At 45.4% G+C, this 104,978-nt stretch overlaps 1 protein-coding gene across 1 annotated transcript; it reads left to right on the top strand.

The window, feature by feature from the left end:
- The first annotated feature begins 694 nt into the window (after positions 1-694).
- C1QTNF7 (C1q and TNF related 7) lies at positions 695-104,406 on the top strand. Its single transcript, XM_084857099.1, has 3 exons — positions 695-2,085; positions 99,479-99,724; positions 100,967-104,406. The coding sequence occupies exons 1-3, from the start codon at positions 2,019-2,021 to the stop codon at positions 101,596-101,598; spliced, it is 945 nt and encodes a 314-aa protein (XP_084713225.1). The 5' UTR covers positions 695-2,018; the 3' UTR covers positions 101,599-104,406.
- Positions 104,407-104,978: the final 572 nt, after the last annotated feature.

Genomic DNA, 104,978 nt, shown 5'->3' with positions numbered 1-104,978 from the left:
CCTATCCATTCAGACATACAAGCGCAAAACCTTTCGCACCAACCCACCCCCCACGCTTGCTGGTGTACCGCTGCTGTGCAGGCCTACTCCTCATCTAGACCAGTGGTCTCCAAACATTCTCGATCGTGCACTCTTATCAGTGAAAAACGTTTGAGCACGCAACCCCAGGATATGTATATTAATTTATAAATTATATACATGTAGTACTGTACTAATATATTATGAACATTATAAAACATACACAAAAAATAAAAATTAAACAGGATGAGATAAAGATGAAATAAATATTTTTGAAATATTTTTTATTTCATTTATTAACAGTACAAAAAACCTTTTTGCTCTCACTTAAAAAAATTATTATTAATATAGTCTGTAAATCTACTTAACTATACACACGTCATTGCTGACGATCGAGCGAGGGCACCATTGTCAACTTGCAAGGAGGGGAAAGGTCTCCGTGCAAGGAAGGGAAAGGCCTGCTTGGCTGCGCTCCTGCCTGCGCCAGAGCCAGGAGTCCCGGTGCAGAGTCCGACTGGTGGCTTGGCCTTCGCTGTTAACCCTCCCCGCTCTCCTTTGGCGGGATGGCAGCTGAGAGGAAAGTGCCCGCTTTCTTCTTGGCTTCGAAAAGACAGTGGGGAAGGGTTAATCTCCTTCCCGCTTTCCTTCAGCTGCTGTCATCACTGCCGCCACCCCCCTTGCACACAATGGCAGCTGGTAGGAGCAGCGGGAGGCAGCTCACGCGCCCCAGTGGATCGTTTTGCGCACCCCCTTTGGAGACCACTATCTAGACAGACGGCAGCATCGGGCTGCCTGAGCACTCGGTCAGCTGATTCCAAGGACAGATTCTGTAGCCACAGACTTCTTTCCTTAGCAACTTCTTTTGTGTGAGGATACTGCCTAATTGCCTGTTCCTGAGCCCTGGTTTCTGCCTTGGGTCTTCACCTCCACCTGATTTTTACTGTCCAGCCACCTTATGGCTTCCCTGAACTTTGTTTGCTGCTCTGAAACTGGACCGCTGTCTAATGTTCAAAATGGACTTACCCACTTGGACAGATAACAAGTTCCCCTTTAGCACTGGGTTTTCTGGAGCCTGACCCTTCCCAGACCGTAACATATTCAAGGTGGAGAAGCAGAGGAGCACATCAGTTAAAGCCTAGAGAGGTTTGCAGAATAGATATCCTGATGAACAGTCAGCCTGAGGCTTGGTCTAGATGAAGCTGCTAGGGCAATACCATTCAGACTGGGGGCGTGGTGCATACCGAGGAAGATTCACTCTTCCCCCCAATTCGGTACCATTTTCTAGATTTAAATTGAACCTATCACAGCACCACCACCACATGGCTGCTTTATTTATGCGTTCATTTTAGGCCATGTTGATCACGTCCGCAGTTCTCCTAAATCAGATCTATTCTGGCTCTGTGCCAGCCTTGTGGCTGATTCTCTTGCTCTATTTTGATTCAGAGGTTAGTAATCCCTATTGCAAACCCCACCATAAAGGCAGCTTTAGCCAGAAAGAACAGGAGTTTCCCTTCTATGTTTTTCTTTTTCCAGAAGGAGACAATTTGGACTATTACAATTTGAAAATATTATGCCACGTTATTGCCCTGAGGACATTCTGTCTCTTCGTCTTACAGTGCAATCTTACACACGTCTACCCGGAAGTAAGTGCCACTGAGTTCAATGGGGCTTACTCCCAGGTAAGTGGGTGTAGGACTGTAGCCTCAGTAGCACATTCAGTCTGGAAGCAAAGCAAATATCTTGCCCCTTTTGCTGTGCGTGGGGACCTCTTCTCTGTGTTTCATAGCAAAGTTGACAGTTGCTTTAAATTAGAATGGCTGGCTGGCGTTCAAGGCAATGAGTGGGAGTTTATTTAGCTGAAAAAGACAGTTGCAAAACTTGGGAATCGCGCTCCAAATGAGCCTGGAGAAGTCCATTATTTGACAGTAAGACACTGCTCCTTGTTTTTGGAAGGATTTTCACTCTTCGGCATATCGATATTTGTGTGAATTTTTAAAAGTATGTTGCAGCTCCAGAGAAAGCATATGCTTTTGCTGGAATATTTGAGCACAGTGGCTCCAGCGCAAGGTAAGAACCTATTGAATTTGTTGTGAAGCTCTTAGAAAAGCAATTAATGGAGGGAACAAAAAGTGAGAGGGCTTTCATTAGCATGCAGGTTTATACAAAAGAAGAACTGTATGAGATACCATGTGCTGTAAAGTTGCCACAACAGCTGTATATTCAGTCACGGAATGCAGACTTATATATCCTAAACATTGGCAACATTACCTTCAGTGCAAGTGGGGCTTGTAAAAGCACTCAGTTGTTCAAACAGAATGACTCGCACAGCCTGTTTCTTTCAGATTTGGGACTTAAAGCCAGGGTCGCCATGCTAAAATTCCCCAAATCCAGCATCTCATGTGCTTATTATGCATGTTATGAAAATGTAGGTTAATTATGAAAATCATGTGGGGGGGGCAGGGTTCACCACCACCACCACTACCCTAATTTCCCACTCCTTTCAAAACTGATTTATAGATAGAAAGCAGAAGGTTGGGCTTACTTAGTCTAATTCAGCAACCCTCAGGTCACTTGCAAATCACTTCATTATCTGTCCTTTTATGCATGGAAATTCTTTACCAATTCTTCTCTGTATTTAATTTGGTGCTTTCATTTTTTGTCAGTGTTAACACTTATAGGTGGCCTTTTTGTCTCTGACTGATACCAATACCACTGAAACAACAATAATAATAGTGCAATCTTATACTAAGGATTATGTCCCATTGATTCCTATGACGCTTACTTTCAGGTAAGTGAGAGCATCCCAGGGAACATAGGATTGCTCGTAAAATCTTCCTGGCATCAGAGCAGAGCTCCAACCTAGGGATGGGGAGTCTGAGATCCAACCTGCTCCCCCTCACAGCCGGTACAGAGAGAACCATGCCAGGCTGCCTCTCTGAGGTCAGAAACTCCACCTTGGAGAGGGGGGAAAGGGGGCATTCCAGTAAGCAGGGAGGGGAGGAGACTCGAGAGGCCAGAACATATGTTATCCTGAGCCTCTTCCAGCCTCCTTCCCTCCCCTCTGAAGCACCTTGCTAAATGGGCAAAAAAGCCTTTCTAGGGAAATCTCCAGAGGGGGAAGACGGGGAGGGGAAGATCGCCTCCACTACTTCTCCTGCCCTGAATTGGATAATCGGATGCCTTCAAGTTCAGGGGCTTCTGATCACCAGGGGTGCAATCGATAGGTTACTAAGCTTTATGCAACCTTTTCCCTAGCCCTTTTTAGAACAGTGGAAGGTAACCTAGTGGCGTCTGGATATTTTGGATGACAGCTCCCATTAGCCCTAGCCAGCATGGCCAATGTAAGGGATTATGGGAGTTGTAGTCCAAAACATCTGGAGGGCACCAGATTATCTACCACTGACATAAAGTATTATTCTGTGAGGAGCAGCATTGTGGAAAGCGAGATCTTGAATTAGGTGGGAAGACAAAAGAGTGGGGCTGGAGATTAGGATCATGGGGGATGGGATCTGGGATTCAGAGGAGAGAGGTGGAAAATCAATATGTGGAGTTGGCAATCATAGGTTTACCTCTAGACTACACTATTTGGACTCCAGAAAGGAAGGTGAGCTTCTTCTAATTCCAGCTAGAACACACACACACCAAACTAGGCTGCATATTCATAGAAGCTTTCCTGTGAAGCTTCTTTTGGCATCCTCTTCTTAAGATATGGATGAATCAAGGCTGGCTGCTCATAGGCATGCTTCTGCATCTAGGAAGGCAGGGTGAGAGTGTGTGTGAAACAAGGTTAAGACACAGACTTTCAGAAGATATAAAGCTTTTATAACTCAGACTGGGAGAGAGGCTGGAATGAGAGACCCCTGGTAGTGGAACGACAGGCCTGGAACTGGATGTGGCCCCTTGGGCCGTCATCACAGGGCTGGAATGGAATCTCCTTGCCCTTCGTTTTAGTACATTCTGATGTAGTAGCGGTAATAGCACCTAATGCAGCATTTTAAGACACCGCTCAACAGCCCTGAGGCTCAAACTGAACATGGACATTTGAGAATTTTATTTTATGTTAGGAAAATGGGCTGTGGGGAGTGGGGCAGAAGTGCAAAACTGATTGCAAACGCAGCATTGGGGAAGGGGTTATTAACACTGTTAGGCTGGGTTTTTTAAAATAAAAATCTACTCCCCCCCCCCAATTCCCCTATTTTCCCCCATGGGAAGGAAAGCAATTAACCCCCCCCTTTCCGCTCCCCCCAACACTTCCTCAATCAACTTTACAGATCCTACCTGACTGCATTCCCTTAAAACGCCCAACACACCAGCAGACTGGATAACACTACTACTACACTGCAGGGTTGTCGCATACTATCCTCTCACCCCTCCCTCCCAGCAATATGCTTATAACAACACTGGACTATATTGCAGGACTCACGTAACCCATGCTCTGCCACCTAGAGTGCCATCTCCTACAATATACAATGGTGGTGGATTTCTTTGCATTGGCAGGGTAGTTTTTTAAATGTTTAAAAACTCAGGATTTTTTCTATTTTAGACTTTGTTGAATGAAATAAGACCTAAGTTAGAAAGATGATGAACTCATGTTTTAGCTGCTATTTTTTGTTTTGGAGTGGATATACCACTTCCCAATCACTGCTATACTACAATTCTGGATTTCTCAATTATTTTCAGTTGAAGTCCCCCCAAAAGGATTAAAATGAACCTGGGCATCCCTTCTGAGGATAATGGGAGTGTATTATGTTTAATGTCTATGGTCCCCTAAATGTCAGTCATAGCTGTGACTCCAGTCATTAGGTAAAAACTCTGGAAAGTGGCTGGGAGTTCATTTTCTCACAAAAGGAATGCGCAGAATAGCTTCTTAACATTTTGCTATGTATCTCTGCTTCTACAAACAGATCTTTATTTTTATTTTATTTTTATGAAGGCTGGGAATCTAGGCCAGCTAAGGTGCAAACTGGCACTGGGTGACATGGCTAGAATCTGGGTAAAAACCCAACCAACCAGGCAATATGGTAGCCCTACTTATAATACAGTCCTATGCGTGTTTACTCAGAAGTATGTCCCACTATGTTCAATGGAGCTTACTTGTAGGTAGTGTGCCTAGGATTGCAGCCTTAATGATAGTGGGTGTAGGAGGTTAACATTACTTCGGAATGTGCATGAAAGTGAGACTATGGACTTTTTAAATTGCAAAACTGTTTCATTGTTAGGAGCCAGTTTGGTGTAGTGTTAGAGTGTTGGACTGGGATGCCGGAGACTTGGGTTCAAGTCCCCACTCTGCCATGAAGCTCACTGGGTGATTTTGGGCCAGTCACTGACTCTCAGCCTAACCTACCTCACAAGGTTGTTGTGAGGATAAAATGAAGAGGAGAATAAGGTAATCTGCCTTGGGTTCCTTACAGGAAAATGTGGGTATAAATATAATAAATAAGTAAGTAAGTAAGTTTAGGCTGGGTACTGGAAATTAGCTTCTACTCCAAAATTTATAGAGTGCTTATTTAAAATCCTGGGAATCGCTAAAATGGATAAACTGACTAACAACATTAACTGAAGGAATGGCCTGTTTATTTAGGGGGAAATATCAGAATTGTTCCTATATGCATGTAACGCTGGACTTTTTTTTGTACTGTGTAAATGATAAATAACATTTTAAATTTTTTTTAAAATGTAGCAAGCACAATCCAACCAACATTAAGCACCTTTTGTGCGAGAAACAAAATCATCAGGGCTTTAAAGTGCTTGATTTTTAGCTAGATTGGGCCCGTTTAAAAACATAATAATTGCGCACATATTTGGGTTGGCTGTCTTCTTTCTTTTACCCGCTCATTTCAGTGTTTTCACTTTGGCTTTCCCATGAAAGATGTGAACGTTATTCCAAACATTCACTCTAGCTCTTTTGCTATGGCTCCCCATAGTATACACTTATTTTTCTAACTGTTCTCTGTAAATACAAAATAAACCATAAGGCTTTGAAGTCATGGTCTAGCAAAGTCAGAGCAATTCTAAAATCACACACACACACACGCGCGTGCGGCTGGTTGGGCACTGGCTGACACATCTAACCAAACAAGCAAAAGCAGCAAATCTTACTGGGCTTTCTTGCCATTCAAATGATTATGGCTGCTTAATGATCAGTGAGAGGGAGGGAGCGAGCAATCGGAATGAAAGGAAGCGTTCCATTCTGTGGTCACACCCTCAAATGCAGCCTCAATGAGATTTATTTTATTTATTAACATATTTTTACCCCGCCTTTCCATCCACACAGGACCTTCAGGGCAGCAGCCAACTAGTCATAAAAACAACTGGTTCATACATTCAGTAGAATCAAGTCATAAAGCTTTTCCTGGACTGTACAACCTCAAACTGCAGAAAGTCCAGGGGGAGTGGGGTGGACAAGAGTGGTTTGCCACGTTTGGTTGCTTCAGGGCACAGAGACTCATAGCAAAGTTTGAAAACCTGCACTGCAGAAATTGCAGCGAGGAGCCTTGGTGGATCAGTCTAAAAGTCTCTCTAGTCCAGCATTCTGTCCCTGCACTGGCCATTCAGATGCCCCTAATGGAAGCCCACAGGCAAGATATTAGCAGAACCCTCCTGATATAAAGAGGCATACTGTCTGTTTCTGATACTGGTGGTAATACATAACCAGCAGGACTAGTAGCCATTGACAGCCTTAACCTCCATGAATTTGACCAGGGCTGTGTCTCCATGACAACAGATGGAGAAGTGAATGGAGGAGTACCATATTTTTTCAGAGGAATCAGCTTTGCTGCTCTTTGGTCCATGCAGGGCTCCACGAGCAGGTTCTCCGCACCAGTAAAAATTGCTTCACAGAACATACTTCCTGGTGGGGGTGGGGGTTGGAGTGAATGTCATCTGACTGGCAGGGGCTGCTCAACCAATAAGAGAGGCTTCCCCCCTCCCCCCTTTCTCCTTTCCCCTGAAGGTCCAGATGCACCTGCATTTCAGGAGAAAGTCTCATTGAGCACAATGGGAGTTACGTCCGAGTAGACACACATATGCTTGTGCTGGGAAAGGGGGGGGGGGAGAACACAGGCATGGGAAACCAGCCCCCTTTCTAACCAAACCGATACTGCACAGGATCTCTATAACGAAGCTGTGAAGTAGTTATTTCCTAAAACAATAAACCAAACAATGGAGAATTAGAGCCTGGAGATCACGCTATAGAGAATTTAGGGAATTTGTGCTTTAAACTGTGCCATTTCAATTGAGGGGGATCTCTCTAAATTCTGATGTGAGCATTCAGGGGACAAACTCCTTGAGCACAATGGGAGTTACTTCTGAGGAGACACTAATGGGTTTGTGCAGGGACAGGAAACACACAGGAAACACCCCTTGACCGGGGTCATGGTGAAAGGCAGACCCCTGGGCAGGGTTAGCATACCTGAGGTAAATGTGAGGGTTGGGGCACACAGCAACTATGCCATGGAGTAGGGTTGCTGGAGGAATTTGAGATGGACTAAAATGAGATCAGATTGCTAAGAATCCAACCTGCGGAATCCGCTGCGAAGTGACCCCCACAGGCCATGCGGACTCTATAGACTTTCAGGTGATTGACTTTCCAAAATTTAGACATATAAATTTGTAGGAAAATACATACATTTCTGCTGAGGAAATGTTGAATGGGAATGGTGGACAATACGGTAAATGTTATGTACTAAGGAAAGTTATGTAAATACTTATGTAAATACTTACATAATTATTTATATATTTTTCCGCGTGACGGGGAAAAAATTGCATCCATCTGTGGGCGGACGACAGAACAAAAGGCATCTGATAATCCGTGAAACACAGCTGGAGTGGATTTTACACAATCTGTACATCCCTACCATGGAGACCCAACTTAAGGAAAAGAATAAGACTTTCAGCAGTCTCAGGAAATCTAGTTTTTCAAGCTCCAGGGTGGCTGCTGGATGGCCACAATGTCATATATCCCTAATGACCTCCAAATGCAGCCAGCTCAGAGTAAATTGCTCATGGAGACACCCTCACCCCCAGGACTACCTCTCATGGAAGTGAATTCCATTGTTTAAATATGCGCTGTGTGAACGAGTACGAGTTATCTGTCCTGGATCTCCCACCATTTAACTTCATTGCTTGATGGCCGGTTCTAGTCCTCTATTAATTGCCTTGTTTCTAAGCTAAAAAGCTCCCAGACTGTAATCTTGCCTCATACAGGAGTTGCTCCAGGCTAGGGATGGCAGAGAAATCTGCCACAGACTCCAATGAGACTGGATTCTTTAGAATCCACCCCCCCCCCCCGGAGTCCGTGGCGGAACAGACTACCACACTACCACCCCATGGAATCCCCCCTGGACGGACCCTACCTGGTCGTTGGCAGGTCCGGTCCATCCAGCTGCCCTCCGCTGTCTGCCGCTGCGTCTCTTCGGACGCAAATGGTGTCCAGCGTAGCGGATGCCATTTGCGTCCCTGCCTTTTGCCGTGATAGGCTACATAAATCTTTATGTACCCTATCATGGCAAAAGGCAGGGGACGCAAATGGCATCTGCTACACTGGACGCCATTTGCGTCTGAAGACCAGCCACGGCCAGAAGTCAGGCAGCGGCTGGCCCTGGCCGGCAGCTCCGCGGACTCGCTGCGGAGCCGGCCAGGGAGGATTCCGGGGGGAGGGACGGATCGCCTCCCCCCCCCCACGGACGCCCCCACCCGGAACGAGGTGAGGGATTTGTATATCCCTACTCCAGGCCCTTGATAGTTTTGGTTGCCTTTTTCTGCACCTTTTCCAACTCTACAACATCCTTCTTGCAGTGTGATGACCAGAACTGTACACAGTATTGCAAGTGTAGTTGCACCATAGATTTGTATAAGGATAATGATACTGGCAGTGTTATTATGTATTCTTTCCTAATAATCCCCGATATGGAATTAGCATTTTTCTAGGGATGTTAGAGAATTCCGCCACGGATCCAAGGGAGGCTGAATTCCAGTGAATTCAGCCCCCCGGAATCTGTGGCGGAATGGAGCAACCCGCCCCACCACCCCATGGTGGGAGCGGCTGTGGGCGGCTCCGGCCGGCGGCTCCGCAGAGTTGCCATGGAGCAGAGCCGGCCGGGGAGGATTCCAGGGGGAGGGATGGAGCACTTCCCCCCCCCCCACCGCAGATTGCCCGGTGCGGAGCCAGGTAAGAGTTTCGTATATCCCTACCTTTTTCACAGCAGCTGCATGCTGGGTTGACATTTTCCACAAGCTGTCCACCACAACTCCAAGTCACTAGCTCAAAGCTGGTTATGATTTTCGCCCCAATGTGCATAAAAGACACCTGCTTATATTAAACTGCATTTGACATTTTAATGCCCATTCCCCCAGTTTGGAGAGATCTTTTTAGAGCTCTTTGCTGTCCCTTTTTGTTTTAACCCCCTAAATAATTTGGTATAATCAGCTAACTTGGCTACCTCATTGCACACCCCTAACTCCAGCTAATTTATGAACAAATAAAAAAAGCACTGGTCCAACTCCCAAGACAGGTCCTTGGGGGACCCCACTGTTTATTGTGAAAACTGTCCATGTATTCCTACTCTCTGCTTCCTGTTCTTTAACCAGTTATGGATCCATAAGAGGACTTCTCTGATCCCATGACTGTTAGATTTGCTCAGGAGTTTCTGGTAAGGGACATTATCAAAACAGTCCACCTAAACAATGTCTGCTGGATCACTCCAATCCACAACCTGTTCACATTCCTATCTACATGCTTTGATACTCTCAAAAAAAATTAAAATTTTGAAGCCATCTTGATTCTTCTTCAGCAAGACTTGACCTTCTATAGGGCAACATGCAGCCCACCATGGCTGTTTGTGTACACACACACACACACACCAGTCTCCGCTGCTATTGTTGCCAAAATCACAGTGATTCTCGTGGAAAACAAGACATGTGGGAAGCTGTTTGGCTGTCTGTTGGAAGCATGATTCTGCTCAGAAACAGGGCACATGCTTCCCGTGTACCCCATTTCTCTGTACAATGGGCCTCCTAACAACCAGCGAACAGCTGTTTGGGGGACTGTTGGAAGCCAATTCGTCTGAAAAACCCAGCAGAATAGCTGTGAATTTGGCCATTACTACTGGTGATGGCAGTGGGTGGATCGGTGGGTACATAGCCTTGCAGGGCTCCAGGATGGCCCTCAGACATTGCCCATCCCTGTTCTATGTGCTCAATAATTTTATCATTAATAACTCCACCAGTTTACCCAGAACAGATGTTAAGCTAACCACGCTGTAATTTCCTGGATCCCCCTTGGATCACTTTTTAAAAATGGCATTATAGTGGCCAATTTCCAGTCCTCTGATACAGAGGCCAGTCTTAGGGACATGGATGTAGTGAGGTTTACTTCTGACTGAACTTGTGTAGGATTGGGCTGTAAGACCCATTGATTTGTTTTATTACAACAGTCAGTGTGTGGAACCAGTAAGTGAACCAGATACAGGAGCTCCTGAGGAATTATGACATGGTCTGAAACATGGGAGAGGAGAATCTCCCCCCCCCTTGCCTTCTTAAATACAGTTTATTTAAATTTATTTATGTATTTAAAATATTTATATACTTCCTTAACAAATTCCAGAGTGGTGTTCCTCGACTGCTCCCTCATAGGGGAGAAAACCTACATAGAAATGGGCATGTTGAGGAAAGGAGTAGCCTCCCACCGTGGAATGCGCTCCCCAGAGAGGTCTTGGCTCCATCTTTAATCATTAAATGTCTTTCCTGTGCCAGGCAAAGACCTTTTTATTTTCCCAGACCTTTTAATTTATGTTAGGGTTCGGGCTATTTTAGCTCTGTGAATTTTTATTCTTCTGCTTTGTGTTTTTCATCGATTTAATGCTGTGGTTGTATTCCTCTGCTCCCTGCTTTTAAAGTGGCATCTTTGACTGCATAGTTTTATTTGCTGCATTATATTGTATTTTTCTTAATTGTGATTATTTTACCTTGTTCTTGTTTTCATCTTTTAAGCCTTCAAGAGAACTTCTGTTCTACGCCAGCCTATTCATAGTATGTATGTATAAATCAATAAGAGAGCAATCCTCCGGTCCCTGGGCGAGTGTCCCAGGTACCATAGGATGGCACAGGAAACCCCTCTGAGGTCAGGGACAACACTCCAGCCTCAGAAGGGGGAGTTGGAGATCTGCCCCCACATTCCTCCCCCTTGCAGCCGGTGTGGAGAGAATTGCACTGGCTGCTTCTCTGAGGTCGGAAACATGGCCTCAGTGGAGGAGGAAAGGAGGTGTTCCCATGGGGGGGGAGCGGGGGAGGCCAGAGAAGCCAGGAAACAAGTTATCCTGAGCATCCCCCAGCCTCCTTCCCTCCCCTTCAAAGTGCCCTCGCTAGACGGGCTGGAAAGCCTGTCTAGCGTAAATACAGCAGATTGGAGGGCGGGGAGGCAAAGATTGCCTCTGCCACTCGTCCTGGCCTGCTGGCTTCAGCCTGGCAGGGCAGAGGAATCTCAGAAGCACCCAAGTTCAGGGGCTTCCAAGTGGTTGAGGGCTCAGTCCATAGGACTGTTCCCTAAAGATGTTTTCTGCCTGAAACACTATTTTTCTATGGGCAGGGAAGAGGATTTTATTTTATTTGACAAAGAATCATTTTCAAACATGCAACCCCATCTCCTGTCACCTGCAGCCTGAAGCGGAACAGCCCAAAGACAGCTTTACCCCTTGATTCTGGTGACTGCACAGCCTGGCCCCAACTTTGCCATTTTTCTGGTAGATATGGGGAACTAGGTTTATTGCCAAATGTAGAAAGCAAGCTTATTCACTGAGGTACAGTGTTTCTATGGTTATTTTGAAAGGGATGTGTTCTTTTTCTTCAAGCAGATTGTTATTTTTATTAGAGCAAGAAAACACATCTGTTGCCATTCAGGAGAGATCGTTGACAGAACACTCAGCGGTGCCAGGGAGCATCTGGGGCCAAGGCGGTGTGAGGCTAGAGGAGGTGTATGTTTTCTCTATGCTGTGTATGTGAGCTTGGTGTTTGTTTGTTTTTGGTGTAGGTGTGTCATGTGGGAGAAGTTTTGCCTGTGTGGGTGTGGGTCTGGGTGTGTGTTTACACTTCTCTAAGCACCACCAGCTCACCGTGAAATGGGCATTTTGTTGTGCTTTGTGATTTGCCATTTGGAGTTGAGACGTTGTACTCTGCCTTGTACTCAGTTTCTTGCTCAAGGGAATTGTCTCTGAGCCTGATCAAACTGCATTTTGTGAAATGGGTGTTGGAGCAAAAAAGTGTGGGTTCAAAAGAGTGGCTTTGTGTTTTGGAGCTCAGACCCACCTATACCTTGTACTTAGTTTCTTGGGCAAGTTACTTTCCTTTTAGTCTCACCAATTTGCCTTCTGGGAAATGAGTGTTTTGTGACTGGCCATGCCCACAGTGGCAGCCATTTTGTGAATGGGCAAGGCTCTCTGATGGCAGCCATTTTGTAATAGTGCCCATGACACACTCTCAAAATTCCAAATGCCCACTGACCCAAAAAGGTTGGGGACCCCTGCTTTAGAAAGTTGGTGAATATCTTCTTATTCCAATATGCCTTCAGTGTTAGTTGGATTCTTTCCCCTGTTTAGGTTGCTCCTGGCTCTGGAGTTTATTGTGGTTTTCTTCCATTGCCACATATTTTAAATTATTATTGTTGCTGTTACTGTTTTAAATTAGGAATGCAGGAGAATTTTGTTGAGTTATTTGCCCTTACAGAATAAATATGTGAGCCAGGATGCCTTCATCCCTCGGTGTTCACATTTTCCTGAATTTTGCAAAGTACTTCTCAAAACAAAAAAATGCGTACAAAAAATGTAGATTAGGGAAAAGTGCACACAAAACTGTATATATTACTGGAAAAAACATACAAAGCAGCACTGTATTAAGAAAAACTGTTTACAAAAAATGTGTATATTAGGCAAATGTACAAAAATGTGTATGTTAGGAAAAATGCACACACATTTCTGTGCAGATTTTTTTAAAGTTGCAAACTGATGCAGAAGTGAAACAAAATGGACATAAGATGGGGAAAATGAGAAACAGAGAGAAACCAAAATTAGCAGATTGGCCATCTCTATTTTAAATTTGCTGTTTTAAATGTGTACTTTTATTCCTATTGTACTTGCCTTTGGGGGATTGAAAAGTGGTGGAGGGAGCAATCCTATGGCCACTAGTCAGCGGCTAGATGGCCATAGGATATGTGGGTTTCAGGGAAACGACCTTCCCCCCCCCTTCCACGCTCCCTGGCGGGCAGCACGGAACTGCCCCATGTTCCACACTTGCAAGAGGAGTGCAGAGCGGCCAGCCAAAAAGGGGCGTTCTGGGGCAGGGAAGGCGGAAATGCCGGTACAACACATCCTATGTGTCGTTCAGCAGCCTCCTCCCCCGCTCCGCCTTCCCACGGCTAGACAGCCGAAATTAGCTGTCTAGCTGCAAATGCAGGGCAGGAGAAGCACAGAGGGGATGATCCCCTCCATGCTTCTCCTGCCCTGCATTGGATAGGCGGTCCCATCCGAGTTCGGAGGCGGCTGCCTATCCCCATAGGATTGCGCCCTTATAAATGAAATGTTAAAATAAATAAGCAGGAATGCAGCCCACACATTACAGGTGGATGGTTCAGCTGTTATGTTCTGAAGGTATATGCTGTATCACCCTGCTAAAGCTAAATAGGTGTGGGTCTGGCCATTGCCTGGATGTGAGACCTCTTGGGGCCCCTTTGTATGTCACCTTAAGATCTACTAAAGAACGATGGAATATAAATGAAATAAATGAACCTTTTGAGGGCTTTGTTAATAGAGTTCAGCTACGATGGGGCTTTGCCATTTGAAATCTCAACACTGGGTATCTTGCCTGCAAGCCTGTGACTATTCCACGCAGTCCCTCAAGGAAACCTGTCCGTCTGGAATCTCAGCCAAGTGGGGAGACACATCAAAGATACCATGAGGAGAACAATGAGAATGTATCTGCAAACTGAAGTCACTTAGGGTTGCCAGACTGGCGACTCTGTCCAGATATCCCACCTACCAACCCACCCACACTCCCTTAAAACTGCTGACACAGCCACTGAAATATTTGGAAGAAGGTAGGAAGAGGATGCAGCCCGCAGCTACTCAGCAGAGACTGAGGGAGAGGGGTGCAGTGCAGGGTGCTGTGGGCCACCCACCACCCACATAGCGCTAAAAGAGCTTCCCTCGGGAGGCACATCTCATCCTCCTTCAGTAAGGATGTGGGGGCCCTTAGCAGCTGCAATCTCTCACTGTCTCCTACGTTGGGCCTCACTAACTGTTTCTGCGGTTTTAAAGGGGGAAAGCTTCTCTGGATTGTGATCTGGCTGTTCTAAAGCCAAGTCCCAATTAAATGAGCCAGCACCAGCCCACTCAAGGGGAGGAGCCTGTGGAGAGAGGGGTGGGGTTATGAAGAGGGAAACAAAGGCCCCATGACTCATAACAACTCCGTTGTCATTCATTCCCATGCTGAAAAGTCAAATTCTGTGCTGTTGAAGAGAACACAAAATCTTGGTCCTCACTGGCTGGAGTTTTGTGGCAGAATGTGATGTACAAGCTGTCCCTCCATACATGCTCCAGGCCTCCACCTATTACAGTGATGGGCATTTTGTTGGATTACATTATTGGTTCTTATTTAGTCAGTCTACACTTGGGTTTCCTCTTCTGCAAATGCCATGCTTTGCTGACCTAGAATTGATTCCAGCTCTCTATCACCACATAATGATGACTTATGGCTGTGTTTAAACTAAATGAGGACCACCCCTGCCTATTCCAAGTTCAGAAACCTCTATGGAATAATTTTAAAACATGGGAAGCAAAGTCTGTGCCATAAGCCAGAACATCTGGGGAAACCCTGGAATTTTTTAAAATGGAGAGAATTGTTCCAGATGAACACTCATATACCTTGTGTATTGCAACAACCTGGGTTCCTTGTCATTTGCAATATGGTATAACGCCTCTCCTAAGGTTTAGTAACCAAGAGTAAGAGCTTTAAGCTAAAATATGCTATTTGGGGATTTGGGCACTGCTTCTTTTGACTTCAGCTCCACCCCCTTGCCTTCAGGCCTGCTAACACCTGGCACACAGGCCCCAAGATCTTCATTGTAACTGAATTTGGCCCTTGGACTGAGATGGAACATAGGAACACAGGAAGCTGCTTTATACTGAGTCAGACCATTGGCCCATCTAGCCCAGTATTGTCAGCACTGACTGGCAGCGGCTCTCCAGGGTTGTTATATAAGAATTGTTAGCTGCATGGTTGCGTATGTCCTTTATTAGATTCTTCATTTCCTTGAGGCTTTGGTAGACGTTTTTGGTTTTAAAAGAGGTCAAGGAAGGCATATGACAAGGATATGAAATGCCCAGCACAAAGGCAAAGACAGGATCCTTTCCTCGACCTATCTGGAGAAGCCAGGGATTGAAACTGGGATCTTCTGCATGCAAAGCGGGTGCTGTGTCACACTGAGCTACGGCCCGCACACATGGGTAATGTTCTCCTGCTGTATGCACGCTTATCTGGGAGTCACAAACAACAAAAACAAAGGTAGCCTTGTTCACCGTAACAAAAATCCCAAAATCCATATTAGTTTAATACCTTTATTGGGCCAACCCAAAGATCACCCAAAAAAGTGTTGGACTTTGACTGGGACGGTCTGGCTTCAAATCTGTTTGGCTCTGAGTCCAAAGTTCACCAGGTGACCAAAGTTCACCAGGTGACCTTGGGCAAGTCACTCTCCGTATAGCCTACCTCACAGGGTTGCTATGAAGATAAAATGGGATTGCCCCCACCAACCTCAGATCCTTAAGGAAAGGGTGGGACAGAAGTGTGATTGAGAAATAACTGTTAGCTGCATGGTTGCGTATGTCCTTTATTAGATTCTAGGGATGTACGAAAGTGACTTACCTTTCGCGGATTATGTTGATGGGGGGGGGGAGGCGTTCCGTCCCTCCCCCCGGAATCCTCGACGGGGGGGAGGTGATCCGTTCCTCCCCCCCGGAATCCTCGAATGGCCGGCTGTGCTCCGTGGCAGCTCTGCGGAGCAGCCGGCCAGGCCCAGCCAGGCCAGAGCTGTCGGCAGCCGGATTGCCGGCCATGGAGGGCTCTGGGAAAAAACAAAAACAAAACCCGCATACGCAAATGGCGGCGGCTACGGCCGCCGCCATTTGCGATCCTTATTTTTGGCTGTCTTAATCTACGTAAATCTTTACATAGACTATGACGGCGAAAATAAAGGGGAACACAAATAGCGTAGCAGGCACTATTTGCATCCCTTTTTGATTCACCGTTTTAGCCTACATAAATCTTTACGTAGGCTAAAACGGCGAATCAAAAGGGGACGCAAATAGCGCCCGCTACGCTATTTGCGTTCCCCTTTATTTTTGCCGTCATAGTCTACGTAAATATTTACATAGACTAAGACGGCCAAAAATAAAGAACGCAAATGGCGGCGGCCATAGCCACCGCCATTTGCGTACGTGGGTTTGTTTGTTTGTTTTTTTAAACCCACCCAGCCATGATAGGCTACGTAAAGATTTACGTACCCTATCACGTTTTGTTTTTTTTACCAAGACTGGAAATGGCGGCAGCGGCAGCTGGTCGGAAGACCAGCTGCCGCCGGAGCCGCCGCCGCCCGGAAGATCCGCCCCAGGTAAGTCTCGTCCCGGGGGGGATCTGCGGGGGGGCAGGGAGGGGCAGGCCGTTCTGCCACGGAGTTCGGGGGGCCGAATGCACTGGCATTCTGCCTCACCGAGATCCGTGGTAGAATTCTCTGACATCCCTATTAGATTCTTCATTTCCTTGAGGCTTTGGTAGACGTTTTTGGTTTTAAAAGAGGTCAAGGAAGGCATATAACAAAGTTATGAAATGCCCAGCACAAAGGCAAAGAAAGAGAAAGGATTTACATATCTATTATAAAAGTAGAGTAATTTACTCCATAGTAAATTACTCAAGGATAACAACCTTAAAAAAATGGAACAAAACAGGACACAGCAACTGTTTTGTTACTTTTGTGTGTGTCTGTCCCTGCACCTGGACATACACTGCTCCCTGTATTTAGGATCTGATATATATTTGAGATAAATCCACGCAGTCATTCAGAGCTTCAGTGGGGTTTAACTGAACATCCAGTTAAAGCATCCAGCCGAACTTTACAGGGCAGGAATGGCACTCTGGTTATCGTTAAAGGCCAGTTCACACATGCACACCCATCTGCTTGCTCTCTCTTCACAATTATGCACATCTCATGTCTGGTAGCTGGATATGTGAACTAGCTCCATTGAAAAGCATTGAATGTGAGGCGAGATTAGGCGATATAAAAGTTCTAGTTGTGGTGTTACGTTTGTGGTAGTTCATTCACAACAGCAGCTATTCAGGGAAGAAGAGAATGCGTATGTAAACCAACCCAAAGTTGGAACTTGGAAGATCAGACCAGAAAATGGCAAGGATGCAGCACTGCAGCTGCCCCCAAGGGTGGATTGGGACACCATTAAAGACAGCAGAGTGGGCATGATCCACCAAGTCTCCTTGCATGCCACAGTAGCGTGCAGCTCCAATTCATTTTAATGGTGCTTGCCCAGGAATTTTTCCCTTGGGATGGGTTTTGCCTCCTGTTAATTAGTAGGATGGAGTAGCAGTTGGATTTCCCAACCCAGGCATCAACATTTCTTGGGCCATCATTGGAACTACAACTACTCACAGGGTGCATCAGCTAAGTGTGATGCTTAGGCACAGGTAAAAACCTTTACATGGCCTGCTTATGGGTTTCCCAGTGGTTGGACACTGTGAACAGAATGCTGGACTAGTTGGAACTTTGGTCTGATCCAGCATGGCTCTTCTTATGTCCTTAGATGCATTGACTAAGTCAAATACACAGCATCCTATGCATGCCATTGGCCTTTACATGATCACTTCAGTATACAGGACTTAACTTTGGCTGGATTATATACATCCAGATACTGTGTGGTAAAAATCTGAATTTCTACCAATTAGCTGATTTTTATACATTTGTAATCTACTGTCCTATGAGGAGCCATTCACACATGCCATTTTTCTATGCTGATAATGAAGGACTTCTGAGATTCTACTTTGTTAGGAAGCTGCTTTGTGCTTCTCAGCACGCAAGTCACGCACATGCCTTACAACATGCTTGGCTTCCATATTATTGGGAAACTACAGAGGCACAGCCTCTAACCAGGGATCTAGCAGCAGGGCCGGGCACCTTATACTTTGGACACCGGGGCAGCTTGCAGGTGGGGGAAATGGCTGGCCTGAGCTATGATACTCCACCGCATCGCCCGGATAGTGGCAAGAAAAGAAACTGTAGCTGATCATCCCAGACAAATCTGTTAGCATGGGGAACTGATAGTGCCCCTGCTGGCATTGTAGAAGTCCTGTTCTGGGCTTTGCTCCTCAGTCTGAGCAACTTGTTACTAGAGTGGCCATACAGACTCCTGTGCCTCACCTCTGCTGCCTTCTGGAACCCAATCATTTGTCTGTCTGGGGTCACTTCATTTACATTTGGCCCCTCTGGTCTTTGCCTGTCTGCCCTGGAATCTAATCTTTGGCCTCCCTTGGACCACATTGCCTGCCTCTGGCTCTGTGGATTCTCAGTTACCACTTTTGGACTTCACCCTAGTCTTTTTTAGCCCAGCTAATTTGCCTCTGACCTGGTGAACCCTGATAGAAACACTATGTCTGTACTCCTGACAGCGATCTGGGTCCCATGAAGGTATATTGCCATATAAACTGGTCCGCTCACAAATGACCAGGCTTTATAATAAACTTGGTGTGATCTAGCAGAAAAGGCTTGTATACATCTTTTGTTAGAATGATGGCTTACTAATAGTCCAGGATGATTTGTTGATTTTCATCAATGTGAAGTAAAGACTGGAAACATTCTCCTTCTAGCTGGGAATTTCTCCCTGGCTTTTGGAATGTAATACTCATCAGAGATTGAGGAGATCGCACCCTCCAGCTAGTTGAAGGAGAGTATGGGTGGTGCTTATTTTCCCTCCCCGTGCATGCTGGTCGCAAGCCACGTAATTTTCATAAGTATCCTCACTGGGCATGGGTTGTTGTGACATCCAAACCCAGCAAAGGTGGGTGGCTGAGGTGGTTAGGGTTTACAAACCACCCTAAAACCCTAGAACAAGCCATAGGTATTTACGCTAATTAGGATATTTATGCTAAGTAGGCGGGTTGCAACTGCAATGTGTGGGGAGGGAAAATAAACCACCGGATGATTATGCAATCCCAGTCAAAGAAATAGTTTGGAATTTGTTTGTAGGCTGAATGGAGAGACAAAGAGTTTCTAAAGATGAGTTGCCTGGAGGAGAAATATCCTTGGAGTGGCTCTCTTTGGGGACTGGATGTGGGATTGTGCTGTCCACTGAAGGTGTCTGTTTGCCTCCACTATGCTCTGTTTTTTGTATTAGTAAATAAAGCAAATACTATGAAGATGTAATAAGTCTCCAGTGCTCTCTCTCATTCAAAAGAAATTAAATCCTGTACATTGCACCTGGACTTCTCACCACTTAGGGAAATGGGTAGCAGATAACAATATAAAATCCAAACGGTCTAACATTAAACTGAAGACTGTCTCTACTGGGAACATCTTCTTCTTTTCAGTGCAAGTGAAACTGTCAACAGATTTTTACCACAGCTAACTAAGAATGCAGCAAGGTCACGAGGAGCCGCATTAAAACTGTTTTGAAGGCTAGAACTGGCCCACCTGTTGCTGATCGGCTATCCCTGCATTAGATGACATAGCAGGTTCCTCAGACTGACAACATTTCCACCCACCTTCCTCACAAAAGGCTTCCCTCTTATGACCATGGAGGCATAACAAGAGGATACCTGGATTATGCAAATAACTGCCCTGTCTTTAACAGCATATTGGCTCAAATAAACAGACCAAAAACATATTTGGCTTTGATCTGTTGACATAAGAGATGAAAAATGGTTTATTCTGTCTGGATGGATACAGCTGTGTTTTGCATTAAAAGCAGCAGCCTAACCCTGCCCTACAGACCAGTGGGTGGTTTTCCATGTCTTCTGTATGAGGTGGAGATGAGTACAAGGCACATTTGGTATCCAACTTCACTGTGATGTTTGCAGTCTTTGCTGGCAGCCAGACATGACTAGGGCCCATTTGAGGCTGTCCCAAAAAACATGAAGAGGATGTTGCATCACTTTCCAAGACTAGCGAATTATTTTGCTGAGGTGAAAGAGGCACTTAGAGATCGTTAAATGGAAGTGTAACAGGTCTGACCTTTGTGAATACAAATGCCTTTGCATTTTTCTCCATGTTCAACTGACCTCTTGTGGTTTTTATGGAACGTGCTTTGGATTCTTAGAAATTAAAGCTAGATGATCCCATAGGAGAAAAAGTCTTGTTTGGACAAAGGCTGCCAAGATATCCTTAAAAGGAAGGGCTGCCTGACACATCGCGTTGAAAACATTCTGTGGCAGTTCTGGCCTCTGTTGGAACTCAAGAATAGCTTGCTTAGATGTGGTTCCACTGCTGAATATTAATATCCATAGGAGGTTCTGATCCTTAAGGCCATGCAAATGTTTGTAGAGGTATATGCCCTTAAGGGCACAATCCTATGCATGTTTAGCATAGCTGGCTGTGGAATGCTGGGAGTTGTAGAACTTTCTTCTGTCTACACATGCATAGGATTGTGCCCTAAGTCATTGTGAGCATTAAGATCGAATCTATCATTTTTTTTAAAGAAGCAACGAAAGCACCAAGGGCAAATCCATCACAAAGCTCTCCTGCATAGCCCCAATTAAACTGATGGGAACTACCCAAGGGCCCCCATCCATATCAGTGGGGTATGGGTGGAGAACTTCATTTGTGACCTTCAGTGGCATAAATAGGAAAAAAAACAATATGGCAGACAATGTTGGTCTTGAGCTTCTACCCCCCCCCCTTTAAGTCACACCCATATAGTGACATACACCTCTGCCCTTCCTTTAAAGCAGAGCAGACAACCTTTTTGGCCCCAAGGGCTGCATGAAATGCTGGATAGTGGGTAGTGCCCACACAGAGACTCATCTCAACACACACGGGAGGGGAGGTTTAAACTTCCCCTCCCTGCCTGCTGAGATTAGGGGATGGCATACGGGGGTGAGTCTCATATTGCTGTTTCTTTGTGGCTACTGGCAGTGGGAAAACAGCAATGTGTGCCAGGGTCATGGAGTGGAAGGCCAGATTTAAACCCTCTCCCCACCTCAAGCAATCTTGATACAAATCACTGTTTCCTTACTGCTAAGAGCAGCAGGGAAACAGCTATCTGTTTTTGGGATCGCTGGGGAGGCTTAAATCTCTCCTCACACCCCTACAATCCTGATACAGATTGCTGTTTCTCCATTGCTAATAGCAGCGGTGAAAGAAAGATCTGCTTCCTGCCACCCAGCTGATGGCTGATCAGCTGGGCGGTGAGTAAAAGTACACGGGACACACTGTGGCTCTGCGGACTACACAGAGGCAGCAAGGCCCCTCGTCACAGGTTGCTCATATGTGCGTTAAAGAAACAGATGAGGAGCAATATATCACAAACAGCGACAGGCAAATTTGTCTGTTCGGGTTTCTCCAGCATTTGAACTGTTTGGTGCACAACTTTATTCCATCCCATTTCCACCACATTTTGCAAATATTTTGGTGAAAAATCAACATGAAAATTCGTACGCATTTTTGTCGACATTTCTCTGAAATCATATGCATTTTTGTGTTCAATTTTGCATACAGTTTTGTATGAATTTTTTGACTGGAGAACTGCATTGCAAAATTCAGGGAAGTGCAAAAACTATGTCCTGAATAATTTATTATTTTAGGAAGTGTGAATTAGGTCAGCTTGTATTAAAATGTGAACCAGACAAAATTCTCCCTCATCTCTAATCAGAAAGCTATGTACTTCTGATCATGTACAAAGTGCCTTTCTCTCATCACTGAGCAAGTGCTAGTGGTGATTAAGTTACCAGAAATGACCATTCATCTGTTGATGGGACTTGAAAGAGAAACCCTATTTAAAAAAAACCCTCTTCTTAAGTATCTCTAATGGTGGAACATGGAATTCTACATTGTGATTAAAACGTAAATTGTTTTGAAATATAACTCCAAATGTACCCAGGGTCATAGCCATGACAAAGCCAGTGGAGGCTGGACTCTTGCAGAGATATTCCAAGCCCTTTTTCTGAATCCTTAGCTTTGTTTTCTTTTAAATGAAGTATTTATCCCTTTACTTATAAAGATATAAGGAAAAGCACGCAGGCAGTATTCTACCCAGCTGCTTGCTATAGTCCAATTTAAAAATGATACTGAAAAAGCAAAAAGAATTAACCTATACCTAGAGATTGGAAGGCCCTGGAAAAGAAATATGGAAAAATTAAGTAGCAGATGTTTGCTTGATATTGGGTGTGAATGTCTGATAAGGTGAATGATGAGATGGATAATTCTGTCACTTACATAAATATAAATACAGTCAGTGAATGAACTTCATCATGCTTAGATTCTATTGTTAGCAGTTTCCTATCATTTTTGTAAGTCCTTTAGAACTGCTGATGCGTAATCCCAGTTGGAGGTTATATTACATCTTCCTGTAATGCCAACCAGCACTTGTCCAAGTGCTTTCTTTAAGCAGAAACAGAGACAGACAGACAGAAACACACACACACACACACACACACACATATAGATACACGTGTGCACACACACCTACTGAGAAGCGTTCATCCAAATTTAACAGCAATTGTACAGGCTGCATTGCCAATGAAACACATTGCCAGAATAATGGGGGTGTACAAACCCCACTTATCAGTCCGCTCTGGGGTCCGCTGGGGGGGGGGAGGCGATCCGTCCCTCCCCCCGGAATCCTCCCCTGGCCAGTTCTGCTCCATAGCAAGTCCGCGGAGCTGCCAGCCGGGCCAGTCCGCAGCCGGACTTCCGTCCACTGCTGGACTGCGGATGCAAATGCGGACGCCATTTGCGTCCCTGCTTTTTTCGGTGATAGGCTACGTAAATATTTATGTAGCCTATCACCAAAAAGAGCAGGGATGCAAATGGCGTCAGCTACGCCGGACGCCATTTGCATCCGCAGTCCAGGGCAGTGGGCGGATGCAGCGGATGGACCTGGACCGGCTGGCAGCAGGTAGGGTCCGTCCCGACTTTAGTTCGCAGGGCGGTGGGGGGGAGCAATCTGTTCCACCACGGACTCCGGGGGGCCGGATTCTAAAGAATCTGGCCTCATTGGCGTCCGTGGTGGATTTCTCCACCATCCCTACAAAAAAATGGTTCCTACTGATAGTGCAGCTAACAGGTTGGATTCAGCCATATATACTTACTAAATATTACTATCGAAATGTCTAAGCGTGACTTTTATCCCTTCCTTTGGCATTGAAACTGAACAAATACTTTCATACCTCATTAAAACTTTTCTATACTTACAACAGATCATGCAGTAGTGTTCCTAGGCTACTTCAAACCACAGGTGCAGAATCACATGACTGAATGCTTTAGAGAGTGATCCTATGCTGCTAGACAGCGTCTGAGGGACGTTCTTCACTGTCCTGGATACAAGGTTGGAGACAGGGCTCCGACCTCGTAGCCAGGAAACTGCGCTCCCCGGCCACCCCCCCTCGTAGCCGGTGTGGAGAGAACTGTGCTGGCTGCCTTGCCACCCTCAGTAAATGGAGCAGAGCGTGGAGACGGGGGTAAGGAGGCATTCCTGGGGGTGGGGAGGGGAGGAGACCAGGGTGGCTGGCTTCCACCTTTCCTATCACCACCCCAGCCTCCTTCCCTTTCCCTCCCTGAAGCCTCCGCTAGACAGGTGAAATTGCCCATCTAGCTTAAATGTAGCACGGGAGGCTCAAGGCGCCTCCCACTCTGCATAGGATACTCATAAGCCTCCAAGTTCAGGGCCTTGCAAGTACCCACGGCACAACCCATAGGACTGTGCCAGAGAGAGAGAGAGATGTTAAGAGAGATGTTCAAACATTGCTACAGTTCAAAATCCAAGCCGTGCAAAAGCTGAATTGTTAGCTGGTGTAAAAATGGGCTGATAATAGTGTGAAAAGTAAAGTAAGGAGTCCAAACTCCTCTAAAGCCCTAAACCCTGATCAAGCATGCCTATTTCTCCTCCCATTGCTAAAGACACTCCCCACAGACTCCACTGCTGCTCTCTAGAGCTGCCTTCTCCAACCTGGTGCCCTTCAGATATTTTGGACTTCAACTCCAATCAGCCCCAGCCAGCATGCCCAATGGTCAGGAATGCTGGGAGTTGTCATCCAAAACCTCTGGGGGGCATCTGGTTGGAGAAGACTGTTCACCAATGCTTCCAAGATAAAGGAAATCATTCCAGGCAAATCATGTGAACTTTTCAATGTTGCGATAAGAGCAGTAACACCATAAAATATCCAATATGTTATTAAGACAACTATAATGTGTGGGTGGGGTGGGGGGTCAAGTTCCAAAACAATTCTTTAAAATCCCTCACTTGAAATTTTGTTGGAATTCATGACGCTTCTTGAATGTAACACTCTTCTGAATTAGTGCTGTTCAAGTTCCAGGATCTTCTGCTACTCTGTGTAGGCTTCTAAACGTCATGGAACGTGATGCTAAGCAACAAAGCACACACAGAAGGAAAGTGCACAGGTGTGTTGCAGCAGCATGCACTACTTGCAGGAATTACAACCATAAACTGCTGTGCACTCCAGCCTGCCCCCCCCCCACATTCCTGTGGACGCCCATGAAGCTACGCCTATACACCTGTGGTCAGATGCAGTATAGGGCGTTTCTACATGAAGCTTTTAATCTGACATTTTACCGAGGCTTCTGTTTCCGGATTCTGTTGTGGGATTATATCGGCTCCTTTACACATGTTCTTTTCCCCCAGGGATGGGAGAGTCTTTCCCTGCTTTTCTATAAGTTCCATTACACAACCACTAGGTGGTGCTGTGGCATAGCAGGATTGCACAAATACTTAGAGCATTTCATGGCACCATTCAGGATACACCAGACTTTCCTTGTTAGGAAAAAAACCCTGCTAAAATGGTTACAAAGCACAGGAGAGGCCCTGGGGGATAGTTTGCAGATTGTATGAAGGACCCACAAACTATCATGACTGAGGAATCACAAGTGCATAATAAATGCCTTGTGTAGAAAGGCTCATAGTCTAGGAAGAGATTTAGCATGTGATCTATTAAATGTATACAGTAGCCCTATGTTGCTCCACAATTACATGTTGACATTCCCCTTCGAGAAATCCAGTATGTGTGTGTGAGTAGCTATGAAATGAAGTAGGCAACTGCTCCTAATTTTCTTTTCAGAGCAATTTCTCACCTTTTGCAAAACTAGACTAAGCATGACCACTTATGGTTTTTTAATTTAATTTATTTATTTGATTTATTAGTGGCCCATCTGGCCGACTACCTGGCCACTCTAGGCGGTATACAATACAAATAACAACACAAAATACAACACAATCAACTGAACAAAACAACATTGCTCTAAAAAAAAAAACCCTAACCCACCCCAAATGCCCACCTGAACAGATAGGTTTTCAAAGCCCGGCGGAAGCTCATCAAAGAGGGGGCATGGCGGAGGTCACTAGGGAGGGAATTCCACAAAGTGGGGGCCACCACAGAAAAGGCCCTCTCCCTAGTCTTCAGCAGCCTTGCTGTCCTGGCTGATGGGACAAACAGCAGGCCTTCTGAGGCCGATCTTGTTAAGCGGCATCCCTGGTGTTGCTGGAGGCGCTCCTTAAGATAGACTGGGCTGGAACTGTATAGGGTTTTAAAGGTCAATACCAACACCTTGAATTGGGCCCGGAAAACAGTTGGTATCCAGTGCAACTCCTTCAGCACTGGAGTGATGTGATCTTGCCGATGGCTGCCTTTAATCGGGTGGGCCGCTGTGTTCTGCACCAGCTGCAGCTTCCGAACTGTCTTCAAGGGTAACCCCACATAGAGCACATTACAGTAGTCTACGCGAGAGAAGACCAGGGCATGAACTACTGATGCGAGCAGATGGTTAGGGAGATGGGGGCACAGCCACTGTATCAGATGGAGTTGGTACAGCGCTGCCCAGCTCACAGCCGACACCTGAGCCTCCATGGACAGCTGGGAGTCTAAAATGACCCCCAGGCTGCGGACCTGGTCCTTCAGGGGCAGCCGCACTGCATTCCACACCATGGTTCTTTGGTATATTAGTCCAGAGAATGCAGGTCCATGAAAGAAACACTGGGGAGGGGGAATGGGGGATGCTGCAATCCTTCCTGTCACTAAAGAAAGGTTCAGGTTGCTTACTCTTTCCTCTGCATTGTTGCTAAGACGTAGCAGCTGCTGATGTTATTTTATTGGTTTTTATTAGTGCTGCACCAGATGTTCGCTAATTTTGAAATTCTCTTTGGAAATAGCACCTTCAACACAGTCAAACAGAATGCCGGCGGGAGGGGGGAGTTTGCTTCACCAAACCCTTGCATAGTTTTGATGCTGTTCATCAGTCCTTTGTTCCCCTGGTTCCTCCTCCTCATGGATACTACTATGGTAGTGTGGGCAAATGAGGCTGCAGACTGTGGGAGCAAATAAGAAGGATGAAATGGCGCCTAAGAGAAACAATGAAAATGCATTCAAAGCATTTCCTAAAAAGCCGCCACAATTGAGGGCACTTTTCAACATGAAAAAGAACACAAAACAACCTTACTAGAATCATAAAATCATAGAATCGTATAATAGTAGAGTTGGAATGGGCCTACAAGGCCATCGAGTCCAACCCCCTGATCAATGCAGGAATCCAAGTCAGAGCATCTCTGACAGATGGCTGTCCAGCCTCGTCTTGAATGCCTCCAGTGTGAGAGAGCCCACCACCTCCCTTGGTAATTGGTTCCATTGTCATATTGCTCTAACAGTCAGGAGGTTTTTCCTGATGTTCAGCCGGAGTCTGGCTTCCTGTAACTTGAGCCCATTATTCCGTGTCCTGCACTTTGGGATGATGGAGAAGAGATCCTGGCCTTCCTCTCTGTGACAACCTTTCAAGTACTTGAAGAGTGCTGTCATATCTCCCCTCAGCCATCTCTTCTCAAGGCTAAACATGCCCAGTTCCTTCAGTCTCTCCTCACAGGGCTTTGTTTCCAGTCCCCTGATCATCTTTGTTGCCCTCCTCTGAACCCTCTCCAGTTTGTCTGCATCCTTTTTAAAGTGTGGCACCCAGAACTGGACACAGTACTAGGGGTGGACGAAAGGCACTTACCTTTCGTCGAAGCTTGTTCGCGGTGAGGGCGGAGGCACTTCGCGGCTCCCCCCGCGAAGTTCAGGCTGGGGGGGGAGGCTTCCCGCCTCGCCCGGCCGAAATTCAGGCCGGAGAGGAGGCTTCCCGCCTCGCCCGGCCGCGAACTCCATTGTTTAAAAAAAAAACAAAAAAACGCCCCTGTGATAGGCTACGTGACGATTAACGTAGCCTATCATGGCTAGATCTGCAAAGTCAGCCGTGATAGGCTACGTTAATCGTCACGTAGCCTATCACGGGTGACTTAAAAAAAAAAAGCGTACGCTAATGGCGGCCCCCATAGGGAGCCGCCATTCGCGTTCCTTATTTAGTCGCTGTAGTCTACGTAAATGTTTACGTAGACTACGGCGAAAATAAGGGCAACGCTATTTGCGTTGCCCTTATTTTCGCCGTAGTCTACGTAAATCTTTACGTAGACTACAGCGACTAAATAAGGAACGCGAATGGCGGCTCCCTATGGGGGCCGCCATTATCTGTACGCGCTTTTTTTTTTTTTTTTAAAGTCACCCGTGATAGGCTACGTGACGATTAACGTAGCCTGTCACGGCTGACTTTGCAAATCTAGCCGTGATAGGCTACGTTAATCGTCACGTAGCCTATCACTGGGGTGTTTGTGTTTTTTTTTTCTTTTATTGGAATGGCGGCGGCGGCAGCCGGCCGAAAGACCGGCTGCCGCTGCCGCCCTGCTCGATCACCCGCCGAACCGCTGGCCGGACCCGCCGCCGGGAGGGACATTCGGCGAAGGTAAGTCCCGTCCCGGGGGGGGGTGCGGGGGGCGGGGGAGTGCAGAGGATTTCTCCCCAGAACTTGTTCGGGGGGCCAAACACGTTGGCGCTCGGCCCCCCGAAGTTTCGGGGAGAAATTCTCCGCCATCCCTACACAGTACTCCAGATGAGGCCTAACCAGTGCTGAGTAGAGGGGAACTAGTACTTCCTGGGATTTGGAAGCTATACTTCCATATACATGATTTCTCAAAGAGAATAGACAGTGGTTCTGAGAGTTCTTCTGCCAGTTCCTTTATTACTCTGGGGTGCAGTTCATCTGGCCCTAGAGAAACAAAGTGCAGATAATATTAGCCTGTTAGTTACCTATAGGACGATGAGTTTGATTTTGGTTTGTTTTTTACAGGTTGGAGTTCTCCGTGAGATTGTTTCATAGCCCTTGCCAGAAGAGTCTATACATACTGAGCTAGCTTTTTATACACCATTATCACCTCATTCACTTGCCAGAGCAAGAGGACTCCATCAATTACCCTGGCGCTCTGGCAGATGATGTCATCACTGAAAAGGTCCTAGAGTTGTGCTCCCCCATGTCCCCCTCCCCTACACCATTTATCTTGACCTACAAACATCTTTCAGGGGCCTTCTAGATGAGGCTTTTATTGTACCATCAACCTGCCTTATTCACATAATTTTACCAGCGGGAGGGGGGCAGGCATCGTCTTCCACTGATAGCCTTCCTGTGTTTCTCCACAGCTTCTTCCATCTTTTTTCTTACCAGAGAAAATCCATTAAGTAAAATTAGATGGAATAGCTGTTTCGGACTGTTAGCACTAGGGCCCCTCTGTCTGGAAGCACCCTTGGTGAAAAAGAGCATGTACAAATTTAGCAGTCTCTGGTTTGCCATTTTGTAGTGCCTCCCCTTTTCCTTCACCCCACCTGTTCAGTACCAGTGAAATGGGAGTCAAAGGGACATGGTTTTTTTCATTCTGAATGTGTCACTATTTCCTGTAACAAAAAATCGCATTCATATTTTCCTCTGATTTCTATTGTAGTCTCATGTGAAGGCATACCAATGGATGATTATCAGCTTTATTTGGAGAACAGAGCCCCACCTGGGTGTTGTCCCCTCACATGATTAACATTGTGTGAGGTGAAGAATGAAGACATGGCTGGTAGCCCCTCCCCTACTGTATCACCCCCACTGGCTCTGCCCCCTCACTGTCCACATGGCGGGGGGGGAGCATCCTACATCACAAGGGGAGCCTATGTCCATATAGCAGACTTCCCTCTACAGACATCCCCCCACAATGGATGTACTGTGGGGGCAAAGTCAATGGGGATGCTATGGCAAGGGTGGGGCCAGGGAGGGCAATTCCCCTCTCCCCTCCATATGATAACACCTGACCTCCCCGCTCCCAATTTGTTGATAGTGGGGGATCAGGGCTGCAGCAGCAGACCCAGGAGGCACACTCCTGCTCTCTTCCGCCTTGTTATTAGAATCACATGGAAGAGAAGACCCAGAGGGAGTTTAGTATTTGCAGGCTAACCAAATAAGCCATTCATTACTGGAATAACACTGGCAGCAATGGGCTCCTGTATTTTGTTTACTGGCTGCTTCTGAAAATGTGCAGAGTGACTCTTCTTCATGAAATAAATGCTTTGTCTGCTTGGATGTGCTGTGGAATCTGGTGTCCTCACCCTCCTTCTGCCTCCTATAGGCAGCTCTCCAGGAAATGCTCATTCCTGTTTCCTACATACTTGTGAGTAGGACTTGTTGTAGTAGGCTTTGACTCCCAAGAAGCCTATAGTTGCAATGCTGCTCCTGGCTGGAGAAGGGTTTTGGCTACAGCACTGATAGCTGCTCCACATGACACCTTGGGTTCACAGAATCATAGAATCATAGAACAGTAGGGTTGGAAGGGGCCTACATGGCCATCGAATCCAACCCCCTGCTCAGTGCAGGAATCCAAGTCAGAGCATCCCTGACAGATGGCTGTCCAGCCTCATCTTGAATGCCTCCAGTGTGGGAGAGCCCACCACCTCCCTGAGTTGGTTAAACATAGCCTGAAATTTTTAAAGAAAACAATCAAACACAACTGATTTCATTAGAATATGCCGAGTACAAAATCACAAAACCTTCAAGCTGTAATTATTTTGTCTTACTAGGTCAGTAAAATCTCATAATAATCTAAAGGGTAGGCAGTTGGGTCTGGGATTATGATCAACATGCCACAGGTAGCATATTACAGAAAATAGTTCAGGTTTTGCATGGCTGGTGGCTAAGCTGATGCATTAATTAATGGTCTCAAACCCTCTGAAACCAAGCCGTGACAGATCATTAACCCCACAGGAGTTGCAGAGAATTTTCAGGAGAAATATGGGGAAGAAAGTCTGCTTTACCTTTAATCCAGACATAGGATGAGGACTATTTTTGTCAGGACTGTTTCTGAGCGTAGGGAGAGTAGTTCAGATTCTGAAGAACTGCCAGACATGGAGGAGGTATGTTCCCAGGCTAGTCCAGACATGGTTAGGCAGGCTCTTCAGGTTTCAAAGGTCCAGCTGCAGGAGGAGGGTCCCTCTTCACACACACACACACACCCGTGAGAGATAGCGAACAGGGAGAGGTGGGGTTTGGGGAAGCGGAATTAATACACGCAGACACAGAGCAAAGAGGGAGAAGGCCGGAGTGGAACTTAGATGGTCTACCCGATTGGCCTTGCGTGAACAGCTGCACCTAGAGACCTCACGAGAGAGAGAGAGAGAGAGAGAGAGACCTCCCCCGAACCCTTAAGTTAGGCTAGTGAGACTGCTTTCCTTTCAAATGGCGGGCAACTTTTGCAGCTAACTTTTGAACCCCCGAAGGCATTCCCTTGTAGACTGAGAGTCACTGAGGATTTGCATCTGTATGACCCTTTGAAGAAATGGATTAAAATCCTAGGGATGGATGGATTAAACATAAACCTGCTGGTCCGCCGGAAATCCGCTGTTGGGAGGAGGCAATCCGTTCCTCCCCACGGAATCCTCTTTGGCCAGCTCCGCTCCGCAGCAATTCTGTGGAGCCGCTGGCCAGCTCCGAAGCACCAGCAATACAGCCGCCATGCCGTATCACTGGCTGAGGTGTATTGACTGCGGATGCAAATGGCATCCAGGACTCCATTTGCGGCCGTAAAGGTCTTAATTTAAGGTAAATGCAGCTGTAAATGGCCTTAGAATCCAGCCCCCTGGAGTCCATGGCAGAACAGAACACTTAACTCCGCCTCCCTGCAGAATCCTCTTCGGACGGAACCTCCAGCTCTGGAGCACCAGCGATACAGCCGCCATGCTGTAAAGGTCTTAGTTTAAGCTAAATCCTAAAGAATCCAGCCTCATTGGGGTCCATGGCGGAATTCTCCGCCATCCCTATAAAAGCCATAGATTGACGCCTCTTGTCTGTGTTTGATTTGGTGTTTGAAGTTCAGTGGGGGCAAAAGGAATCCTGACAGCTTGCCCAGCGTCCTCTTCCCCCCCCCCTTCTCTTCATTGTTCTCTTTCACTGACTGTGCTCTCAGACAGCACCATGGAACAGGCTTTCAACACATTCACGCAGGAGAACCAGGCTCTTCGCGATCAGGTAGGGATGTCAGAGAATTCTGCCACGGATCTCGGGGAGGCCTAATGCCAGTGCATTCGGCCCCCTGAAATCGGTGGCAGAACGGCCTGCCACCCCCGCCACCCCCCCGGGACGAGACTTACCTGGGGTGGATCTTCCGGGCGGCTGCGGTGGTTTGCTGGTGGCGGCTGCAGCGGCCAGTGTTCCGACTGGCTGCCGCCGCTGCCATTTCCAGTTAAAAAAAAAAAAAAAGACGTGATAGGCTACGTAAAGATTTACATAGCCTATCACGGCTAGGTTTTTTTAAAAAAACCCGTGATAGACTACGTAAATGTTTACGTAGCCTATCACGTCTGACTTTTTTAAAAAAAACGTGCGTACGCAAATGGCGGCGGCTGTGGCCGCCACCATTTGTGTACACGCCTGTTTTTTTTTTTTAAGTCAGACGTGAAAGGCTACGTAAACATTTACGTAGCCTGTCATGGCTGACTGCAGGGACGCAAACAGCTGCGGGTACGGCCGCCGTCATTTGCGTGCCTGCTAGCCAGTGGCCGGATGTCCGGCTGCTGGCGGAGCTGGCCGGCGGCTCCGCAGAATCCCTGCGGAGCGGAGCCGGCCGGCCAGGATTCCGGGGGGGGGAGGTGTGGAGTGCCTCCCCCCCCGGCAAGGATTCCGGGGGAAGGGATGGAACGCCTCCCCCCCACCATCAACGTAATCCGCGGAAAGGTAAGTGACTTTCGTACATCCCTACGATCAGGTCAAATCAATTCACAGGTGCTGTTCAAGCCTTACAAGTGGCCACTCAGCCCCCTCCGCCCTCAATCCCTCCCCATCAAAAATGCCCTGTGGCACTGCTGGAGAAATTTGCTGGCGACAAGGGACTGTTTCAAATTTTCCACGCCCAATCAGAACTGTATATGCGCCTCCAGCCGGAGGATTTCCAGACGGACCAGGTTCGTGTGGGGTTTATCATTAACCTGCTTTCAGGCGTGGCAGCTAAATGGGCTTCAGCACTTCTCGCTAATGACCCCCTGATGGCAGACTACCTTCATGGATGGCGGGCGGGTTGATGACCCCCTTCGTATGGAGACAGCAACTTGGGATATCCGCCGCCTCAAGCAAGGCAAGGACTCTGTTTCCAGCTATGCGACCAGTTTTCACTTGCTGATGCAGGATTTACAGTGGAATGATGCGGCCCTGGTGGCCCAATTTTTGGACAGCTTGAATGACGAGATCTTAGATGAGCTAGTGCAGACACCATGTCCACCAACGCTGGCGGAGCTCATCCAATCGTGTCTGCAGATCGATAGTCATCTGGAGGGGCACCACCAAGCCAAGAAGAGCTCTGTTAGCTGGGATTTCCCTCCTCCCATTCCCCTGTGGCCAATGCCCCCTCCCCCTCACAGCCCTGCTGCAGGGGCAGAGGAAACCTTGATGCAACTGGGAGCGACCCAATCCATGCTATCTCTGGAAGAACTGGAGCGGCGGTGCGCTGAACATCGGTGCTTCAGGTGTGGAAAGAAAGGTCACTTTGCCAGATTCTGCCAATCCCAACCAACAACTCCACCTCCCTCTCCACCTCCTGCCCCCCAGGCCTGACTAGGCCACCCCACAAATCTGTTGGGGGTCTCCAGTGAGGAGGCACCATCCGCAACTGGGGCACGCCTCCCACGCAACTCCCCCCCCGTCCCATCTGCTGCTTCCTGTGCACCTCCATTCTTCCCGGGGGGGGGGGAATGTCATGGTGCTGGTGGATTCTGGGACTACTACCAGTTTTATGGACGAAATGTTTGCTTGGCAACACAACATTTCTGCACTGCTCCTACCTACGCCCTTGAAAGTGGAGACTATCGACGGCTGTCCTGTCTTCTTGAGCAGTCACTCGGATTACAACTCCAGTCACCCTACATTCCCAGGGGCACATCGAGCAGATTCAATTTCACCTGGCCAAGGTGCCCCAATACCCGACTGTGCTGGGCATATCCTGGCTCTCTAAACACAATCCTCAGTTTTCTTGGAAGCTTCATCAAATGCAGTTCTCATCCCCCTACTGGCAACAGCATTGCTTCCCGAGAGCTAAGATGGCCCCAGCTCAGGCCTTAACCCTTTCCTCTCCCTTCTTGTCTTCCCCAGGCAGTTCTTCTGCTCCAGTGATCCTACCAGAAAAGTATGCAGCTTTCCAGGATGTTTTCAACAAGAAGGAAGCCGACCAACTGCCCCCTCACCGCCCCTATGATTGCGCCATTAACCTGATCCCAGGAGCTACCATCCTGGCCAGCTGACTGTACCCTTTGTCAGAGCCATAACTCTGAGCTCTGAGGGAGTTTTTGGACACTAACCTGCGGCGCGGTTTCATTCACCCCTCCACCTCCCCTGCCAGCGCTCCCATTATGTTTGTGAAGAAGAAATCTGGGGAGCTCCATCCCATCTATGACTACAGAAACCTCAATGCCATTACTATCCCTGACAAATACCCCCTCCCCCTAATCCCTGAGATGCTACAGCAACAGGGGCATGCCAAGATTTTCAATAAATTGGACCTGTGTGGCGCCTATAATCTGATTAGTATCCGGGAGGGGGAATGAGTAGAAGACCAGTCTCAGTTCCAGGTACGGATTGTACGAGTACTTGGTCATGCCTTTCAGCCTAGCATCTGCTCCCTCTACATTTTTGCATTTTATGAATGCCATCTTCCGGGACTATTTGGACACTTTTCTTATAATTTATTTAGATTATTTACTTATATCGGACCCCCACTCCCATAAATAACATGTGGAAGCTATCCTACAGCGCCTCCAAGGACACTGTCTCTTTGTTAAGCTGGAGAAATGTGCTTTTGACCTGACATCCTTGGACTACCTGGGTTATATTATTTCAGTGGACAGCATCAAGATGGATCGTGCAAAGGTCCAAGCTGGCCTCTCCTGGCAGGCTCCATCCACAAAGAAGGACTTACAACGTTTCCTGGGTTTTGCCAATTTCTACAGAAACTTCCTGCCTGGCTATGCAAGACTGACTCCTCTCCTCTCCTCTCCTCTCCTCTCCTCTCCTCTCCTCTCCTCTCCTCTCCTCTCACAGACCTCCTCAAAGGCAAGAAATCTCCCTTTCACTGGACCACCCAACAGTCTTTTGAAGAGCTGAAAAGGATCCTTTTACATCACGACCCATGGAAGCCTTTTGTGGTGCAAACAGATGCCTCTGACATTGCGGTGGGGGCCGTACTCTTCCAGCCAGGTCCAGCAGGAGGTGAGCTGCAGCCTTGTGCTTATCACTCCAGGAAATTAAACACATCTGAGTGGAATTATACCATCTGGGAGAAAGAGCTGTTAGCCATAAAGTCTGCCTTAGAGACATGGCGTCATCTTTTGGAGGGGTCACAGCACCCAGCCAAAGTGAGAACTGACCATCGTAACCTGAAACATCTCCGAACAGCCCGAGCCTTAAATAAGTGTCAAATTAGGTGGTCTTTATTTTTTTCATGATTTAACGTTAAGCTCCGCCACGTGAGAGCCACCGACAACCAACAGGCGGACACACTCTCCCATAAGCCCGACCTACATCCAGGAGGTGAGGAGAGCCCCTCCCCTGCCCTGATCCTCCCCTCCCCCCTATCTGGCGGCTCCTGTTGAACCTCAGTCTTGGATAGAGCTCCTTCGCACCAAAGAAGCTCAGGATGACTTTGTGCGTGAAAAGGTGGCGGAACTAGGACAAACAACTGGTGTCCCCAAATCTACCCCCTTCTCATTGCAAAGAGGACTGCTTTACCCCTCATGCAGGGTTTATGTGCCTTCCAAATGCCTCCGAGAAAAAGTCCTCCATCAGTGCCACAACTCCCCCACTGCTGGGCATTTTGGCTTCTCTAAGACCTTATATGGTGTTACGCAGAACTTTTGGTGGCCCTGAGTATGTCGGGATGTAAATACCTATGTCGCCTCCTGTGATACCTGTCAATGAGCAAAAGACCCCTCAGACAAACCCACTGGCTTCCTCTGCCCCCTGCCTATGCCCTCAGGCCCCTGGAAGCTGCTCTCCTTCAACTTTATCACTGACTTGCCCTGCTCACAAGGTAAAACCACCATTCTGGTGGTGGTGGACTTATTTTTGAAAATGGCTTACTTTATCCCGTGCTCAGGGCTGCCCATGGCCAAGGAGATGGCAGAACTCTTTTTGTCACATGATTTCCAGCTGCGTGGCTGGCCGGAGGGGCTTGTTTCAGATCAGGGGGCCCAATTCACAGCTCATTTCTGGTGGGAGTTGCTTGCACTGCTCAATGTGACACTCAGGCTTTCTTCCGCTCACCACCCCCAGACGGGTGGCAGACCAAATGCACCAATGCCACACTGGAACAATACTTACGCTGTTATGTAAACTACCAACAAGACAACTGGTTTTCTTTGTTGCCTCTGGCGGAATTTGCTTACAACAATGTGTGCCATGCCTCCACACGTCAAACGCCTTTCTTTGCCAATTTTGGGTACCATCCCAAGGCATTCCCCTCCTCTCTTGGCCTTGCCTCAGTGCCCGCAGCCCATTAATTTTTGGAGGAATTGCTCTCTGTGCACCAGCTCTTATGGGACAACATCAAACAGGCAAAAGCAGCATATAAAGAAACTGCAGACCGATGTTGCCAGCCCAGCCTGCCCCTGCAAGTTGGGGACTGGATCTGGTTGTCCACCCAATACCTCCCCACTCACCCCCCCCACTAAGAAGCTCGCAGCCCACCAGACGGGCCCCTTCCAAATTATGGCCCAGATTAACTCTGTCGCTTTTTGCCTGGCTCTCCCCCCCTCCATGAAGGTGCATCCTGTTTTTCATCACTCCTTGCTTTCCCCATTGGTTTCTGGTGATCCCCATCTCTCCGATTCCCCCCCCCCCCGCCTCTGCTGTTGGTGGTGGGGGGAGGAGTTTGAAGTCGCTGACATCCTGGACTCGCGCCTTCTCCGGGGGCACCTCCAATACTTGGTGGACTGGAGGGGTATGGACAGGATGAACATTCCTGGGAAATGGCTGAACATTTGCATGCCCCTTTGCTGCTACGCCACTTCCACCAGCAGTACCCCCACAAGCCTGGGGCTGTAGATTGAATCCTCTTGTCTGTGTTTGATTTGGCATTTGAAGTTCAGTGGGGGCAAAAGGAATCCTGACAATTTTTGCTTGCTTCTCCAACAGCATGGTCATAGTGGACCATTCAAAATGCTCTTTCCAGGTCACACAGCTGTGTTGTGTCTGAAATGCACTGCACACTGGGAACAAAGCTAAACAGTCTGCTTGTCCACATGCCGCTTGTGGACAGCACATTTAATCGTTGCTCTTTACTAATAGCAGACATCTTGGATTACAAATAGAAACTGAGCTGTGGATAACTGGTTGGCTTCAGAGGAGATGGGATAGTCCAAATATTTGCTCTGACAACATCATTAAAGAAGAGGGTAGGATTTAGTTTTTCTGTTACTGCTTTGTGCTTTCTAACACTGTATTTCAGAAGCCCTAAAGATGTTCAGTTGAGCATAATACTGAACACATGGAGGGAGGATTGGTACCACACCCTCTGGCCCTCCACCAAACTCCCTGCATTTCATATCTCATTTGCAAAATTGCATGATTTGTACCCTCCATTTTTGCAAGATATGGATCACATGCAGGTCTCAGTGCCAACAGGACACTGAACATGTGAGACCCAGTGTGATGCACTGGTTCAAATGTTGGACTAAATTCAAATCCCCGTTCAGCTGGGAAGGTCACTGGGACTGGGACTGAGACTCTCGCTCTCTCTCTCTTTTTCAACCTAGCTAAACTTACAGGTCTGTTGTACAGGTAAAATCGGTACAGGAGATCATGTATGGTACTTTGAGTGCCTTAGAGGAAAGGGAGAATATAAATGTAAAAAGCCAAAGTGGTTGTCATTCTGCCATGGCTGGTGCTATGGGGTGGTTGTAGAGCACCATTGGCATGTGCCAACATTACAAACTAAGAGAGAATGTTGGGAAAACATATATGTTTTCTGAATGCTTGCTGAAAAAGTTCACAAATAACGAGCCAATTCCAAATTGAGCCAAACAGAGCTCATTCATCACTACTTTTGATATGCTAGCACTTTCCTTACCAAAGGTGGGTTCATGTGTTATATTATTTTTTTTATGAATAAATGATATCACAGTGATAGGGGAAGAGGGAAGGTAGAAATGAAGAGAGTCTCAGTAAAGGTTTATGCAAGAGCCTTGCTAGATGCTGATGATGCCCAACTCTGGCTCTGTTCACACCTTGGTTTTTTTGGCAGGATCATTCTTCTTTAATCACTGGTTTTCACAGGAGCTTTAAATGATGCCACTGCTCTCCTGCTATTATCTCACAACTTCCCCTCCCTCTTCCCGTGTTATCTGAGAATGGGGAAAACCCACCACTTTCAGTGCCTGCGATTGAAAGCGCCATTTTCCCCCTGTGTATTTCTCCTTTAGCGCTTTGTCCCACTTTGTGTAGGTGTGTGCTGGGGGCGTTGAATAACATTGTCATGACAATAAATCGGTGGGAGCGTGGGGGAAGGTCACTGACCACGCTTCCAGTAACTGTTTCTGCCTCTCTCGCATTCCACTATGGGCGCTTGAACTGTAAAGTGGTTAACTATCCCAAATGCTTCTCCGAGATCCCCCTGAACACAGCAATGCTTACTTCTGAATAAACTCATTGGCTGTAAGGCTTTCCTTTCCTGGGAGTAAGCGCCATTGAAATCTGTGTGGCTTGCTTCAGGGTAGGCATGCATAGGAGTGCATTGTAAGTCTACTTAAGAGTAGCAGTCTTAAGGTCTCCCATTCCCTTCAGTGCATTTACTTTGAACCTCCCCCTCCCATTGACTTCACTGACTGCTTCTCCCTTTTGCTCACCAGAGTGATGGGCTTTTTTCCTCCCAGGGTAGATGGGGGAGTCTCCCTTCTCAGCCATGCAGAGAAAGTCTTGACAGTTTCAATGGGTATTAAAAGTGCCTTTTCTCCTCCCCTGAATAAATTCATCATGCAGAGCTTGGAATGGTCATTTTTAATGGTTTCTTTTTTGTGTATGGAGTTGTTTTTGAAAAGGTTTTCCATAGTACTCCCTCCCACCTAGTCAGCCTCTATCTCTTCTCCCAACCCACCTTGCAGGGTCATTGGGAAGCTGGAATAAGGGGGAAGAGCAACAACAGTGTGCGTGGGGGGGCAGAAAGTTCGGAAGCCAAAATAAGGGGGGAAAGCAACAACAGCATGGGGATGGGTGGGAAGCAAGCCGGATCTAATGAAGAAGGTGTCCCCTGTGAACCGGTCGCCTGGGGGCAGGGGCTGCTAGGGATGGCACGGTGCATTGACTATATAATACAAGTCAGTTTGTGGATTTCTCACTTCTGTCGTTGGGAACATGGAAATTGGTTGGTATTCCCTTCAAACTCAGTAGTGCAAGCAATGTACTGCATTTAATTCCATCACACAGTGACATATTTAGCAGAGAAGGTCTAGCAGAACCAGCAACCTCGGGGTAAGCCACTGTGAAGACTCTCCCTCGCTACAAAGTTGGAGGAAGGAGGGGGCCAGTGGACCAGCTCCCATAGCCCACTATCCAGGTCACTAGAAGGGCTTCCGACTTCCCTTCTGCTGTGGAGGAGTGGAGGGACGTGGAGCCATCAATCATGTTACAGGAGCCAATGATCAAGGGAGGGGAGGCGAGGGGGCATAGGGCCAGCAGCCCCCTTCTGTCCTGATTGTTCAGCTCCGCTCAGCCATGAAAAGGTATAAAGCAGAGAGATGCCTGTATGCAGGGCCAGTCTAAATCCCGGAAAGGATCTGGAATCAAAAGGACCGGTTTGTGGTGGGATAAAATGCAAAGTGTGAAGAGAGCCTTCATCTCTCCTTTCCATCTAAATCCAAGAAAACTAAATTGGTGTCTAATGCCAGGAATGGACTGGATGAGAGCAAACAAGTTGAAGCTTAATCCAGACAAGATAGCAGTTCTCCTGGTTAGTTGAAAAGAAGGTCAGGGAATAGGGTGTCAACCTGATAGGGAAGAGTCAGGGTCAGAGTGTGGGTGTAATTCTGGATACAGGCCTGAATGTGAATGTCCAGGTTTTGTAGGTGGCCAGGAGTGCATTTGCACAGCAGAGGCTAGGGTGCTAACTGTGCCTCTTCCTGGAAATGTCTGATATGGCTACAGTCACGCATGCCTTAGTCACATCCCATTTGGACTACTATAATGTGCTCTACGTGGGGTTGCCATTGAAAACTGTTCAGAAACTTCAGCTGGTCCAGAATGCTGCAGCCAGACTATTGACTAGGGCTGTGTACAAGGAGCACATGACTCTCTTTCTACTGGCCTGTTTCTGGGTGCCATTTTTAACAGTTCAAGGTGCCATTTTTAGCAGAAAGGCAGGACATAAATCAATTAAATAAATAATAGATCAGACTAAGGGTCCATAATTGTAGTCCATGTTAGACATTGCACTTACTTTTATGAGTAACGACCCAAAGTTGGTCTTAGGAAAGGGGCATCCACTAGCCCAGCAGCATTTTTTACTTTCATTTCTTTCGATAGCTGACCCACATTCCACACCACAAACTGATTTGATAGCACACACGCCCCATTGCTGACAGAGCAGTTGGCAATCGAGCCTGATTTAGAAGCCTCTTGGGCTCCTGGAACAAGTTTCACAGTCATTTGAATCTTGGCCAAAATCCTTGCCTTGGATTTTATTGGCATTCTACCGATGTTTTGTATTGTGGTTTTATTGACGTTTTTATTATTCTATTGTACTAATTTTTATTGTGAACCACTTCAGGAGTTTGCTGAGAAGCGCTCTAGAAAATGAAGAAATAAACAGTGGCTGGGATCCAAAGAACCACAGACGTTTTGTATCTCAATAGAAGCTTTGGGTCTGTGCTCTGAAGCAGCACTCTCCACCATGCCACATGGCCCATCTTTCCAAAGTGGTAGGAGCCTTTCCAAAGCGGTAGCTCTTTGAATCCCAGCCAATAATAATATAATGCTAGTCTACCACCCTGTTTCCAATAGTGGCCAGCCAGATGCTGAAATATTTTAAGCACTTAAAAGGGAGAGAAGATATAATTGGGGATTTCACAAGAGACGGAAAGAATGCATCTGCAATTTTACTTCATATCCTATAGTCCAAAAGAAAAAATTAAACCTGGGGAGTGTAGCTTATTAGGGCTGAGCCACATGGGAGTGTGTGTGTGTGTGGGGGGGCGTTTGCAGTGGAAGTTGCCATTTTAGGGGAAGCAAAAGTTTTCTCTGAAAGAGCAGTACCCCCAATCAGGGGTAAAACCATGGTTCATTGCTTTATTTATTTATTTTTCATTTCTATACCACCCAATAGCCAAAGCTCTCTGGGCAGTTCACAAAAATTAAAACCAAAAAGCACAGGATAAAACAATATAAAATATAACAGCATTAAAACCACAAGGTAACAACACAACCAGAATAAAACCTAGCAGCAATGCAGAGATTTAAAATACAGATTTAAAACACCAAAGTTAAAAGACTAGGACGCTAAAATGCCTGGGAGAATAAAAAAGGTCTTCACCTGGCTCCGGAAGGAATGCAATGTATTCAACATATACAGTTGTAAAATCAGGATCCCTCCCCTTCTCTTGGCAACTAGCCAAAAAGGGCTGAGGGATGCATCAGTCACTTTAATAAAGGTATTGCACAGCAATATGCAGAGTCCAACCCTACCCCTTTCTTGCAAGACAGGGGTAGAATTGCAGTGTACATGGCATTGGGGAAGGTCTTGTTTAAAGTGGCAGCTGCCACCTCAAAGAAGATGAATATTTTTGCCTGTTTCTCACTGAAAAGTGAAAACGTTTGTCCGGTGGGGGGGCAGGAGGGCAGGGAGAGATTTGTGAGTGTGGGGTGCGGGGAGGTACTGCTTCCCAAAATTAAGGGGCCTTTTGGCTCAGACATAATCAATAAGGCACAAATAAGGTTGTGACTATGTCCTCAGTAAAAGTATATCAATAGGCTAGAATAAAAGTTCAAGAAAGGGCTGAACATCCCACATGTAAGACGCGTCCAAAGCAGAGCAATGCCTTTGTACACAGCAGAGTGAGATGCAGCTGGATTAAGTGGTTCAGATTATGCATTTAGAATATTTTCTGTCAAAACAATGAAATGCTTTTCTCTTTTCTCCTTAAAATATGCCATTTTTCCACTGAAACTTAAAATTTAAGCATGTTGGTTTACAGGGCAGCTCAGCCTAAAATCCTGCGTTTAAAACAGGGCTTTCTGCTTCTGTTTTAAATGCAGGATCATGACGACTCCCTTTTTCATGTGCTTCCTCCCCCCCCCAGCTTTCGCTCTCCTTCTCCCCATATCTGAATCTTCCATTATCTTTCATTGATCTCGCTCCTCTTCTTGCTGCTTTTCCTCTTTTCATGGAGGGAACTGAAGCAGAACACAACGGGGTAATTTGGTAGCTGATTATCTACAATCTATTTAAAAATGGAATAAAGGGCATTTAGTGCAGGAGGCGCCGTGGAGTTCACAGCGTCATGTAAAGAGCCTGCAAACTTCCGTGATGGAGCAATCACAATCTCAGGATAAAAACTCTGTATGAAGAAAGCCACAGTCTGAGTTGTCTTCATTTCTATTCTGTCTCAGAGAATTGAGTTAAACGTTATGCAAGTATGTTCTCCCAAATCATATTGTTTTATGCTCCCCTCTTCTCCAAGCAGTAGGAATGTACAGAAACAGCCTTTTTCAGGTTCTTTATGAATGGAGTGAATATTGCACAGTTATGGTCCCTTTTCTAATATATTTTTTAAATTTACAAATGTACAGGTTGAACACATGAGAAGCAAGCCCACAGGCAGGCAGCACTCTCAAAATAATCTCAGCCTAGAATCAAGTGCCAGTGAAAACCTCTTAGCATCCTTTTCCAGCAAGCTCAAAACCTTGTTTCTCTTACTTCTGCTCACTGTCAAATGAGAAAACTATACTTTTGGTCTGCAGCACACAAGCAGATGAGATGTAACACAAATTCCTGTGGTTTGGAGTAGCCACCAGCCATCAAAAGCCATTTATCCTGATCATCATCCATGTTTAGCTATGACTCAATGGGTGTACTGAGATATTTAAACCTCCAGCAAAAACAGTATAAAGCCTGAGCATCTGTTGCTGTGCTAGTGCAGTGGCCAACATCCCCCGCCCTACGCACGTTTGCTCATAATGCTTATGCAACTAATCACAAGAGTATCCTGCTCAAAAATAAACGCTTATATAAGAAAGGTGATATATTAATAAGGAAGAGGCATAGCTGTAAAATAAGGCAAGTTAATGTTGCACAACTCCATGCTTGTGGGGTACTTCTGAGCAGGAACTGAGTGACCAACAGGCCAAGAAATCCTGCCTACATTCACTTTCCCAGCACTTGCTATCTTCCATGCCAGGTTTCCGACATGTTCTTCATTGTTGAACCAAATCTCCATAGAATGGGAGTAATGGCAATCACTGAACATGTAGTTGTGCGTGCTTAAGTAGTTTTGTAAACATTGATCTCCTTCTGGATGGCTCTCTACTTAAAATCAGTGGATGTCTGAACTGGGGCCTCCTGTCCTAAAAGGGCCAAGGTCTGTGTGCCCTGGTGCTTGTCCAATTTTTTTCAACTGGGGCCTCAGGTTCTTTGTGCCTCTTGTGTCATTTCTGGCATAGATCACACTTTCCCTGCCCACCCACGCATGATTCCGTGGAGGATAGAGATTTGTGAAGAGCTCTATCCAAAGCAGGCTCAAACGCTTCAAAGCAGGCTTGAAGTCAGGAGTCCAGTTCAGAATTATAGCAGGAAATCTGGATTAATACACATGTCCTCTGCACCTCTGTGTAATTTCTCTGGTTTTCAAATTCTGGATTAACCTAGGTAAATGTACCCATCCATAAATGAGTAATCAGTCTTTCTCTCTCTCTCTCTCTCTCTCTCTCTCTGTCTCACTCATTCACTTTGAAATTGAATTGTAGCACCTGCACACATGAGCAAAGGATTTTTCTTTCTTTGCTCTCCATTCAACAATGCATGCAAACAATGGAACCACTGCTGAGGAACATGAGCATGAAGTATGTGCAGTGAAAAGAATCCTTCCTGTATCTGTTCTGAAGATTCACATGGCAGAGCAGGCAGGTTTAACATGGCATGCCACAAGTTTGAGGCTGCAATTGTTCTTATGTTATTGCTAAAGTATGCACCCAGGGCTGAGCCAGAACATACTATAAATTTTTGGGAGGGGGGAATGAGCAGATAGAGTCTCTCTTTCTCTTTCTTCAGGCCAAAGTAGCAGAGAGGTCTTTCCCTACTCACAATCGCATGTCACATAATCTGCTTTACGTTCTTGTGCTGTCAGGGTGGACCACTGATAAACTATGTGGGAATTTTGTAAAGGGGAAACCAGGAAATTACTTATCAAGCTCAGGCATTACTGAGTTTTTGATGCCAAAGTTTTTTTTTGGGGGGGAGCAAACACAACATCTGCACACATAATCCAGAGGCTCCTGCTGTTCGGAACTCTTTCAAGCCATGTAAGTAAAAAGGCTTTCTTACTCTGAAGCAAATTTCCTTTATTATTTTGGCTTCGGAAAATCTTCAAACAACCACGTTCCAAATAGGTTTGCTAATACCAGCTCCAATTTTATCTGCTTTCTTGCACTGAGCAGCACATACCCATGGGCATGATAAATAGCATACTGTTTTTCTTGTGAATGTAAATGATATGCTAGCCTGTTCCCAAGGCAGATTTTTCTTCCTTTGCTCTCCACTCAACATTTGTGGCTTCAAAAAAATTAATTCTGATTTAATATGGGAGGGTTTTGGCCTTTCCAGTGCATGCCATTTCTTTTGAGAGTAAAGAGGTACTGTCAATAAGCTGTGGAAGTAAGAATGGAATATTATAGAGTACTTTTCTTAAGACAGTAGTTTGTGATTTAAGTCAGATGTTACATTTTTAAGAGCCTCAAGAGCAGTTTGACAGCAACATTGCTGCCCACAATATAAATATACATGTGCTTCTGCTCTCCTATGGGCTCCTATCAAATGGCTGCTTCTGCAGGGGTTTGGTGTGGTTCAGACTGAACTGGGGAAACCCCAGTTCTTCTCAAAAGGAAGTTCTAAATATAAAGTTCTGGTTCAGTAGTTATTTATACACCTGTTTTGCAACAAACATTTTTGAAGAATTTATAGTGTTTTCATTTGCAATTAGTAACTATGAGACTTTTGTCTTGTTTTGCTGTCCAGTTTCCTCCATAATTTGATTAAGCCAGACTTCTAGGATTTAATCTGTCTGGAACTCCCTGAAGCATATGGGGCTGGAATGAAATGGGAAACTCGGGGCATTTCTGCATGAGGCTTTTATCCTGCATCTTTACCACAGCTTCTGCTTCTGGATTGTTTGTGGGATTAAGATCGGTTCTTTACACAGCCAATTTTTCTTTAAATGCCTAACGCTACCTACCATTTACACTGGTAGGTGGAGCCTGGTGAGATGTTATTGGATGTCAGCAGCATTGTACATCCTCTGTCCACCCCCTCTGGGGTAGCCCCTCCCCACTCTCTGCGTGAACTTTTCCATTTCAATTTCCTTGCTTCCCCTTTTTCCTTCCGCTGCCTCTGATCCCTACCTCGGCCACTTTTACATAGAATCCACAGTACTTTCACAACTTTGGAAAGCTGCTCCCCCACCCCCAAGCAAGCAATTACCCTTTTCTCATTTGTGTGTACATGGGGAATGAGTGGAAAAGGGTTAAAACTTTTCTGGGCAACAACTGCAAAGTGGAGCGATCCCCTGATCCCATTGTAAAGCGCTGAAAGGAGGAGGAGGGAGCTGAAAGGGGTTGCATGTGCACAATCCACAGTACTTTTGCAACTTCGGAAGTCTGCTCCCACCCCCCACCCCCATACACACACACAGCAAGCAGTTACATTTTTCTCTTTTGTGTGTACATGGGGATTGAGTAGAAAGGGGTTAAATTTCTCTGGGCACCAAATGCAGAGTGGAATGAAGCACCAGCTATAATCCCCCTCCCCATTCCCATTATAAAGCGGTGAAAGGAAGAGGAAGCAGCTGAAAGGGGTTACATGAATCCACAATACTTTTGCAACTTTGGAAGTCTGCTTCCCCCTTCCCCACACCCCGCAAGTTATGCTTTTCTCATTTGTGTATACATGGGGACTGAGTGAAAGGGGGTTAAAACTTTTCTGGGCAGCAACTGCAGAGCGGAGCGATCTTCCAATCCCGTTGTAAAGCGGAGGCAGCTGCAGCCGAAGTGGCTGATGGGGGAGGAGGTGGCGGGGGAGACTCCCACCGCCTCATCATTTCTGACAACACACCCACACAGAGCGGATCTATCGCAATGGCAGAAGTACACAGGCAGGCAGTTGCAGTAACATTCCGGAACTGCCGAAAATACCACGCTTTCCCCATCCAGAGAAAACAGGAAAAGCAGGTAGAAGGCACAGGATGAACACTGGAGGAAAACAATGTCGTGTAAAGCATCCCGAAAATACCATGCCTAAAGAATGATAATGGCACTACAAAACCCTTGTGTAGAGAAGCCCTCAGTCCCATGGTGCTGTTCCTGGTAAAGGAACACAAGCTGCAAATTGACCACCTCCACTTCCCATTTCAACTTCCAAAATCCCATCTTGTGCTGGCAGTACAGACCTGGGCCTGCTCTGATGGCCATTTGGATGTCAAGCAGAGGGCTAGTTCTTGCCTTGCCTCTCTTTCCATTCTTTCCCTCCTTCCACCTCCTTACCCTGAAAAAGCCCCTTGCAAGGCCTAGCTAGATGAGGCTTGGTAGGAAAATTTGTTCTGACAGCAAACATCCAAGTAGCTAAAACAAACCAAAATCAAATATTTTTAAAACAGATAAGATGGGGTATTAAAAGTTGACCTTGCAATGCCATTGACTATCCACTTTACCTAGAGTTGTTTAGTTCTCAATTGATTTTTCAACCAGCAGATGGAATTAATTCAGAATTTGCCTCCTGGCCTGTAACTGAAACCAGATTTTGTAATAGTCTGTTTCATCTCTATAGCAGGGTAACTCTACTACCTGGCTGAGCAATTTCCTTAAATGTTTGGATATAAACAACCAAAATAGGTTTGATTTGGATGTGAAAATCAAGATAGATTTCATCAGTATCAAAAGAAGATAATTACTAAATATAAAACATTGGGCCTCTAGTCTCTGCTTACTAAAATCAGTGGTGTAGTGGAGGGCAAATACAAGAGAGTGCACCTCCAGGACCTTTTTCAGAGCAGGAACAATGACATCCTATGCCAGGTACCAGGGTAATTAATGCCCTCTCCTTGCTCTAGCAGGTGAATGAATTGATAATAAGGCTTTCAAGTTTTACTATTGTTTCTGACAACTTGGCATAGAGGAACTCTGAGAATGAGGGACGCAATCAAGTAGAGGCTGGATACATCCATTCCCTTTCTTTGACGAGATTCCTACTTCATGCTAGGAGTTTAAGCGGTAACACGTCTTTGCAAGATCATAGAATAGTAGGGTTGGAAGGGGCCTACAAGGCCACTGAGTCCAACCCCCTGCTCAATGCAAGAATCCAAGTCAGAGCATCCCTGACAGATGGCTGTCCAGCCTCATCTTGAATACTTCCAGTCTGGGAGAGCCCACTACATCCCTAGGTAATTGGTTCCATTGTCGTATTGCTCTAACAGTCAGGAAGCTTTTCCTGATGTTCAGTCGGAATCTGGCTTCCTGGCACTTGAGCCCATTATTCCGTGTCCTGCACTCTGGGATGATCAAGAAGAAATCCTGGCCTTCCTCTCTGTGACAACCTTTCAAGTACTTGAAGAGCACGATCCTATCTCCCCTCAGTCTTCTCAAGGCTAAACATGCCAGTCCCTCTTCATAGGGCTTTGTTTCCACTCCCCTGATCATCTTTGTTGCCCTCCTCTAAACCCTCTCCAGCTTGTCTGCATCCTTCTTAAAGTGCGGCGCCCAGAACTGGACACAGTACTCCAGATGAGGCCTAACCAGTGCTGAGTAGAGGGGAACTAGTACTTCCCGGGATTTGGAAGCTATGCTTCTATTAATGCAGCCCATTAATAGCATTTGCCTTTTTTGCAGCCACATCACATTGTTGGCTCATATTCAGCTTGTGATCAATAACAATTCCAAGATCCTTCTCGCTTGTAGTGTTGTTGAGCCAGGTATCACCCATCTTGTAACTGTGCCTTTGGTTTCTTTTTCCTAGGTGCAGAACTTGGCATTTATCCCTATTAAATGTCATTCTGTTGTTTTCTGCCCAGCATTCCAGTCTATCAAGATCACTTTGAATTTTGTTTCTGTCTTCCAAAGTATTAGCTATCCCGCCCAATTTTGTGTCATCTGCAAATTTGATCAGCATTCCTTCTCCAACCTGGTGCCCTCCAGATGTTTTGGACCACAACTCCCAGCATTCCAAACCATTGGTCATGCTGGCTGGGGCTGATTGGAGTGAAGTCCAAAACATCTTAATGGCACCAGGTTGGAGAAGGCATCTCTAGAGGGTAGCAGTGGAGTCTGTGGGGAGTTTCTTTAGCAGTGGAAGGGGAAATGAGTATGCCTGATCAGGTTTGAGGGTTCGAGAGGAGCCTCAACTAGGGATGTTGGAGAATCCCTCCCATCAAAAGAATCCGGCCTCCAGAGTCCATGGAGGAACGGATCGCTTACGTCTGCCTCCCTGCGAAGTCGTTGCCAGCTGGATCCTCCCCACTGCTGGCTCTGGAGCGCCAGCGATACGGCTGCCATTCCTGTATCGCTGGCTGAGGCTGACTGTCTTCAGACGCAAATGGTGCCCACTACACCATTTGCGGCCATATAGGTTTTAGATTAAGCTAAATGCAGCTGTAAATGGCTGCGGATTCCTGGCCGGAAAGACAGGTAGGGATTCCACCCATCCCTAGCCTCGACTACTCACTTTACTTTTCACATTGTTATATCAGCCACTTTTTACATCGGTTAACAATACAACTTTTGCATGGCTTGATTTTTGAACTACAGCAAAGTTCTTTCGGAATTACATATTTTTCTTTGAATTGTACATTTTGTGTAGGGTTGCGCATTTTTAAAAAGCCCTGATAGCGTCAGAGAACAGGTCTGTCATTTCTGATAGATCTGGTGACAGAGCAACGATAAGGCCTGGGCACCAGGGCGGAAGGTTCACAACAATAGAATGAGAAGCCCATTGGAGTATTATCTGGATTTTCATGGAATCGGCCTTGATCTGTCAGGGACACATGAAGCAAGAAAAGTCAAGTATACCATACCTTAAAAATCCGCTTTTCAAGGGTCAGACAGTGCTTGAAAGCAACGTACTTCCAGGTTGGGTGGGACGAGTAGACTAGAACATCATCAACCCAGCAGGTGCTGCTCAACCAAGCAGAGAGGCTTGTTTCCCACCCCTGTCCAGGCTCCCCCCAGCTACCACGTTACTATCCCTGACAGCATCTGAAGGCTCCCTATGAGAGCACCCCACTAGTACAATTTCGCCCCATTCCAGCCAATGGTTGGGGAGTTGGAGTTCCTACCCCCTTTACCCCAGGGAGTAAATACAGGGATCTACCGGCTTCACCTATTGACAGTCTGCAGCATGTGTTGCCCAGTCATAAAACCCCAGTTGCACACTTCTAGGGAGTAAACACAACGATCTAGTTGTTTCACTCATTCTCAGTCTGCAGCCTCTGTTGCCTGCATTTCCCCCATTGAGAATCTGTAGCATCTTTTTCCCATTGAGAAAATTGGACCCACACTGTTTCAAGTACTAGCTAGCTAGTGAGAGAAGGTGGCCAGAGGAGTTGGACCCTGCAGCCCAGTATTTCGCTGTATTGGTAGGGCAATCATGAAAACCAAAGAATGCAGGAAAGGGAGGAGAGGCGGCGGCAGCTGCAGCACTGAAAGACGGAGGCAATTCCATCCAGCCTTTTCCCTCTGTGCAGAGAAGCAGCAAAATAACACAAGCATCAGAGAAGTGCATAATCATGGCTCTCAAGGGGGATGTGCTAGGAAATGGTGGCTAGTTACTCCCACTGGCGAACAGGAAGTACAGCGCGATTCTAAAGGCATGGGAGAGCGCTCTAGCGCTTTGATGAGTTGGAAAGGCAGGTGAGTTACTCTAGTTACCTAGGTTACCAAGGTCATGGCCAGATGAAAGAGACACCCCTAGGAACGATGGATCATACTGAATTTAAAGCAGAGGGATGGGGACACAGCAGCTGAACCTCAGGGGAGCCAATTTTTTTAAAAAAAATGGAGTAAAAGTACTCTACAAAAATGTGGCTTTCCCACAGGTAAACTCTGGGGTGGCTGTGGGCTGGCCACAACATCATGTGCCTCAAAGGATCTCCAAACAAACCCAATCCACAGCAAACTACCCACCAAGACAGGTAGAGCTAGCCTCTGAGAAATTTGTATACCAGGTCTATCCTTGTATTGTTTCTCAGTGGGCAGACCTGGTGTCCAAACAATGTCCACCCACACTTGAAACCGTCAATTCTTTCCACACCTGTGTCTCCACACAGAAGCGGTTGGAGGACTACCGGATTTTTTAAAAAGGAATCAGCTTTGCTGTGCTTTGGTCCAGGCAGGGCTCCACGGGCGAGTACTCCACACCAGTAAAAATTGCTTCACAGAGCATACTTCCTGGTGGGGGTTGGAGTGAACGTAATCTGACTGGCAGGAGCTGCTCAACCAATAAGAGAGGCTCCCCCCCCTTTCCCCTGAAACTCCAGATGCACTTGCATTTCAGGTGTAAGCCTCGAACACAATGGGAGTCACTTCTGAGTAGACACACGTATGCTTGTACTAAGAAAGAGGGGAGGACACAGAGGGATGGGAATCCAGCCCCCTTTCTAATCACAGGATCTCCAGAATGAAGGTGTGAAGGAGTTACTTCCTAAGGCAATGAGCCAGGCCACAGAGAATTGCAGGTTCCATAAAGCCCTTTACAGTCTTCAGGGAATCCATGCTTTAAACTCTGTATTGAATTCAGAGGTATCTTTGTACATTCTGATGTAGGCATTCAGTGGGCAAGCCCCATTCAGCACAATAGGAGTTACTTCTGAGGAAACACTAATGGGTTCGTTGTGGGAAAGAGAGCAGTAAACACAGGGACAGGGAAACGAGCCCCCATGGTAACCCAGTGCTGCGCAGGATCATAAAATCATAGAATAGTGGGGTTGGAAGGGGCCTATAAGACAATTGAGTCCAATCTCCTGCTCAATGCAGTAATCCAAGTCAGAGCATCCCTGACAGATGGCTGTCCAGCCTCATCTTGAATGCCTCCAGTCTGGGAGAGCCCACCACCTCCCTAGGGAATTGGTTCCATTGTCATACTGCTCTAACAGTGAGGACATTTTTACTGATGTTCAGCCGGAATCTGGCTTCCTGTCACTTGAGCCCATTATTCCAAGTCCTGCATTCTGGAATGATGGAGAAGAGATCCTGGCCTTCCTCTCTGTGACAACCTTTCAAGTACTTGAAGAGCGCGATCCTATCTCCCCTCAGTCTTCTCTTCTCAAGGCTAAACATGCCCAGTTCTTTCAGTCTCTCTTCATAGGGCTTTGTTTCCACTCCCCTGATCATCTTTGTTGCCCTCCTCTGAACCCTCTCCAGCTTGTCTGCATCCTTCTTAAAGTGCGGCGCCCAGAACTGGACACAGTACTCCAGATGAGGGTACTACCAGTGCTGAGTAGAGGGGAACTAGTACTTCCTGGGATTTGGAAGCTATGCTTCTATTAATGCAGCCCATTAATAGCATTTACCTTTTTTGCAGCCACATCACATTGTTGGCTCATATTCAGCTTGTGATCAATAACAATTCCAAGATCCTTCTCGCTTGTAGTGTTGTTGAGCCAGGTATCACCCATCTTGTAACTGTGCCTTTGGTTTCTTTTTCCTAGGTGCAGAACTTGGCATTTATCCCTATTAAATGTCATTCTGTTGTTTTCTGCCCAGCATTCCAGTCTATCAAGATCACTTTGAATTTTGTTTCTGTCTTCCAAAGTATTAGCTATCCCGCCCAATTTTGTGTCATCTGCAAATTTGATCAGCATTCCCTGCACCACCTCCTCCAAGTCATTAATACAAATGTTGAAGAGCACTGGGCCCAGGACTGAGCCCTGCGGTACCCCGCTCTTTACGTCTCCCCAGTTTGAGAAGATCCCATTGATAAGCTCTCTTTGAGTCCGATCCTGTAGCCAACTGTGGATCCACCTGATCATTGTTTCATCTAACCCACTTTTAGCTAGTGTGCCAATCAGGATATCATGGGGTACTGTTGAAAGCTTTGCTGAAGTCGAGGTATATTATGTCCACAGCATTCCCACAGTCCACAAGGGAGGTTACCTGATCCAAAATAAGATCAGTTTTGTCTGGCAGGATTTGTTCTTGACAAATCCATGTTGGCTTCGACTAATCACTGCGTTGTTCTCAAGATGCTTACAGACTGATCGCTTTATAATCTGCTCCAGAATTTTCCTGAATTGATGTCAGACTGACTGGTCTGTAGTTCCCAGGTTCCTCCTTTTTGCCCTTTTTGGATATATGAACATCATTGGCCCTCCTCCAATTATCTGGCGCTTCACCTGTCCATGATTTCTCAAAGTTAACAGACAATAGTTCTGAGAGTTCTTCTGCCAGTTCCTTTATTACTCTAAGATGCAGTTCATCTGGCCCTGGAGATTTGAATGCATTCAAAGTAATTAGGTGTTCCTTGACCATATGCCTATCGATCTCAAGCTGCAATCCTGCCCCTTCATCCTGTACTTCGCCTTTGCAAGCGGGGTCATAGACCCTCTTTCGGGAGAAGACTGAGCCAAAGTAGGAATTGAGCACTTCTGCCTTTTCCTTGTCTTCTGTTATCATTTTGCCATCCTTATTTAATAGTTGAACCACTATTTCTTTCCTCTGTCTTTTACTATGCACACATCTGAAGAAAGCCTTTTTGTTGCTTTAGCATCCCTCGCTAACCTCGGCTCAATCTCAGCTTTAGCCTTCCTGACGCCATCCCTGCAATTCTGTGCTTCCTGCCTGTACTCTTCCTTTGTTGCTTGTCCTTCCTTCCACTTCCTATATGTGTCCTTTTTTGTTTTCAGGTCATCTCTAAGCTTTTTGTGAAGCCTTATTGGCTTCTTCTGTTGTCTTCCACCTTTCTTGTTGGAATTGTTGGTAGTTATGCCTTTAGAATTCCCCTTTTTAAAAACTTCCACCCATCTTGGACTCCTTTTCTCATTATTGTCGCTTGCCATGGGACCTTACTTATCATTGTTCTGAGTTTATTAAAATTGGCTTTCCTAAAATCCACGGTACATAGGGATGGTGGAGAAATCCGCCATGGACTCCAATGTGGCCAGATTCTTTAGAATCCGGCCCCCCAGAGTCCATGGTGGAACGGACTGCTCTTCCCCGCCACCCCGTGAAGGCCAGTCGGGACGGACCCTACCTGGCAGCAGCTGGTCTAGGTCCGTCTCCTTCGTTCCGCAGCCATCCGCTGCCAGGCTACGGATGCCCTGCCCTTGGCCATGATAGGCTACATAAATATTTATGTATCCTATCACAGCCAAGGGCAGGGACGCAAATGGCGTCCACTACGCCGGATGCCATTTGCGTGGCAGCAGCTAGAAGTCCAGCTGTGGACGGGCCCGGCTGGCGGCTCCGCAGACTTGCCGCGGAGCAGAGCCAGCTGGGGAGGATTCTGGGGGGAAGGACGGATTGCCTCCCCCACCCCCCGCGGACCCCTTCAGCAGACGGGTAAGTAGGTTTCATACACCCCTAATGGTATGCGTTTGGCTACACTCGGCTTTTGCTTCCTTTGAACCAAGAACTCAAGTATAACATGGTCGCTTTCCCTCAGAGTTATTGTAACTGCTACTTTATCCACTGAGTCATCTCTGTTGGTTAGGATCAAGTCAAGAATAGCCAGTCCTCTAGTTCCTTCCTCTACTTTCTGTAGGAGGAAGCTATCCGCAACACAAGTCAGGAATCTCTTGGAGGAGCCATGTTTTGCAGCATTTGTCTCCCAACAAATATCGGGGAAATTGAAGTCCCCCATTACTACTACATCAAGCTTCCTTGAAACATTGGCTATTTGCTTTTCAAAAGTTTCATCCTCATCTTCTCCTTGTAACAGAGGTGTAAATTAGTTACTTCCGAAGGCAATAAACCAAGCCATGAAGAATTGCAGGTTCAGTAAAGTGCTTTACAGGCTTCAGGGAACCAGTGCTTTAAAATCTGTATTTCAATTCAGGGGGATCTCTGTAAATTCTGATGTGTGCAAGCCTCATTGAGCACAATGGGAGTTACTTCTGAGGAAACACTAATTAGATTGTGCTGGGAAACACAGGGGACAGGAAACACGGGGGTCAAGGCACGCCCCTGGGCAGGGCTAGCATACCTGAGGTCAGTGCGGGGGTTGGGGCACACAACAGCTATACCGAGGAGAACCCGAGTTAAGGAAAAGAATCGGACTTTAAGCAGTCTCAGGAAATCTGGTTTTTCCCTGATAAGCTCCAGGATGGCTGCTGGATGGCCACGATGTCATGTATCCCTAACAACTGCAACATGCAGCCAGCTCAGAGTAAATCGATGGTGGAGACACCCCCATAACTCCCTTCACCCCATAATGGTCCATTGGGCCAAAGGCCATTACAGGGTTGAAGGGCATGGTTAATATTGAAGGGGGGGGGTGACCCGTTCAGCTTGCAGCCTACTGCTAGGTTCTGTTCTACAGGCAATGCACAATAGATTCAGGTACCTTCACAAGAGGTTTTTTATTTCTACAGTATATGAGAAAACACGAACTTCTTTGGAGCTGCATGGCTCTGTGGGCCGATCTACACTTACGGGTTTTTTCGTTTCCAATGAGGTTTCACTGTCCGTCTTTCACACTACGCAGTACCCACCTCAAATTGGAACTGGAATTTCCTGCTTCCGTGCTCCCGCTTTCAATAACCTGGTATCCCAGTATTTCCCCTTAGTGTGCTCTGATTTTCCGCCTTCGCTACCGTATCTGGTTGAAGTCCCCTCCCCTGCCTGTCCATATATAACGGTGTTTGTATTTCCCTCCTGTCCAATCACAGCTCTCGACGGCCCCTGTCGTCTTCTGGCTACTCATCGCATAGCTTCCTCAGCACTCGATGTTTCCTCAGCAACACGCAAAGGGCTGGATGTGTGCACGCTTGTCTGATCCTGGAAGCTAAGCAGGGTTGGCCCCAGTCAGTAGTTGGATGGGCGACCGCCTGGGGGTTGTTCTATCAGGCTTCCTGCACTGAGCAGGGGGTTGTTCTATTCCTTCAAATGAGACTAAGTTTTACCCCCTTCTATCCCCCGCTTCAGCTGTGTGTTTTTAATTAAGGCGTTATCTTTGAAGAATCGTGGTTTCTCCGCAACTCCCCCCCCCAATTCAGGCATGATCTTTGAAGATTTGAAAATTCAAAGATTCGAAAATTCAGAGATTCGGAGCTTCAAATCTTCGAATTCTCAAATCTTCAAATTTTCAAATCTTCGAACAACGTGCCTGAGTTAGAAAAAAAAATCGTGGAGAAGCCATGATTCTTCGAAGATAACGAAGATAATTCAGGCATGATCTTCGAAGATTTGAAGATTTGAAAATTCAAAGATTCGGAGCTTCAAATCTTCAAATTCTCGAATCTTCAAATTTTTGAATCTTCAAACAACATGCTTGAGTTAGAAAAAAAAATCGTGGAGAAGCCATGATTCTTCGAAGATCATGCTTTAATTAAAAAAAAAAAAAGCCGAAGCGGGGAATGAGCTTCCGCCATGCATTAAAAACATGGTTGTTCAGGCAGGCATTTGGGGTGGGTTAGGGTATTTTAGAAAATGTTTTTATTGTAGAATTTTATTGTTTTAAACTGTTTTATTGTATGCTGTACATCGCCCAGAGTGGCTGGGTGACCAGCCAGATGGGCGATTAATAAATTTAATAATAATAATAATAATAATAGGAGGGGGTAAAACTTAGTCTCATTTGAAGGGATAGAACAACCCCCTGCTCAGTGCAGGAAGCCTGATTCTCAGGCGGTCACCCATCCAACTACTGACCAGGGCCGACCCTGCTTAGCTTCCAGGATCAGACAAGTGCGCGCACATCCATCCCTTTAGTTGCTGCTGAGGAAACACTGAGTGCTTAGGAAGCTATGCGATCATTAGCCGGAAGATGACATGGGGCCATCGAGAGCTGTGAGTGTGGTGGGCGTGGAATCAGCAGAAACAGGAAGAGTTTCTGATCCTCCAATGACAGCCTCCATCTTTAAGAGCAGGAAAACAGCACAGCGCTCGAGTGTGAACCGAGCTCGCGCATTCGATGAAGCACCGCAATGGGGAAAATGGGTGAGTGTGGATAATCATGTTTAATGCGAGAGCGTTTAACCCAACAGGACACCGAATTCATTGCAATGGCGGGCGCAATGTAGATCGGCCCTGTGTCTCAGCTCCAAGACTAACACTAAGATTGAGATGGGGAGAGGTTCCACTCAGGCCTCCTGCAAGAGCTAAAAATGGCAGGTTCTCTTAATTACACACATACACACAGTACTAACCCTTAATTGATTGCACTGCTGCTGCAATCCATTTCACATCCCTGTCTGCAGTTCCCTAAAACACCAGCACACTGGACTATGCTGCAGAGGTGTCACACACTAACACACGCCCCTCCACAAAATGGGAATAACAACACTGGGCTACTATGCAGGACTTGTGTAACCCCCACTTTTTCAGCCCCAGCCCTGCTTCCTGCAATATGGATATAATTATGATGGACCTTACGTGCACACATTTTAAAAAATACTTTGACAATGTTTATGAACTCAGGAAAAAAAAAACTTATTAACAAGACCTGAGTTAGAAAGATCATGAACTCCTGTCTTTGCTGCTACCTTTTGTTTTTTGGTAGACATACTACTGCCAAAACCCAGCTACAGGAAACTCCTGGAGTTCTAAATTGTTCTTATGAGGCTAAATTACTTCCTAACAGGGAAGACTCCAAAAAGGCTTAACACACCCAGAAGGGTTAACACACCTAGATAGTGGGTGTGTTAACCACTGCTGTGACTTCATTCATTGGCTAAAAACACTAAAAGGTGGGAGCAGGCGAGTTTCTCAGAAAACGAATGGGCAGAATAGGCTGCACATTTTGCCTCATAGGTTCTATCAGAACTAGAGACTTGCTCGTTCCTTTAAATTGAAAGCTGGGAATTATGGCTCATCCCCAGGGATCAATTGCCCCTCCTTGCCCCTTCCTGTGGATGCCCATGCGCATGGATGAAATTTGGAATGGATGCCCTCATAATGTGACAGTCAGCCATCTCTCCCTTTCCCTTATGTTCCCTTTCAGCACCTTCCCAGCCTTTGGGGATGAAAGCATACGGTTTTAAGGTGCTTTCACATACCAACATTAACAGCCCAGTCCTATGCATGTTTACAGGGGGTGGTGAGTTAAACCACAAAAAGCCAGTGTACGTAAAGAATGCATCTTCCCTAGGCATGGCGGAGAATTCCGCCATGGATCTCGGTGAGGCCAAATGCCAGTGCATTCAGCCCCCCAAAATCTGTGGCGGAATGAAGCCCCCCACCCTGTGAAATGGAACGGAGCACCTACCTGCTGCCGTCCGCACTGCATAGCGAATGGCGGCCGCATCCGCAGCCGCCATTCGCTTCGTCCATATAGCCGTGATAGGCTACATAAATACTTACGTAGCCTATCACAGCTAACGCAGGGCCCATTTGCGGGCCCATTTGCGTCCCTGTGGAAGCCGTGATAGGCTACGTAAGTATTTATGTAGCCTATCACGGCAAAACTAAGGGAATGCAAATGGCGGCGGCTACGGTGGCCGCCATTTGCGTTCCCTTTTTTCCCCGCCGTGATAGGCTACGTAAATATTTATGTAGCCTCTCACGGCAAAACAGAGGGGCGCAAATGGCGTAGTGGCGACCATTTGCTCCCCTCTTTTTTGCGGTGAGAGGCTATGTAAATATTTACGTAGCCTATCACAGCGGGGGAAAAAAGGAACGCAAATGGCGGCCGCCGTAGTCACCGCCATTTGCATTCGCTGGTGTGTTTTTTTGTGATAGGCTACGTAAATATTTACGTAGCCTACCATGGACCGGCGTAGGGACGCAAATGGCGTCCCCTACACAGGACACCATTTGCGTCTGCACTAGCCCGGCAGTGGCTGGAGGCCCCGATGCGGGTTGGCCTGGCCAGTGGCTCCACGGTCTGGCTGCGGAGCAGAGCCAGCGGGGCAGGATTCTGGGGGGGACGAACGGATCGCCTCCCCCCCACATCAAGGATTCCAGGGGGAGAAACGGATTGCCTCCCCCCACGTGCGGAACCTGGCAGAGCCAGGTAAGCGGGGTTTCGTACACCCCTAATCTTCCCTTGTGATTCTGGTACTGGCAGGCAACTTACAAGCAACACTCCCATGCACACACTTCCCGGATGGGCGATGTTCCTGCATTCTCCCCACACCTTATGTCAGCTCAGGTGTTTTCAAGTGGGCTTGAAAAAAACTCATTAGTTCATTTTAAATTAAACTACATGAACCTCTTCCAGGGCTGGCATCAAGGTAGGCATGACTGGTCACTTGCCAAGGGCCCACACCTTAGCAGGGGCCCTCTGACAAAAGCCCCTTGGAGTTGCTGTCCCTCTTCACCATTGCAACCTGCTTCGTCACCTGTCTATTTGCTCTCTGGCTCTGGCTTTCAAGCAAGCAAGTGGTAGCAATGATGAGAAAGAGAATGAGGAAGAATAGCAGCTAATGATAATAGTAGTGAGAAGGTGGACCCATGGAGGGAAGGGTGTGGCATGTCCATTGAGTGTGGCTTGTCCAAGGGTCCTCAAAACCATGGAACCAAAACTGGCCACTTCATTTAATCTAAGCCCCTTTCTCCACAATTTGTAATATAGGGATCATAAGACTATTGAAGTATTTTTAGGGATGTATGAAAGTCACTTACCTTTTCAAAGGGTGACATTCGCGGTGGGGGGGACGCACTCCATCCCTCCCCCCCTGAATCCTGGCCGGCCGGGTCCGCAAATGGCGGCGGCCGTAGCCGCCGCCGTTTGCATCCCTGCAGTCAGCCGTGATAGGCTACGTAAATGTTTACGTAGCCTTTCACGGCTGATTTAAAAGAAAAAAAACATGCACGTACGCAAATGGCGGCGCCATGGGCGCCGCCATTTGCATTCCTTATTTTGACACGTCTTAGTCTACGTAAACATTTACGTAGACTAAGACAGCGAAAATAAGGGGAACACAAATAGCATAGACGTCTACGCTATTTGCGTTCCCCTTATTTTCGCCATCTTAGTCTACGTAAATGTTTACGTAGACTAAGACGTGTCAAAATAACGCAAATGGCGGCACCCATGGGCGCCGCCATTTGCGTACGTGCGTGTGTTTTTTTCCTTTTAAATCAGCTGTGATAGGCTACGTAAACATTTACGTAGCCTATCACGTATTTTTTTAAAATCTAGCCATGATAGGCTACGTAAATCTTTACGTAGCCTATCACGTTTTTTTGTTTGTTTGTTTGTTTTTTTACTGGAAATGGCGGTGGTGGCAGCCGGTCAGAAAACCGGCCGCCGCTGCTGCCGAACCGCCGCCGGAGACACCACCGCCAGGAAGATTCGCCCAAGGTAAGTCCTGTCCCGGGGGGGGCGGGGGGCAGACCGTTTCGCCACCGATTTCGGGGGGCTGAATGCGCTGGCATTCAGCCTCCCCAAGATTCATGGCGAAATTCTCTGACATCCCTAAGTATTTTACAGGGTTGTTGTAATAATGCATACAAAGAGCTTTGAACAGACAGAAGTGCCATACAACTGTTAGGTATTAGATGACATTATTTCAGTAAGCAAGAACATGTACCCTAATGTTCAGGGTAAGGTATTTTTCATGGATTTCATAGAGCCTTCACAGATGTACATTCTATACAGCAAAGCCTTCTGAACTTTTATTCTCTGTCTCTTTGATCCAGCAGATGTCCCTTGGTCTACAGCTGGTTAACCTCTTTAATTTTCTTTGTAATCCTCAAGTGCTCTGCTCAGTACATTTTCTGCATCCAGGAATGTGCTGGGTTGTATCATACAGACTTCATATACTGAATGAAGAGCTCCTCTGACTGGTATATGATGTCATTTCCTGACTCCAAAGCTAATAAGCCACACATGTCATCTTGTGTATTTGTGATGGTTAGTTCCTTTCTTCCCCTTACTTAATGCATTGTTTCCAACTGGCAGCCATGCCCTAAATGCTTCGATGTGGCTCAACTGTAGTTATGCAAGCTATCAAAAAGATGTGTTGTATGTAACTGAGTTGCATAACAGAGTGTTTCTCTGGATAGTAGTTCCCAAACTATGTACCGGGAGAAGCTGTATTATTACAACCCAAGCCTCACAGCTTATGACCCTCCAAACCAAGTGCAGCCCCCCAGAGCCTTGGCCAACACCCTGTTTTTGCTGATTTAAAAAACAGGGCTGGGGAAGGGGCTGTATTTAGCTTGGTAGGTCACTCGTTGTGCAGGCCCTTTGTAAAAACACAAATACAGCAGAGCATTACAAATATGCTCTCTGAATTTACCCACACACACACACACACACACACACACACACAAATGTATTAGCCCACCTGCCCACATATGTACTTGTGTTTGTCATTTGTGGCATGTGGATAGCCTGAGAGGAGGACAGAGAAGAGAGAGAGAGAAGAGTAAAACTCTCCATTTACAAAAGCTTTTCTGTCTGGTTGCAGGAAGGGGGTTTTTACTTGCCCCAGCCAGCCAGCTAGCTAGGTGAGTGACTACTTTAAAGCAGGATAAATATTAACAGTAGAGTAGAAGATGGTGTCAACCATACCAGGACATCTTCAGTATATTTGGGAAATGGGGGCAGAAGGTAACACATGGGGTGGGGCCGCACTGGCAGTTCACATGACAATCCCCATGCAAGCACCTTAGGAGAGAGAGAAAGGGTCAGCACTGCCACATACAGTTGCTACAATATGCATGAGCACAGCTGCCCTTTCTCAGGAACCAGTGTGAGGGTAGTGGCTACAGCAGCCTCCCTTAACCTGGTGCCCTCCAGATGTGTTGGACTACAACTCCCAGAATACTCCAGCCATAACGGGCTGGGGGGTCCTGGGAGTTGAAGTCCAATACATCTGGAGGGCACCTGGCTGGGGAAGGCTTGGCTACAGCATTGGACTGGATTAAAACCCCCACTTAGCCATGATGATCAGTGGGTGACCTTGGGCCAGCACTCTTTCTCAGCTTAACCTACCCCAGAGAGTTGTTGTTAAGATAAAGTGTATGTTTGTGGGGTGGGAAGGAAAACCATGTATGACACCCTGGGTTTCTTGGAGGTAGCACAGCATAAAAATATAACAACTCAAATCACGGCTGCATTTTCAGCACCATGTGGAGGTTTCCGTTCTCACAAAGGGTGCCTCTTCCCCAAGGCTGCCTTTGTTCTCCACAGTGACGTGTTCTCCACAGCAGTACTGCCTCGTGGACTCCTGAGTTACTTGAAGTATGAACTATCTTTCAGGGCACATACATACTGAGGGCAGCAGAAGAGCAAAGGGAGGCATCCCAGTACATACGACATATGCTAAGAAACTGCCTTTTTATATTAGATAGCTTGTGATTTTACTCCCCAGATTTTGCAATGGCTATCACTGATCAGCCAAATCTAGGAGGGTTTTTTCTTTCTTTCCAGACACACTTCTGGCTAATGAACCGTTTTATTTCTGCAGAAGTAAATAAGTGCAGATTTCATTTGGTTCCTGCCTGAAAATGCAGGACAGGAATTCATCATACTACCACATGGCAAATCTCTCACTGAAGCATTTGCCTGCTAGGAAATCTTTTGTTTTTGAGCAGAGACTCTTTAATTGTAGCAAGACCATGAATGCATTAGAGTGCCAGGTGAAATTCAGCTACCAGACAGTAAAAGAAGCTTAAAGAAAGGAGCATTTCAATAAATCCTCTAAACAATGGAGAGATATCATCATCCCCAGGTGTCTGCTGCCAAGCTCCTTTCATGGTACTCTGCATCCTAAAAAGATTAGACTGAAGTTCACTGCTTACGTAAATCCCTAATGAGCAACAGTCCTTTAAGCCTGTTTTGAAAAAAGAGGGAAGGGTGAGGGGACTGGATTCAGTCCACAGCTCCTTCAATTGGATTGTAGCTTCAAAGGACTGGCCAGGTGAGTGTGCAGGAGGTGCTGCTCAGAACTGTGACCAGATAAATCCTTGGTGAATCATTTGCTGTATGGCAAGGATGGGGGTGAACCCGGAGCTCCATGGCCATCTGTCCAAGCATCCCAGTCTGTTTGGCCCACTCCCCAAACCGTCGCTCCCTTCCTCTTCCTCAACTCACCATCTGAGGCTCAGCCTCTGTCCTCACAGACAGCTGTGGTGGCATAACTTTCTGCAGCCAGCTAAACATCCTCATTGGAAATAATGACGATATTTGAGACTGGAAATGTAAACCTTGATCCAAAAATTCCTAGGCATGGCTGGAAAGAATTTCTTCTTGTTGTACTCCCAGGGGTGGGGTCACTCATCGACCCCCCCCACCATATACTTGAGCAGAAAGGGTCTCCTGCTACATTGCATACTTTTCTGGAGAGCTCTCAGGCACTAAGGAACTTTTGGGGAGTGCTGGTGTTACAGCCAAGTAGATTCAGCAATTTTCCTGTGCACAACTAGAAGTTCCTTGGGAATACTGATATTATTCCTAGAAATACCTGCATTTTCTTTTCAAGTTCTGGAGACTTACCGGAGTCAAGAATAATAAGGATGACCTTGTGGGGAGGGGAGGGAGGTAAGACCAAACAGCTGGTATAGCCCATTGGGCTCCTTCAAATCTTGTGATGACAGTAGGCATGGCGGAGAATTCTGCCATGGATCTTGGTGAGGCCAAATGCCAGCGCATTCGGCCCCCCGAAATCCGTGGCGGAATGAAGCCCACCCACCCCACGAAATGGGCCAGGAACGGAGCCCCTACCTGCTGCCGTCCGCGCTGCATTGCGAATGGCGGCCGCATTTGCAGCCGCCATTCGCTTCTTCCATATAGCCGTGATAGGCTACGTAAGTATTTACATAGCCTATCATGGCAAAACTAAGGGAACGCAAATGGCGGTGGCTATGGTGGCTGCCATTTGCGTTCCCTTTTTTTTCTGCTGTGATGGGCTATGTAAATATTTATGTAGCCTATCACGGCAAAACAGAGGGGTGCAAATGATGTAGTTGCCACCATTTGTGTCCCTGCTTTAGCCGTGATAGGCTATGTAAATATTTATGTAGCCCATCACGGGCCGGCGTATGGACACAAATGGCGTCCCCTACACAGGACGCCATTTGCGTCCGCACCAGTCCGGCAGCGGCTGGAGGCCCCGCTGCGGGTTGGCCCGGCCAGCGGCTCTGCAGCCTGGCTGCGGAGCAGAGCCAGCGGGGCAGGATTCCGGGGGGGAGGAACGGATCGCCTCCCCCCCGTCGAGGATTCCGGGGGGAGGAACGGATCGCCTCCCCCCACCTGTGGAACCCGGCAGAGCCAGGTAAGCAGGGTTTTGTACACCCCTAGATAACAGCCATGCTCTGAGAGCAAATTACAGGACTGTGTCTGTTGAGATTTCTCCCAGTTTAATGTATTCCATGGTCCTGGTCCCGCTATAAACTGTTCCATTTCATATCCTATGTCAGGGATGAGGAACATATGGGCCTCCCGATGTTGTTGGGAATAGAACACCCATAATCCCTGACCATGCTGGCTGTGGATAATGAGAGTTAGAGTCCAACAACACCTAGAGGGCTCTTCAGTGATGAAGTCAATCGCACTATAATGCTTCAACAATTGTAGGGTTGTTGTTTTTTACATTTGAAAGTGTCACTAAAAGGTCATTAGGGTCAATTAGACCCAATCCAAGTGAATGGATCAGGAAAATAACTGACCCAAACATGGTAACAACTCTCAGTTAACAACACAATAGCTATTTTATATTAGCCCTATTCAGGCATTCCCCTGAACACAAAAGCTAAATCTGTGTAGGGGTTCAGTGTGAGGGTCTGGAAGGTGTCTAAGCACTTTGCACAATCAGGAGCCCTAATAAGGCAGGGTTCCTAAACCCATTTAAGGTGCAATCCTATGCATATTTAGACAGAAATACATTCAACAATTACCATCATACCCCAGGCATCATGCCCCCTTAGAAACCCTCTTCAGACTTTTGCACTGAACTTGCAAAGATCCGAAGAGGAGCCTGGGGGGTGGGGAGGGGGGCAGGTGGCATGTGTGCCCCTCCCCCCCAAAACAGTGTTAGTTGTAGGCAAATGCCTGAATAGAGCTGTTGATGCACCTGTTAACTTTTTGAGGTGTAAACTATACAATATTGTTTTTTATTTATACCTCCAGGAGGTTTTGAGTTGCAGGACAAAATGCAGGTAAAAGGTAACAGCAGTTACCCATGTTAATATTTTATTACAGCCCCTATCAAGTATATATTATATTGGATTTTAATTGTTACTTAATTTAGGTCTATTTTGCTCCAGTATCAGATCAGTGTGAAGGATTGCTGGTTTCACCCCAACAACCTTGCAAGTTAGGACAGGCCCAACTTGGCCACAAATTTTCCCCGAAGTAACCCAGTAGCTCCCACCCAGGCCAATAGGCACTGCATTTAGCGCTGAAGTTATTCAGGTAGACCACACCAACTAAAGGTTGGATAAAAGTTTATTAAAATGAAAAGGGCAAAGGGAAAGGAACAGGGGAGAGGTGCTAGGTTGTACAGGAAATTACAAACAAGGTTCAAAACTCTAAACAAAACCAGAAATGCCAAACCCCAAGGCACGCACTCCCAAGAGTAAAACAATAAAGCTAGCTAGTCTATCCTATACATACCAAAATATGGGCCTCCCAGGATAGCCATCTACCAGCACCACACCCTGGTACCGTCAGGGCCAGAAGAGACACCCCCCCCCTTCCTTAGCCCTCTTTTTATTGCCCAGCCCTAGCAACTCCAGGCAGATTTGGAACACCCAATCCAAGCCCAGTCCCAGGACACCCCACTCCACCCTCCAAAGAGGTTGCATCTTCCTACCAGGCACGGCTGTTATCACTTTCCCAATTAGCTGGAGCAGAGTGTGGCCTTGAGTTGCCAGGCTGAGAAAGGGCCAAAAACCAATCAGCCTCCAGGTGGCTGCTGTATATGTGACTGCCCCAACGGCCCTCATGGTTCTTACTCCATTAATCCATTCTTGACAATCAGTATAGGAAATATTAGAAGTATAGGGAAGTTAAGATGACTATGTGACACCCAAGGCATCAGTTGCTGTATAATGTCGAACATTTGGGGTACTGTAAACAGTCATCCACTGTACTCACAATATACATGGGTAAATTATTAAGTTGGTTGTTAAATAATCCTTTGGGATCTCATGTTTTCAATTTACAAAAGATGGCCATCTACTAAATTAGATACTATGGAGAATTGATAGGCAGAGGGATTTGAACCACACTGGAAATGGAATCCAGTATAAGATTTTATTGATAACAGGTACAACTTACAAAGGTTTAGAGGTTTTCAATACACAAGTCAACTAAGGGCATAATCCTATGGCTGCTAGTCGGCTAGATGGCCATAGGATAGGTTGGTTCCCGGGAACCAACCTCGGAGCCCAAGCTCTGAGGTCGGTTCCCTGAGAACCGACTTTCACCCCCTCCCGCACTGCCTCGTAGGCAGCATGGAACAGCCCTGCATTCCGCGCTCGGAAGAGGAGCACAGAGTGGCAAAAACAGGGCGTTCCTGGGGGTGTGCTAGGGCAGGGAAGTCAGAAATCCGATACGATACATCCAACATGTTGTCCGGCTGCTGCTTCCCACGCTCCGACTTCCCGCTGCTATATAGCTGAAATTGACTGTCTGGCTGCAAATGCAGGGCGGCTGAAGCGCAGAGGGGTCAATCCCCTCCACTCTTTTCCTGCCCTGCATTAGACAGGCGGTCGCCTCTGAGTTCGCAGGCGGCTGCCTATCCTGGTAGGATTGCTCCCTCCATAGGGCAACACATTAACATAGAAAAGTGCATTCCCTTAATTCTATCTTTATGAAACCCTACTTGAATTGTTCATATCAGACCTGGGGTATAAACTATTGCCTAGTACCCGGATCTTACTTCATGCAGATCTGATCTGACAGATACTGTTTCCTGAAGACCATCTAGTCTTAAAATGGTCTTAAGGACAGATAGTCCAATGCGGCAGCATTGAGGCATCATCTTGTTTTCCATGCTTGGGAGCCCAGGATTTTCTTTGTTCTAATGTTTAGCACTGATATGGCTGTTCATGCATAGAGGCAGATGGCGATTTGGCTGGCTGCTGACTAGATTGGCCACCAACACCATTTCTTCTTCACTGTTGCCAATATCTTCTGTGACCTCTCTGAGGACACCACATGTATGCTATAAAGACCTTCTTCAGCTTCCAAACGAAGCAGCTCATGGGCAGCCACCATATGTTGTTCATATGCAGCTCTTCTTTATTTGCCGGCGTTGGCTTACAAGAATTTGCTTTGTATCAAATTATTATTTCCATTATCTGTTTCACTTCTTCTTTATGTACATTTAACTTATAACTCAGCAGGGTTTCAGACAAACTTCACAGCTTCCAAGTCCCAAGGCAAACTCAGATTCCTCATCAAATTTGGCTCAGGTTGCAGGGTTATTTCCTGTGTAGTTCAGAAAACCTTTCAACCATGGCTTTGAGAATTGGAGGATTGGAAACAAGTTGGGGTGTTCTCTCCTTTCACCCCCCCCCCCACACACATAGTTTTTCTCTGTTTCTGAGACCGTAGTTTGCCATGACATCTGAATCATGATTTGTAGTGGCTTTCTGATTCTGGCCTGGAGAGCAAGGGCTGGCCATAGTCTCCAGAGTCTGATGTCATGGTAAATGATGGTTAGCACTTATCAGAAAATGGAGAGTAAACAGTAAAGCCATGTTCTAGTCTCAAAAGCTTTATCTACACTGAAAACATACTTTGGTTTACATGTCATGGCTCCCTGCCTTGCAAATCCTGGAAAAGGTAGTTTGATGAAGGTTCTGAGAATTATCTGCTTAGATCCCAAACTCTTTCCCCCTCCTTCATAGAACTACAGATCCCAGAATTCCTTGGGGAAAGGGAATATCTAACTTGTTTACATCTTAGTGTAGACATGCCAGTGTGCCAAACTGTTGGCCTTGCTAGAGAAATCCTTTTCCAACAGCAAAACTGTTCCTGGAATGCACCAGTTCAGGTGGTTGATGACATGATGGGATGCTTCACCCATTAAAATAAAATGAAATAATTGCACTGTGGAGGTCTCAATTACCACCTGAAACAGTCAGTCCAGGAGGATACTATAGTTAATTATATGGAAGGTTGCTGAGAAGTCCAGGAGAATCATCAAATTGGAAGGGATTTCAAAAGTCATCTAGTCCAACCCCCTGCTGATACAGGCAATCCACTGCTGCAGCACCTCTAATAGGTGGTCCTCCAGCCTCTTCTTAAGAACCGCTAACAAAGAGGTTCTTCATTCTCCTTCTGAGGCAGTATGCTCCACTGTTGAACAGCTCATACTGTTCAGAAGTTGTTCTTAAGATTTAGTCTAAATCTTTTTTCTTGTAATTTGAACCCACTGGTACAGGCCCTACCCTCTCTGGAGCAACAGAAAACAACTTCGTTCTTTCATCTATGTGACAGCTTTTCAGGTATTTGGTTATCATATGACCTCTTAATCATCTATTCTCCAGGCTAAACATATCCAGCTCCTTCAACATTTCCTCACAGGACTTGGTCTCCAGGCCCTCGCCAGCTTTGTCACTCTCCTCTGGACCCTTTCCAATTTGTAGATATCCTTCTTAAACTATGGTGCCCAAAATTGGACAGAGGTGGCCAGGGGAGGTCTGGCCAGAGCAGAATAGGCATTACCATTATTTCTTGCAATCCAAACAGTATATGTCTGTCGATGCAGCCTAGAATTGAGGCTGAAACTACACATAGCAGTTATACCGTTATCATACCGTTATCATACCTATTGGTGCCCATTGGTGTCATGTGTTCCAATAGTTATGATAACGGTATGATAACGGTATAACTGCTACGTGTAGATTCAGCCTGAATTAGCCTTTTTAGTCACCCCCTTGTACTACTGCTCATGTTTTCAAAAATGATATACAGTGTATCTGAGATTATATCTGCAATTTTTCAGTACCTTTGAGCTTTTCTACATGAGGCATTTACTGTGCGCTTGGGATTCCTGGCTTGTAGTTGTTTAGGGGTTCTTTAGACAATGTCATGATTCTCCAATTTTGCTTCTGTTTTTAAAGGACACTTTCCTGAGTTTTTTTAGAGCAGGGAAAAGGGAGTATTATTTCTTAAAGCAAAAGAACTGGTATTTTCCTACTTGTGTAATTGTGGCATTCCACTATAGCACAGCACCACATAAAGGTTATCTAGCAGAAAAGCAGGAACGGAAACACTCCTTGTGTAGTGCTCAGATCTCAGTTCTGTGACAAAACCGAAAGTAAATACAGCAGATTAACAGCCTCATGTAGAAAAGCTCTTATTCTTCCTCTAGCATTGCAACACTTGCTTCTTTCCTGGCAATTCAAGCTATTTGGATGTCTGTGTGTGTGTGTGGGGGGGAGGATACATCAACAGTACAATCCTCTTAATCTTTACTCAGAAGTAAGTCACACTGCATTCAGTGCAGTTTACTCCTAGGAGAATGTGCAAAGAATTTCAGCCTAAATCAGTCTGGCCCAACCTAGTGCCCTCCAGATGTTTTGGACTACAACTGCCAGCATTGGTAATGCTGGCTGGGGTTGATGTGAGTTCAAGTCCAAAACGTTAAAGTAAATGTTGCTTTTGATTATTCTATGCTAATTTTAATAGTTCACACATTTATTGGCTCCCACTTCAACAATAGTGAAGATCCCTGCTGTAGAACATCCAAAAGTCTTCCAATGCAAACTTCCAATGCATTTTCCAATGCAAATGATCATATGCAAATTAGCTTAATTCAGAATTTTCTGAAAAACTCCCACCACTACTCTGAACCTGAAGACTTAGGGGGTGTTTCCACCAGCTATTTACTCCGAGCAGGCTGCATGTTGAGGTCGTTAAGGATACATGACATTGTGGCCATCCAGCAGCCACCCGGAGCTTATCAGGGAAAAACCAGATTTCCTGAGACTGCTTAAGTCTCGATTCTTTTCCTCAAGTTGGGTTCTCAGCAGTATAGTTGTTGTGTGCCCCAACTCCCCGCATTTAGCTCAGGTGTGCTAGCCCTGCCCAGGGGTGTGCCTTTCACCATGACCCCAGTCAAGGGGTGTTTCCTCCCATTGTGCTGAATAAGACATGAATGAATGCCCACAGAAGTAACGGAGAAGCCCCTCAATTGACACTGCACATTTTAAAGCCTAATTAAAGTGCGATTAAACGCCATCTCAAGGCTCTGATTGATTGCCTTAGGAGGTAACCACTTCACAGCTTCCTTATAGAGATCCTGTGCGTTAAAATGTGGGCTGATTTCCTTCTCTTTCCCACAAAAAACCCGTTAGTGTCTCCTCAGAAGTAAGGTCAGTGGTGTCAATGAGGTGTCAATGAGGCTTACCTTTGAATGCCCAAATCAAAACTTACAGCTATCCCACTCAATTGAAATGGTACATTTTAAAGCCCAATTCCTTAAGTGCGATTAAGTGTGATCTCGAGGCTCTGATTCATTGCCTTAGGAAGTAACTGCTTCACAACTTTGTTATAGATATCCCGCAGGTTACAATGGGGGCTAGTTTCTGTCTTTGTGTTTATTGGTCTCTTTCCCACAACAAACCCATTAATGTCTCCTCAGAAGTAACTCCCACTGTGGTCAATGAGGTCCTGCAGGTTAAAATGGGGTTAAAAATCCTGTCTTTGTGTTCTCCTCCTGCCATTTCCCAGCACAAGCATATACAGTATGTGTCTACTCAGAAGTAACTCCCATTGTGCTCAATGAGGCTTGCTTCTGAAATGCATATGGTCAACGAACACCTAATTACTTTGAATGAGTTCAAATCTCCAGGGCCAGATGAACTGCATCCTAGAGAAATAAAGGAACTGGCAGAAGAACTCTCAGAACCGCTGTCTATTCTCTTTGAGAAATCATGAAGGACAGGGGAAGTGTCCGATGCCTTGAAGATGTTGTCCCTATCTTCAAAAAGGGTAAAAAGGAGGAATCTGGGAACTACAGACCAGTCAGTCTGACATCAATCCCTGGGAAAATTCTGGAGCAGATGCTAAAGCAATCCATCTGGAAGCACCTTAAAAATAATGCAGTGATTACTCGAAGCCAACATGGATTTGTCAAAAACAAGTCCTGCCAGACGAATCTGATCTCACTTTTTGATCAAGTAACCTCCCTTGTAGACCGTGGGAATGCTGTAGAAATAATATATCTCGACTTCAGCAAAGCTTTCAACAAAGTGCCCCATGATATCCTGATGAGCAAACTAGCTCAAAGTGGGCTAGATGAAACAACGATCAGGTGGATCCACAGTTGGCTACAGAATTGGACTCAAAGACTGATACGTGGCTCAACAACACTACAAGCGAGAAGGATCTTGGAATTGTTGTCAATCACAAGATGAATATGAGCCAACAATGTGATGTGGCTGCAAAAAAGGCAAATGCTATTTGGGGCTGCATTAATAGAAGCATAGCTTCCAAATCCTGGGAAGTACTAGTTCCCCTCTACTCAGCACTGGTTAGGCCTCATCTGGAGTACTGTGTCCAGTTCTGGGCACCACACTGTAAGAAGGATGCAGACAAACTGGAGAGGGTGCAGAGGAGGGCAACAAAGATGATCAGGGGACTGGAAACAAAGCCCTATGAAGAGAGACTGAAAGAACTGGGCATGTTTAGCCTTGAGAAGAGAAGACTAAGGGGAGATATGATAGTGCTCTTCAAGTACTTGTTTATTTTAAACAAATAAAATATGTTTATTTTAACATGTTTAGGGCATGTTTAGCCTTGAGAAGAGAAGATAGGATAACGCTCTTCAAGTACTTGAAAGGTTGTCACAGAGAGGAAGGCCAGGATCTCTTCTTGATCATTCCAGAGTGCAGGACATGGAATAATGGGCTCAAGTTACAGGAAGCCAGATTCCAGCTGAACATCAGGAAAAAATTCCTAACTGTTAGAGCAATACGACATTGGAACCAATTCCCTAGGGAGGTGGTGGGCTCTCCCACACTGGAGGCATTCAAGACGAGGCTGGACAACCATCTGTCAGGGATGCTCTGACTTGGATTCCTGCATTGAGCAGGGAGTTGGCCTTGTAGGCCCCTTCCAACCCTACTATACTGTGATTCTATGCAGGTGCATATGGACCTTCAGGGGAAAGGAGAAAGGGGAGGAGGGGGGAAGCTTCTCTTATTGGTTGAGCAGCCCCTGCCAGTCAGATGACGCTCACTCCAACCCCAACCCCCACCAGGAAGCATGTTCTATGAAGCAATTTTTACTGCACTGGAGAATCTGCTCATGGAGCCCTGCTCCCAGCAGAGCCAATTCCTTTTTTAAAATCTGGTACTCCTCCATTAGCTTCTTCTTCCGTTGTCGTGGAAACATGGCCTTAGATTCATTCCGAGTGGCTTGGTGCTCCTGTCCTATCTCTTTATAGACCTTGGGCTACAACTAGGGATGTACGGATTGCCCACTGTCCGTTTGGGTGGGGAATCCGCCCGGGGAGGGAGGTGGCGATCCGTTCCTCCCCCCCCCCCCAAATCCTCTGGAGTGGCTCTGCTCCACAAGGATTCTGTGGAGCCACCCGGCTTAAGGGCCGCTTACCTGGACCCATTTGCCTCCACGCCGATCGCCATGTTGCTTAAAAAAAATGGCGATCGGCAGGATGTGCCTATAGACTTATACGCAAAATAGAGCCGTGAATCTTGCATATAAGTCTTTTAAAAATGGCGATCGGCAGGATGTGCCCATAGACTTATACCCAAGATTCACGGCTCTATTTTGCGTATAAGTCTTTGGGCACATCCTGCCGATCGCCATTTTTTTAAGCAACATGGCGATTGGTGCGGAGGCAAACGGGTCCGGTTAAGCCTAAAGCCGAGTGCCGTCCCACGGGGAATCCTCCTGGAGTGGAGGTAAGTGGGGCCATTCCACTGCGGATTCTGGAGGCCGGATTCCAAAGAATCTAGCCTCATTTGAATCCGCAGCACATTTCTCTGACATCCCTAGCTGCAAACTTTTCCATTCATCATTTGATCTATTTTGCCGGTCAGGCACAGTTTCCCTTGTGGGAGAAGACTTTTTTTAAAAAGCCTGATTTTAAGGTGGTGTTTTAATCTTTTTATTCTTTTACTGTTTGATGTTTTGTGTTCATCGCTTCAAAGTCTGTCGAAGCAATGAAGTTGAAGCGGTATACAATATTGGAAGGAAGGAAGGAAGGAAGGAAGGAAGGAAGGAAGGACGGACAGACAGACAGACAGACTGAGGCAAAGTAGGAGTCGAGCAGTTCCACCTTCTCTCTGTCACCTCTAACATTTCTCCAACTTCTCCGTGCATGAACCTACCACTTCCTCGTTCTTCCTCTTGCATTTAACATAGGCACCTCCACACACAAAACACTTGAATTCCCTTCTCCTTCAGTATCCTTACCCCCAGAATCACACCCAGTATTTCTTTAAGCTCTTTGGAATCAGCTTTCCCAAGTCCAAGGTGGACATCTGACTATGCTTAGCTTTCCCTTTCCTCAGTATCATGAATTCTAAGATGACATGGTCACTTCAACTCAAGTCCCCCCCTAACGGTGTCACCTCATTAATCAGTTCTTCCCTGTTAGTGAACTTCAGGTCTAGGATAGCTGATCCACTTGTCTCTTCTTCCACTTTCTGGAAGTCAGCAAGTCAAGTCAGGAATTTATTAGACCTTTCATTTTTAGCAGTGTTTGACTTTCATCAGATATTAGGTACTTGAAGTCTGCCATTAATACTGTACTTCTCCTCTTTGAAAATTTGATAATCTGATAATCTAATCAATGTGAACACATTGTACACATATTCTGCCCGACATGGTGGTCTGTAGCAGACTCTCACAGTGATTTTGTTATTTTTTCATTCTCAATTTATTTTTCCCCAAATGCTCTCAGCTGACCTTCTGTGCTCAGATTCATGTATTTCTTTGCAGGTGTATACATTGTTTACATATAGTGCTACTCCCCCTGCCTTCCTGTTTGGTCTGTTCCTTTTGAATAAGCTGTACTCTTCATTCCCTACATTCCTATCATGCTTCTCATCCCACCACATTTCAGTAGTGCTTATTAAATTTATTTATATTATTCTTTTATTTGTGACACTTAATACTGCTGAATATAGTAACATCCCTCAGCAGTTCACAAAAAATATTAAAACACATCTAAATACTTCAAAAACACATCCAACTACACTAAAAACAATTCAAGAAGCAGTAAAATGGAGCGGCATGATTAATTTACTTACAGCCCAGGGAAAGCCTGGGTGAACAAGTGTGTTTTCAGGAGGTAGTTAAACGATGTCACATTCTCTTCCTCCTGTACCGCATGAAGGAGGGTTTTCCAGAGGGTGGGTGCCGCTACAGAGAAAGCCCACTGTCCAGCAACTTCATGGTGACATTCTGTTAGTTTCGGAATGACTAGCAAGACCTCCTCTGTCAATCTTAAAGGTCGGCTGGGTAGATATAAGGGAAGGCGGTCTGCTAGATATCCTGGTCCCAAGTTGTTTAGGGCTTTGTATGATAACATAACCTTGTACGTGGCTCGGTAGCTGATAGGCAGCCAGAGCAGTTCTTTTAACACAGGTGTTGTGTGAGCATAGCTGGGTGTCCCGTGAGCACCCTAGCTGTTGCATTCTGCATTAGCTCTGAATCACACACAAGGGCAGCCCCACATAGAGTGCATTGCAGTAGTCTAACTGTGAGGTTACCAGTGCATGGATCACTGTGGCTAGGCTATCTCTATCATATTTGTTTTCCTGTAAAGATTTCAAGTTCGTCCTATTTCCCATATTCTGTGCGTTGGTATAGAGGTATCAGAAACCATGAGTTGTACACCTCAACTGTTGCAGAACTCAGAGTCAGAGAGACCACGGAGTGAAGGAAAAAGAGTTTCTTTATTTAACGCGCGGGCTTAAGGCTGGAATCACTTCCAAAGAGCCAGAAGCCCCGATTTACATCAGCACATTGTTTTTATAGATATTGTGACACATAGGAAACGGCTCCTCCTCTCCCTCCCGTGTGGGGTTGCAGTCCTCAACATTTCTTCTCCTAGCACCATTGTTTATAATACAAGAAATGGGTTATAGGGTAGCCATGATAAGCAGAGAACAGAAGAGAACAGCAGAGAACATGATATACAATTCTATGACCTTAGCCTTTGTTGACAAGATAAGAAATTTCTGTGTCTTGTTATCTTACAAACATATATTTCAGAGAGCAAGAGCTCAGCAAGAACATGAAGCATGAGGCTACTTAGTCTGACCCCCGATATGGCTGCTACACCCTTATTGTTTTTTCTTGCATATTAGTGGGTACTCACATTGTTGTCTCAGTTTTGCTCATGCTTCTGCCCCAGTAGGTGGTGTCACATTGTCTTCTGGGATTTTATTGCTGTCCTTCACAGGATTTAGTTTAAAAGCCTCCTGATCAGGTTTCAAGACTCCTGCCAAACATGTTCTTCCCGGTCTGTATGTGGTACCACCCATCTCCCACCAGAATTCCTTCATCATGGAAGTGTAGACCACGGTCCAAGAATCCAAAACCTTCCCATCTGTGTAGCCAGACATTCACTTTCAGTTTTCTCCTGCTTCATAGGTCATGCCATTCAATAGGAAGGAGTGACAAAGATGCCAACTGTGCCCCCAAGGTCTTTCACCTTCCTACCATCCTTTCCCGAGTCACGCTCCCCCTCTCTTCTGACATAGTTATAGAAATACCATCAAGGTATTTCTATAACAAAATTACAGACTGAAACCTGATTGAAATGGATTTAGATCAGGGTGGGCGACCTTTTTCTTTTCCTGTGGAGGGCTGCATTCTGTCGTGGGTCATCTGTCAGGGCTCACATGTCTGCAGGGGACAAGACCAGAACTAAAAGTGGGTGGGTTACCCATTTTCTCTTTCTCCCACCTCCTTATCCTCTTTTTCTGCCACTCCCTTTTCTCTCTCTCCCTCTGTGCTAGGGAAGGGACATTGTTTACTTGCACTACCAAAAGACTTTTGACAAAGTCCTTCACCAAAGGCTCCTGAACAACTTAGCAGTATTTGGACCAGTGCTTTTTAACTTATTCAAAAATGATCAGGGGCCTGTCTTCACAAGAAATTTGGTGCGAAGTTAGAACAGTCTGCGACAGATGACATTGTCACCAATCTGCTGCCAACCAGCTGCTTCCCTCTTGAAAAGCCACATTTTCTGAAACTCCTTTTACTCTGACTGAAAGCAGCTTCCTAGCAGTTTTACCACAGTGTGCCATCTCCCCCCCCCCCCGCATTAAATCCCAAGCATGCCTCTGTGACCTGGCAGTGACGTGGTCAAGGGGGTGGGACACCCCATTCCCTCTTGTTTCCCCAATCAAGGTAGTTTTCCCACTGAGAAAATCCCCAGGAGCACAACAGCAACCCCTCACATTTCTGCAGTAGTGGGGACACTCATTCACCTTAGGTAGCCTGCTTTTAGTCTTTAACATATTCCCCCTTCTGTGCATGTTTACTCAGAAGTAAGAAATAAATCTTGCTTCCTTGCAGTGAATCTTTATCAGATCTCTATGCATTCAGAGCCATGGTATTTCACTAAAGGGTTAAAGGCTAACTTTAGTAACTTACCCTAAAGCTCTCTTTCACTTCTCCAATGGTCTCTTAAATCACTATTATGATGCTGTGCTTCTTTGATGTTCTGCAGTTTCTCTGATGTAAAGTTGTTTCTTTGTTGTTATGTAAAGTCCCTTCTCCACTTTATCGCAGTAGCGATCTTTTGGGTTTATGGGAGCTTCTCATTGCGAGCATGGAGAAGGAGAAAGGGATGGGGGGCTGGAAGCAATAACTCCACAGCAGAGTGCTGGAACTGGGCGAAATTGGGGAGCTGGGCTGCTCTCAAGGAGTGCCTTCAGATGCTACACTCAAGAACTGGGGATTTTGGCTTTTCAAGGCAGAAGTGCACACACAGGGAAAAATGGGGTGGGAGCAATAACTCTGTGGCAGATTGCTGGAACGGGCTTGAAATTGGGAGAGTGGGATGCTCTCAACTGCCAGGTTGATGACGTTCAATTCTACCTCCCAACCCATCCCGTAAGTATGTTGCTTTCAAGTGTTGTGTGACCCGTGAAAACTGGATTTTAAAGGTACAGTACACTCGGCTTATCTTGCTTCATGTGTCCCTGACAGACCAAAGCCAGTTCCATGAAAATCCGCGTAATACTCCAACGCGCTTCTCATTCCACTGTCATGAAGATTCCCCCCACCCCCAGAATTAGGAGTGAGCAGTGAGGTGGCCAAGTTTGCTGATGACACCAAATTATTTAGGGTGGTTAAAACAAAAAGGGATTGTGAGGCGCTCCCAAAGGATCTCTCCAAACTGGGAGAATGAGCATCCCAATGGCAAATGCAGTTCAATGTACACAACTGTAAAATAATGCATGTAGGGACAAAAAATCCCAACCACATCTACACTGATGGAATCTGAGCCAGTGAAGACTGACCAAGAAAGAGATCATAGAATCATAGAATAGTAGGGTTGGAAGGTGCCTATAAGACCATCAAGTCTAACCCCCCGCTCAATGCCAGAATCTAAGTCAATCTAAGAATCTAAGATCTTGGGGTTGTGGTGGACAACTCAATGAAAATATCGACCCAGAGTGTGGCTGCTGTGAAAAAAGCAAATCCCATGTTAGGCATAATTATAAAAGGAATTGAAAATAAAACTGCCAATGTTATACTACCCTTACACAAATGTACTGAATGACTACACTTGGGATACTGTGTACAGTTCTCGTCACTGCACCTCAAAAAGTGGAGAAAGGTGCAGAAAAAGGCAACCAAAATGATCAAAGGGCTGGTTACAATGTCTATATTTATTTTATTTTATTTATTACATTTATATCCCGCTTTTTTTCCTCCTCGAGGAACTCAAGGCGGTGTACATAATCCTCCTGTCCATTTTATCCTTACAACAACAACCCTGTGAGGTAGGTTGGGCTGAGAGTCTGTGACTGGCCCAAAGTCACCCAGTGAGCTTCATGGCTGAGTGGAGACTAGAACCTGGGCCTCCTGACTCCTAGTCCAACACTCTAGCCACTACACCACACTGGCTCTGGGACTGTTTTGTTTAGAGAAAAGGCAAGCAAGGGGAGACATGATAGAGGTGTACAAAACTATGCATGATGTGGATAGGGAGACATTTTTCTCCCTCTCTCATAATACTAGAACTGAGGGTCATCCCATGAAACTGATTGATGGGAGCTTCAGGACAGATAAAAGGAAGGATTTCTTCACACAGTGTATAGTTAAACTGTGGAATTTGCTACCAGAAGATGTAGTGATGGCCACCAATTTGGATGGCTTTAAAGGGGATTAGACAGGTTCATGGAGGATAAGGCTATCAATGGCTACTAGTACTGATAGCTATATGGTACCTCCAGTATCAGAGGCAGTATGCCTATATACACCAGTTGCTGGGGTACACTGCCAGGAGGGTGTTGTGGCATTCATGTCCTCCTTGTGGGTTTTTCACAGGCAGGTGGTTGGGCCACTGTGTGAACAGAATGCTGGACTAGATGGACCTTGGTCTGATCCAGCATGGTGATAGACCAACTGGGGTGAGCTAACTGGTGATGATAGAAAATATACAAAAATGTCTGATAATATTACTTCATCTATGCAGGCTAAAACCATATATTTAAAAAAAAAACATGGAGGGCAATACAATACTGTTGTGCTGTAATATCCAACAATACCAGAGTAACCAGTACCAAGCAAAACCAAACATGTTTCATCAGTGCTCTAGTACCTAAAAGTGGTCTAGTATATAAAAAGATAACAAGGCCTATATACGCACATACATTTTACAGTCCAAGTTCCTCACAACTATAAACAATATAGGACACTGCAGTGTCTCCACCTGTGAATATAAAGACAATTTTTTTTAAAGTTTAATTTTTAAAACTTCTTCTTAAATGTATATTAAAACATACAAATGTGTTAAAAACTCACCAATTTATGGATGTTCCCGAACCTGAACTGGTATATGCACATGCCAGGGCATGTGTATATCAGAGTAACAGAAATTTGAAAGCAGCCTTGGGCTCCACTATAGATATTTTATATTCACAGGTGGTGACACTGCAGTATCCTATATTGTTTATAGCTATGAGGAACTTAGACTGTAAGATGTGTGTGTTTGTGTGTGTGTGTGTGTGTGTGTAAGCCTTGTTATCTTCTTATATACCTTTTATATACTGGACTATTTTTATGTACTAGACCACTGACAAAACGCATTTGGTTTTGCTTGGTACTGGTTATTCCTGGAATTGTTGGGTATCACAGCACAACAGTATTGTATTGTCCTCCATTGCTTTTAATATATGTTTTTTAGCCTGCATAGATAAAATAATATTATCAGACATTTTTAATATATTTTATATCATCACCAGTTAGCCCACCCAAGTTGGTCTATCGCTTTTCAGTTCAGGGTTCTGATACATCTCTTGTTTTGTTTGGTCTGATCCAGCATGGTTCTTCTTATGTTCTTAGGGACAGATCACTCTTGTGAGCAGTCTGACCTTATCGAATGCAGAGGACTTTTGAATTAGGCTGGGGGCCAGCCAACCTGATCGAAAGCCTTGCCCCAGAAGGGTATATTTCTGATTAGTTCATAGTTAGCACACTCCTCTAGATCTAGGATTTCTTCAGTTGTTACACAACTGCCTCTTTAAATGGGACCACCCCCTCATGCAATTAGGCATTTATAATGCCCAGGATCCAAATAGTGAGCCCTGCCAGAAGTCACAAGCCAAGAAGGGCCTTAGGGACAGCAGGCTGAACCCCTTTAAGCAAATTGTTCACATCCTCAGGCAACAGTAACTGAAATTCTCCAATAAAACCTGCCTAGACAGTGTTCTAGATGAATTAATAGGCTTGGCAGGAACAGTGGAATCCATGTCGTTGCAGCTATGAGTGATTTGATCAAAGTGTGTGTGTGTGGGGGAGGTGCATGTGGTGTGCATAGGAGAGGGGGGAGTGTACAAGCACATCAGGGGCACATGCCAGCAGTAGGGGTGGCCCTGGCCCGCAACAAGTTTGTCTGGAGCCAATTCAGCCCTTGGGGAAAAAAATAGGTTCCACATCCCAGCTGTCCACCCCAGTTTTCCAATACTTATTTAAGCATCACAATGATGCTAACTGGGCATGCTTTCTTGGATGCTGATCGGCTTTTTGAGGAATCCTGCCAAAGCAGAGAGCCATTATTTTATTTTTTCCTCGCACCATCCAGGCATAGATTTGGAACTTTTGTCTTTCTGGACAATGATGTCTATCCTTAAATTGTTTGTTATTTATCATCTTTCTTGGTCTGCAAAGCTGCCAGTTGGATTTTTGTCTATATGGCTTATCTATAATGTTTGGAATTCACATTTGACTTGGCAGACATGTACCAGCATAGAGAAAAACCCATAGTTCTATCTCCTCCCGACTTTATCAGAAAGTTTTCTGTGGTTTCAGATTGTTGTTGTTCTAATCCATAGCCACAGAACTGGATGGCAACATAGCAGAGCAACAATGTGGTGCAAAATTAATTGCCTCTTTCTCAATGCTGGCCTGTTTTCATTGACAGAGTATCATGAGCATATGCCTGCCTTTTGGTGGGCTGTGTGAATCACTATCTAGCAAGCTACAACACAAAGACAATATTTGTAGTAATCCCTATGATTAATGGATATTACCAGATGTTAAGCTTCGAGTTCCAGCTCCATATGACAAATCTGAATTTCACATCTTTTATGTCTTCCCTGCCTATCACATATTACTTCCCAGACTCATCCACAGTGGAGACATGCACATTCCTACCAATTCCTGGTGCCAGGGTTATGTATACTCAAAAGGAATCAAAATTCTGCAGCAAGGAAAGCTGAGTTCCAGGAGTTGTATATAGGGCACAAAAGAAATTAGCATAATAACATATCTGCATATTCATCATATGTGGGCAAGAATCCCTCAGAAGAAATGGAGTAGCACTCATAGTCAATAAAAGGGTGGGAAAAGCAGTACTGGGGTACAATCTCAAAAATGCTAGAATGATCTCAGTACGAATCCAAGGCAAACCATTCAACATCATGGTAATTCAAGTCTGTGCCCCAACCACTGAGGCTGAAGAAGCTGAGGTTGATCAGTTCTATGAAGACCTACAACATCTTCTAGAACTAACACCAAAAAAAGATGTCCTTTTCATCATAGGGGATTGGAATGCCAAAGTAGGAAGTCAAGAAATAACTGGGATAACAGGCAAGCATGGCCTTGGTGTACAAAATGAAGCAGGACAAAGGCTAATAGAGGTTTGTCAAGAGAACACACTGATCATAGCAAACACTCTTTTCCAACAGTACAAGAGGCGATTCTACACACGGACATCACCAGATGGTCAATATCGAAATCAGATTGATTATGTCCTTTGCAGCCAAAGATGGAGAAGCTCTATACAGTCAGTAAAAACAAGACCTGGAGCTGACTGTGGCTCATATCATGAGCTGCTTGTTGCAAAAATTTGGCTTAAATTGAAGAATGTAGGGAAAACCACTAAACCATTCAGGTATGACCTAAATCATATCCCTTATGAATATACAGTGGAGGTGAGGAATAGATTTAAGGGATTAGACCTGATAGACAGAGTGCCTGAGGAACTATGGACGGAGGTCCATAACATTGTTCAGGAGGCAGCAACTCAATCCATCCCAAAGAAAAAGAAATGCAAGAAAGCAAAGTGGCTGTCTGATGAGGCTTTACAAGTAGCTGAGGAAAGAAGGGAAGCGAAAAGCAAGGGAGAAAGGGGAAGATATATGCAACTGAATGCAGAGTTCTAGAGAATAGCAAGGAGAGAACAGAGGGCCTTCTTAAATGAACAATGCAAAGAAATCAAGGAAAACAATAGAATGGGAAAGACTAGAGATCTTTTCAAGAAAATCGGAGATCTCAAGGGAATGTTTTGTGCAAAGATGGGCATGATAAAGGACAAAGAAGGCAGGCACCTAACAGAAGCAGATGAGATTAAGAAGAGGTGGAAAGAATACACAGAAGAACTATAAAGGAAAGATCTTAATGTCCCTGATAGCCATGATAGTGCGGTCACTGAACTTGAGCCGGACATCCTCGAGAGTGAAGTCAAGTGGGCCTTAGGAAGCATTACTAACAACAAAGCTAGCGGAGATGACAGTATTCCAGCTGAGCTATTTAAAATCCTAAAAGATGATGCTGTTAAAGTGCTGCACTCAATACGCCAACACATTTGGAACACTCAACAGTGGCCACAAGACTGGAAAAGGTCAGTTTACATTCCAATTCCAAAGAAGGGCAATGCCAAAGAGTGTTCAAACTACCGTACAATTGCGCTCATTTCACATGCCAGCAGGGTTATGCTCAAAATCCTACAAGCTAGGCTTCAGCAGCATGCGAACCGAGAACTACCGAAAGTACAAGCTGGGTTTCGAAGAGGCAGAGGAACTAGAGATCAAATCGCCATCATTCGCTGGATCATGGAGATAGCAAAAGAATTCCAGAAAAACATCTGTTTCTGCTTCATTGACTACGCTAAAGCCTTTGATTGTGTGGATCACAACAAACTGTGGCAAATTCTTAAAGAGATGGGAGTACCAGACCACCTTACCTGTCTCCTGAGAAACCTGTACGAGGGTCAAGAAGCAACAGTAAGAACCGGACATGGAACAACCGAGTGGTTCAAAATTGGGAAAGGAGTACGACAAGGCTGTACATTGTCACCCTGCTTATTTAACTTATATGCAGAGTACATCATGAGAAACGCCGGGTTGGATGAATCACAGGTCGGAATTAAGATTGCCGGGGGAATTATCAACAACCTCAGATACGCAGACAATACCACCCTAATGGCAGAAAGCGAAGAGGATCTAAAGAGCCTCTTGTTGAGGGTGAAAGTGGAGAGTGCAAAAGCTGGTTTGAAACTCAACATTAAAAAAACTAAGATCATGGCATCTGATCCCATCACTTCCTGACATATAGAAGGGGAAGAAATGGAAGCAGTGACAGATTTTACTTTCTTGGGCTCCAAGATCACCGCAGATGGTGACTGTAGCCATGAAATTAAAAGACGCTTGCTCCTTGGGAGGAAAGCTATAGCACACCTAGGCAGCATAGTAAGAAGCAGAGACATCACCTTGCCGACAAAGGTTCGTATAATCAAAGCTATGGTTTTCCCAGTAGCAACGTATGGCCAAGAGAGCTGGACTATAAGGAAGGGTGAGCGCCGAAGAATTGATGCCTTCAAACTGTGGTGCTGGAGAAGACTCTTACGAGTCCCCTGGACTGCAAGGAGGTCAAATCAGTCCATCCTAAAGGAAATCAACCCTGAGTGCTCATTGGAAGGACAGATACTGAAGCTGAAGCTCAAATATTTTGGCCACCTAATGCGAAGAGAAAACTCCCTGGAAAAGACCCTGATGCTGGGAAAGACTGAAGGCAAAAGGAGAAAGGGACGGCAGAGGATGAGATGGCTAGATAGCATCACTGATGCAATGAATATGGACTTGAGTACGCTCCGGGAGAGAGCGCAGGACAGGAAGGCCTGGCTTGCTATGGTCCATGGGGTCACCAAGAGTCGGGCACGACTGAACGACTGAACAACAACTTATTCATCATGCTTCAGTTAGTTATGGGGAGAGGCAAGGAAACACGCCCTTTACAGTGCAATCCTATGTGTGTCTACACAGGTGCAAGTCTGTGTTCAATGGGTCTTAGTTCTAGGAACATTCACATAGGATTACAGCCTTCAAACAGTTATTCAGCCAGTTCTCTCTGGCTTCTGAGATTTCACTAGGTATTCACTAGGTATGGCCCATATACCTCCAGGCATATCTCCATAACTGTAAGGCTAGAAACTTGTTGAGATTCATAGGAAGCTAAATTCTACACCCAATAAGAACCTGGTACACATTTTTCTTATCACATGAGAAGAAGCACGTGTAAGGCAGAATATGACCACTGGGAATTCTGAAGACACCCCAGGGAGACAGAAAGAGAAAACTGTACGGGATTGTAGGAAAAGACAAAGGAGCTGCTGAAAAGTCTGGCATCAGCACCTGGCACAGTCAAGCAAATGCTGTGGCCCACGGTGGCTGATGCCAGGCTTTTCTTTAGAAAACAAAACAAAAAACCTTTAACAACACACGTATTGCCAACACTAGAGAAGGGCCCGACGTCAGGCAGCTGCTGCCGCCGCTGCCACTCACTTCCTTCTGCTCAGTTCCTCATCCCAACCATACAGAGGGGATAAGGAAAATGCCTCACACCCAGTGCTTTGTTTTATTGATTTAAAGTAAGTTACAGATGCTTTTTACTAGGGCTACACCCTCCCACAGCAACATCCAGAAGCTGTGAAAAACAAGGTAGAAATCACAGGTGGTCACATCAAGAAAAATGCCCTGAAATTCTGTAGTGTTCAAACTGATCTTGGTCATTTTCATGTCTCTCAATAGCACAGTCACTAGGCCTGAACATCCCACTAGTGTGCTACCTTATTCACAAACGAGTGACCTAGAAGCATTAGTGGGGTTGTAACCCATTCATAATTTTAACAGGTCTTTCATATTTTGGGAGCTCTGCCTCTGTCCAGAGTAAGTGAAGCTGGCATGAGAGTTTGTCAGAGCCTGGGTTGGAATTGAACCCCAAGAATTTGGAGGACACAAACTCAAACCAGACACAGACCCTCCAGTCCCTGAAATCCTCTCCTGGGTGCTTAGATCCAAGCACTCAGAAGCATAGCATATCATTGTTCTATAATTTGGTATGAGTTCTCACTTCTCAAGTATTTTTGAACCTGGAGCTTCTCTCAGCCTACAGACATAGTACAGTGTCATCTAGTGGCAAAAGAGAATGTTTTCCAGTATTTCTTCTAATGCTTAAGATAATAGAAAAGAAGGTGGCTCTGTGCCTTGATTTTGTTACCAGTTATTAAATGTGGGAAAGATTTGGATAAAGTGCTGTTTAAAAGTAAATTAAAGTGAAAGTGGTTTATAGCATCAGTATTCACCAACACCACTCATGTCCAAAACCATTCAGAGAGCCAATATGGTGTAGTTGCCTTCCCTGATCTGGTGCTCTCCAGATGTGTTGGCTCAAAATGATAGGAGTTGAAGTTCAACACTTCTGGAGGACACCGGATTGAGGAAGGCTGGGTTAGGGCACTGGACTAGGACTGGGGAGACCCATTTTCAAACCCCCAATCAACCATGAAGCCTAATGGGTGATCTCTGGTTAATCACTTTCTCTCAGTCTAACCTACCCCACAGGGGATGAAATGGGGGGGGAGAATGTACCCCACTTTCAGTTCCTTGGAGGAAAGGTGGAATATGAGTATGTATTATAGTAAAACTGATGTGAATTCTACTAGTTTGCATGTAGTGTGTATATGTATTATCTTATATTCTGTCCATTTATAATGATAATTCATAAGTTCATGCATATGGTGCTATTGTATCCTACGTTGGATTTGGAAACAGGCAGAAGAGAGACTGCACACAGGGAAAATAAAACTTTGGTCACCCATTTAGGCACAAATAGACCAATTCGTGTCTTAACATTCAGGACAAATACCCACTGAGCACATTTTAGACAACATAGGGCACACTCCAGCAAAGATTTGCAGTGATTCGAGTTTCATTTCAGGCAATGGAATGTGACTAAGTCACAACTAATATTTTGATCCTTTGATTTCAATGGGGCTTAAGTTATATCTTCAGCTGGAGTGTACCTTTGATATTAGTGTTAAACTACCAGTTACATTTGACATAAAGATGCCATTAAAATGAAAGCCCTGTTGAGCTTTCCAGTTTCTCCCATAGTATTTAGGCAGCCCTGTCTGTGTTGTGAGGCCCAAGGTCAAACCAAAGAGATAATTTCCTGACCAGCTGAAACTGAAGAACTGCAAATTTTACACAAAAGTAACCATATTACAACAATAAAATCATCTATAAAATATAATGAAAATTGCACAGCAAAAGTGTAAGTAAGAGTCAGTGTTTAGGTAGAGCTAACCAGCCTAAAGGGAGCTTAAGGCTCAGTCAGGATCTCCTGCTTGTTGGAACAACATATAGAGAAGCTTGGCAGGCTTCCAGCAGCAATAGAAGTTCTCTGCGGTGTTGCCTTATTCCAGCCATCCTGGGAAACCTGCCCTGTCCAAATCCCTGGTAAAGGGCTGATGCATAGTGGAACCCTGTGACCCAGGCCTCACCAGTGCCCAAAGATGCTAAGCCCTCACCATGACAGAGACAGAACAGAGCAATGGTGTACTGACATTTTCTCTTCTAGGTCTGAGTCTGTCTTGTAGTAAATTATTCCTGGGTACAAATCTGGCCTTGTTGTTCTGTTTTGGTTTGTTTTCACTTCATTGGATGGGTACTGTCTGATGTAAATTCTTATGTTTGAGACTCTGTGTGATGAGTCTGAACAGATACAGTTGTATCTTAGGGCTTGGCTGTAGATAATGGATTTTGTGGTGTGTTCTGGGTGGAAGCTGGAAATATGTAACTGTGTAGCGGCCAGTAAATCTGCAATATAAGGTGGTGCTTATATGTCCATTAGAATCATAGAATAGTAGGGTTGGAAGGGGCCTACAAGGCCATCGAGTCCAACCCCCTGCTCAATGCAGGAATCCAAGTCAGAGCATCCCTGACAGATGGCTGTCCAGCCTCGTCTTGAAGGCCTCCAGTGTGGGAGAGCCCACCACCTCCCTGGGTAATTTGTTCCATTGTCGTATTGCTCTAACAGTCAGGAAGTTTTTCCTGATGTCATGTCTAAAAGGTGAACCTGTTGTGTGGACTGGTCAAGGCTGATGGAGGGGTGGAAGTTACTGAAGTCTTGGTGGAACTTCTGAAATGCCTCCTATCCATGTGTCCAGATGATAACGATATCCTCAATGTATCTTGAGTAGAGGAATGGCTTTTGAGGAGCTGAGAAAATGTTGTTCTAGGTCAGCCATGAATATGTTGGCATACCGTGGAGCCATGCAAGTGCCCGTGGCAGTGCTATTGATGAGAAGATACATGGTCTTGCTAAAGCTGAAGCAATTACAAAGCGGCAGAGTTTTGTAGGTTGATGTGCTGTAGGCCCATCTGGCGTTATATTCCTAATCAGTGGTATAGTGGTAAATGTTGGCCTGCATTCATCATGACAGTCCCCATAGCCAAGCCCCCAAGAATGGTCCAAACATTCAGGCTGCTGTGTTGATCCACATCAACAAACCAGTTCTAACAGTTTTCATCTGCACCAAGAGCAGGCCTTTTGTAAAGCGAATGGGTCTTAATTGCCCATCCAAGACCAACTCTTCCCCAAATACTCAGCATCACAAAAGGAAACAATATATTGTTACTGGGAAAATAGATTTCCCAGGGAAGGGCAAGATTGCAGCTAAACTCAGAGGGAACAAGGAAGTTTAAGGAGGGTGGCAGATGATTTAGCATCCCTGCTAATAAAAAAGTGCAGGTGCTACATCCATCCATGTAAGCCCTCCGTGTAAGCCCTGGCTCCACTACACACTGCTTGTAATCCACGTTGTGGGGGATGTTAGTGTAAAGGGCCTCAACATCTATGGTAGCTAGGATGTTGTTCTTTGGGAGATTGTCAATGGATTGCAGTCTCCTTAGGAAGTCAGTGGTATCCTGTAAGTAACTTGGATTGTTGCTGGCATATGGTCTGAGAATGGAGACAGCATTATGAGTTTGGAATGCTTTGGTTATTATGAATGGGCAATAGATGAATGGCCAGGGACTTTACCAAAAGAACAGTAAAGTTCCTTAGTATCAGGGTATCTTTCTCCTGTCTTTGGATTGTAATACCCACAAGAGTTTGGGAAGGGTGGTGGGAGAGAAATGCTTCAAAGTAATTTAGCAGTCTGAATTCAGAGAGCGAGAGAAGCAGGCTGAGGGTGTAGATTCCACATTGTAGAGTTTAGCTAGAGTTAGCTAAAATTGGGATGCAGACTTGGGAGACTGCAATAGTGGCCTTCTGGGAATTTGATATAGGATCAGCAATCCTGCTGCCTGTTTTTATGAGTAAGCTTGTTTCCAATAGATCCCACTTGTACATTTGTAAATAAAACAAATAGTATAAAGACACCGCAAGTCTCCGGTACTCTTTTCCAAAAGGAACTAAACTGTTCAGTACAGCCCATGGACTTCTCACCCATCAGGGAAGTGGGAGCGTGTAATAACAGAATCATTTTCCAATAGCTGTTTTTGCCAAAACCACCGCTTTTGCTTTTAAACACTAGTTTCCCTCCATATGCTATGAGTCATTTACTGGATCGGCTGTTCTTTATAACAGGGGACTATGGAACTAGAATTGTTTGGTCTACAATTAAACCTGTAGTAGAAGTGGTACCCCCTGCAGCAAAACCATTAATTCTTGTTTTGTCTACAACAGATAATCAGATTCTAGTGACAGATTAGTCTGTAGGAGAGGAGTGCACAAGAGCCAACAATTCCTTCATTGTATTCGCTATTACTTATTTTAGTTGTAGTAACCAGTGCAGTTGCCCCATCTATGGTATATTCGAGATTTGAGATATAGAAGTGCCACCATAATAACAGAGCTTGACACAGCTTGAGTGGTTTTAATGGGTGCATTTCATGTGGCTCAATATTTGCTATAGGAAGCACTGGATATTCCAGGTCTTTGCATCTCGGGGTTTTTGAAAGTGGATGATAGCTAATCTCCAAGATCCACAGCTCCATTGCTGCCTGCAGTCAATGTTGGCTTAAAGAGGAAAATAGCCAGCTTGTCTAAACACAGGTGGAGAATGGCTGTTCCTGCCCGCTTTTTTCCTTCAAGTGTGCGTATGATTGTGATAAGCTCATTTCAGCAATACTGAATGCAATAGCTTATCATTCAGAGCCAGCCCTACCAATAGGCAGAGTGAGACAGCTACCTCTGGCAGCAAGTGGTGAGGAGTAGGAAGTGGTGGTGAGGTGTTGGAGGACAGAGCACTGTGTGCTACACAGCCTGCTCTTCAACCCCTAAACTAGACTGCTGCCCTCAGGTGCAGGAGAGGACATTGTCCCATCACCGGTGTTGAAATCAGATTCAGCTACCAGCCTGGTTGGCTTCTGTAGATGGAATGGCAGGGGCACCATCTTGTCCTTTGCCTCTGGTAGCAAAATGCCTTGGGCTGGCCCTATTGTAGCTATTATTTGCCTATGAAATAAGCAGATATAAAAGTGTCCTGACTACTTTGAGCTCCCTCCTGCCTTAAAACGCTTCTGGGGTCTCCAATACCAATCCTCCAACAGGATTGTGTCCCTCTTTTCACAGATGAAAAGAGGGATACCACTATGCATGAATGGGGAGCCAGGGGCAAAGTCCAGCAATGGTGCCTGCAGACAATGATGGGCCAAAGCAATGTGGACTCTAGAAGAAAGTGGGAACTAAGAGTACAGACCAGCAGATGGCTTCAAATGATCAAAGCAGTGAGGAAAGCCACATACATATTTGATTTGCCATGTTGTATGTGTGCTATATTGCATTTAGAAGACACTAAAGGTACAGACCCGTTCATGGATCACTGCCTTGTTGTGGCAAAGGGGCTTGCGTAACTCAGTGAAGCCATAAGCTATGCCATGCAGGGCCACCCAAGACAGACAGGTCATGGCGGAGAGTTCTGACAAAATGTGGTCCACTGGAGAAGGAAATGGCAACCCACTGCAGTATTCTTGCCAAGAAAACCCCATGAGGAGAAGGGGACGGCAGAGGATGAGATGGCTAGATAGCATCACTGATGCAATGAATATGAAACTGAGCACACTCCAGGAGAGAGCAGAGGATAGGAAGGCCTGGCGTGCATGGCCATTGGGTCCATGGGGTCACGAAGGGTCGGACACGACTTAACAACTGAACAACAAAAGGTACAGAAATAAGTAACTAGCCCAAGATCAGTCAATGAATACATGGTAGAGAATTAACAGTTTAACAGAAATAAGTTAACTAGTAATAAAGAGTGCCCTTGAGCATATGAGGAGTGCTTTCTGCTCACCACCAAGCAACTACAGCCATCCTCTTTTCTACTATTACCATGCTGAAGCAGGACTTACAAAACGATGGCATGTTTCTGGTCACAGTGAAGATGTCCCTTTGTCCTATTCCCATCCCAAATGAATGATGTGACCACTTAACTGCTACAACTATATGCTATATTAACCCTTGTTACTGCACAGGACCATTCAAGTCAGTAGCTGCATGATCAGACTCACTACTTAGGGATCGTAGTAAGTAGTTACAGGATAAGCCAAAAGGCCCCAGAGCAATACTTGTAAGCAGCTGCAGGACCAGGCTGAATGCCTACAGGACAATATGAGTAAATATCTGCAGGATCAGAATGACAGTCTGCATTACAGGGTAAGTAGCTGTAGGACTAGGGTGGATGCCTGTGGGGCCATACAGTTAAGCAGAAGCCAGATCAGACAGAATGCCTACATAATAGTGCCAGATAAGTAGCTGCAGAGTCTGGAAGATCCAGTACTGAATTTGCTGTGGAAGTTAAGTCTTTTCTTGTATTTTTTTGACTGCTGCAGTCTACACTGGAAGGTCTCTCTTCTCTTTCTTAGTAGTCTCTCCTCTGTTTCCACTCCTTGGCCTTCTAATGAGTTGAATTTAAATAAAAAAATATTGTTACAACAAAACAAAATAAACAAATACAGTAAAAACACATCAATAATGACAGCTCATAATCAGCAGAAGTCTGGTTTCTCTTCAGATCATATACATCTTTCATTTCCTGATGAGCCAGCGGCTCTTTCCCCATTCCCATTCCTCCTCTTTATAGCTTCTGTTCTTTGTTCCTTGCCTGTTGCTCTGTCACGCCACACCCCTGTGCTGTTACTTCTTTTCTCTTCCCAAAACTTCCGGCATCCAGGCTTTTGTCCTGCACCCCTCCCCACTCAGAGCCCTCGAGCCATTTAAAGAGCCCTTGTCCTGATTCCCTTTCCTTCTGCTTAATCAGCCCTAGCTGTGACTGGATACTGTTGCTGGGCAACCACAGCTGCATCTACATGGCACCGATTTCATTGTTTGCTCCCTCGTATGCGCAGTATTAGTGCTGCGAATTAACCACTGGCGCGGTACACGGGAGACTTAATGCAGACTTCCCAAGCCGGAAACGCCGCTGCGCGATGACACATCACTGTTGCTGCGAAGCAAGCCCTGGCTGTCACATTTATGTGAGGAGGGGGGTGCGACATTTCTAGTTTTCGTTGGTTCTTTAGGTATTTTAAGGTAGCTTCTGTGTCCTTTGGTTCTTCTGGTAAGCCGTGGGTAGCCTGCTTGTAGTTGCCATGCCAACTGTTTGTATGCAATCACAGCTGCAGTTCTCCAGCCCCATACAGCTCAGGTAGACATGTTTACCCCTCTGCTTTCCCCCTGTCCCTCACTACTTTCCCTTCCACCAATCAGTGCCGCTTCCACCAGCCTGCGCCAAGCAGTATGTGCCCACCCATCATTTCAAAATTGATCCCTCCAAGCGCACCTCTCTGCAATCTTGGCTGTCCTTGGGAGCATGTTCAACAAAGCAAGACTTGCATACAAGAAGACATTCATAACAAACCTCGCATACCCCACATACACACACATTTCTGAGGTGGGCAGGCAAGCAGGCAGCCGCTTCCTCCATTGATTGAGCAGGCAGAGAGCACAGAGCTGGGGAGAAGGAAGAGCGGCTAGCATGTAGTCCTTGATCTATATTTACTGCCCAATCAACAGGCCCCCCCACACACAGGCTCAATGAAATGCTTCTGAGTATATGTTTGTGAAAATCATCCGTCCTCGCACCCACCCTTTCTCAGCTGCGCAGCTTCGAATCAACAGGCGTCCACCCTTTCTCAGCTGTGCTCCTTTGTAGCTGCACAGCTTCAAAACAGCAGGGCTGGCTCCCATCTCCACTCTCAGGCTCAACTACTTAAAGTGAGAGGCAGCAACATGGAATTGAAAGCAACAAGTTACTTCCAGGTAGACATATTTACCCCTCTTCTCCCTGCCCCAAGCTACTTTCCCTTCCACCAATCCAGCGCCGCTTCCACCAGCCAGTGCCGAAGCCAGCTGAGGTCACACGGATTCCCACACTGCACTGAAGCTGCTGTGATGGGAAAATCAGTCACAAAATGAGTTTGAAAAAGCCCCAGATTTAGGGCAAGAGACACTGGGATAGCTACAAGGAGCAGCGTACATCATCTGCCACAAGCAACTTGGGAGTGGAGTAGAACTGGAGTAAAAGCCCCATATCGATGGAGCCCAGGTAAACCTGGGTATTGCAGGACAGCTCCCAATGGCTCCTCGCGTCTCCCATATAGATTAGACTTCAGCACCTCTCTCTATAAATTAAGCACTGAACCCAAAACTGTTGCCAGTAAACTACAGCCAGAGGACACATACATTCTGTTCCCACCACACTGGGTTTTTGTTGAGTCCTGTGTTTCCAGGCTTTGGACAAGGAAATCCAGAGCATGTTTCTTTTTATTTTTTTCTAAGGGGCTGGCTGAAGGGAGGAGTCTTTGGAAGAAGGGCTCCAAAACTCCCCAAGTGGTTGGGCAGCCTAGGGTGTGTCAGGAGGTTCATGCTGACTGGTGGCAGTAATTATTTTGAGGGGAACCCTTGCAAAGAAGGGGGACCACCAGAAGAAAAAGCTATTCCCCCTCCCAGCCCGTACCAAGGGGCAATAATAAGAATGCCAACTGTTTTTTTTCTATTTAGCTCTGCCTAGAGAAATCTGAAATGTTCCCTTCATGATAGCTTCATGGGCTTTTCTACATGAGGCTGTTAATTTGCTGTATCTACTTTTGGTTTCATTGCAGAATTGAGTTCTGAGCACCACACAAGGAGCGTTTCCTTTCCTGCTTTTCCATTACATAACCTCTGGTGGCACTGTGGTATAGCAAATAGTGCAAAAACACAAGAAGAAATCACATTTTCTTTTCGCTTTCACAACTAAATGCCACATTTCCCTGCTCTAAAAACACTCCCCCCAAAGTGCTGGTTAGACACAGAAGCGAAACTGGAGGGTTGCAATGTTATCTAAAGAGCCTGTAAACAACCATGAGCAGGGAATGATGAGCGCATGATAAATGCCTTGTGTAGAAAAGCTCATAGGTGCACATTAATACCACCACACAGTCTATGGTGGCAGGCTCTGTGACTTAATTCATGGCTATGGAAAATAGGTTGTCTCATCAAAACTAACTGGTTTATACTGATCTTGGATAGGTTTATTTTATTTCCTAATCTAGGTTTCTATTCTCAGTGGGTTATATAGACGTTTTTATGCTGAAGGCTGCTCTACAAGCTGTTCAGTATTTCTATAAGTGGCTCCTTGGCAGATTGTGTCGGCTCTAGTAACTGGGGTGTATTTGTAATGTTTGTACTGGCACATACATGGATAATCATTTTAGTGTCATTTTTATGGAAATAAAAGAAAAGCAATGAGAATAATGTCCAACGACATTCATATTTTAGTATTTCATCTTGGCACTGTGCACGAAACCCAGGCAAATTGCCAACTCTGCTTTGGCAAACTTTGCAAGGCAACTGATTGTCCTGCGTCTTAGGGCCGAACTAGATGTTTGCTGGCAGATGTTGATCTGGGAACCCTGCTCGCCTCTGAACAGCTGCAAAGCAGTGGGGCAGAGCATAATTTGCACCAGAGAAGCAGTTGCTGCAGGAATGGCTGTGCTGTTTCAGGCAGCATGGAGTGGAATGGGGCAGGGGAGTGGGTAGATAAAAGCAAGAATTGGTGTCCAAACTGGGTGGGTGGGACAATTTGCTTCTGCTTTAGGCAGCAAAATGGCTTGGGCCAGTACTGAGTCAGGATAGAGGTGCTTAACTTCCCCAGCCTCCCACTTTTCCCATACAACACCCTCCCCACAGCCAGGGTTCTGGTGGAATGTTTGCCATGTTGTGGAGAAAAGTGGCTTCCCACAATCAAATATTTAACTGTAGAAAACTCAGGCCGCTGTGCCATATCACAAACTGCTTTTAAAATTTCCCTCTGTTTCCAAAGAGGTTCACAATGTGGAATGGCAGGGAGGGGCTGCTGATTGGAAAACATACAAGCCCAGTGCCTCCTTAGACTTGTGGAAGTAAGTGCATGTGGTTTTCTGGGTCCAGGCCTCAGAGAATACCCAGTACTCTTTTACCATTGAGTGAGAAAAAGTAACAGAGCTGACTGAAAATTCAGTGAAAGGAAACAATCCAGGGTGAATTGGGTGAGAGGTAACCATGCCCTAAATCGTACCTAAGAGATAGCTATTCTACCGGAGTTATTGGAAATTCTTGCAGTAATTTTTCAGGAGAGAGACTGTCAAAGCTGTATAAAAAATTTCCTGTAGTACTATGACTTGATAACTTGCTTCTGAACTGAGGGAACAGAAATAAATCCCTTTAGTTGGTGGTGTCCTCTTCTTCTTCAACTGGGTTCGCACAACATGACAACCCACCATGGGCAGCCAGCCATGGTGGGTTGTTGTCTCATCTGAACCCAGGCGTTCTCCATGGGGTGGCTTAATTTTCATGAACAAGCCACCCTAACCCATGTATTATTGTAGGATTGTTCATACCTATGGTGGGTTGTCATGTCATCTGAACCCGGGACAGCAGTTTTATTGTGGGTTTCCAGGATCTGCCTCAGAGCTGCTCAGCAAGCACAACAAAAAAAGCTGCCTGTGCCGCTCTTCATGATCTCACCAATGCCACCTCCAGCCTCCCTCGCCAGTAACTGCCGCACCACTAATGCCCAAACAGCACTTTGGAGGGACTGTCACTTATTTGCCACCTTTTTTCCCCATTGCTTCAGGAATACACAAATGTGTTCACAATTTTTAGAATTAGTATTATTATTTCCCATTCTTTCAGTAACCATAGCAGTAACTCCTCCGAGAAGGAGCCACGAAAAAGCACAAGAAAAACAATATCTCCCCTTTCTGGACTTGCTGGAGACTTGGAGAAGTGTTGAATGGGAGGAGGACACTGACAAGTGTCAGTGCAACATTTAAAAGCAAGAGGATTACTTTGCCAAGGAGGAGATATTGTTCCCCTCTCCCCTACTTTTGGTGCACCTACTTCTCTCACTTCTGCATTCTCTTTGACAGCTGAAACATATAAGGAAATTGACAAGGCAAGGCTACACATATTGGACAGGAGGGAGGGAGTTCTTGCACAAGTAGGAAAAATAGATCTTTTTTTTTATACAATCCCATTTGTTTACTCCCAAAGCAAATAGGTGCCTCAGGAGTAAACAAACACAGGGGGAAAATAGGTGGTGAACGAAAGGGGGAAGCGATCAGAATAGGGAGGGGACAAGGAGACAAGATGGGTTCTGCCACAAAGGCATGAGAGATATATGCCGAGGGCCGGCTGGAGGACTGATGGGAAAGGAAGGGGAGAACAAGCCATGGCAAGCCCATATACCGTGGTTGTTTTACAAACACCCAACCCACCATTGCTTATTCGCAGGGTGGCTTAGCATGACATGCAAACCTGCTCTCTGTCTTCTTCCTCTGTGTCGCATATGGGCAGCACACAGCCTGAGGGCCGCATGCAGCCCTTGGTCACTCCCAGGGCACCCTGTCCACTTTTCCCTACCACCTGGCTGATCAGCCAGATGAGGACAGATCACTGTTTCCCTCCTGCTAATAGCAGCAAAGAACCAGCTGTCTGGATCAGCATTGCTAATAGGGAGAGAGAGGTCTTTCACTCCACCCCTCCAGGGTGAGCCCATCCTCCGGTCTCAGTGGGCAGGGAGGGGAGGTTTAGACCTCCCCATCAGTGCATGCTGAGATGTGTGTGCCAGCCAGGCTTCTTTCTCTGTGCCTCTCCCAGCACAGAGAAAGGCTGAAATGGGAGAGGGGTGGGCTGATTACTTCATTGCCACTGATGTCATCTGGCCTGTGCAGGGCCTGCTGTGGAGCAGTCTGGACACCACTGCATCGATGCTTTACCAGATTTTTGCCTTTCAAGTGTTGGCATCTCCAGGCTTCACCTTGTCATTCTAAGGTTTTTGGGTTTTAGAGACTTGGCCAGAGCTAGCAATGTTCTGAACTGATGGCCTAGGCCCTGCTCTGCAATAGAGAGGCCAGTTGCTGGCCAAGCAGGGTTCCCACTTGCACGGAGGAGCCCTATGCACTTACCACCGCCAAACATGTGGGTGCCCGAGGGCCATGGCCAGTGGGTGTGTTGGGGTGTGTGTTGGGGGGGCATAATTAGCAGGCATGGTCCCCGCTCCCCTCTGCCATTCACTGGATGTATGGGAGCAGGGGTCATCTGCATAGGGTCTCAGAGTTATACACTGCATTTGACATGAGCATGGGATTGCTTTCAAACGTGTGGCTGGAATGGGATTCAGAGACATTGGAACAGGCTTCAGACATGATTTGAAGCAGTTTGTCCAGCAGCTGGAAGCTCTGGAATGGCACAGCAAGACTTTCTCCTGATCATGGCTTGATAATGCCCCCACATTAAAAAAAGATGAAGAACTCGGGGTGCTTCTAGATTTTTATTGTGCAATCACACTGCCTCATTCACAGAACCTTATGGGAGGTCTAGATGAAAACATCTTCCATTTGTAGCCTTCCCATGTTTCCCACTGCTTCTGTCATCTTTTTTCTTAACAGAATAAAAACTGTTAAGGGAAAAACAGGCGGAATAGCTGCACAATGCCTTTTGATTTGTAGCACGTTCCATCTGGAAGCAGCACCCTTGGTGGCAACTGCTTTTCTGTTTCAACTGAGTCCCTGACATCATCCTAGGGGTCTATGCCGCACATGTTGAAATGAGACATCAATAACAGAAGAACATCAGCGTATCTCACAGACACTTGTGTTGAAATCAATAACATTTAACATCAACCCTACCACTATGCAGGTGTTCACCTGCTTGCGTGTAGGGCTAAAGTGTGGAGGGGAATGTGGGTGCACAGGTACGCCACGCCCCTGGCATCGCTGCACACTCAGTACTCCATTAGACCTTCACACTTTGAGCTAAATGCACTCAAAGAGTTCTAGCGATTGCAAACTCTGCCTTAGCAGTGTTTCCAATCACAGGAACTCTGTAAACATGTTCAGCTGAACATGCTTACATAGCCCTAATTGGTACTGTGCATGTGGGGACACTGGGGGTGGGGATTACTTATGCACCCCCTTCCCCCTCTACACTTTTAGCCCTACATGTCAGTGCGGGCAAACGCCTGCATAGGGCTCCTGTGTCTCCCTCTTCATACACTGAGCAGAGAGAACTTATTATCAGTTGTCTCATTTGATGACTTAAAATCTGCTGGCAGCAACCGTTTCCTTATGGCTTGATCTATTGTAAAGTAGTTTAACTGACAAAAGCTTGAAAGATTGCCCTTATTATATCATTCAAAGCTATGAAACATGGCCACTCACAACACTAGCTCATAGTTAAGAAAATTGCCTGCCTTGTGGAATAAGCACACCAGTCTGTTGTTCACGTAACTTGGTGTAGAATACAGTCCAGTCTAATTCAATCCAGTGGGCTATATAAATGTTGTTTGGTGGCAATTTCTTCTGGTGTTACATAGACAAGATCCTGTGCAGCCCTCAGCACTTTGCCCCAAATATTATATTATTCAACTTCATCAGTGCAGTCTTCCAGATCCAAACAAAAGTCTCAAGAACATGAAAGGCCTATCTGTTATATACTTTTATGGCATCCTCTTCACTGACAGTTAATCCCGTAGGTTCATGGCAGTGGTAGGGAACGCAGTGGTGACCACCAAAATGGCCATGGGGGCCACATGCGAGCCATGTGTTGCCCATCCATACCGTAGGACCTGGTGTTGCCATTATATCACTACAGATTTACTTAGGAATACATAAATTAGAGACCAACATTTATTTTCCTGTTCTGGTGCTTACTGAGGCATAGTTACAGTTTCATAAGTCTGGTTTTCAAGTGCTATACCTCACTGCTGTATACTCATACTTTGCTGGAAACAGTAGAGTTCATCTCCTTCAGGGGCATCTTGCACGAGGATGAAAGAAATGGAATATGTTGCTAGGCTATAATCAAAACTTCTTTGGATGTTGCATGTTTACTGAACTAGGACGTAGGAATAACAGTAGTAGACCCTTACCCAGCATTACATAGTGCGGCCAAACACAATTCAGCTGGAATGTTTGATTTTTCTCAGCCACCAAATGCAATTCTTTATGAAGCCACACAATAGGAAGGTACATGTATTCTAGGCCCATTTTGCCTTGGTGATAGATCTGGGCAACCTCTTTAGATAAGTTAAGTGATATTTAGCTTCAGCTGCTATTAAGAATCACTCCAGCTGAACAAACATCAACTTTGTAATCAGGATGTGTAGTCCACAGTATCTAATCAGTCATATTTGTAGTTATAACTGAGCTTAGGCACTCCTTAGGATATACACGTTGGCAGAAGATGGATAAGCACCAGGTAACTGGCGTCTTATCTTTCCACAACACACAAGGGACTCTACCCAGAATAGTATTGCTGCTATTGCTAGCCTCATTTCTGGATTGTTTCTTAACAGGCATGTGCAAATGCTGGATTTTAGTAGTCTCCGTACATTGCACATAACAAGTTTTGTGTCAAACTTGTGTTTAGGATGTAAAATAGATAAGGTCCAACATTCTAAAACTAGTCAAGGGACAACTATCTAATGGAGAATACATAACAAAATTATAAAACTCCCTAATGGACAATAAATTACAAAATGACTGCCATCACCTTGAACTTTGAACGATATAATCAAATATTACTTACATTCATATTTAGGTAATTAAAAACCATTAATTTAACAAGTTTTAAGAAAATTTCTGTGGACATCATACTTATGGAAAAGGACGACATTCAAAACCAAGGATCTTATCAGACTTAAAAAAAAAAAAAAGAAGGTTACAAACTCAAAATTCAGCTTGGGAATTGACATTATTGGATTAACAATTCCAAGAGATTTGGTACTGACATTTATTCTCAATATTACATTTTCTCGAAATGCTCAAATCTAATAGCATTTGATGAAGTGCTGAATGACTTAGATGAAGGGGTGGGGGGAATGCTTATCAGATTTGCAGATGACACAAAATTGGGTGGGATAGGTAATACCTTAGAAGTCAGAAACAAAATTCAAAATGATCTTGATAGCTTAGAAAACTGGGCAGAAAATAACAGAATGAAATTCAAGTGCAAGTGCAAAGTTCTTCATTTAGGAAAAAGAAATCAAATGCACAGGTATAAAATGGGGGATACCTGGCTTGACAGTAGTGCATGTGAAAGGGATCTTGGAGTTGGAGTTGATCACAAGCTGAATATGAGCCAACAATGTGATGTGACTTCAAAAAAGGCTAATGCAATTTTAGGTTGCATCAATAGAAGTATGGCTTCAAGATTATGGGAGGTGATAGTTCCACTCTACTCTGTGCTGGTCATACCTCACCTCGAATACTGTGTCCAGTGCTGAACACCACAACTTAAGGAGTCAAATAAATTGGAATGAGTTCAGAGAAGGGCAACAAAAAAGATTATGGGACTAGAAATTAAGTCCTATGAGGAAAGATTGAAGGAACGAGGTATATTTAGCTTTGAGAAGAGAAGACCGAGGAGGGTTGTGATAGCATTTTTCAGTTACTTCAAGGGTTGTCACATAGAAGAGGATTGCAGGCTGTTCATTATCATCCAAGACTGTAGGACATGAAATAATGGGCTTAAGTTACAGATTTTGGTTGAAAATCAGGGAAAACTTTGTAATGGCCCAAGCAGTCAGACAATGGAAGCAACTGCCTTGGGAGGTGGTGGACTTGCCTTTGCTAGAGGTACTCAAGCAGTGATGAGACAGCCATCCATCAGTGGATTCCTGCACTGAGCAGGGGGTTGGAACTGAATGGCCCCCTCCAACTCTAAGATTCTATGATCCTATATCCATCCAGTTCCTTCTTGCAGCACTTTGTTCTGTATGCTTCTTTGCTGAGATGCTAATTCCATCCTTTGACATTTTCAAGTATACATGTACAGATTAATCTCTTCTGAAAGTAATGGCTGGCATAAGCCACATTCATTCTAGAGGGGCCCATGCATGTGTAATATTTTCAGGAGTGGTGCTGACAATCTTTTTTTTTTAATACTGTATATATTTCATGAGCACCAGGGATAATTGCCTGTGGAAAATACTGCGTTGTAGCATTTGATTTTAGACTACTGGGCTAAAGAGGAAGCTCAAATTGCCTGCCAAGTAAATACATTAGGCGGGTCCTCAACAACTGTGCATATCTTTAACATATGCTGTTGAGATTAGTATTTCTGCCTGAAAGAAATTGGAAAGAAGCTTGTAGCCCAAACCTTAGCATGTTTGCTTAGAAGTAATTACTTACAATTTGTAAACAGAAACTGAAACAAATTGTACATATTTGCATATATTTACACGTGTACATCTAAAATGTACACATCTATCAACTAACCTTAAAGCTATAAATAAACAAGATTAACGTATTGCCTGCACATCTGTATTCTTTTTTCAGCACCAAGGATGTTTGTGTTGCTCTATGTCACAAGTTTTGCCATCTATACAAGTGGGGAACCACTTCACAGCCAGTTTAAAGGAGAAAACTATTCTACAAGATACATTTGCAGCATACCTGGATTGCCAGGTCCTGCAGGTCTTCCTGGAGATAATGGATCGCCTGGACCTCATGGGCGTATTGGTATCCCAGGACGAGATGGTAGAGATGGCAGGAAGGGAGAAAAGGGTGAGAAAGGAAATGCAGGTACTGAATTTTTTTTTTTAAAAAAAAACAATGCTTTGCTGAAAACATTTTTTGTCATAGTTACACCTTCAGTGCTCTAATCCTTCGTCTCTAGAGTTCTAGATATAACTCTAAAGCTGACATAGCACAGTGGCTAAAAAACAGGGCTATGAATCAGGAAGGTCTCTCTTTGAATTTCACATTTGCTGAAGACTTACTAAGGGAACAATCCTATGGCCCCTAGACATAATCTGAAGGGCCATAGGATTGTTTGGATTCTCCCTTCTGAGGTTGAAGATAGAGCTCCCTCCCCGGCCCCCTTGCAGCCGGTGTGGAAAGAACCACACCAACTGCTCTTCAAGGTCAGAAAAGCCATCTCAGAGAGGGGGAGAAAGGGGTGTTTTGGTAGGCAGGGAGGGGAGGAGACTGGAGAGGCCAGGATGAGAGTTATCCTGAGGCCTCTCCAGCCTCCTTACCTCCCCATCTGAAGCACCCCAGCTAGATGGGCAAAAAAGCCTATATAGCAAAAAATGCAGGGTGAGAGGATGGGGAAGTGAAGATCACCTCCGCTGCTCCTCCCGCCCTGCATTGGATGATCAGAAGCCTCCACGTTTGGGGGCTTCTGATCATCAAGGGCGCAATCGATAGGATTGCGCTTTAATTGGCCTTAGGCAAACCACTCTTTTTCACCCCTCCCCCATTTGCAATATGGGGATAATATATTGACCTAACTTATAGTAAAGAATATAATAGCGTTCGCCCACATCTCATCTTCTCCTCTCTGCAAAATCCCTCCCACAGCCAGGCAAGCCGGACGTGGGGGGAGGGCACTTCCAATGCCAACCCCCTGAAAACTTTGCTGCAAGTGTTTAACTTTGTTTAATTAAAATTTATCCATTTAATTTTGATTGCTAGGAATGTCTTGAATTTGATTCATTGACTTGATTGAGCTGTTTAAGTATATTTAACTTGGTTATTCAGAAAATGGGTATTTTTAATAACAAAAATTAAAAATTGACAAAATTCACATTGTATATAGGAATGGCCCATGTCTAAAAATACTGGTGGTAACATGGGAGGGATTCTTGCCATTAGAGGAATTTGGTCCTCAGAGGAATGAAGGAACAGAATTCTCTAATACTGAGTTACCATTGATGGGACACCTGATTTGTTCATACACAAATGATTTGTTCATTTGCATCTAATAACCCAAAATAATTGTATGCTTAATAATAACTACTGAATTTGGTGTTTTTTTTTAAGGTTTAAGAGGAAAGACCGGCCCTGTAGGACAAACTGGGGAGAAAGGAGACCAAGGAGAACCTGGTAAAAAAGGACCTACTGGAGTGGGAGGTGCTAAAGGTGACATGGGTCCTGTTGGTCCAGCAGGCCCAAAAGGGGATAAAGGAGAAAGAGGGAAAACAGGTTTACCAGGAATCTGTAAGTGTGGAAAAATAGTACTGAAATCTGCCTTCTCTGTTGGGATCACCACGAGTTACCCAGAGGAAAGGTTACCAATTATATTCAATAAAGTCCTATTCAATGAGGGAGGACATTACAATCCTTCAAATGGGAAGTTCATATGTGCCATCCCAGGAATTTATTACTTCTCATATGACATCACCTTGGCAAATAAACATCTTGCCATTGGTCTAGTTCATAATGGCAAGTTCCGGATAAAGACATTTGATGCTAATACAGGAAACCACGATGTAGCTTCTGGGTCAACAGTGATTTATCTTCAACCAGAGGATGAAGTATGGCTTGAGATCTTCTACACTGATCAGAACGGCCTCTTTGCCGATCCCACATGGGCAGACAGTCTGTTTTCAGGATTCCTTTTATATGTTGATACAGACTATCTTGATGCCCTATCAGATGAAGATGAACTGTGATGTTAGACATGTCTAAGCACCTCTAAATGAAGACAGTGAACAGAATCTCATCTTTATTGTTAGAGACAAAATAATAAAGGCTTGATCTGGGATTTTGGTTCTGCTGTCAAGGCTCCCAAAGTAGAAGACCTATTTTCCAATAATAGGTGCTTTCATGGTTGTCTGTTGTTTTTATCAAACAAATGGTTCTACTAACTCAGTGTAGATACTAGTCCTCTCCAAAACCATGTTTATAATAATAATTGAACAAAATTCTGATAAATGTACCTGCAGTTTTATATAAAATGTTGAGTAATAATGTGGTTCTTATGAACGGCATGGACGTAATTGCTGGATACTTATTGCTATGAAGCTAAATATGGATATCAGTGCTAAATGCTCCTATCATTCAAGGGAGGTAAGTGTTAAATATAAGCAAGAAGAATTGTAAATGCATTTATACTACTGTAACTTCTCTTTAATGATAAGACCACAGCCAAGACTTGGAGAAGTGTGAAGGCAGATTTGTGTATACATCCCCTCACCCTGGCAGCATATTGCAAAGCGCTTCTGAAACACACGAGTTTCAAAATCAGCTCAGCAGAGCAATATAACAGGCTGCTTGTTCAGGGAAGAAAGGCAGCTGTGTGTGTACTAAAACAACAAAAATTCTTGTGGGTACCTTAAAGACTAACACATTTATTCAGGCACAAGCTTTTGTGGATTATAGCCCACATCAGGTGCATGAAACCTTATGCCAGAATACATTTGTTAGTCTTTAAGGTGACCATGACTCTGTTGTGTTTGCTGCAATAGATTAACACACCTACTCTCTGGAAATGGTTACAATGTGCGTACAAGGAGCCTTGCTGGCTTACAACTTCCCCAAAAGTTGGTTGTTTTTATTATCCCTCTCTTCCTTTATTGTTTATACAAGCACCTAATTTGCAGTAGGCATGGAACAACAATAGGCTTATAATGTTTAAAAAGAATGACACAAAAGGAGAAGGGAGTTGGAGGGAACTCTTCCATTACTTCTGCTATACAAAATGTGTTCACACCAATGCACAGATGCCAGTTGTAATAGGAGATATTGCTACCATGACTCCTGTTGCTGGGATGGCACTGAACATATCAACACTACAGATGTATTATTGATTTGTATAATATATTACCCTGACATCAGTGGGGCTGCAGTAGCAGCAAATACTCCAACCAACTTGGCAAACCTAATTAGAGGAAGTAGGATTTTGACCCTCTTTCTGTTATCCACATTGGCTGCTTTGGATATCGGGCCAAAAGATGAGTAAATTAGTCTTGCAATCAAATAATAATAGTAATAATAATGTGTATAGTGCTTTCAGAGTACAAAGCACTTCACATGCATTGTCCAATTGTAGTTCTTACAATTACAATATAATTACAATTACAATTCTTACAATATAAAGATTGTCAGTAGTATCCCCCATATTGCAGATGGAAGGACTGAGGATCAGGGTGTGTGGTTTGCCTAAGGCCCCAGTTCATGGCAGAAGGGGGCCTTAGGCAACTCCCTGATCCAGAGCTCTGTCTCTTAGCCACTGCAGTACACCTTCACCTATCTTTCACAAACTGCTCCTTCTTCTTGCAGCTGAACCTTGCAGCTTCCTGCAGACTCCACTAAAGCAACCTGTTTGCTATGAGGGTCATCTGAGATTTTTTTTTGCTGTTCCAAAATCCACTCTGATTTTTTTCACAATATTCTTTGAATAGTTAAATACTGAACTTTTGAATTGCTTTACTTATCAATAATACAGCACAACTGACATTTGTTCAAAACTGGAAGATAACTTGGGATCAACTGTAAAATAATTTGCAGTCATTAATATGTAGCTGTAGTTACAAAAGATTGGGTTTTGTTATCATTTGGGCAATGCTCTATCTTTTTATTTCCAGAGCTCTGGTAACTGTTTTCCATTGAAAAGGTGTCAAACTACTTTGAAAAGGATTGTGTTTAAAGTGTGGGGATAATAAAACACTATCTATGGTGGCTGATCTGTGATGGTCCATTCACACATGCAAGTCAGCACTCGTAGCTGCATAAACAGGTGTGTGTAAAACAGGCCCCAATAGCACCACTCCAATCTATTACGGGTCCTTTGTGTCATAAGCGTTTTGCTCTAATGGTTTTAGGACAGTTTCCAGGTAGGGTGCTATTAGCTAGAACTACATGTTCCCTGGGTATGTGAACCTGGATTTCTGCCAGACAGCTCCAATATGGCAAAATGAGGGGCTCATTTGTAACACAGAATTGATAGATGAGAGGGAAAGTTCCTGACACTTCCACTTCCTGCCCTGTTTTGCCAGAGTTCCAGAAGTGTAGCTACGACCTTACACATTGAATGTATAAAGCTGTCTTGTGTACACACACACAAAATCACAATTAAGGAACATGGCTTCCTTCCAGGACTTCATGTAAACCTTACCTGCTACCTTTCTTTTAGAAATTAAATACTGCCTCTACTTCCCATGACAGCTTTCTAAGCAGCTAAACAACAACAAAAAAGTAATGTAGTTTACGGTGGTGCTCACATACCATTGCTAAGTCTTATGTTCAACCTTCTTAACTGGTAGTACCCTCATATTTTTATGCCTGCTTATAACAAATTTTTGCTAGTAACTGTTTCCAAATTCACTATCCATGTTGTATTAGACTAAAACATTTGTAATGTTGCAAGCATAATTGAAGCTACTCACTCTCTATACAACAGCAACATAAAACTACATGAGGTGTGAAATAGCAAAGTTTCTTAGCTACACCTATGATTAAAATAAATTCACTGATCTACATAGATGGAAATATTAATGCTTCTCTTTAATATTAATTTTACTGGATCATTATAGTAATGGAAAAGTGAATTGTTTCCTTAGATTTCCCCACATGGATGATATATTTATTTCAACGGCTGAACAGTGTTGGCATACATTTCTGAAAACAAGTAATATCATAATCATTGTTCTTGTAGGGACTGGCAAAAACCAGGCTTTATATCCCACAACTTTACCGGGGCTTCTGCTGCTCGATTCTTTGCGGGATTACGATCAACCCTTTACATGTGCTTCCCCCTTTTTTCCCTGGGGATTTCATTTCTCTGCAACTTCTAAATGTTTCATTATACAGCTACTAGATGGCACTAAGGTTATAGCACAACTCCGTAATTACATGGAGGGATTGAAATCACCATTTTTAAACACTGCATTTTCCCTGTTACAAATAAATAAAGCTCTGGAAATGGTCACAAAGCATGGGGGAGGCCCTGAAGGTTGACAACATCATGTAAAGGACCCACAAACTTCTGTGAGTAACCAATCTCAATTGCAGGATAAAAGCTCTCTGTGGTGTTGAGAAGCTTTTAGTGTGG

Source organism: Heloderma suspectum, chromosome 5 (genome assembly GCF_057233095.1).
Source record: "Heloderma suspectum isolate Gila_16-S chromosome 5, 16-S_ref, whole genome shotgun sequence".
Classification (NCBI taxonomy): domain Eukaryota; kingdom Metazoa; phylum Chordata; class Lepidosauria; order Squamata; family Helodermatidae; genus Heloderma; species Heloderma suspectum.
This window is presented reverse-complemented; position numbering and strand designations above follow the sequence as displayed.

Bases quoted from the DNA above. Each gene is read 5' to 3' on its own strand.
- C1QTNF7 (XM_084857099.1), top strand. From the start codon at position 2,019: ATGTTGCAGCTCCAGAGAAAGCATATGCTTTTGCTGGAATATTTGAGC. The intron at 2,086-99,478 runs GTAAGAACCTAT...TTCTTTTTTCAG, and splicing joins CACAGTGGCTCCAGCGCAAG to CACCAAGGATGTTTGTGTTG. The intron at 99,725-100,966 runs GTACTGAATTTT...TTTTTTTTTAAG, and splicing joins GGGTGAGAAAGGAAATGCAG to GTTTAAGAGGAAAGACCGGC.